The 132,619-nt window shown below is 49.4% G+C and overlaps 1 protein-coding gene across 1 annotated transcript; it reads right to left on the bottom strand.

Annotated features, from left to right (window-relative positions):
- Positions 1–17,696: 17,696 nt before the first annotated feature.
- On the bottom strand, positions 17,697–128,615 carry AVPR2 (arginine vasopressin receptor 2). Its single transcript, XM_078664587.1, has 3 exons — positions 128,523–128,615; positions 62,499–63,399; positions 17,697–21,583 (listed from the first exon to the last, which is right to left on the bottom strand). Exons 2-3 carry the CDS (start codon positions 63,397–63,399, stop codon positions 21,381–21,383), a joined length of 1,104 nt encoding a protein of 367 aa, XP_078520713.1. The 5' UTR covers positions 128,523–128,615; the 3' UTR covers positions 17,697–21,380.
- Between the last annotated feature and the right edge of the window lie 4,004 nt (positions 128,616–132,619).

Genomic DNA, 132,619 nt, shown 5'->3' with positions numbered 1-132,619 from the left:
AGAACATGGCTGCCCCGGTACCGTAGAACATGGCTGACCCTGTACCGTAGAACATGGCTGTCACTGTATCGTAGAACATGACTGTCCCTGTACCGTAGAACATGGCTGTCACTGTACCGTGGAACATGGCTGACCCTGTACCGTAGAACATGGCTGTCACTGTACCGTAGAACATGGCTGTCCCTGTACCATACAACATGGCTGACTCTGTACAGTAGAACATGGCTGTCCCTGTATGATAGAACATGGCTGTCACTGTACCGTAGAACATGGCTGCCCCTGTACCATAAAACATGGCTGCCCCTGTACTGTACAACATGGCTGCCCCTGTACCGTAGAACATGGCTGTCACTGTACTGTAGAACATGGCTGTCACTGTACCGTAGAACATGGCTGCCCCTGTACCGTAGAACATGGCTGCCCCGGTACCGTAGAACATGGCTGCCCCTGTACCGTAGAACATGGCTGTCCCTGTACCGTAGAACATGGCTGTCACTGTACCGTGGAACATGGCTGACCCTGTACCGTAGAACATGGCTGTCACTGTATCGTAGAACATGACTGTCCCTGTACCGTAGAACATGGCTGTCACTGTACCGTGGAACATGGCTGACCCTGTACCGTAGAACATGGCTGTCACTGTATCGTAGAACATGACTGTCACTGTATGATAGAACATGGCTGTCACTGTACCGTAGAACATGGCTGCCCCGGTACCGTAGAACATGGCTGCCCCTGTACCGTAGAACATGGCTGTCACTGTACCGTAGAACATGGCTGTCCCTGTACCGTAGAACATGGCTGTCACTGTACCGTGGAACATGGCTGACCCTGTACCGTAGAACATGGCTGTCACTGTATCGTAGAACATGACTGTCACTGTATGATAGAACATGGCTGTCACTGTACCGTAGAACATGGCTGCCCCTGTACCGTAAAACATGGCTGCCCCTGTACTGTACAACATGGCTGCCCCTGTACCGTAGAACATGGCTGTCACTGTACTGTAGAACATGGCTGTCACTGTACTGTAGAACATGGCTGTCACTGTACCGTAGAACATGGCTGCCCCGGTACCGTAGAACATGGCTGCCCCTGTACCGTAGAACATGGCTGTCACTGTACCGTAGAACATGGCTGTCCCTGTACCGTAGAACATGGCTGTCACTGTACCGTGGAACATGGCTGTCCCTGTACCGTAGAACATGGCTGTCACTGTACCGTAGAACATGGCTGCCCCGGTACCGTAGAACATGGCTGCCCCTGTACTGTAGAACATGGCTGTCCCTGTACCGTAGAACATGGCTGTCACTGTACCGTGGAACATGGCTGACCCTGTACCGTAGAACATGGCTGTCACTGTATCGTAGAACATGACTGTCCCTGTACCGTAGAACATGGCTGTCACTGTACCGTGGAACATGGCTGACCCTGTACCGTAGAACATGGCTGTCACTGTATCGTAGAACATGACTGTCACTGTATGATAGAACATGGCTGTCACTGTACCGTAGAACATGGCTGCCCCGGTACCGTAGAACATGGCTGCCCCTGTACCGTAGAACATGGCTGTCACTGTACCGTAGAACATGGCTGTCCCTGTACCGTAGAACATGGCTGTCACTGTACCGTGGAACATGGCTGACCCTGTACCGTAGAACATGGCTGTCACTGTATCGTAGAACATGACTGTCACTGTATGATAGAACATGGCTGTCACTGTACCGTAGAACATGGCTGCCCCTGTACCATAAAACATGGCTGCCCCTGTACTGTACAACATGGCTGCCCCTGTACCGTAGAACATGGCTGTCACTGTACTGTAGAACATGGCTGTCACTGTACTGTACAACATGGCTGTCACTGTACCGTAGAACATGGCTGTCCCTGTACCGTAGAACATGGCTGTCACTGTGCCGTAGAACATGGCTGTCACTGTGCCGTAGAACATGGCTGTCCCTGTACCGTACAACATGGCTGTCACTGTACTATGGAACATGGCAGTGCGATGGTACAGCAAATGTATGCAGCGGGTGCACCAAAGGCAAGCTCGTCTGCACCCATCCGTGTCTGGCCTGCACCCATCGCCAGGAACACTGGCCCCCACAACCATCCAACGCAACACCACAACCACAGCCGCCACTGGAGCCAACAGACACAGCTGCTACCCTGCCGTGACCTCAACAACACACACCAGCAAACAGCTGCTGCCGCACATCCCCCAGCACCACAATAAGATCTTTCTCCTGCAACCATTGCAAATTCACCTGCAATATCTTAGATGCCAACACCACCACCTCCAAACAACGGACACAAGCCACCACCACCCCACACCAACTGTCCGCCGTGCTCCTCAATGTCCGATCCCTCAGGAAACACTCCACCGAAATCTAGGACTTCCTCAACAGCAACACACCCGCCCTTCTATTCCTGACCGAAACATGGTTCAACCCAGCCTCCAACCCGAACACTGCTGTAGCCATCCCGGCCACCTACAAAATCATTCACTAGGACCGGATCCACAAACCAAGTGGAGGACTCGTGATCAGCTACAAAAACATGATTGTCCTCACTACCTCCACTGACTCGGACACAAACCTCATGGAACACCTGCACTTCAAAATACGGACTATAACACCACCCTTACGAGAACCATCGCCAACCATCTCCGGGGCCACAAGCAGAATTCTGCAACCAGATTGCAGACTTCGTCGCTCCCCTCTCGATCATATCAACCAACTACATCCTCCTCGGGGACCTCGCTTTCCACCTGGAAGACACCACAGACCCTAACTCCATGGACCTCCTTGATAGCCTTAGCAACCTCTGACTCAACCCGCTCATCCAAAGATCAACCCACACAGCAGGCCACACCCTCAACCCTATTTTCTCCTCGAGCAACAGGATCACATCGCCCACACGACCCTGCTCACATGGTACGACCACTACAACATACATTTCAAGATAACTGTCCACCAAGCAACCCTTCCAGAAAAACCCAAAGCACCATCAAGACACTACGGGCAAAATATCCTAAGAAAACTGGACCAAGACCTTACAGGAACACCCACACAGCCACACGGGAACCTTGACGCGAAGCTCTTCAATAAATGGCTCACCGACTGCGCCAACCGCACCACTCCCACCAGAAACAAGATCCACAAAAACAACAAAGACCCAGCTAGTACAAGAACGACCTCAGGGAGTCCAAGTGCCACTGCAAACAACTTGAGAAAAAATGGAGACTCGACATAAACACCACCTCAAGATCCACATACACAGGTGCCCTCAACCTCTACCACCAACAACTACAAGACACAAAGAAAAAGTCCCTAACTCTCAGACTCAAAGCCACCTCCAACAATGGCAACAAACTCTTCACCATCCTCAGGGAGTTCTCCAATCCTACAGCTGACATCATCCTATCCCAAGCACTCTGCACAACCTCTTAAACGTCTTTGAAATGAAGATTGCCAAGATCTACAACACATTCAACCCACGTCATACTGATATAAACTCCCCCGACCAGCTGGATACCTTCTTAATCACCAAACAGCAGCTGAGCAACTGGAAGCCCCTCTTGAACCAAGAAACTACCGTCATGAGGAGCACCATCCACTCAGAAGCCCCCTCAGACCTTGTCCCCCACTTCATATATGACCTTGTAAGAACCATCACCTCTCTCACACGCACTGCTACCATCCACATCTCCATAACCACCGCCACCTTTCCGTCTTGCTGGGAAAATGCAGAAGTCAATGCCCTACTAAAAAAACCATCAGTGGACCCAACACCCGCAGCAACTACAGACCCATCTCACTCCTGCCTTTTCCACTAAAGTCTTTGAGAACGCCATCAATACCACACTCGCAGACCACCTAGAACTCCATCAGCTTCTAGTCAGCTCTCGATCAGGCTTTTGCACCAACTACAGCACAGAGACAGCCTTAATTGTGGGCACCGATGACATCAGAAGCATTCTCATCCAATGAGATGTGGCCACACTTATCTTCCTTGACCTCTCTGCAGCTTTCGATGCGGTCTCCCTCAAGTCACTTTTCGGAAAGCTTCAGCACTTGCACATCTGTGGACCGGCCCTCAAATGGCTATCCTCCTTCCTCACGGTCAGAACCCAATGAGTTAGACACCCCCCACACCTCGGAACCTAGGAAACTCACTTGCAGAGTCCCTCAAGGGTCGTTGCTCAGCACAACACTCTTCAATGTCAACATAACACCCCTTGCGGACATCGTCAGAATCCACTGCATCAACACAGTATCCTACCCCGACAACACACAACTCACCCGCTCCCTTACCAACTCAACCAGCACCGCCAAAGCAAACTTTGACAGCTGCATTAGAAACGTCGCTGCCTGGATGGAAAACAAGTGCCTCCTGCTCAACACAGACCAAATCGAGGTCTTTATCTTCGAGCAACAAACACTCTCCCTGGGGCTCCTCTTGGTGGCCCTCGGAACTTGGCCCCCACCCACCCCTAGGGACTGTGCCAAGAACCTCTGGATCATCCAGGACACCCACCTCTCCATGAGCACACAGATTAACGCCATCTCCTCATCATGCTTTCACATCATGCGAATCCTAAGCAAGATTTTCAAGTGTATCCCACTGAACACCAGGGGCCGTATTACTGATGAGTGCGCCAGCGCTAATTGTCACTCTGCACCAGAGTATGGGTCAAATGCCATTACTGAGGATTGGTCTGTAATGCCGTCGTGAGGTTGGTGCAGACTTTGAACTCTGTCTTTATGTGTGTTTGCGTCCGTGCGCACATTGTATTAGCGCACAGATGCAAACCCACATAAACACAGACATACTCGGGCGCACAGCGACAATTAGCGCTGGTGCAGTCATCGGTACTACGGCCCTTGATGAATGATCACCCAGGCTCTTATCACAAGTCGGCTTGACTGCAAAAACGCCCTCTACATCAAAATCCCTGCCCATTTGCTACCCTGACTCCAAACTACCCAAAACACAGCCACCTGACTCTTTCTGAACATCCTGCGAAATAACAACCGCTCTCAACACCTCAACAATCTCCACCGGCTCCCAGTCCAGGAAAGATATAAGTTCAAGCTACTCACCCACAGCTACAAAGCTCTCTACAACACTGGTCCAGCTGACCTCAACCACCACCTCAACTTCTACCAACCCTCCAGACACCTTCGATCTGCCTTCAAGGCAAAACCACGCCTCCCTTGCAACAAGAAGATCTGGAGGGCGTTCCTTCTCATACCTCAGAGCCAATGTCCATGAAGAGAACTGCACCTTAGCCAAAGGAGACTGGTTCAGAAGGTGATCGATAACTGATTATCGATCGGTGCATCTCAGCACCTGCTCAGGCACAGACTGCAGCTTACTGATTTCTGATTGGACGGGATCACACACGGGTTGTGATGGAACCTTCCGTGCTAGTGAAACTGGTGGCTGCTCGACTACTATTACCGACAAGCCATTTACAAGACCCGCTACCACCATGGATGGCCAGTACTTTAGGATTAAGAACCCTTCTAGACAATAACAAGGAATGTCCCACTTCACCCTTTAGTAAGAAGGGAACAGAGGAAGCTCAGGTGGGTGCAGGGGAAAGAGTCTGAGCCACCATCAGTCCACAGGGGCAGAGCCTATCAGGAGTAGGGTCCCTCCGGCACTCACGTCTGCACAAGACAAAGTACTTCCTTGACTCCATTGGGAATAACCCCTGCCAGGACACGTCCTCGCACCTGCGGCAGAGTAATGCTGATGCAACCCTAGTTGGGAACCAACATCAAAATGTGAATTGTGCGGCAGGCTTCGCCGATATTCCTAAGGGTCGCAGACCTGGGCGCCAGGCTGCAATCGGCAGCGGCACGCACCAGATCCTTATTTCTGGGCTTGATCTGGGTGAACATCAACATGGCTGTCAGAGGTACACACTTGGGAGGCCTTCTGTAAGTTTTGCGCTTTCGATGCGTCACTTTTTGTGACGCATCGGCAGCGTAAAACATGCCTCCGTTGTGCACTATTTACAAAGTGACGCATCTAAGTAGATGCGTCACTTTGTAAACCCCTGTGCTACATTATACCTGTGTCAGGTATAATGTATGCAGGGGGGGGGGGCGTTCCCCCGCAAAAAGCCTTGTAGAAGTGACGCAGTGAAATCTGAGATTTCACTGCGTCACTTCTAGGACGCCGTTGCGTCAAAATCTTGCGCCTGCCTCACAGCAGGCGTAGGACTGACGCAGGCCCTTTCACATGGGGCTTGCCCAATGTGAAAGGACGCATTGCTGGAGTTGCGTCACTTTTGTGACACACTCCAGCAATGCGTCACTTTTGCGCCTACAGATACGGCAGAAATACTGACGTATCTGTAACTCCTTGCGACATGATGCGTCATACTGTAAATATGACGCATCAGGTATGTCGCAAGGAGTTAGTACTGAGAATGAGGCTCTTGGAATGGACCTGTGCCATGAGGATCAGTGCCACTGCCCATCCTCTCCCCAAGTGTTGCAAGAAACTATGCCTGAACTTCCATCAATCAATAAATTGATCAGGATTTATAACGCGAGGTATCCAGGCACTTGCAGGTCCCAGAGGCTCATTCGAACAGCCAGGTCTTGAGGGCCCTTCTGAATTCCGGAAGTGAGGTGATGGTCCGGAGGTGCGTGGGGAGGCCGTTCCAGGTCATTGCTTCGATTGATGTATGTGAAGGAGTATCCTTCACTTCACCTTCGGTAGATGCGGGGCGTATGGGCAAGTGCAAGGGAGGTGGAGTGAAGTTTTCTCGACGGATGGTGGAGCTTCTAGTGGATAAATACGTCTTCCCTCCACTATCGCTGAACACGCCACGGAATGGACGTCATCAGAGCTCAGGGCTCAGTGTCTTCAGGGCTCAGGGTCTTCTGTGAATCTTATCCAGATCCCTTCTAGAACGTTCCAAAGACCTCGACCTTCATGGGCAGACTGTGGTCCATGCAGGTATGAGGCTTCACCTGCAAGGGAGTAATGAGAAATGATGGGCCCCCAAGCAATATATTTTGAGTGGCCCTTGAGATTTGCACCACCCCCGCACAACTACTCCCCCTCAGGTATGTCTCTTCTAAAGAACCTGAGTCTGTGCTCCCAGAGCACCTCCGGGACTGAGGGTGCGTGTTATGTTCTCCAGACCTGGGCTTGCAGCAGCAGACGTGTTCAAGGCTTTAGACGCCTTATCTGCTTCCATCAAGCTAAGCAAAAAAAATGTCCTCCTGAAACATATTGACCACTGTAGAGCAAAGGAGTTTAATCCCAGATTGTCTCATATCAACACGAAGACACGAGGGGCCTCATTTATGAGAAATGACGCATCGCTGCGTTTCACATGGGGCAAGCCCCATGTGAAAGGGACTGTGTAAGCCTTACGCCTGCTGTGGGGAAGGCGCAAGATTTTGACGCAATGGAGTCCTAGAAGTGACGCAGTGAAATCTCATAGATTTCACTGCGTTACTTCTACGACCCTTCCTTGCGTCAATACGCCCCCTTGCATACATTATACCTGGCGCAGGTATAATGTGGCGCAGGGGTTTACAAAGTGACGCATCTACCTAGCTGCGTCACTTTGTAAATATGACTCAACAAGGCGCATTTTTTACACCACTGGTGCGTCACAAAATGTGACGCACCGGCAGCGTAAAAGTGACGCATGGCCTCATAAATGAGGCCCGAGGTGTGTGCACCACCCCAGGCCTCCAGCTCTTCAGTCTTCGCCTCTGGGTCGAGTCCTTCAGAATGTAGGGCCCTGGGACTCGTCCACTCAGCTCGCGAGATGGGTGATCAGCTGTGTACAACCCGCCACGGCCACGCCTGGTTCTGCATCCTGGTTTGGGTCCCGCAGAGCATCTACAGAAGACTCGCGATGGATGGTGTCCAGTACCAGTGCTAAATGGTCCTCCGTTGATCTCAGCACCCACCATGTCGACCAGAGTTACAGCCACGGTGGTAGCCCCCTCCATCAGGAAGGGATGCACATTGAACGGCTGCTCAGGGCACCCTGGCTTCAGAAGGTGCCGGAGGCTCTTGAACGGGTCCACCTGTCGGACCATCGTGAATGCGGGAATGTTTTCTCCATTTCTCTTCCCAGTAATTTGCTTCTTTGAAACAATGGTGGCCATCCTGAGCATGATACAGCCTGTCACAAGGTCTACCAAGACACACAAGATGGATAAGTGACTTGTGGCTAATGTCAACCAGTAGGAGAGGTTCTTACGGGGTTATTTTTACTGAATACACCTAGCCTGGGCATCATGTAAAGGGGTTCACTTTGGCCCACTCTTGGGACCTTCTCAAAATGCTCTTGGGACTTCCTGAAGATGGCTCAGCCTCCTTCACCCCAGCTTTATTTCCACCTAAGTTAGGTGCATGTTTCTTCTCCCTGATGTTTGCAGAGATTACCCACATGATCAGGGCAGGGCTAGAATGAGTTGTTACTTTTTCTTCTCGATGCCCTTCCTTTTTTGTCTCGCTGAGTCCTCTGCTCTTCTGAGCACCCACATTTCACCTGCTTTACAGCCTCTTTGAAATGGGTTGATGAACTGAAAGCAGCAAATATTCAGGGGATGTCGCAGTCGCCTATCCGTCTCGTAGATTTCCATCTCATACTTTGCCGTTGATTGAAACATCTTTGACTGGGAGGCCATCCTTCAGTGTGATCTGAGGTTTACAGAATCTCAGGGGTAGATTTATTAAGATTTTATGCCGTGTTTGCATCACAATATTTACGCAAATCAACGCAAAATCTTTTTTTACCTCTTTACTTTCCAGTGCTAAACCTGCGCTGGAAAATCACTTGAAAGTATGCAGCGCATAGCTCTGCCTTGCATTACTTAGCACCAAGGTGCGTTCCATGGGTGGTGCATGAGCGTTTACATGAAACCACCCGTGGTTTATTACACAAAACCCTATTTAAAAATGTAGGCAGGGTTTTGCAGCAAAAAAACTTCACCCATTTCAAATAGGTGCTATGAATGATAAATGCTTTAATTTCTCCTTTCTTTTCTGACTCTGTATGTGTGCTGCACTGAAGGGCACACATACAAAGTGGGAAACGGTTTAAAGTTAGTCTAAGTATAGTATTTTGTACTGGAAGGGTTCCCTTCCAGTGCAAAACCTATGCTGGACTCACGCAGACACCTTTGCACTATGGCACATAGGTGTGTGACTTGTGCATGGCAGCACATTTCTGCATCAGTGCTAGGGAGAGGGGAAGAGAGTGCCATGTTTCTGTAAATATGGTACTCTCCTGCTCTTTCCTTCCCACGCAGTGTGGCATTTGCGGCTGCTGCACTGTGTTGCATGACAATCTTGTAGATCTGGGTCTCTGGTGCTCAGGAACCTCTGGTAAGGACCATGCCTGGTGGAGGGGAAGCTGCTGTCGCTAGCCCAATTCTTGGGTTGCCAGGTGGCTTCAGGAAGCTGCTAGCAGAGATGGAAATAATTGCCGTAGCAACCAGCATCAATGCTATCTGCATGTGCATCACTTTGCGTGGCCAAATATTGACTGTAACTAAAGTGATCTGGTTTGAGATACTGCGTCCGTGGGCCACGCGGCGACCGCAGGATGCCGTGATAGAGGTGTGCTTGAGTTGGTGTTTCAGCGGCTCTTTGACCATCAAACCAACTGGTTCTCATTTAAAGTTGGTTATTGCCCAATTAGCTAAGAGCTAGCTGGACCACTGAGGCATATGACTATAGCAGTAGTCAACAATGGATTAAAAAAAAAGTGAGGGTGGCGGGACAAACCAGGTACCAGGCGCGTGCAAGAACTCACAATGGCCCTGAGGATAAAGCAACCCCCAAAGTCAGACACCCCCATGAGGTGGCCAGCCACCAGAGGTAGCAGAACAGACATTACACACCCTATCCCCTCTGATGACATCACACAGTCTCAGGTTATATGTCAGAATATTGTGAGCAAAATATATATATGTGAAAATATCATCGCTTACATATCGTGAACCAAAGTATTATAAAGGCGAATGTATTTAGGAAAGTATGGAGTTACTATTCTTACCTTCACATTCACTGAGCTCCAAGACATACAAATATATTTATTTTTAAAAGCCGTTAGAGGGAGGGGATGCCTTGTTGACCGTGGTAGACGCTGATTCAGGTGTCGGCAGTGGGGGACACCACTACCCCACCTTGATATGGATGACCATCGTGTTGTACCTTGATATATCTGGCAATTGAACCAGGAGATGTTTTCAAAAAACAGTTTACTGATGAACAACCTTTTGCACAATTAAGAACCCTGAGGAAGTTCAATTTGTTTGACCGAAACGTGTCGGCTGTTTTCTTGGCTGTTTTATGGAATACATAAACATCGAATAAAGGAAGTGTCTAAATATACGAAACTGTGAACTTTTCAATGTTAGGGTACATCATTCCATATTATTATGTTCATATATTTATTTATATACCACACATGTTTGGAGCACACATAAATATTAAGCCCTTGAAGTTCTGGTGGTGAATCCATTCTTAGCCCCCCCCCCCCGTCAGCCTCTATAGCAGAGGGTTAGGGTGAGGCAAGGAGAGGAAACTGCAGAAAGTAAGCACAGCTTTTAGAAACACCTAACTCTCTGATCCTGCTGAGCCATGACTGTCCCTTCAAACCAGGGGTAAGAAGGGTAAGATGGGGGTAGCAGCTGTTGCATCACCCCTTCTACTTGACGTCCAAGTGAGAAATGGATCCAAGGTTTAGTGGGCTGCACCAGACTCCACTCATGATTGATGCACGTCAATGTTCTCAGCACCCTGCTACTTCTTGAAGCTGGGTTTCCACAATATCACATATCTAAAATAATTCGGAGTTTAATGAATGACCTTGCACGCCCTGATTCACTATAAAGGAAAATGTGCAAATAAATAAATAGTCCATGATGCTGTGCAGTTCCGGATTCACCCCGTTTTGTAAACTCTTAGGGGCCGATTCCGATTTCAGCCAGAAGGGCTCCGAACCATGTTCGGAGCCCTTCCGACCGAATCGGTCACTGCCGGCCGGATTCCTTTCCGACCGAGCCATTCCGATGGGCTCGGTCGGAAAGGAATCCGACTTGGATTTCTGGATTGCGAACGACAGGCTCGGAGAGCCCGTCCGCAGTCCGGAAATCATCCAGTACTCCCCCGGTCGCCTCTTTCCGACCGAGGGAGTACAATGGCAGCTTTTCACTGCCTTTTCGTGCCGGTCTGTCCGGCACGAAAAGGCAGTCGGAAGCTGTCTCTGGGGGCCCCCAGCAGGGCCCCCATGGGTGTGAGGCCACCGGATGGCGGCCTGGGGGCACCTATGGTGCCCCTCCGTTGATCCCTGCACCCGGTAGCAGGCACCTTGTGTTGCCGGCCACAGGGTGCAGGGATGAACTGCACCCCTGCTTTCTACATTGCAAGCATGCTTTCCGGTCGGAAAGCATGCTTGCATTGTAAGCAGCCGCGGGCCGTGGAGGGAGTTACGGTGGGGCAGGGAGGCGGGGAGGGGGAGGGGCGGGGTGGAGGGTGCGAAAATCAGGCATATGGATCATTGCAGGTAAGTACACAATTTAATTAATAAAACGAAATTCGTAGCGCGCACAGCATTGCTTTTTGCCATGCAGTGCGCGCTACGAATTTCGTTTTATTAATTAAATTGTGTACTTACCTGCAATGATCCATATGCCTGATTTTCGCACCCTCCACCCCGCCCCTCCCCCTCCCCGCCTCCCTGCCCCACCGTAACTCCCTCCACGGCCCGCGGCTGATTGTAAGGTATATGAATGAGGGCGTATTATCAAGCCTATTAATGCCAATAAAATGGAGATAATTTTAACACCGGTCCTTGATAATATGCCCCCCTGTTCGGTCGCATCGTACTAGCAGGGCTGTAACCGACGACAGCAGGTCGGTCGTTTACAGCTCCTGCCCGATGTCGGATGGACTCAGGTTCGTCTGACATCGGAATAGGCCCCAAAGTGGAGACGTAAGTCTTTCAGACATAGAAATGGAAGGCTCGAGAGTGTGTATCATTGCATTTTTAGAACTAATTCTTCCTTAATTTTCTATTCGTTTTTAAGGCCTGGAGAAATATAATTTCTACCAATTGATTTTTTTTCGGCAGCCATTTTATTTTCCTAGCGCACTATAATAGACAGACAGATTTTATTTGCTTAAAACTTTGGCCCCGTCAACAGATCTGTAGCGAATCTGTCTCCTGCTTAGCAGAGTCATGTAAAGGTCCGGGTTGCCACATTTCGTGCGGTTCTGTGCAGGGGAAAAAGCTACGAGGGGGCAGGAAAAAGAGATGTGTTTTCACATTTTAACTCCTGTATGAATTTTTGCTCGTACCTGCAGCCAAACTGTTGTACACAAAACACATCTTGAAAGCAGCACTTTACTCAGAAAGTTCACTTGTTTTTATTATGTTGTAAATCTGCTCTGGGGGTTTTAAGGTGTTGGCATCTGAAAGAAATTCTATGTGGCTACAAAGCGGTGACACTTCTGCACATCTTGTCATTTCAAAAGCAGTTAGTTGATTTACTTAGAACTTTGGTACAGTTTGATGAATTGGCCTGAAACTTGGCAGACTCTTACCATGTTCAGTTTACTATTAGTATTTTTTAATTTTTCTAATCTTTGGTGTGGGAGAGGGCTAATGAAAAGGGGATGGCAAAAGTATTAATTTTCTAATAACTTTGACACTGTGTGAATGAATTTGCACAACATAATTTAGAAGTGGTTTTTAGGGATAATTTCCGATTGGAATGCCAAGTTTTTATGTCAGGCCATCAAGGGGTGTAAAGTTAAAGCGGCCAATAGAAATGTTGGGCCTCATTTATGAAAAGTGTTGCCTCGCTGCGATAAAACAGCGAGGCAACACTTTTAAGAGTACCCTCCTTGCGACACCATGGATGCGCCGTATTTACTGTACGGCGCTCCATGTCGCAAGGATTGACAGATGCGTCAGGACTGCTGACGTATCTGTCAGCGCAGTAATGAAGCATTGGTGGAGTTGTGTCGTAAACATGACACAACTCCACCAATGCATGGGGAGGCCTATACACATTGCACTGCGTCACCCTTATGCCTGCTATGAGGCAGGCGTAAGGTTTTGACGCAGTGGCGTCCTAAAAGTGGCACAGTGAAATCTGATTTCACTGCAACACTGCTACGAGTCTTTCTTGCGGGGGAACGACCACCCTCCATACATTATACCTGATGCAGGTATAATGTGGCGCAGGGGTTTACAAGGTGATGCACCTGCTAGATACATTACTTTGTAAATATGGCGCAACATGGCTCATTATTGTCGCCACCACTGCCTCACGCATAGTGACGCAACGGCGGCACAACATTGTGTCGCAAGGGGCCCATAAATAAGCCCCGCAATATATCGCCACCACCTTGCTCAGCAAATCCTGTGGCTAATGGCATATACAAAAAGGCTGTCTACTAAGAGAAAAACATGGTGGGGGCATAAGTTATGGTGTGCATTGTACACTACAGATCATACCTGGATCATTATTGCCCCTGGGACCACCATCTCCCCAGGGTTTACTGATTTATAAATGGGGGGGCCTCTCGGACCCCCCCAGTCCCCTGGGACCACCAACTCTCTGGAGCCACATGTAAGAAAGTAATGGGGGGGGTCGCTTGGACCCCTGTGCCTTGGAGCCCACCCCCTCACTGGGGGCTACTATATTTTTGTATGGGGTGCCCTTGGACCTCCTGGACCCAGGGACTACCACCTCCCCAAGGTCCAAATTAATTTCTATGGGGGGCCTCAGGGCCACCCCAGGCCCCAGGAGCCATCAACTCCCCAGGGCCTCTTTCTTGTAAAATAATTGGGAGAAGGTTCCCTGGCTGTTTTTGGCCCCAGGGACTGCCACCTCCCGGGGGGTAGGTCATATATAGAAGAAAGGAGGGGGCTGCGCGACACCCCTCCTGGAGCCATAGATGGCCCAGGGGACCTCCAACCCGTAGGGGCCGACACCTGCTATGTCCCGGGGTGCCCAACCCAGGGACATAGCTGTTTGCTGTGGCTTGGGGGGAATTTTCCCACTCCTGCCGAGCCACAGCAAACGCTCCCCTACCAGCAAGTGAGAGCTCCCGGTTGTTGGAAGCGGAGCAGAATTGCTTTCCCAGAGAAAGAGCTGCGTGTTTAGCAGCTCCCTTTCTGAGAAAGCAATGCCAGCTCCCGCAGGAGGCGGGGAGAAGGCAGGGACCACAGGAACCTTGAGGTTCCCCTGCAGTCCACAACAGTTGTGCGTGGGTGCCCTGGGTGGAACTCGCTGGAGGTAACAGGAGGGCTACTAGGTAGAAAACATATACATTCACTTAAAGAACCAACGGTTATAGGTAGGAAATTGAATATGAAAAACCTTAGAAATTCACTTACAAAACCAAAGGTTACAGGGAGGTTATAGTTAGGCTCAGATTTCACTCAATCAAAACCAGTGGAATTCAGTAGTTATAGTTACTTGAGCTAACTATAATTTACACCTCCATAATACACTGCTTATAACCACACATGTGACATTACTCATGATATGGTCACAGAACCACTCACACCCCTATACAACCTCTTGTATACCCACTCACACACCCACACAACCACTCACACACCCACACAACCACTCACACACCCACACAACCACTCACACACCCACACAACCACTCACACACCCACACAACCACTCACACACCCACACAACCACTCACACACCCACACAACCACTCACACACCCACACAACCACTCACACACCCATTCACAGATCCATACCAGTACTCACATACCCACTCACTCCTCCATAGAGGCACTCACACACCCACTCATTTACTCGTGCAGCCACTCACATTCAGTCACCCATAAAGCCACTCATGCAACCAGTCAATTACCCAAACAGCCACTCACATTGCTACACACTCACCCATACTGCTACTCACACCCAGTTATTTACATACAGTCATTCACACACCCTCCCACTCACCCATAGTCTCTAACAACAGCCACTTACTAACCTATACAAGCATTCACACTCTCACTCACATACCCACACAACCACTTACGCATTCACACATCCAAACACATCAGCTCACTCACCCATACAGCCATTCACACAGACACGTGCTCTCCAATACAGCCACTCACACACCAACTAACTTAACCAAACAGGCACTCAAACAGCCACTCACTCACCCATACAGCCAATTACACACTGAGTCACTCACTCATATAGCCATTCGGACACCCACTCACTCACCTGTACAGTTACTACCCACCCACTTACCCATCCATGGAGCCACTCAAACCGCCACTCACTCGCCCATACAAACACTGACACAACCACTCGCACACCTACAGACCTACTCAGAAATCCACTCACTTACCCATACAGTCCTTCGTGCATGCATTCACACAACCATACAGCCACACACTTACTCAGACACAAATACAGACAGTTATACACCCACTCAGATCACACATTAGAGATAGTAACACTCATTAGTAGTATATAAGTATATTAGTAGTAGAGTAATCTAACTTTTGTAGTAGGCTAGTATATATCTTTAACACCCGTAAACTCTTAAAAACACTTACTCTGACTGCATGATGTCATGAGTGATGGCATCAGTGATGTCACTGACCATGCCATGAGTGATATAATATGGGAGGTCATAAGCAGTGCATTATAGGGGTATAAGTTATAGTTAGCTCAGGTAACTATAACTTCTGAATTTAACTAGTTTTGTATGAGTTTAATCTGTTCCTAACTATAACGCCCCTGTAGCTTTGTTTTTTTCAGTGAATTTCTAAGGTTTGTTTTAATTTCTATTTCCTAACTATAATGTCCCTGTAACTTTGGTTTATTAAGTGAATATATATATATCCAGGACCTGAATAGGCAGACAGGCATCAGAGTAAGTCACTGACATATTTTTGATTCACATTAAAACTGGGCCTGGGTGGTGAACTTCGCTCCGTTCGCGGAGTTTGCAGTTTTCTGCACTGCGCGGAGCAGAAAACTCTGCTTCGCGATGTGCAGCGGAGTTTTCCCCTGCTCGCTGTCACGAAGGGTAAGTTTGCGATTGCGATTGATACGTTCGCGAGCTACCACTCAGGTAGAATTTCTACCCGAACGGCAGGAATAAAAGCACAAGCTGCAGTTCGCACTGCACTCCGACACACGCGGAACTTTGCAGAACGTTTTTGTAACTTCGCGGAGTTCCGCGTAGCAAAACTCTGCGAACTATGCCCAGGCCTAATTAAAACAACACATTCCTTCTCAGGGATGTTTTCCTTGAGAAAGGATTGTTTGCAGAATGTACTATAACCGGATTTCAAGACTGCATGAATTCACAGATGACCCGAAAAGGCCCCAGTGGAGTGTTGTACACTGGGACGGACGCTCTGGGACAGCTCTGAACCTTACATTTTAAAAGGATTCTTTTTTCTTTCAAAATACACCAACAGTTTCAGGATTTCAGTGATAACAGGAAATATAATGCCATGGTGTTAAGTATTGGAAAGGTGTCCGTGCAAGAGAACCAGTGTCACTTCGTGTGATTTGTTTGAGTTCCTGCATTGTGGAATCCATAACATAACATAACATAACATAACATAACATAAAATGTATTTTGTAAAGCGCACGTTTACCCAGAGGTCTCTTGGCGCTGAATAACAAATGTTCATTGTTACCCAACAATGAACATTTTATGGACCTCAGATGGATGAAAGGCTGAGTGAACCCGCCAGGATTTGAACCTGTGACCACGAGGACGAACACTGCAGCCTACAATGGATGCATTAGTCCACTGAGCCATCAAACCAAGGTCTGAACCCAGGGGTCATAGGTACATTGTGTCAGGGGGCTAGGACCTGGGCCAGGGGAGCAGGAGGTGGGGTCACAGCCCCACAGAGCACCATGGGCTCCTCTGTGATGTCTGTAGGCTGAGGACCCACCCCAGAGTGGCTGCTGACCTCTCTGGGATGATGGCAGAGAGGGCCTGCTCCCTGTCCTAAATGTGGACCCCGTTCACACATGACTTACTGAGGGAGGGCCCGATTCACAGAATGAACTTAAGACTCAATCCTAAACTTACTACTATTTTGGTATTCACAGAATGCACTTACTACTTTTGGTATTCACAGAAGTTAGGATTTTGTCTTAAGTTTGTCTTAAGACAAACTTAAGACAGACTTAAGACAAACTTAAGACAGACTTAAGACAGACTTAAGTTAGGATTTTGTCTTAAGTCTGTCTTAAATCTGTCTTAGGTTTGTCTTAAGTCTGCCTTAAGTCTGTCCTAAGTCTGTCTTAAGTCTGTCCTAAGTCTGTCTTAAGTCTGTCTTAAGATAAAATCCTAACTTCTGTGAATGCCAAAAGTAGTAAGATCATTCTGTGAATGCCAAAAGTAGTAAGATCATTCTGTGAATGCCAAAAGTAGTAAGTGCGTTGTGTGAATATCAAAATAGTAGTAAGTTTAGGATTGAGATTTAAGTTCATTCTGTGAATCGGGCCCATTATTTATGATAAGCATCATCGTCCTTTATTAGTATTACACACCCTTTATCGAAGCCCTGCAGAACACTCATGCCCTTTCTCGAGAGGCCAGTAAGGTCAGAGTGCACACAGTACCTGCAGCCATTCTTTAAACAATACCATGGCAGAGACAAGAGTAAAGAAAAAAACACACGTCCTTTCTGCAAAATAAATATATTTCATTTGAATAAAAAAGTCTATTTTTAAACAGTTTCATTTACTCTGCAAAGGTTATAGATAGAATCCATATTGAGGGGCGGAGCCCAAATACGCCCCATGTGTTCAACCTGCCCGTGGAAGTATGCTCGGTGCTCCTGGCCTAGACCACTGAAGATCTTGTCTTGTTGGGAAGCTGGCAGTACCCTGGTGGAGTGATGCAGAGGTCTCCTCTGCTGAGGAGGGACTGAGCCCACAGACGCCCCATGTGTTCAACCTGCCTGTGGAAGGATGCTCGGTGCTCCTGGCCTAGACCACTGAAGATCTTGTCTTGTTGGGAAGCTGGTCCTGTCCTGGTGGAATGATGCAGAGGTCTCCCCACTGAGGAGGGGCTGAGCCCACAGATGCCCCATGTGTTCAACCTGCCTGTGGAAGGATGCTCGGTGCTCTTGGCTAGGACCACAGAAGATCTTGTCTTGTTGGGAAGCTGGTCCTGTCCTGGTGGAATGATGCAGAGGTCTCCCCACTGAGGAGGGGCTGAGCCCACAGATGCCCCATGTGTTCAACCTGCCTGTGGAAGGATGCTCGGTGCTCTTGGCTAGGACCACAGAAGATCTTGTCTTGTTGGGGAGCTGGCCCTCTCCTGGTGGAGTGATGGAGTGATCTAGCAGGGGTCCAGAAGAGGTCTAGGAGTGGTCAAGCAGGGATCCGGCAGTGGTCTAGCAGAGCGAAGTCAAGCGGGGGTTTAGCAGGGGTCTAGAAGAGGTCTAGCAGGGGTCTGGTAGTTGTCTAGCAGTGGTCTAGCAGTGATTTTGCAGGGGTCTAGTAGTGGTCTAGCAGGGGTCTAGCAGTGATCAAGAATAGGTCTAGTAGTGGTCTACCAGGGGTCCAGCAGTGGTCTAGCAGAGCGAAGTCAAGCGGGGGTTTAGCAGGAGTCTAGCAGAGGTCTAGCAGGGGTCTGATAGTTGTCTAGCAGTGGTCTAGCAGTGATTTTGCAGGGGTCTAGTAGTGGTCTAGTAGTGGTCTAGCAGTGATCTAGCAGGGGTCTGGCAGTGGTCTAGCATGGGTCTAGTAGTGGTCTAGCAGGGGTCTAGCAGTGATCTAGCAGGGGTCTGGCAGTGGTCTAGCAGGGGTCTAGTAGTGGTATAGCAGGGGTCTAGCAGTGATCTAGCAGGGGTCTGGCAGTGGTCTAGCAGGGGTCTAGTAGTGGTCTAGTAGTGGTCTAGCAGGGGTCTAGCAGGGGTCTAGCAGTGATCTAGCAGGGGTCTGGCAGTGGTCTAGCAGGGGTCTAGTAGTGGTCTAGCAGGGGTCTAGTAGTGGTCTAGCAGGGGTCTAGCAGTGATTTGGCTGTGGTCTAGCAGGTGTCTAGCAGTGGTCTAGGAGGGGTCTGGCAGAGGTCTAGCAGAGAGAAGTCAAGCAGGGGGTTTAGCAGGGGTCTAAGAGGTCTAGCAGGGGTCTGGCAGTGGTCATGCAGGGGTCTGGCAGTGGTCGTGCAGGGGTCTGGCAGAGGTCTAGCAGGGGTCTAGCAGTGATCTTGCAGGGATCCCGCTGTAGTCTAGCAGGGGTCTAGCAGTGGTCGTGCAGGGGTCTGGCAGAGGTCTAGCAGACAGAAGTCAAGCAGGGGGTTTAGCAGGGGCTCTAGAGGACTCCAAAGAAAGATATATCAGAGGACTTGGAAGGTGCTGGAAGGTATCTAGCAGGGTCTAGCAGGGGTCTATCAAGGGATCTAGCAGATGCCTCCTGGGGTCTAGAAGGATCTAGAGGAGGTTCAACAGAGGTCGCGTGCAGGTGTAATGGAGGATGAGTACATGTCTGTACAGAGGGCAGTCTGTGGGCCTTTGGTTGAAGCAAGGATTGAATGATGAACAGTCACTGGTGGAGTCCAAGGTAGGTTTGTGGTTGAAGGTCCACTCCTTTCTCCACACTGCTGGGGATGATCGGGAGATTGATGATGGACCAGGCGGTTGAGGAAATGTTCAGCCTCAAGGTGGCCTTCGCCTTGAGTGTCTCCAGTTCTTCTAGGCCCCGTCTGCTCTTACCCAGGCCTTACAGCGAGAGTCTGGAACACGCCTGTAGACCCACGTTAGACGGCCATGCCATGGATCTTTGCAATAAGCTGATAACGCCAGCGGACCTGGTAAGCATCATTGGCTGGTAAGCAAAGCCGGTTGAGCAGTTCGGCCACGCAGATTCTGGAACCACTTGTACCACCGATCGATTGTAGATAAGACAGGGTGTCCTAAACCCCTAGATTAGGCTCTGGGACTGACATGTCTTTCCAAATGCCTATCTTCTCTGAGATGGCACTAGTTCCTTGAAAGGTTCATGGTGTTCCTGCTAACTTTGACCTCTATTTTATCTCTACTGATGCCAAGACCACATCCACCCACAGACCTCTCAGGGGACATCCATTGACCAGGTTTATTATATGCTCAGTAAAGCTCTACTAACCACCCTTCTGTGTCCTCGCAGGGCATTGATGAGGTGTTACGCACTCCTGTCACCCCGGATACTTATCCCTTTCTCCTCCTTGCACTGGTTGCTCTCTGGGGAATGCTGGTTATTTTAGTGCAGTGCAAGAGAATTTGCTAATCACAGTTGTGTCCATCAGTCTTCTGTGACAAACTCCAAGCCTCCATTACTCAATGGAGACAGAGACCTGGTCCACTTTTACCCACCATGGTACCTTTCTGAACTTTGAGCCTGGAGGGCAGTGCACAAACGGGGCAGGCGAGCAGCACTTGTCCATGAACACGTGTTGCACCAGCCGCTGTGTAAGGAGTTGGCGTGGCAAATAAAGGGTACAAGTGTGCAGTCACCACCTAACTTTCCCAAAGTGGCCCTGTTCATTACGTATGTGGGTCGATCTTGGGCGAACAAATAAGCAGAAGTGGTAGCGGTTATGGCTACTTAGCTTGTCCGCTAAGCACCTCCCAGAATGGGATTTGCCCTACATGCCAAAGCGAGAACTAATGCACATTTCTCATTGGTTGTGTTCAGTGCTGGACAATAGCTTGGTGGACAACTCTGACAAAACACTTCCAGAACAGCAGTTGTCCTTCAATCCCTTAAGGAGTAACTAATGTTTAAGAGTGGGAAATGTCCCCCCATGTTCATGGGACTCTCCTTAAAAGATAAAAGCAAACCAAAGCGCAGAAGATGCACTCTGGCTTGTGAGTGGCTGGTCTTCCATTCACAGCTGGGAAGCGAATACCTCCAATAGACAGCGGAGATGAAGGTGCATGGCCTAGCGTTCGATAAGATATTTCACATTGCAGCCCGGAGACCTTATTGTCACAACAGTATGTGATGACCCATGTCGGAGTCCGCGGTTCCTCTCCGACTAACCCAGGTGCTTCAGGCACAAATGGACATATCAGTGTCCCTTCTGAGGTCTTTGCATGTCTTAGTCCCCATAAATCCACAACCACAACACAGAAAGAGACGTCTGAGGCCATCTTCATCTGCCAGCAGACCTCTCTCACTGGGGGCTCACCCCCAGTGCCAATGTTCTTCCAATTGTTGGACGCTTTAGGTCTCACCCTTCAGTCTCTCAAATGTCCTCCGTGCCCTGTTGAGATCAGTCTTATGCACATTTTTCCGTCTGGTCCTCCGAAAAGGAAGCTCGCTTGCATTTGATGCCAACGTTCTCCACGCGTCTGCGTCTTTCCTCAGTACAGCGAGTCCTTCGGCACAGTGGAGGTGCCGGTGAAGCAGGACTCTTCAGGGATGGAGTTCTTCCTGAGGCCCCTACGAACGCAGCAGAACATTTGTTGGAGGTCGTTGGAGACGCTGCTGCTGAAGGTGGTGTAGATCCAAGGGTTGGTGCAACTGTTGAGGCTGGCGAGCATCATCAGGATGACAAAAACTGGACCTGTGGGAAGAGAAGGGATAAACGTCAGCCTGAGATAACCCAAGCCTTGTGGGCAAAGCGAATTATACGGGGACTGGGTACGAATATCTGCCGCACAAACAAAGCGATAAGGACGCTTTTCTGCAGACTTGGTTCCACTATACGAAGTAACCAGTGGATAGATGCTTTTTGACTCCGCCTAAACTTTAGTAAAATATACATTTTATAAGGTACTCTAACCAAGTTGAAATCAGACATATTCAATACATAATCTTGTCATGGAGGAGAGAGTACAAGACTTTAGGGTCACTTCAAGATCCCGAAGCTAAAATCTGGGAGAGGGAAGTCCTTGTACTTTTCCTCTTCCAACCCATATCTATTTTACTGAATGAGCTCTTATTTTAACTCCCTCCTTCCTGTGTCTTCACTAATGACACAGCTCCTACACTCTCATTCCATCCATTTACTCACTCTTAAAGATCTAACTACACTTGTCCTCGCCACGCTCCTCTTGCCCAACACGGTCCGTCTCCTCTCCATAAGTTCCTCAGTGGTACCTCTTTCTTTCTACCTCCTCTTACCCCACACACCCCACACAAACATCACCTCTAGTCAAACCTCAACAAAAGGGAATTGGGGCTGTCCTCATCCACTGTGCACCCTCTCTTACTGCTTCAATCACAATGTATGACTTTACAAGTGTCTGTGAAGATCCTGTGTAAGACGGTTGGAAACAGGGTTTCTAAGTGGACACTGCCTTCGCAAGTGTCCCAGAACCTTCTGTGGTTCAACCATCGGATACAATCGCTTTAGCTTCCTAAGCAAAAACATTGGGGCATTTTAGCAAGAACCCCGTTAAAATTATCGCCGTTTTAGCCGTAGGAACCTGCCGCTAAAACGGCGATAATGTGCTTGCTAATATGCGTTATAGAATTCCAATAGAAGCCCAGGTTGGATGTGCAGGACATCTAACCCGGGCTTCTATTGGAATTCTAGAATGCATATTAGCAAGCCCATTATCGTCGTTTTAGCGGCAGGTTCCTGCCGCTAAAACAGAGATAATTTTAACGAGGTTCTTGCTAATATGGTCCATTGTCCCTTTGAGGCTAACACATGTCCATGGCCTGTACTTGTCTTTCTGTTTTTGAGTGAATCCTCATCAGTGCAAAAGGAAAAGGCTTTGTAATTTCTCCAGGAGATTAGAAATGAATCGTGGAATTTACTTAAAAAAAGCTAATTGAAAACTGCAGTTTTTAACAAAGTTTTAATTAATCTATAAACTTATCTGGTTCCTATGATCAGTAGAAAATATATGTTTTGAAAGTAGGTTTGAGAAGGATAGGGCAGAAGTATGTCTTTTCAAATTCTCTCTTTTTGCAGTCTTGGAGTTGGGAGGTTTCTTCCTTCGTTCAATTTCTTTATCTACTAGTACATTCTAGTGTTTTGCGTAGGCCTTTATTCCCACCCCTCTGACAGCAGTTCAAGGCTCTAATATCATCCATAACTATTTTCCTCATGACTGTAGTCTTTAGGAATATTTTCATGCACATTGTAAATCCCCTTTAGATTCTCTCTAGGTAGAATTCCTAGATTTCTTGCCAGTGTCCTGGGAGTTTTGTAGTTCTTCCGGCAGCTGTTCGACCCATCGGAGTGGTATATCCGGGGTCCTCTTTGCATATAGTAGAAAGTTTCTCACCGGTGAGGTGAAGCTGCCCTTGATTCACCTATAAAAAGATCTTTTCCCGCTAATTTTTGTAGTTGTCTTTTGGAAAGATAACTTCCCCATACTCTCCGTTTCCGTGTTCATACCATAGTATATAAAAGTGCACCTAAAATTGCCCCCTAAAATACAAACTTTCCTGGCTAAATAGTTTCCCGTTGACTACAATGGTTAGATTAAATAAAATATACATTAGCGGCCTTGTCGTACGAGGTAGAGTTTTACTATTTTCAGTGAAACTGTGCATTTCGATCATTGTAGTTTATTGCATGAATATAACGCTGATCCCTTTTTTTCTTTCTACTCTCTTTTGTAGATTTAAAAACATTCTCTCCACCGTTAGAAAAGCCAACTAACCTTGTGACCTACAAGTGGCTTTTCTCATCTTCTTGAACCTACAGGTAATTTTGAACCAACAATATTTTTCTCACAAGTACATTTTTTACGTCGAGCCTAGGCATCGCTGGCGCAGTCTCTCCGAGACATGTTGTATAAACTTTGTGGGCTTACAGCTCGCCCATTGCCTTTTAATGCGTTGCTTCGATTGCCCTTTAAAAAACTTGCTAGCTAACGGTTAATCTTTCCTGTCTGTCCCTCCTTGTTGTCATTTGTTTTCTCCCAAGCAATGCCAAAATACTGGTATCTTTCCACTTTGGTGCTTATCTGTTCGTTTTGGGGCACTGTCTTTTATTTAGTTTCCTGCTCGTCTTTAATTTGGAGCACTTGTTAAATACTGTTACCACTTTGTTCGAATGCACAGCTCGTGTGGTTATGCAGTTTATATTTTATTCTGCAGGAGTAAAGTTAGAGTTTTTTGCATCTGAGGCCTAAACGTTGATAGTCAGTTTTGTCTATCAGGTTTCAAATAGAAGAAATGCTTTTCATCGTTACACAGTTAAGAGAAGGGAGCCTATAAATGGTTAACTATCTTTTTGAATTGTTCTCTTTTTTCAGTAGGAGAAATTGATTTCTTCATTGCTTAGCTCTACCCTAAAAAAAACCCTCACTCCCAGAGAGACATGCACTCCGAGAGAGGGTGATCTTCGCCTTCCAAGTCAATACAGACACTGTCTCCAGTCCTAAACTTTTCACCTACATAGCATAGTCTTCAGGTGTGTAGTCTAATTACTTCAGTGGAAGCAAAGCGAGACAACAACACTGTTGGACTTGGCCCTTTTCACGGGAATTTTTCGCTTTTTGCTTCTCCTAACTCTGGAAACGCCCCCTTGTAATGTAGTTGAATAGGCCCTGTGAGGTCAAAATGCCCTGGGTAATGTCAAAATCAATGCTAAGGTGCAGGTGCCCTCTACCCTCAACATGGCCGCCACTGACCCCTGCTACTGCAGCGTGGTCTTGTCAGGCGCATTCTAGTAGCCAGGAGCTGGCTGGAACCCTTAAACAATGTTGCGATGCCAGCCTGCCCATAGCTAGAATGAGGGAAGCTCCTGGAACCTTCTAGAACAGGGGAGGTGACACCAACTGCCACTGCCTTCTGCCAACTGTCGCTATATAAGGAAAGGGAGGGAAACTTCTAGTCAGTTGGGGCATCACTGACCTGGGGAACCCACGCAGGAGATTTAGGCGGGAGGGCCTAGTCAGGAACTTATGCCACTGGGAGTGACAGGATTTAGGTGCTGCCTCTTAAGCTGAGTGAGGTATCCTAGACTAGCCCCCTGATCTGGCCCAGCGGTAGGGGAACCCAGGGACCATCTTCAGCGACCTGAGGAAAGTTGTCAAGCCTCCAACTCAAGCCCCCCCCCTCTTCAAGAAACCATCACTCAAGGGCGCAGAACCATCCAAGCGCCAAGAAGACTACTTGCCTTTGACCAGAGACTACTGGGGGATCGACCAGGTACTGGACTGTGCTGCCCTGCGCACTCACTGCCCCCTCTGGGCCCATCTTGCCCTGCCTGTCTCCCCCTGCCTGTCTTGCTTCGCTTTCCATCCTGCCTGCATCACTGGCTGCATCATGTGAAAAGTGCTGTGATCTGCTATCCTGCACAGCGCTGTGTCATAGACTGCCTGCCGAGCGCTATTGCCCTAAGCCCTGCCGTGCCACTGGGAGTGCCCCCACATCGAGTGTCCTTAAGCGCTTCCCGGCGCTGTGACTGGCCCAAGCGCTATACAGCCCATGTGTTTGCCCCCGTAGCGCTCTGTGAACTGAGCGCGCTGCACAGGGGGACTCACCGCCACGGCCCGGAGCCGTTTGCGCCCTCTGAGGCGCCGAGGAATCTCCCCTGCGGCCGCGGCGTCAGCGCCTTTATTGTGTGCCCCCCTCGGCGGCCCCCGTGTGCCAGGAGAGGGCCGCCGGAATCCTCTGCAGGCCGCGCTGGGCCGGAAGTCTCCCGCCTTATAGGCCCCCAGCGCTCCGGTGAAGCAGCGCATCATCCTACCTCCCTCGGCGGCCCCCGTATGCCAGGAGAGGGCCGCCGCATCAAGTGCACCAGGCCGCGCTGGGCCTGAAGCCTCTGTGGCCCGCATCACGTGATGGGGAGCGCCGCCGCGTCATCGGCCGTGCCCCCGCCACAGCCGTGCAGCCATTGGCTGTCTGCACCGGGTCTTCCGACTCAAGGCCCGGCACCCAGAGAGCCTCCTCCGATCTGCCCCACACGTTGATCCAGTCTCGCCTCCGGCGCCGGTGCTTGAAAGCTGTCCCAGCACCGCGCCGGGTAGTTTGAGGCCCCGGGAGGGCTGGAACCCCTCCCCTCACCTAGAGTCTACGCAAGGGCCCCGGAGGGCCGAAGATTACAGGTAACCCCCGGGGAGGAGTGTAATGTAATGTAATGTAATGTAATGTAATGTAAGCACACATTTTTATAGCGCAACTATCGCTCCAAGAAGCATCTTGGCGCTTCACACCCAACCCTGCTGAAATAGGTTGGAAGACAGAAGGCAGTATCACGCAGTACAATCACTACACCAATGCTCTGCAGGCTACATCAGAGAGCGAGAAGATCCATGTTTTCAAAGATCTCCTGAAGTCATTCTCCTTGACTATACAGCGAAGCTGAGCTGGCAATTTATTCCAAGCTCTTGATCCCAACACAAAAAAAGATTTCCCTCCTTTGGTGGCTAGTCTAAATCTGGGTACAACTAAAAGGTTTTGATTGGCAGTGCGGAAGGCCAGGCAAGGTCCTGAGTTCGCCCCTCCCCTGGGGAGCATTGAGACTGGGCCCCGTTGGCCCCAATGAGCCTCCACTGACCAAGAGGCCTCAGTTAAACCCACAGATGCCTCAATACCGGTTGACTGTGCATGCCTGAAGCCAGGCTCATACTGAAGTAACTGTGCATGTCTGATTACCTGCTTTTAAGCCTGCTGATGGAGTGGTATAATACTTCCCTGTACTGAATTTCTTGCAGGGGCGGGCTTCAATGAATCCTGATGGGGTTGTGTTATGATACTGCTTGATTTACTCCATTGATATTTCAATGACATGATTACTGGTATTGAACTGTTGATATTTACAAGAGGAAATGTTCATAACTGCTTCTTGAAATGTTAGCCCATGGTTTATGAAAGTACCCCCTTAGCCTGCTGAAGAGTATAATGCAACAGGCTGTGTTATTTGATGTTTTGCTCACCTGATGAGAACGCCTAATGTACCGTTTTAATGAAACACCTTAATGAGATGCTAATGAAATGCTAATGCCCGAATTGCTTTGATCTGAAGCCTATATAAAAGACCTTGATTTTCAATCACAAATACTGGTGTGGTCTCCATTATTGCGCCCACTTATAGCCCCAGTGGATGAGTGTGTTGAGTAGCTGCTTTACACGTAAGCCCCTGGCTGCCTTCCTGCTCGAGCCAAGCTACCCCCGGAGAACTGGTGATCCCAGTTCTCACAAACACCCATAATGGATTAGGCTGACCCCAGACCTCAGAGTTTTTGTACATGCATTGGTTCTATCCTCAGATGATCCTGACTTCCAGCTCTAAGAGAGCCTCGCATGCATAGATTCTACTGACTCCCAGATCTAAGAGCGCGTGTGCATGGATTGGTTCCATTGACTCCCAGATCTAAGAGCGCGTGTACATGGATAGGCTCCATTGACTCCCATATCTAAGAGAGCGTGTACATGGATAGGCTCCATTGACTCCCAGATCTAAGAGCCCGTGTACATGGATAGGTTCCATTAACTCCCAGATCTAAGAGAGCGAGACCATCTAATGGAGCCTGTCCATGTACACGCTCTCTTAGATCTGGAAGTCAATGGAGCCTATCCATGTACACGCTCTCTTAGATCTGGAAGTCAATGGAGCCTATCCATGTACACGCTCTCTTAGATCTGGGAGTCAATGGACCTTATTCATGTACACGCGCTCTTAGATATGGGAGTCAATGGAGCCTATGCATGTACATGCTCTCTTAGATATGGGAGTCGATGGAGCCTATCCATGTACACGGGCTCTTAGATCTGGGAGTCAATGGAGCCTATCCATGTACACTCTCTCTTAGATCTGGGAGTCAATGGAGCCTATCCATGTACACTCTCTCTTAGATCTGGGAGTCAATGGAGCCTATCTATGTACATGCGCTCTTAGATCTGGGAGTCAATGGAGCCTATCCATGTACACGCTCTCTTAGATCTGGGAGTCAATGGAGCTTATTCATGTACACGCGCTCTTAGATATGGGAGTCAATGGAGCCTATGCATGTACATGCTCTCTTAGATATGGGAGTCGATGGAGCCTATCCATGTACACGGGCTCTTAGATCTGGGAGTCAATGGAGCCTATCCATGTACACTCTCTCTTAGATCTGGGAGTCAATGGAGCCTATCCATGTACACGCTCTCTTAGATTTGGGAGTCAATGGAGCCTATCCATGTACACGCGCTCTTAGATCTGGGAGTCAATGGAACCAATCCATGCACACGCGCTCTTAGATCTGGGAGTCAGTAGATTCTATGCATGCGAGGCTCTCTTAGAGCTGGAAGTCAGGATCATCTGAGTGTAGAACCAATGCATGTACACAAACTCTGAGGTCTGGGGTCAGCCTAATGCATTATGGGTGTTTGTGAGAACTGGGATGACCAGTTCTCCGGGGGGTAGCTTGGCTCGAGCAGGAAGGCAGCCAGGGGCTTACGTGTAAAGCAGCTACTCAACACACTCATCCACTGAGGCTATAAGTGGGCACAATAATGGAGACCACACCAGTATTTGTGATTGAAAATCAAGGTCTTTTATATAGGCTTCAGATCAAAGCAATTCGGGCATTAGCATTTCATTAGCATCTCATTAAGGTGTTTCATTAAAACGGTACATTAGGCGTTCTCATCAGGTGAGCAAAACATCAAATAACACAGCCTGTTGCATTATACTCTTCAGCAGGCTAAGGGGGTACTTTCATAAACCATGGGCTAACATTTCAAGAAGCAGTTATGAACATTTCCTCTTGTAAATATCAACAGTTCAATACCAGTAATCATGTCATTGAAATATCAATGGAGTAAATCAAGCAGTATCATAACACAACCCCATCAGGATTCATTGAAGCCCGCCCCTGCAAGAAATTCAGTACAGGGAAGTATTATACCACTCCATCAGCAGGCTTAAAAGCAGGTAATCAGACATGCACAGTTACTTCAGTATGAGCCTGGCTTCAGGCATGCACAGTCAAGAGCGCATGTACATGGATAGGCTCCATTGACTCCCAGATCTAAGAGAGTATGTACATGGATAGGCTCCATTGACTCTCAGATCTAAGAGAGCGTGTACATGGATAGGTTCCATTGACTTCCATATCTAAGAGAGTATGTACATGAATAGGCTCCATTGACTCTCAGATCTAAGAGAGCGTTTACATGGATAGGCTCCGTTGACTCCCAGATCTAAGAGCGCGTGTACATGGATACACTCCATTGACTCCCAGATCTAAGACAGCGTGTACATGGATAGGCTCCATTGACTCCCAGATCTAAGAGAGCGTGTACATGGATAGGTTCCATTGACTCCCAGATCTAAGAGCCCATGTACATGGATAGGCTTCATTGACTCCCAGATCTAAGAGCGCATGTACATGGACAGGCTCCATTGACTCCCAGATCTAAGAGCATGTGTACATGGATAGGCTCCATTGACTCCTAGATCTAAGAGCGCATGTAAATAGATAGGCTCCATTGACTTCCAGATCTAAGAGTGCATGTACATGGATAGGCTCCATTGACTCCCAGATCTAAGAGAGCATGTACATGGATAGGCTCTATAGACTCCTAGATCTAAAAGCGCGTGTACATGGACAGGCTCCATTGACTCCCAGATCTAAGAGCCTATGTACATGGATGGGTTCCATTGACTCCCTGATTCAAGAGAGCGTGTACATGGATAGGTTCCATTCTCCCTGATTCAAGAGAGCATGTACATGAATGGGCTCCGTGGAGTCCCTGATTCAAGAGAGCGTGTACATGATTGGTTCCATTCTCCCTGATTCAAGAGAGCGTGTACATGGATAGGCTCCATTGACTCCCAGATCTAAGAGCGCATGTACATGGGAAGGCTCCATAGACTCCCAGATCTAAGAGCGCATGTACATGGACAGGCTCCATTGACTCCCAGATCTAAGAGCACATGTACATGGATAGGCTCCATTGACTCCCAGATCTAAGGCGCATGTACATGGATAGGCTCCATTGACTCCCAGATCTAAGAGCACATGTACATGGATAGGTTCCATTGACTTCCAGATCTAAGAGCGCACGTACATGGATAGGCTCCATTGACTCCCAGATCTAAGAGAGTATGTACATGGATAGGCTCCATTGACTCTCAGATCTAAGAGAGCGTGTACATGGATAGGTTCCATTGACTTCCATATCTAAGAGAGTATGTACATGGATAGGCTCCATTGACTCTCAGATCTAAGAGAGCGTTTACATGGATAGGCTCCGTTGACTCCCAGATCTAAGAGCGCGTGTACATGGATACACTCCATTGACTCCCAGATCTAAGACAGCGTGTACATGGATAGGCTCCATTGACTCCCAGATCTAAGAGAGCGTGTACATGGATAGGCTCCATTGACTCCCAGATCTAAGAGCGCGTGTACATGGATAGGCTCCATTGACTCCCAGATCTAAGAGCGCATGTACATGGATAGGCTCCATTGACTCCCAGATCTAAGAGAACATGTACATGGATAGGTTGCATTGACTCCCATATCTAAGAGAGTATGTACATGGATAGGCTCAATTGACTCTCAGATCTAAGAGAGCGTTTACATGGATAGGCTCCGTTGACTCCCAGATCTAAGAGCGCGTGTACATGGATACACTCCATTGACTCCCAGATCTAAGAGTGCATGTACATGGATAGGCTCCATTTACTCCCAGATCTAAGAGAGCGTGTACATGGATAGGTTCCATGGACTCCCAGATCTAAGAGAGCGTGTACATGGATAGGCTCCATTGACTCCCAGATCTAAGAGAGCGTGTACATGGACAGGCTCCATTGACTCCCAGATCTAAGACAGCGTGTACATGGATAGGCTCCATTGACTCCCAGATCTAAGAGAGCGTGTACATGGATAGGATCCATTGACTCCCAGATCTAAGAGCCCGTGTACATGGATAGGCTCCATCGACTCCCATATCTAAGATAGCATGTACGTGCATAGGCTCCATTGACTCCCAGATCTAAGAGAGCGTGTACATGCATAGGCTCCATTGACTCGCATATCTAAGAGAGTGTGTACATGGATAGGCTCCATTGACTCCCATATCTAAGAGAGCGTGTACCTGGATAGGCTCCATTGACTCCCATATCTAAGAGCGCGTGTACATGGATAAGCTCCATTGACTCCCAGATCTAAGAGCCCGTGTACATGGATAGGCTCCATTGACTCCCAGATCTAAGAGCGCATGTACATGGATAGGCTCCATTGACTCCCAGATCTAAGAGCGCATGTACATAGATAGGCTCCATTGACTCCCAAATCCAAGAGCGCATGTACATGGATAAGCTCCATTGACTCCCAGATCTAAGAGCGCATGTACATAGATAGGCTCCATTGACTCCCAGATCTAAGAGAGAGTGTACATGGACAGGTTCCATTGACTCCCAGATCTAAGAGCGCATGTACATGGATAGGCTCCATTGACTCCCATATCTAAGAGAGCGTGTACATGGATAGGTTCCATTGACTCCCAGATCTAAGAGCGCATGTACGTGGATAGGCTCCATTGAGTCCCAGATCTAAGAGAGCATGTACATGGATAGGTTCCATTGACTCCCAGATCTAAGAGCCCATGTACATGGATAGGCTTCATTGACTCCCAGATCTAAGAGCGCATGTACATGGACAGGCTCCATTGACTCCCAGATCTAAGAGCATGTGTACATGGATAGGCTCCATTGACTCCTAGATCTAAGAGCGCATGTAAATAGATAGGCTCCATTGACTTCCAGATCTAAGAGTGCATGTACATGGATAGGCTCCATTGACTCCCAGATCTAAGAGTGCATGTACATGGATAGGCTCCATTGACTCCTAGATCTAAGAGCGCGTGTACATGGACAGGCTCCATTGACTCCCAGATCTAAGAGCCTATGTACATGGATGGGTTCCATTGACTCCCTGATTCAAGAGAGCGTGTACATGGATAGGTTCCATTCTCCCTGATTCAAGAGAGCATGTACATGAATGGGCTCCGTGGAGTCCCTGATTCAAGAGAGCGTGTACATGATTGGTTCCATTCTCCCTGATTCAAGAGAGCGTGTACATGGATAGGCTCCATTGACTCCCAGATCTCAGAGCGCATGTACATGGGAAGGCTCCATAGACTCCCAGATCTAAGAGCGCATGTACATGGACAGGCTCCATTGACTCCCAGATCTAAGAGCACATGTACATGGATAGGCTCCATTGACTCCCAGATCTAAGGCGCATGTACATGGATAGGCTCCATTAACTCCCAGATCTAAGAGTGCGTGTACATGGATAGGCTCCATTGACTCCCAGATCTAAGAGAGCGTGTACATGGATAGGCTCCATTGACTCCCAGATCTAAGAGAGCGTGTACATGGACAGGCTCCATTGACTTCCAGATCTAAGAGAGCGTGTACATGGATAGGCTCCATTGACTCCCAGATCTAAGAGAGCGTGTACATGGATAGGCTCCATTGACTCCCATATCTGAAAGAGCATGTACATGGATAGGCTCCATTGACTCCCAGATCTAAGAGCGCATGTACATGGATGGGCTCCATTGACTCCCAGATCTAAGAGAGCGTGTACATGGATAGGCTCCATTGACTCCCAGATCTAAGAGAGCGTGTACATGGACAGGCTCCATTGACTCCCAGATCTAAGAGAGCGTGTACATGGACAGGCTCCATTGACTCCCCGATCTAAGAGCCCATGTACATGGATAGGCTCCATTGACTCCCAGATCTAAGAGAGCGTGTACATGGATAGGATCCATTGACTCCCAGATCTAAGAGCCCGTGTACATGGATAGGCTCCATCGACTCCTATATCTAAGATAGCATGTACGTGCATAGGCTCCATTGACTCCCAGATCTAAGAGAGCGTGTACATGCATAGGCTCCATTGACTCGCATATCTAAGAGAGCGTGTACATGGATAGGCTCCATTGACTCCCATGTCTAAGAGAGCGTGTACCTGGATAGGCTCCATTGACTCCCATATCTAAGAGCGCGTGTACATGGATAAACTCCATTGACTCCCAGATCTAAGAGCCCGTGTACATGGATAGGCTCCATTGACTCCCAGATCTAAGAGAGCGTGTACATTTATAGGCTCCATTGACTCCCAGATCTAAGAGAGCGTGTACATGGATAGGCTCCATTGACTCCCAGATCTAAGAGAGCGTGTACATGGACAGGTTCCATTGACTCCCAGATCTAAGAGAGCGTGTACATGAATAGGCTCCATTGACTCCCAGATCTAAGATAGAGTGTACATGGGCAGGTTCCATTGAATGCCAGATCTAAGAGCGCATGTACATGGATAGGCTCCATTGACTCCCATATCTAAGAGAGCGTGTACATGGATAGGTTCCATTGACTCCCAGATCTAAGAGCGCATATACATGGATAGGCTCCATTGACTCCCAGATCTAAGAGAGCATGTACATGGATAGGTTGCATTGACTCCCATATCTAAGAGAGTATGTACATGGATAGGCTCAATTGACTCTCAGATCTAAGAGAGCGTTTACATGGATAGGCTCCGTTGACTCCCAGATCTAAGAGCGCGTGTACATGGATACACTCCATTGACTCCCAGATCTAAGAGTGCATGTACATGGATAGGCTCCATTTACTCCCAGATCTAAGAGAGCGTGTACATGGATAGGTTCCATGGACTCCCAGATCTAAGAGAGCGTGTACATGGATAGGCTCCATTGACTCCCAGATCTAAGAGAGCGTGTACATGGACAGGCTCCATTGACTCCCAGATCTAAGACAGCGTGTACATGGATAGGCTCCATTGACTCCCAGATCCAAGAGAGCGTGTACATGGATAGGATCCATTGACTCCCAGATCTAAGAGCCCGTGTACATGGATAGGCTCCATCGACTCCCATATCTAAGATAGCATGTACGTGCATAGGCTCCATTGACTTCCAGATCTAAGAGAGCGTGTACATGCATAGGCTCCATTGACTCGCATATCTAAGAGAGTGTGTACATGGATAGGCTCCATTGACTCCCATATCTAAGAGAGCGTGTACCTGGATAGGCTCCATTGACTCCCATATCTAAGAGCGCGTGTACATGGATAAGCTCCATTGACTCCCAGATCTAAGAGCCCGTGTACATGGATAGGCTCCATTGACTCCCAGATCTAAGAGCGCATGTACATGGATAGGCTCCATTGACTCCCAGATCTAAGAGCGCATGTACATAGATAGGCTCCATTGACTCCCAAATCCAAGAGCGCATGTACATGGATAAGCTCCATTGACTCCCAGATCTAAGAGCGCATGTACATAGATAGGCTCCATTGACTCCCAGATCTAAGAGAGAGTGTACATGGACAGGTTCCATTGACTCCCAGATCTAAGAGCGCATGTACATGGATAGGCTCCATTGACTCCCATATCTAAGAGAGCGTGTACATGGATAGGTTCCATTGACTCCCAGATCTAAGAGCGCATGTACGTGGATAGGCTCCATTGATTCCCAGATCTAAGAGAGCATGTACATGGATAGGTTCCATTGACTCCCAGATCTAAGAGCCCATGTACATGGATAGGCTTCATTGACTCCCAAATCTAAGAGCGCATGTACATGGACAGGCTCCATTGACTCCCAGATCTAAGAGCATGTGTACATGGATAGGCTCCATTGACTCCTAGATCTAAGAGCGCATGTAAATAGATAGGCTCCATTGACTTCCAGATCTAAGAGTGCATGTACATGGATAGGCTCCATTGACTCCCAGATCTAAGAGAGCATGTACATGGATAGGCTCTATAGACTCCTAGATCTAAGAGCGCGTGTACATGGACAGGCTCCATTGACTCCCAGATCTAAGAGCCTATGTACATGGATGGGTTCCATTGACTCCCTGATTCAAGAGAGCGTGTACATGGATAGGTTCCATTCTCCCTGATTCAAGAGAGCATGTACATGAATGGGCTCCGTGGAGTCCCTGATTCAAGAGAGCGTGTACATGATTGGTTCCATTCTCCCTGATTCAAGAGAGCATGTACATGGATAGGCTCCATTGACTCCCAGATCTAAGAGCGCATGTACATGGGAAGGCTCCATAGACTCCCAGATCTAAGAGCGCATGTACATGGACAGGCTCCATTGACTCCCAGATCTAAGAGCACATGTACATGGATAGGCTCCATTGACTCCCAGATCTTAGGCGCATGTACATGGATAGGCTCCATTAACTCCCAGATCTAAGAGCGCGTGTACATGGATAGGCTCCATTGACTCCCAGATCTAAGAGAGCGTGTACATGGATAGGCTCCATTGACTCCCAGATCTAAGAGAGCGTGTACATGGACAGGCTCCATTGACTTCCAGATCTAAGAGAGCGTGTACATGGATAGGCTCCATTGACTCCCAGATCTAAGAGAGCGTGTACATGGATAGGCTCCATTGACTCCCATATCTGAAAGAGCATGTACATGGATAGGCTCCATTGACTCCCAGATCTAAGAGCGCATGTACATGGACGGGCTCCATTGACTCCCAGATCTAAGAGAGCGTGTACATGGATAGGCTCCATTGACTCCCAGATCTAAGAGAGCGTGTACATGGACAGGCTCCATTGACTCCCAGATCTAAGAGAGCGTGTACATGGACAGGCTCCATTGACTCCCAGATCTAAGAGCCCATGTACATGGATAGGCTCCATTGACTCCCAGATCTAAGAGAGCGTGTACATGGATAGGATCCATTGACTCCCAGATCTAAGAGCCCGTGTACATGGATAGGCTCCATCGACTCCCATATCTAAGATAGCATGTACGTGCATAGGCTCCATTGACTCCCAGATCTAAGAGAGCGTGTACATGCATAGGCTCCATTGACTCGCATATCTAAGAGAGCGTGTACATGGATAGGCTCCATTGACTCCCATGTCTAAGAGAGCGTGTACCTGGATAGGCTCCATTGACTCCCATATCTAAGAGCGCGTGTACATGGATAAGCTCCATTGACTCCCAGATCTAAGAGCCCGTGTACATGGATAGGCTCCATTGACTCCCAGATCTAAGAGAGCGTGTACACGGATAGGCTCCATTGACTCCAAGATCTAAGAGAGCGTGTACATGGATAGGCTCCATTGACTCCCAGATCTAAGAGAGCGTGTACATGGACAGGTTCCATTGACTCCCAGATCTAAGAGAGCGTGTACATGAATAGGCTCCATTGACTCCCAGATCTAAGATAGAGTGTACATGGACAGGTTCCATTGACTGCCAGATCTAAGAGCGCATGTACATGGATAGGCTCCATTGACTCCCATATCTAAGAGAGCGTGTACATGGATAGGTTCCATTGACTCCCAGATCTAAGAGCGCATGTACATGGATAGGCTCCATTGACTCCCAGATCTAAGAGAGCATGTACATGGATAGGTTGCATTGACTCCCATATCTAAGAGAGTATGTACATGGATAGGCTCAATTGACTCTCAGATCTAAGAGAGCGTTTACATGGATAGGCTCCGTTGACTCCCAGATCTAAGAGCGCGTGTACATGGATACACTCCATTGACTCCCAGATCTAAGAGTGCATGTACATGGATAGGCTCCATTTACTCCCAGATCTAAGAGAGCGTGTACATGGATAGGTTCCATGGACTCCCAGATCTAAGAGAGCGTGTACATGGATAGGCTCCATTGACTCCCAGATCTAAGAGAGCGTGTACATGGACAGGCTCCATTGACTCTCAGATCTAAGACAGCGTGTACATGGATAGGCTCCATTGACTCCCAGATCTAAGAGAGTGTGTACATGGATAGGCTCCATTGACTCCCAGATCTAAGAGCGCGTGTACATGGATAGGCTCCATTGACTCCCAAATCTAAGAGAGCATGTACATAGATAGGCTCCATTGACTCCCAGATCTAAGAGCGCATGTACATGGATAGGCTCCATTGACTCCCAGATCTAAGAGCGCATGTACATGGATAGGCTCCATTGACTCCCAGATCTAAGAGAGAGTATACATGGACAGGTTCCATTGACTCCCAGATCTAAGAGCGCATGTACATGGATAGGCTCCATTGACTCCCATATCTAAGAGAACGTGTACATGGATAGGTTCCATTGACTTCCATTTCTAGGAGAGTATGTATATGGATAGGCTCCATTGACTCTCAGATCTAAGAGAGCGTTTACATGGATATGCTCCGTTGACTCCCAGATCTAAGAGCGCGTGTACATGGATACACTCCATTGACTCCCAGATCTAAGAGAGCGTGTACATAGATAGGTTCCATGGACTCCCAGATCTAAGAGAGTGTGTACATAGATGGTCTCCATTGACTCCCAGATCTAAGAGAGCGTGTACATGGACAGGCTCCATTGACTCCCAGATCTAAGACAGCGTGTACATGGATAGGCTGCATTGACTCCCAGATCTAAGAGAGCGTGTACATGGATAGGCTCCATTTACTCCCAGATCCAAGAGCGCGTGTACATGGATAGGCTCCATTGACTCCCAGATCTAAGAGCGCATGTACATGGATAGGCTCCATTGACTCCCAGATCTAAGAGAGCGTGTACATGGACAGGCTCCATTGACTCCCAGATCTAAGAGAGTGTGTACATGAATAGGCTCCATTGACTCCCAGATCTAAGAGAGCGTGTACATGGATAGGCTCCATTGACTCCCAGATCTAAGAGCGCGTGTACATGGATAAGCTCCATTGACTCCCAGATCTAAGAGCCCGTGTACATGGACAGGCTAAATTGACTCCCAGATCTAAGAGAGCATGTACATGGATAGGCTCCATTGACTCCCAGATCTAAGAGCGCATGTACATGGATAGGTCCCATTGACGCTCAGATCTAAGAGCGCATGTACATGTATAGGCTCCATTGACTCCCAGATGTAAGAGCGCATGTACATGGATAGGCTCCATTGACTCCCACATCTAAGAGCGCATGTACATGGATAGGCTCCATTGACTCCCATATCTAAAAGAGCATGTACATGGATAGGCTCCATTGACTCCCAGATCTAAGAGAGCGTGTACATGGGCAGGCTCCATTGACTCCCAGATCTAAGAGAGCGTGTACATGGATAGGCTCCATTGACTCCCAGATCTAAGAGAGCGTGTACATGGACAGGCTCCATTGACTCCCAGATCTAAGAGAGCGTGTACATGGATAGGCTCCATTGACTCCCAGATCTAAGAGAGCGTGTACATGGATAGGATCCATTGACTCCCAGATCTAAGAGCCCGTGTACATGGATAGGCTCCATCGACTCCCATATCTAAGATAGCATGTACGTGCATAGGCTCCATTGACTCCCAGATCTAAGAGAGCGTGTACATGCATAGGCTCCATTGACTCGCATATCTAAGAGAGTGTGTACATGGATAGGCTCCATTGACTCCCATATCTAAGAGAGCGTGTACCTGGATAGGCTCCATTGACTCCCATATCTAAGAGCGCGTGTACATGGATAAGCTCCATTGACTCCCAGATCTAAGAGCCCGTGTACATGGATAGGCTCCATTGACTCCCAGATCTAAGAGCGCATGTACATGGATAGGCTCCATTGACTCCTAGATCTAAGAGCGCATGTACATAGATAGGCTCCATTGACTCCCAAATCCAAGAGCGCATGTACATGGATAAGCTCCATTGACTCCCAGATCTAAGAGCGCATGTACATAGATAGGCTCCATTGACTCCCAGATCTAAGAGAGAGTGTACATGGACAGGTTCCATTGACTCCCAGATCTAAGAGCGCATGTACATGGATAGGCTCCATTGACTCCCATATCTAAGAGAGCGTGTACATGGATAGGTTCCATTGACTCCCAGATCTAAGAGCGCATGTACGTGGATAGGCTCCATTGATTCCCAGATCTAAGAGAGCATGTACATGGATAGGTTCCATTGACTCCCAGATCTAAGAGCCCATGTACATGGATAGGCTTCATTGACTCCCAGATCTAAGAGCGCATGTACATGGACAGGCTCCATTGACTCCCAGATCTAAGAGCATGTGTACATGGATAGGCTCCATTGACTCCTAGATCTAAGAGCGCATGTAAATAGATAGGCTCCATTGACTTCCAGATCTAAGAGTGCATGTACATGGATAGGCTCCATTGACTCCCAGATCTAAGAGAGCATGTACATGGATAGGCTCTATAGACTCCTAGATCTAAGAGCGCGTGCACATGGACAGGCTCCATTGACTCCCAGATCTAAGAGCCTATGTACATGGATGGGTTCCATTGACTCCCTGATTCAAGAGAGCGTGTACATGGATAGGTTCCATTCTCCCTGATTCAAGAGAGCATGTACATGAATGGGCTCCGTGGAGTCCCTGATTCAAGAGAGCGTGTACATGATTGGTTCCATTCTCCCTGATTCAAGAGAGCATGTACATGGATAGGCTCCATTGACTCCCAGATCTAAGAGCACATGTACATGGATAGGCTCCATTGACTCCCAGATCTAAGGCGCATGTACATGGATAGGCTCCATTAACTCCCAGATCTAAGAGCGCGTGTACATGGATAGGCTCCATTGACTCCCAGATCTAAGAGAGCGTGTACATGGATAGGCTCCATTGACTCCCAGATCTAAGAGAGCGTGTACATGGACAGGCTCCATTGACTTCCAGATCTAAGAGAGCGTGTACATGGATAGGCTCCATTGACTCCCAGATCTAAGAGAGCGTGTACATGGACAGGTTCCATTGACTCCCAGATCTAAGAGAGCGTGTACATAGATAGGTTCCATTCTCCCTGATTCAAGAGAGCATGTACATGGATAGGCTCCATTGACTCCCAGATCTAAGAGCGCATGTACATGGGCAGGCTCCATAGACTCCCAGATCTAAGAGCGCATGTACATGGACAGGCTCCATTTACTCCCAGATCTAAGAGCACATGTACATGGATAGGCTCCATTGACTCCCAGATCTAAGGCGCATGTACATGGATAGGCTCCATTAACTCCCAGATCTAAGAGCGCGTGTACATGGATAGGCTCCATTGACTCCCAGATCTAAGAGAGCGTGTACATGGATAGGCTTCATTGACTCCCAGATCTAAGAGCGAGTGTAAATGGACAGGCTCCATTAACTCCCAGATCTAAGAGCGCGTGTACATGGATAGGCTCCATTAACTCCCAGATCTAAGAGCGCGTGTACATGGATAGGCTCCATTAACTCCCAGATCTAAGAGCGCGTGTACATGGATAGGCTCCATTGACTCCCAGATCTAAGAGAGCGTGTACATGGATAGGCTTCATTGACTCCCAGATCTAAGAGCGAGTGTAAATGGACAGGCTCCATTAACTCCCAGATCTAAGAGCGCGTGTACATGGATAGGCTCCATTAACTCCCAGATCTAAGAGCGCGTGTACATGGATAGGCTCCATTGACTCCCAGATCTAAGAGAGCGTGTACATGTATAGGCTCCATTGACTCTAAGATCTAAGAGAGCATGTACATGGATAGGCTCCATTGACTCCCAGATCTAAGAGCGCGTGTACATGGATAGGCTCCATTGACTCCCAGATCTAAGAGCGCGTGTACATGGATGGGCTCCAATGACTCTCAGATGTAAGAGAGCGTGTACATGGATAGGCTCCATTGACTCCCAGATCTAAGAGAGCGTGTACATGGACAGGCTCCATTGACTCCCAGATCTAAGAGAGCGTGTACATGGACAGGCTCCATTGACTCCCAGATCTAAGAGAGCGTGTACATGGACAGGCTCCATTGACTCCCAGATCTAAGAGAGCGTGTACATGGACAGGCTCCATTGACTCCCAGATCTAATAGAGCATGTACATGGATAGGCTCCATTGACTCCTAGATCTAAGAGAGCGTGTACATGGACAGGCTCCATTGACTCCCAGATCTAAGAGCACATGTACATGGATAGGCTCCATTGACTCCCAGATCTAAGAGCGTGTACATGGACAGGCTCCATTGACTCCCAGATCTAAGACAGCGTGTACATGGATAGGCTCCATTGACTCCCAGATCTAAGAGAGCGTGTACATGGATAGGCTCCATTTACTCCCAGATCCAAGAGCGCGTGTACATGGATAGGCTCCATTGACTCCCAGATCTAAGAGCGCATGTACATGGATAGGCTCCATTGACTCCCAGATCTAAGAGAGCGTGTACATGGACAGGCTCCATTGACTCCCAGATCTTAGAGAGTGTGTACATGAATAGGCTCCATTGACTCCCAGATCTAAGAGAGCGTGTACATGGATAGGCTCCATTGACTCCCAGATCTAAGAGCGCGTGTACATGGATAAGCTCCATTGACTACCAGATCTAAGAGCCCGTGTACATGGACAGGCTAAATTGACTCCCAGATCTAAGAGAGCATGTACATGGATAGGCTTCATTGACTCCCAGATCTAAGAGCGCATGTACATGGATAGGTCCCATTGACGCTCAGATCTAAGAGCGCATGTACATGTATAGGCTCCATTGACTCCCAGATGTAAGAGCGCATGTACATGGATAGGCTCCATTGACTCCTACATCTAAGAGCGCATGTACATGGATAGGCTCCATTGACTCCCATATCTAAAAGAGCATGTACATGGATAGGCTCCATTGACTCCCAGATCTAAGAGCGCATGTACATGGATGGGTTCCATTGAACCCCAGATCTAAGAGAGCCTGTACATGGACATGCTCCATTGACTCCCAGATCTAAGAGAGCGTGTACATGTGCAGGCTCCATTGACTCCCAGATCTAAGAGAGCGTGTACATGGATAGGCTCCATTGACTCCCAGATCTAAGAGAGCGTGTACATGGACAGGCTCCATTGACTCCCAGATCTAAGAGAGCGTGTAGATGGATAGGCTCCATTGACTCCCAGATCTAAGAGAGCGTGTACATGGATAGGATCCATTGACTCCCAGATCTAAGAGCCCGTGTACATGGATAGGCTCCATCGACTCCCATATCTAAGATAGCATGTACATGCATAGGCTCCATTGACTCCCAGATCTAAGAGAGCGTGTACATGCATAGGCTCCATTGACTCGCATATCTTAGAGAGTGTGTACATGGATAGGCTCCATTGACTCCCATATCTAAGAGAGCGTGTACCTGGATAGGCTCCATTGACTCCCAGATCTAAGAGAGCGTGTACATGGACAGGTTCCATTGACTCCCAGATCTAAGAGAGCGTGTACATAGATAGGTTCCATTCTCCCTGATTCAAGAGAGCATGTACATGGATAGGCTCCATTGACTCCCAGATCTAAGAGCGCATGTACATGGGCAGGCTCCATAGACTCCCAGATCTAAGAGCGCATGTACATGGACAGGCTCCATTTACTCCCAGATCTAAGAGCACATGTACATGGATAGGCTCCATTGACTCCCAGATCTAAGGCGCATGTACATGGATAGGCTCCATTAACTCCCAGATCTAAGAGCGCGTGTACATGGATAGGCTCCATTGACTCCCAGATCTAAGAGAGCGTGTACATGGATAGGCTTCATTGACTCCCAGATCTAAGAGCGAGTGTAAATGGACAGGCTCCATTAACTCCCAGATCTAAGAGCGCGTGTACATGGATAGGCTCCATTAACTCCCAGATCTAAGAGCGCGTGTACATGGATAGGCTCCATTAACTCCCAGATCTAAGAGTGCGTGTACATGGATAGGCTCCATTGACTCCCAGATCTAAGAGAGCGTGTACATGGATAGGCTTCATTGACTCCCAGATCTAAGAGCGAGTGTAAATGGACAGGCTCCATTAACTCCCAGATCTAAGAGCGCGTGTACATGGATAGGCTCCATTAACTCCCAGATCTAAGAGCGCGTGTACATGGATAGGCTCCATTGACTCCCAGATCTAAGAGAGCGTGTACATGTATAGGCTCCATTGACTCTAAGATCTAAGAGAGCATGTACATGGATAGGCTCCATTGACTCCCAGATCTAAGAGCGCGTGTACATGGATAGGCTCCATTGACTCCCAGATCTAAGAGCGCGTGTACATGGATGGGCTCCAATGACTCTCAGATGTAAGAGAGCGTGTACATGGATAGGCTCCATTGACTCCCAGATCTAAGAGAGCGTGTACATGGACAGGCTCCATTGACTCCCAGATCTAAGAGAGCGTGTACATGGACAGGCTCCATTGACTCCCAGATCTAAGAGAGCGTGTACATGGACAGGCTCCATTGACTCCCAGATCTAAGAGAGCGTGTACATGGACAGGCTCCATTGACTCCCAGATCTAATAGAGCATGTACATGGATAGGCTCCATTGACTCCTAGATCTAAGAGAGCGTGTACATGGACAGGCTCCATTGACTCCCAGATCTAAGAGCACATGTACATGGATAGGCTCCATTGACTCCCAGATCTAAGAGCGTGTACATGGACAGGCTCCATTGACTCCCAGATCAAAGAGAGCGTGTACATGGACAGGCTCCATTGACTCCCAGATCTAAGAGAGCGTGTACATGGACAGGCTCCATTGACTCCCATATCTAAGATAGCATGTACGTGCATAGGCTCCATTGACTCCCAGATCTAAGAGAGCGTGTACATGCATAGGCTCCATTGACTCGCATATCTAAGAGAGTGTGTACATGGATAGGCTCCATTGACTCCCATATCTAAGAGAGCGTGTACCTGGATAGGCTCCATTGACTCCCATATCTAAGAGCGCGTGTACATGGATAAGCTCCATTGACTCCCAGATCTAAGAGCCCGTGTACATGGATAGGCTCCATTGACTCCCAGATCTAAGAGCGCATGTACATGGATAGGCTCCATTGACTCCTAGATCTAAGAGCGCATGTACATAGATAGGCTCCATTGACTCCCAAATCCAAGAGCGCATGTACATGGATAAGCTCCATTGACTCCCAGATCTAAGAGCGCATGTACATAGATAGGCTCCATTGACTCCCAGATCTAAGAGAGAGTGTACATGGACAGGTTCCATTGACTCCCAGATCTAAGAGCGCATGTACATGGATAGGCTCCATTGACTCCCATATCTAAGAGAGCGTGTACATGGATAGGTTCCATTGACTCCCAGATCTAAGAGCGCATGTACGTGGATAGGCTCCATTGATTCCCAGATCTAAGAGAGCATGTACATGGATAGGTTCCATTGACTCCCAGATCTAAGAGCCCATGTACATGGATAGGCTTCATTGACTCCCAGATCTAAGAGCGCATGTACATGGACAGGCTCCATTGACTCCCAGATCTAAGAGCATGTGTACATGGATAGGCTCCATTGACTCCTAGATCTAAGAGCGCATGTAAATAGATAGGCTCCATTGACTTCCAGATCTAAGAGTGCATGTACATGGATAGGCTCCATTGACTCCCAGATCTAAGAGAGCATGTACATGGATAGGCTCTATAGACTCCTAGATCTAAGAGCGCGTGCACATGGACAGGCTCCATTGACTCCCAGATCTAAGAGCCTATGTACATGGATGGGTTCCATTGACTCCCTGATTCAAGAGAGCGTGTACATGGATAGGTTCCATTCTCCCTGATTCAAGAGAGCATGTACATGAATGGGCTCCGTGGAGTCCCTGATTCAAGAGAGCGTGTACATGATTGGTTCCATTCTCCCTGATTCAAGAGAGCATGTACATGGATAGGCTCCATTGACTCCCAGATCTAAGAGCACATGTACATGGATAGGCTCCATTGACTCCCAGATCTAAGGCGCATGTACATGGATAGGCTCCATTAACTCCCAGATCTAAGAGCGCGTGTACATGGATAGGCTCCATTGACTCCCAGATCTAAGAGAGCGTGTACATGGATAGGCTCCATTGACTCCCAGATCTAAGAGAGCGTGTACATGGACAGGCTCCATTGACTTCCAGATCTAAGAGAGCGTGTACATGGATAGGCTCCATTGACTCCCAGATCTAAGAGAGCGTGTACATGGACAGGTTCCATTGACTCCCAGATCTAAGAGAGCGTGTACATAGATAGGTTCCATTCTCCCTGATTCAAGAGAGCATGTACATGGATAGGCTCCATTGACTCCCAGATCTAAGAGCGCATGTACATGGGCAGGCTCCATAGACTCCCAGATCTAAGAGCGCATGTACATGGACAGGCTCCATTTACTCCCAGATCTAAGAGCACATGTACATGGATAGGCTCCATTGACTCCCAGATCTAAGGCGCATGTACATGGATAGGCTCCATTAACTCCCAGATCTAAGAGCGCGTGTACATGGATAGGCTCCATTGACTCCCAGATCTAAGAGAGCGTGTACATGGATAGGCTTCATTGACTCCCAGATCTAAGTGCGAGTGTAAATGGACAGGCTCCATTAACTCCCAGATCTAAGAGCGCGTGTACATGGATAGGCTCCATTAACTCCCAGATCTAAGAGCGCGTGTACATGGATAGGCTCCATTAACTCCCAGATCTAAGAGCGCGTGTACATGGATAGGCTCCATTGACTCCCAGATCTAAGAGAGCGTGTACATGGATAGGCTTCATTGACTCCCAGATCTAAGAGCGAGTGTAAATGGACAGGCTCCATTAACTCCCAGATCTAAGAGCGCGTGTACATGGATAGGCTCCATTAACTCCCAGATCTAAGAGCGCGTGTACATGGATAGGCTCCATTGACTCCCAGATCTAAGAGAGCGTGTACATGTATAGGCTCCATTGACTCTAAGATCTAAGAGAGCATGTACATGGATAGGCTCCATTGACTCCCAGATCTAAGAGCGCGTGTACATGGATAGGCTCCATTGACTCCCAGATCTAAGAGCGCGTGTACATGGATGGGCTCCAATGACTCTCAGATGTAAGAGAGCGTGTACATGGATAGGCTCCATTGACTCCCAGATCTAAGAGAGCGTGTACATGGACAGGCTCCATTGACTCCCAGATCTAAGAGAGCGTGTACATGGACAGGCTCCATTGACTCCCAGATCTAAGAGAGCGTGTACATGGACAGGCTCCATTGACTCCCAGATCTAAGAGAGCGTGTACATGGACAGGCTCCATTGACTCCCAGATCTAATAGAGCATGTACATGGATAGGCTCCATTGACTCCTAGATCTAAGAGAGCGTGTACATGGACAGGCTCCATTGACTCCCAGATCTAAGAGCACATGTACATGGATAGGCTCCATTGACTCCCAGATCTAAGAGCGTGTACATGGACAGGCTCCATTGACTCCCAGATCTAAGACAGCGTGTACATGGATAGGCTCCATTGACTCCCAGATCTAAGAGAGCGTGTACATGGATAGGCTCCATTTACTCCCAGATCCAAGAGCGCGTGTACATGGATAGGCTCCATTGACTCCCAGATCTAAGAGCGCATGTACATGGATAGGCTCCATTGACTCCCAGATCTAAGAGAGCGTGTACATGGACAGGCTCCATTGACTCCCAGATCTTAGAGAGTGTGTACATGAATAGGCTCCATTGACTCCCAGATCTAAGAGAGCGTGTACATGGATAGGCTCCATTGACTCCCAGATCTAAGAGCGCGTGTACATGGATAAGCTCCATTGACTACCAGATCTAAGAGCCCGTGTACATGGACAGGCTAAATTGACTCCCAGATCTAAGAGAGCATGTACATGGATAGGCTTCATTGACTCCCAGATCTAAGAGCGCATGTACATGGATAGGTCCCATTGACGCTCAGATCTAAGAGCGCATGTACATGTATAGGCTCCATTGACTCCCAGATGTAAGAGCGCATGTACATGGATAGGCTCCATTGACTCCTACATCTAAGAGCGCATGTACATGGATAGGCTCCATTGACTCCCATATCTAAAAGAGCATGTACATGGATAGGCTCCATTGACTCCCAGATCTAAGAGCGCATGTACATGGATGGGTTCCATTGACCCCCAGATCTAAGAGAGCCTGTACATGGACATGCTCCATTGACTCCCAGATCTAAGAGAGCGTGTACATGGGCAGGCTCCATTGACTCCCAGATCTAAGAGAGCGTGTACATGGATAGGCTCCATTGACTCCCAGATCTAAGAGAGCGTGTACATGGACAGGCTCCATTGACTCCCAGATCTAAGAGAGCGTGTACATGGATAGGCTCCATTGACTCCCAGATCTAAGAGAGCGTGTACATGGATAGGATCCATTGACTCCCAGATCTAAGAGCCCGTGTACATGGATAGGCTCCATCGACTCCCATATCTAAGATAGCATGTACATGCATAGGCTCCATTGACTCCCAGATCTAAGAGAGCGTGTACATGCATAGGCTCCATTGACTCGCATATCTAAGAGAGTGTGTACATGGATAGGCTCCATTGACTCCCATATCTAAGAGAGCGTGTACCTGGATAGGCTCCATTGACTCCCAGATCTAAGAGAGCGTGTACATGGACAGGTTCCATTGACTCCCAGATCTAAGAGAGCGTGTACATAGATAGGTTCCATTCTCCCTGATTCAAGAGAGCATGTACATGGATAGGCTCCATTGACTCCCAGATCTAAGAGCGCATGTACATGGGCAGGCTCCATAGACTCCCAGATCTAAGAGCGCATGTACATGGACAGGCTCCATTTACTCCCAGATCTAAGAGCACATGTACATGGATAGGCTCCATTGACTCCCAGATCTAAGGCGCATGTACATGGATAGGCTCCATTAACTCCCAGATCTAAGAGCGCGTGTACATGGATAGGCTCCATTGACTCCCAGATCTAAGAGAGCGTGTACATGGATAGGCTTCATTGACTCCCAGATCTAAGAGCGAGTGTAAATGGACAGGCTCCATTAACTCCCAGATCTAAGAGCGCGTGTACATGGATAGGCTCCATTAACTCCCAGATCTAAGAGCGCGTGTACATGGATAGGCTCCATTAACTCCCAGATCTAAGAGTGCGTGTACATGGATAGGCTCCATTGACTCCCAGATCTAAGAGAGCGTGTACATGGATAGGCTTCATTGACTCCCAGATCTAAGAGCGAGTGTAAATGGACAGGCTCCATTAACTCCCAGATCTAAGAGCGCGTGTACATGGATAGGCTCCATTAACTCCCAGATCTAAGAGCGCGTGTACATGGATAGGCTCCATTGACTCCCAGATCTAAGAGAGCGTGTACATGTATAGGCTCCATTGACTCTAAGATCTAAGAGAGCATGTACATGGATAGGCTCCATTGACTCCCAGATCTAAGAGCGCGTGTACATGGATAGGCTCCATTGACTCCCAGATCTAAGAGCGCGTGTACATGGATGGGCTCCAATGACTCTCAGATGTAAGAGAGCGTGTACATGGATAGGCTCCATTGACTCCCAGATCTAAGAGAGCGTGTACATGGACAGGCTCCATTGACTCCCAGATCTAAGAGAGCGTGTACATGGACAGGCTCCATTGACTCCCAGATCTAAGAGAGCGTGTACATGGACAGGCTCCATTGACTCCCAGATCTAAGAGAGCGTGTACATGGACAGGCTCCATTGACTCCCAGATCTAATAGAGCATGTACATGGATAGGCTCCATTGACTCCTAGATCTAAGAGAGCGTGTACATGGACAGGCTCCATTGACTCCCAGATCTAAGAGCACATGTACATGGATAGGCTCCATTGACTCCCAGATCTAAGAGCGTGTACATGGACAGGCTCCATTGACTCCCAGATCTAAGACAGCGTGTACATGGATAGGCTCCATTGACTCCCAGATCTAAGAGAGCGTGTACATGGATAGGCTCCATTTACTCCCAGATCCAAGAGCGCGTGTACATGGATAGGCTCCATTGACTCCCAGATCTAAGAGCGCATGTACATGGATAGGCTCCATTGACTCCCAGATCTAAGAGAGCGTGTACATGGACAGGCTCCATTGACTCCCAGATCTTAGAGAGTGTGTACATGAATAGGCTCCATTGACTCCCAGATCTAAGAGAGCGTGTACATGGATAGGCTCCATTGACTCCCAGATCTAAGAGCGCGTGTACATGGATAAGCTCCATTGACTACCAGATCTAAGAGCCCGTGTACATGGACAGGCTAAATTGACTCCCAGATCTAAGAGAGCATGTACATGGATAGGCTTCATTGACTCCCAGATCTAAGAGCGCATGTACATGGATAGGTCCCATTGACGCTCAGATCTAAGAGCGCATGTACATGTATAGGCTCCATTGACTCCCAGATGTAAGAGCGCATGTACATGGATAGGCTCCATTGACTCCTACATCTAAGAGCGCATGTACATGGATAGGCTCCATTGACTCCCATATCTAAAAGAGCATGTACATGGATAGGCTCCATTGACTCCCAGATCTAAGAGCGCATGTACATGGACATGCTCCATTGACTCCCAGATCTAAGAGAGCGTGTACATGGGCAGGCTCCATTGACTCCCAGATCTAAGAGAGCGTGTACATGGATAGGCTCCATTGACTCCCAGATCTAAGAGAGCGTGTACATGGACAGGCTCCATTGACTCCCAGATCTAAGAGAGCGTGTACATGGATAGGCTCCATTGACTCCCAGATCTAAGAGAGCGTGTACATGGATAGGATCCATTGACTCCCAGATCTAAGAGCCCGTGTACATGGATAGGCTCCATCGACTCCCATATCTAAGATAGCATGTACATGCATAGGCTCCATTGACTCCCAGATCTAAGAGAGCGTGTACATGCATAGGCTCCATTGACTCGCATATCTAAGAGAGTGTGTACATGGATAGGCTCCATTGACTCCCATATCTAAGAGAGCGTGTACCTGGATAGGCTCCATTGACTCCCATATCTAAGAGCGCGTGTACATTGATAAGCTCCATTGACTCCCAGATCTAAGAGCCCGTGTACATGGATAGGCTCCATTGACTCCCAGATCTAAGAGCGCATGTACATGGATAGGCTCCATTGACTCCCAGATCTAAGAGCGCATGTACATAGATAGGCTCCATTGACTCCCAAATCCAAGAGCGCATGTACATGGATAAGCTCCATTGACTCCCAGATCTAAGAGCGCATGTACATAGATAGGCTCCATTGACTCCCAGATCTAAGAGAGAGTGTACATGGACAGGTTCCATTGACTCCCAGATCTAAGAGCGCATGTACATGGATAGGCTCCATTGACTCCCATATCTAAGAGAGCGTGTACATGGATAGGTTCCATTGACTCCCAGATCTAAGAGCGCATGTACGTGGATAGGCTCCATTGATTCCCAGATCTAAGAGAGCATGTACATGGATAGGTTCCATTGACTCCCAGATCTAAGAGCCCATGTACATGGATAGGCTTCATTGACTCCCAGATCTAAGAGCGCATGTACATGGACAGGCTCCATTGACTCCCAGATCTAAGAGCATGTGTACATGGATAGGCTCCATTGACTCCTAGATCTAAGAGCGCATGTAAATAGATAGGCTCCATTGACTTCCAGATCTAAGAGTGCATGTACATGGATAGGCTCCATTGACTCCCAGATCTAAGAGAGCATGTACATGGATAGGCTCTATAGACTCCTAGATCTAAGAGCGCGTGCACATGGACAGGCTCCATTGACTCCCAGATCTAAGAGCCTATGTACATGGATGGATTCCATTGACTCCCTGATTCAAGAGAGCGTGTACATGGATAGGTTCCATTCTCCCTGATTCAAGAGAGCATGTACATGAATGGGCTCCGTGGAGCCCCTGATTCAAGAGAGCGTGTACATGATTGGTTCCATTCTCCCTGATTCAAGAGAGCATGTACATGGATAGGCTCCATTGACTCCCAGATCTAAGAGCGCATGTACATGGGAAGGCTCCATAGACTCCCAGATCTAAGAGCGCATGTACATGGACAGGCTCCATTGACTCCCAGATCTAAGAGCACATGTACATGGATAGGCTCCATTGACTCCCAGATCTAAGGCGCATGTACATGGATAGGCTCCATTAACTCCCAGATCTAAGAGCGCGTGTACATGGATAGGCTCCATTGACTCCCAGATCTAAGAGAGCGTGTACATGGATAGGCTCCATTGACTCCCAGATCTAAGAGAGCGTGTACATGGACAGGCTCCATTGACTTCCAGATCTAAGAGAGCGTGTACATGGATAGGCTCCATTGACTCCCAGATCTAAGAGAGCGTGTACATGGACAGGTTCCATTGACTCCCAGATCTAAGAGAGCGTGTACATGGATAGGTTCCATTCTCCCTGATTCAAGAGAGCATGTACATGGATAGGCTCCATTGACTCCCAGATCTAAGAGCACGTGTACATGGATAGGCTCCATTGACTCCCAGATCTAAGAGCGCGTGTACATGGATGGGCTCCAATGACTCTCAGATGTAAGAGAGCGTGTACATGGATAGGCTCCATTGACTCCCAGATCTAAGAGAGCGTGTACATGGACAGGCTCCATTGACTCCCAGATCTAAGAGAGCGTGTACATGGACAGGCTCCATTGACTCCCAGATCTAATAGAGCGTGTACATGGACAGGCTCCATTGACTCCCAGATCTAAGAGATTGTGTACATGGACAGGCTCCATTGACTCCCAGATCTAAGAGAGCGTGTACATGGACAGGCTCCATTGACTCCCAGATCTAAGAGCGCGTGTACATGGATAGGCTCCATTGACTCCCAGATCTAAGAGAGCGTGTACATGGATAGGCTCCATTGACTCCCAGATCTAAGAGAGCGTGTACATGGACAGGCTCCATTGACTTCCAGATCTAAGAGAGCGTGTACATGGATAGGCTCCATTGACTCCCAGATCTAAGAGAGCGTGTACATGGACAGGTTCCATTGACTCCCAGATCTAAGAGAGCGTGTACATAGATAGGTTCCATTCTCCCTGATTCAAGAGAGCATGTACATGGATAGGCTCCATTGACTCCCAGATCTAAGAGCGCATGTACATGGGCAGGCTCCATAGACTCCCAGATCTAAGAGCGCATGTACATGGACAGGCTCCATTTACTCCCAGATCTAAGAGCACATGTACATGGATAGGCTCCATTGACTCCCAGATCTAAGGCGCATGTACATGGATAGGCTCCATTAACTCCCAGATCTAAGAGCGCGTGTACATGGATAGGCTCCATTGACTCCCAGATCTAAGAGAGCGTGTACATGGATAGGCTTCATTGACTCCCAGATCTAAGAGCGAGTGTAAATGGACAGGCTCCATTAACTCCCAGATCTAAGAGCGCGTGTACATGGATAGGCTCCATTAACTCCCAGATCTAAGAGCGCGTGTACATGGATAGGCTCCATTAACTCCCAGATCTAAGAGCGCGTGTACATGGATAGGCTCCATTGACTCCCAGATCTAAGAGAGCGTGTACATGGATAGGCTTCATTGACTCCCAGATCTAAGAGCGAGTGTAAATGGACAGGCTCCATTAACTCCCAGATCTAAGAGCGCGTGTACATGGATAGGCTCCATTAACTCCCAGATCTAAGAGCGCGTGTACATGGATAGGCTCCATTGACTCCCAGATCTAAGAGAGCGTGTACATGTATAGGCTCCATTGACTCTAAGATCTAAGAGAGCATGTACATGGATAGGCTCCATTGACTCCCAGATCTAAGAGCGCGTGTACATGGATAGGCTCCATTGACTCCCAGATCTAAGAGCGCGTGTACATGGATGGGCTCCAATGACTCTCAGATGTAAGAGAGCGTGTACATGGATAGGCTCCATTGACTCCCAGATCTAAGAGAGCGTGTACATGGACAGGCTCCATTGACTCCCAGATCTAAGAGAGCGTGTACATGGACAGGCTCCATTGACTCCCAGATCTAAGAGAGCGTGTACATGGACAGGCTCCATTGACTCCCAGATCTAAGAGATTGTGTACATGGACAGGCTCCATTGACTCCCAGATCTAAGAGAGCGTGTGCATGGACAGGCTCCATTGACTCCCAGATCTAATAGAGCATGTACATGGATAGGCTCCATTGACTCCTAGATCTAAGAGAGCGTGTACATGGACAGGCTCCATTGACTCCCAGATCTAAGAGCACATGTACATGGATAGGCTCCATTGACTCCCAGATCTAAGAGCGTGTACATGGACAGGCTCCATTGACTCCCAGATCTAAGACAGCGTGTACATGGATAGGCTCCATTGACTCCCAGATCTAAGAGAGCGTGTACATGGATAGGCTCCATTTACTCCCAGATCCAAGAGCGCGTGTACATGGATAGGCTCCATTGACTCCCAGATCTAAGAGCGCATGTACATGGATAGGCTCCATTGACTCCCAGATCTAAGAGAGCGTGTACATGGACAGGCTCCATTGACTCCCAGATCTTAGAGAGTGTGTACATGAATAGGCTCCATTGACTCCCAGATCTAAGAGAGCGTGTACATGGATAGGCTCCATTGACTCCCAGATCTAAGAGCGCGTGTACATGGATAAGCTCCATTGACTACCAGATCTAAGAGCCCGTGTACATGGACAGGCTAAATTGACTCCCAGATCTAAGAGAGCATGTACATGGATAGGCTTCATTGACTCCCAGATCTAAGAGCGCATGTACATGGATAGGTCCCATTGACGCTCAGATCTAAGAGCGCATGTACATGTATAGGCTCCATTGACTCCCAGATGTAAGAGCGCATGTACATGGATAGGCTCCATTGACTCCTACATCTAAGAGCGCATGTACATGGATAGGCTCCATTGACTCCCATATCTAAAAGAGCATGTACATGGATAGGCTCCATTGACTCCCAGATCTAAGAGCGCATGTACATGGATGGGTTCCATTGACCCCCAGATCTAAGAGAGCCTGTACATGGACATGCTCCATTGACTCCCAGATCTAAGAGAGCGTGTACATGGGCAGGCTCCATTGACTCCCAGATCTAAGAGAGCGTGTACATGGATAGGCTCCATTGACTCCCAGATCTAAGAGAGCGTGTACATGGACAGGCTCCATTGACTCCCAGATCTAAGAGAGCGTGTACATGGATAGGCTCCATTGACTCCCAGATCTAAGAGAGCGTGTACATGGATAGGATCCATTGACTCCCAGATCTAAGAGCCCGTGTACATGGATAGGCTCCATCGCCTCCCATATCTAAGATAGCATGTACATGCATAGGCTCCATTGACTCCCAGATCTAAGAGAGCGTGTACATGCATAGGCTCCATTGACTCGCATATCTAAGAGAGTGTGTACATGGATAGGCTCCATTGACTCCCATATCTAAGAGAGCGTGTACCTGGATAGGCTCCATTGACTCCCATATCTAAGAGCGCGTGTACATTGATAAGCTCCATTGACTCCCAGATCTAAGAGCCCGTGTACATGGATAGGCTCCATTGACTCCCAGATCTAAGAGCGCATGTACATGGATAGGCTCCATTGACTCCCAGATCTAAGAGCGCATGTACATAGATAGGCTCCATTGACTCCCAAATCCAAGAGCGCATGTACATGGATAAGCTCCATTGACTCCCAGATCTAAGAGCGCATGTACATAGATAGGCTCCATTGACTCCCAGATCTAAGAGAGAGTGTACATGGACAGGTTCCATTGACTCCCAGATCTAAGAGCGCATGTACATGGATAGGCTCCATTGACTCCCATATCTAAGAGAGCGTGTACATGGATAGGTTCCATTGACTCCCAGATCTAAGAGCGCATGTACGTGGATAGGCTCCATTGATTCCCAGATCTAAGAGAGCATGTACATGGATAGGTTCCATTGACTCCCAGATCTAAGAGCCCATGTACATGGATAGGCTTCATTGACTCCCAGATCTAAGAGCGCATGTACATGGACAGGCTCCATTGACTCCCAGATCTAAGAGCATGTGTACATGGATAGGCTCCATTGACTCCTAGATCTAAGAGCGCATGTAAATAGATAGGCTCCATTGACTTCCAGATCTAAGAGTGCATGTACATGGATAGGCTCCATTGACTCCCAGATCTAAGAGAGCATGTACATGGATAGGCTCTATAGACTCCTAGATCTAAGAGCGCGTGCACATGGACAGGCTCCATTGACTCCCAGATCTAAGAGCCTATGTACATGGATGGATTCCATTGACTCCCTGATTCAAGAGAGCGTGTACATGGATAGGTTCCATTCTCCCTGATTCAAGAGAGCATGTACATGAATGGGCTCCGTGGAGCCCCTGATTCAAGAGAGCGTGTACATGATTGGTTCCATTCTCCCTGATTCAAGAGAGCATGTACATGGATAGGCTCCATTGACTCCCAGATCTAAGAGCGCATGTACATGGGAAGGCTCCATAGACTCCCAGATCTAAGAGCGCATGTACATGGACAGGCTCCATTGACTCCCAGATCTAAGAGCACATGTACATGGATAGGCTCCATTGACTCCCAGATCTAAGGCGCATGTACATGGATAGGCTCCATTAACTCCCAGATCTAAGAGCGCGTGTACATGGATAGGCTCCATTGACTCCCAGATCTAAGAGAGCGTGTACATGGATAGGCTCCATTGACTCCCAGATCTAAGAGAGCGTGTACATGGACAGGCTCCATTGACTTCCAGATCTAAGAGAGCGTGTACATGGATAGGCTCCATTGACTCCCAGATCTAAGAGAGCGTGTACATGGACAGGTTCCATTGACTCCCAGATCTAAGAGAGCGTGTACATGGATAGGTTCCATTCTCCCTGATTCAAGAGAGCATGTACATGGATAGGCTCCATTGACTCCCAGATCTAAGAGCACGTGTACATGGATAGGCTCCATTGACTCCCAGATCTAAGAGCGCGTGTACATGGATGGGCTCCAATGACTCTCAGATGTAAGAGAGCGTGTACATGGATAGGCTCCATTGACTCCCAGATCTAAGAGAGCGTGTACATGGACAGGCTCCATTGACTCCCAGATCTAAGAGAGCGTGTACATGGACAGGCTCCATTGACTCCCAGATCTAATAGAGCGTGTACATGGACAGGCTCCATTGACTCCCAGATCTAAGAGATTGTGTACATGGACAGGCTCCATTGACTCCCAGATCTAAGAGAGCGTGTACATGGACAGGCTCCATTGACTCCCAGATCTAATAGAGCATGTACATGGATAGGCTCCATTGACTCCTAGATCTAAGAGAGCGTGTACATGGACAGGCTCCATTGACTCCCAGATCTAAGAGCACATGTACATGGATAGGCTCCATTGACTCCCAGATCTAAGAGCGTGTACATGGACAGGCTCCATTGACTCCCAGATCTAAGACAGCGTGTACATGGATAGGCTCCATTGACTCCCAGATCTAAGAGAGCGTGTACATGGATAGGCTCCATTTACTCCCAGATCCAAGAGCGCGTGTACATGGATAGGCTCCATTGACTCCCAGATCTAAGAGCGCATGTACATGGATAGGCTCCATTGACTCCCAGATCTAAGAGAGCGTGTACATGGACAGGCTCCATTGACTCCCAGATCTTAGAGAGTGTGTACATGAATAGGCTCCATTGACTCCCAGATCTAAGAGAGCGTGTACATGGATAGGCTCCATTGACTCCCAGATCTAAGAGCGCGTGTACATGGATAAGCTCCATTGACTCCCAGATCTAAGAGCCCGTGTACATGGACAGGCTAAATTGACTCCCAGATCTAAGAGAGCATGTACATGGATAGGCTCCATTGACTCCCAGATCTAAGAGCGCATGTACATGGATAGGTCCCATTGACGCTCAGATCTAAGAGCGCATGTACATGTATAGGCTCCATTGACTCCCAGATGTAAGAGCGCATGTACATGGATAGGCTCCATTGACTCCCACATCTAAGAGCGCATGTACATGGATAGGCTCCATTGACTCCCATATCTAAAAGAGCATGTACATGGATAGGCTCCATTGACTCCCAGATCTAAGAGCGCATGTACATGGATGGGTTCCATTGACTCCCAGATCTAAGAGAGCGTGTACATGGACAGGCTCCATTGACTCCCAGATCTAAGAGAGCGTGTACATGGGCAGGCTCCATTGACTCCCAGATCTAAGAGAGCGTGTACATGGATAGGCTCCATTGACTCCCAGATCTAAGAGAGCGTGTACATGGACAGGCTCCATTGACTCCCAGATCTAAGAGAGCGTGTACATGGATAGGCTCCATTGACTCCCAGATCTAAGAGAGCGTGTACATGGATAGGATCCATTGACTCCCAGATCTAAGATCCCGTGTACATGGATAGGCTCCATCGACTCCCATATCTAAGATAGCATGTACATGCATAGGCTCCATTGACTCCCAGATCTAAGAGAGCGTGTACATGCATAGGCTCCATTGACTCGCATATCTAAGAGAGTGTGTACATGGATAGGCTCCATTGACTCCCATATCTAAGAGAGCGTGTACCTGGATAGGCTCCATTGACTCCCATATCTAAGAGCGCGTGTACATTGATAAGCTCCATTGACTCCCAGATCTAAGAGCCCGTGTACATGGATAGGCTCCATTGACTCCCAGATCTAAGAGCGCATGTACATGGATAGGCTCCATTGACTCCCAGATCTAAGAGCGCATGTACATAGATAGGCTCCATTGACTCCCAAATCCAAGAGCGCATGTACATGGATAAGCTCCATTGACTCCCAGATCTAAGAGCGCATGTACATAGATAGGCTCCATAGACTTCCAGATCTAAGAGAGAGTGTACATGGACAGGTTCCATTGACTCCCAGATCTAAGAGCGCATGTACATGGATAGGCTCCATTGACTCCCATATCTAAGAGAGCGTGTACATGGATAGGTTCCATTGACTCCCAGATCTAAGAGCGCATGTACGTGGATAGGCTCCATTGATTCCCAGATCTAAGAGAGCATGTACATGGATAGGTTCCATTGACTCCCAGATCTAAGAGCCCATGTACATGGATAGGCTTCATTGACTCCCAGATCTAAGAGCGCATGTACATGGACAGGCTCCATTGACTCCCAGATCTAAGAGCATGTGTACATGGATAGGCTCCATTGACTCCTAGATCTAAGAGCGCATGTAAATAGATAGGCTCCATTGACTTCCAGATCTAAGAGTGCATGTACATGGATAGGCTCCATTGACTCCCAGATCTAAGAGAGCATGTACATGGATAGGCTCTATAGACTCCTAGATCTAAGAGCGCGTGTACATGGACAGGCTCCATTGACTCCCAGATCTAAGAGCCTATGTACATGGATGGATTCCATTGACTCCCTGATTCAAGAGAGCGTGTACATGGATAGGTTCCATTCTCCCTGATTCAAGAGAGCATGTACATGAATGGGGTCCGTGGAGTCCCTGATTCAAGAGAGCGTGTACATGATTGGTTCCATTCTCCCTGATTCAAGAGAGCATGTACATGGATAGGCTCCATTGACTCCCAGATCTAAGAGCGCATGTACATGGGAAGGCTCCATAGACTCCCAGATCTAAGAGCGTATGTACATGGACAGGCTCCATTGACTCCCAGATCTAAGAGCACATGTACATGGATAGGCTCCATTGACTCCCAGATCTAAGGCGCATGTACATGGATAGGCTCCATTAACTCCCAGATCTAAGAGCGCGTGTACATGGATAGGCTCCATTGACTCCCAGATCTAAGAGAGCGTGTACATGGATAGGCTCCATTGACTCCCAGATCTAAGAGAGCGTGTACATGGACAGGCTCCATTGACTTCCAGATCTAAGAGAGCGTGTACATGGATAGGCTCCATTGACTCCCAGATCTAAGAGAGCGTGTACATGGACAGGTTCCATTGACTCCCAGATCTAAGAGAGCGTGTACATGGATAGGTTCCATTCTCCCTGATTCAAGAGAGCATGTACATGGATAGGCTCCATTGACTCCCAGATCTAAGAGCGCATGTACATGGGCAGGCTCCATAGACTCCCAGATCTAAGAGCGCATGTACATGGACAGGCTCCATTGACTCCCAGATCTAAGAGCACATGTACATGGATAGGCTCTATTGACTCCCAGATCTAAGGCGCATGTACATGGATAGGCTCCATTAACTCCCAGATCTAAGAGCGCGTGTACATGGATAGGCTCCATTGACTCCCAGATCTAAGAGAGCGTGTACATGGATAGGCTTCATTGACTCCCAGATCTAAGAGCGAGTGTAAATGGACAGGCTCCATTAACTCCCAGATCTAAGAGCGCATGTACATGGATAGGCTCCATTAACTCCCAGATCTAAGAGCGCGTGTACATGGATAGGCTCCATTAACTCCCAGATCTAAGAGCGCGTGTACATGGATAGGCTCCATTGACTCCCAGATCTAAGAGAGCGTGTACATGGATAGGCTTCATTGACTCCCAGATCTAAGAGCGAGTGTAAATGGACAGGCTCCATTAACTCCCAGATCTAAGAGCGCGTGTACATGGATAGGCTCCATTAACTCCCAGATCTAAGAGCGCGTGTACATGGATAGGCTCCATTGACTCCCAGATCTAAGAGAGCGTGTACATGTATAGGCTCCATTGACTCCCAGATCTAAGAGAGCATGTACATGGATAGGCTCCATTGACTCCCAGATCTAAGAGCGCGTGTACATGGATAGGCTCCATTGGCTCCCAGATCTAAGAGCGCGTGTACATGGATGGGCTCCAATGACTCTCAGATGTAAGAGAGCGTGTACATGGATAGGCTCTATTGACTCCCAGATCTAAGAGAGCGTGTACATGGACAGGCTCCATTGACTCCCAGATCTAAGAGAGCGTGTACATGGACAGGCTCCATTGACTCCCAGATCTAAGAGAGCGTGTACATGGACAGGCTCCATTGACTCCCAGATCTAAGAGATTGTGTACATGGACAGGCTCCATTGACTCCCAGATCTAAGAGAGCGTGTACATGGACAGGCTCCATTGACTCCCAGATCTAATAGAGCATGTACATGGATAGGCTCCATTGACTCCTAGATCTAAGAGAGCGTGTACATGGACAGGCTCCATTGACTCCCAGATCTAAGAGCACATGTACATGGATAGGCTCCATTGACTCCCAGATCTAAGAGCGTGTACATGGACAGGCTCCATTGACTCGCATATCTAAGAGAGCGTGTACATGGATAGGCTCCATTAACTCCCAGATCTAAGGCGCATGTACATGGATAGGCTCCATTGACTCCCAGATCTAAGAGCGCATGTACATGGATAGGCTCCATTGACTCCCAGATCTAAGAGCGCATGTACATTGACAGGCTCCATTGACTCGCATATCTAAGAGAGCGTGTACATGGATAGGCTCCATTGACTCCCAGATCTAAGGCCCATGTACATGGATAGGCTCCATTGAATCCCAGATCTAAGAGCGTGTACATGGACAGGCTCCGTTGACTCCCAGATCTAAGAGCGTGTACATGGACAGGCTCCATTGACTCCCAGATCTAAGAGCGTGTACATGGACAGGCTCCATTGACTCCCAGATCTAAGAGCCCATGTACATGGATAGGTTCCTTTCTCCCTGATCTAAGAGAGCGTGTACATGGATTGGTACTACTCTCAGAAGATCCTGACTCCCAGCTCTAAGAGAGCATTGCATGCATAGGTTGTACTGACTCAGACCTAAGAGCGCTTCTACATGCATGGGTACTACTGCCTACCAAATCTAAGAGAGCGTGCATATGCATAGGTTCTACTGAATCGTAGATCTAAATGAGCGTGCATATGCATAGGTTCTACTGATTCCCAGAGCTAAGAGAGCATAGCATTCATAGGTTCTACTGACTTCCAGATCGAAGAGAGCGTGTGCATGCATAGGTTCTACCTTCAGAAGATCTTGACTCCCAGATCTAAGAGAGCATAGCATGCATATGTTCTACTGACTCCCAGATCTAAGAGAGCATAGCATGCATATGTTCTACTGACTCCCAGATCTAAGAGAGCATATGCATGCATAGATTCTACCTTCAGACGATCCTGACTCCCAGATCTAAGAGAGCGTGTACATTCATTGGTGCTACGGACTCCCAGATCTAGCAACATGGTACATGAATACGTTATACTGATTCCCAGATCTAGGACAGGGTTTACACGCATAGGTTCTACTGACTCTCAGATCTAGGAGAGTGTGTACATGCATAGGTTCTACTGACTCCCAGATCTAAGAACGCATGTGTACATGCATAGGCTCTACTGACTTCCAGGCCTACGACGACGTGTATGTGCATAGGTTCTGCTGATTCCCAGATCTAAGAGAGTGTATATATGCATAAATTCTATTGACTCCCAGATCTAAAAGCATGTGTACATACATAGGCTCTACTGACTTCCAGGCCTAAGACGGCATGTATGTGCATACGTTCTACTGACTCCCATATCGAAGAACATTGGCAAATGCTTAGGTTCTACTGACTACCAAATCTAAGAGTGTATGCACATGCATAGGTTCTACTGACTCCCAGATCTAAAAGCATGTGTACATGCAAAGGTTTTACTGACTCCCAGATCTAAGAGAGTGTGTACATGGAAAGGCTCTATTGACTCCCAGATTTAGAAGAGTGTGTACATCCATAGTTTGTGCTGCCTCTAAGATCTAAGAGTATGTGTACATGCATAGGTTGTACTGACTCCCAGATCTAAGAGCGCATGTACCTATATAGGTTCTGCTGATCCCAGTTCTAGGAGAGCGGGCACTGATCTAAGAGCATGTGTGCATGCACAGGTTCTACTGACTCCCAGCTGTAAGAGGGCATGGACATGCAAAGGTTGTATTGACTCTCAGATCTAAGAGGGTGTTTACATGCATAGGTTCTACTGACTCCCAGATCTGAGGGAGCGTGTACATGCAAAGGTTGTACCCTCAGAAGTTATTGACCTGCAAACCTAAAGACACTGCAGACCCATCATTTCTACCTTCATGAAACTCTGAACCTCAGACACGATAGGAGAGGAGAGAGGAAACTATGCTTCCCTACTCCAGAAGAACAATGCAGTGAGGTCAGATTTCTATGGACAGGAGTTCTGCTGTCAGCAGACCCTGACTTTACCATCCAATGGTTTACCTTCCTCTTCTTGTGTTTGTCCTCTCCCTGGAGCATAGCCTCTGTACAATCCTATCAATTCACTCACTTAGCTGACATCTGAGGCAGAAGGTGTACTTAGCATGACACTTCACCTGGAGGCCCATAAATCTGTACCCTGTGCTACTGCAGAGGCTCAAGTGGCTGTAGTCTGTGAAACCTAAATTAGGCCTTGCTAAAATATTCCCTTTACGTTCTGACTCTTAAGTGCTGCTCAGAATTTTGTGGGTGAAAAGTATTTGAAAGATAAACCATGCCATTGATTACAAACCGTGATTCAATGTACAGTTTTGAGTTACCTTAAGACATGTGTTTGCTATTTCTCAAGTATTTTGTTTTTTTGTCTTTTTCTTTTTTTAAACAATGACCAGAATTGGCAATGCCAACAGTATGGCACACTCATGATAAAACCAAGGCCTATTAGCTTTACCAATGTTTTTCTAGCTGATTTGTTGTGATAATAGAATACAAAGCAATAATGCCCCCGGATAGCTCTAAGGTGCCCTCTTCCCTGCCAGTGCATGTCCACCTATCAAGACCTGCTCGCTCTGGTAAGTAGATGCAGCAGTTTACTTACGTTCTGTTTCTGCATTGGGGTCCCAGACTGACCACATCTGGATCAGGAAAAATGGCGCCCAGCACACAACGTAGACCAAGACGATGACCATGGTCATTCTGATCGTCTTCGTCATGGCGGTAGTGACTTCGGACTTTTGCGAGTCCTTCCCGTTCACCAGCTGGGTCTTCTTCTTCAACATCGCCGTGATCCTCTCCGATTTCAAGTAGATGCTGTCATGAATTTCCTTAAAAATTAGCACCTGGCATGTGGCGATGACTAGGGTGGGCAGGACGAATACCGCCGTTGTCATCCAGGTGATATAGGCTTTTGTGCCCCATGGCTCGATGAAGTCTCCGTAGCATTCATATGTCCCGGTAGGAAGTTTGGTCTTGGAAAAGATGAAAATTTGGGGGATGCTGAGAACCAGGGAAGCCCCCCAAGCCACGAAAACTGGAACATTCCACCGGGCCACGCCCTTCTTGTAGGTCAACATTGGCCGACAAATGGCCTGGTGCCTGTCGAAGGTCATAGCCACAATCATATAGGATGAGGCAAACATCCCAACAACTTGCAAGTATTTAATGAGGCGGCAGAGGATATCCGGCCCCCTGAACCTATCGGTGACGACCCAGACCAGCTGCGGAAGGACCTGGAAGAAGGCGACGACCAGGTCGGCGATGCAGAGGTTGATCATGAACGTGTGCATCAAGGCATTGTGCTTCCGCCGCTTCAGCAGAACGAAGAGAATGAGGAAGTTGCTCAGGGTCGCGCAGACGAAGAGGATGGCCAGGATGGCGATCTGTACCTTGGCAAGATTGTCGTCTCTGTCGTCCGACATGATGGTTGTATTGGAGGCATTCTGGAGGGTGCTGGGGGCCTGGAAGGTGGTATAGGTTCCGGATTGATTGACCATGATCATCTGAAATGATAGAAGAAGAAGATGATAAACAAATGTGAAAACATCTGGACATTGCTAATCCCCAGCCGTGACACCCCCTAGGACATAACAGTGGAAGCATGCAATCCGAGATAACAGATAAATTGAATTAGAAGACGCGTGGTAGCTACATCTTTAGATTGGGCTCCAGAAATCCAGGTTCTTCCAACCAATCCTGCATCAACAGAGAGGAAGCCACCCCATCATGCGGTCATAGAGCTTGGCGCGACTGGCACTTAGCCAAAAACTACCTGAGTCATCACTGAGGAGCCGGCCCTGAAGACTGCCCTATCCGTATGAGCCTTTGTAAACTACTTCTGGTGAACGGTTGTAGCTTGGAACACTGGGGCCTAATCACAAAGGTACATTTACATGTGAGTAAGTCTACATGTGTAAATTTACTATTACACTTTGGAGTAACTTTAGTACTTTTGGCACTTCACTATTTAATAGTGTAAAGTTACTCAAGGTATAGGAGTTGGCCTAACGGCTGGGGCGGTCGACCTCAAATCTGGGGAACCGGGTTCGAGTTTCGCAAGGATGTGGAACATCCTGTGATTCTGGGCAAATCACTTAATCTCCCTGTGCCTAACAAAAATGAATGGGTCATCTTATAACGCAACTGGTGCTCGTGTAAGGCTTTCTGATACCCAATACCTTCGGGTCAAGTTCTTGCTATATAAAACTGTAAAAAAAAATTTAGACTTGTGTTTCCACCACGTGAAATAGGGAGTAGAGTCACATTTATCAGTGTAAAGGCAGTAGTAAGTCCAGCACCACACATAGCAAACCACTGATACTGCAACATCCTTCCATAAAAAATAATGGACATAGGGGCTTCAAACAATAACCTATAGGAAATAATAGTAGATTCACTGAAATTATTAAAATAGTTAAACATTTAAATTGAATTAGATGTGAATTTTTTTTTAAAGTATTGAAATATAAACCATAGTTTTAATTTTATTTTAACATCTTTTAATAACTTTTTTAATTTAAAAATGAATGTATTTTTTTATATAAAACTTATAATTACATTACATTTACTAATAAAATATTCTATGTTTAATAATAGTTAATACATATTACAAATATATTATTTTTACTCCAGGTGGGATTTTTTTATAGTTTAAACTTCAGAAAATTAATATTAATTTAATTTTATATTTTCTAAATAATCACATTTTAAATTGAAATTGATTAATGTGCCCTTACAATTTTTTTGTTCCACATTTTAAATGAATATATAAAATGTATTTACATTTATATTTGACATAAAATATGTTTAAATTTCTTAAGTTTAAAAAATAAACCTTTTAACTTTTCTCTTTACTTTGCCATAGAAAGATCATTATTTCTTTTTAAATAAAAAAGGTTAATAAAGTATGGTAAAATGAAATACAAGATATATTTTATTTCAGATCATTCTTTCAAACTGTATATTTGCAATTATTTAAAATAATTTAAATCAATTTAGCACTGTGTCCTATGGGGTTTTATTTTACGTTCCTCCCTCCAGTACCAGGGGTTGGCGACGTGTGATGCTGGCTTTATTCCAAGTATGAGCGGGAGAACATGTACGACTGTTTTGAGTCCTTTTAGGCTGAAGTTATGTGAGACAGGCAGTTTGTGGATAGGAATGGGCTTACTCTTTTGTGGGCCGTGCAAGTCTCTCCCTCAACCCCTCTCTAACCCTCCGTTAAACCCTCCTTGTTCCTCTCTTAACCTTCAACAGACAAGAGGGAGAAGCACTGATAAAAGCGTTTGGCGCAAAAGATGCCAGAAAAGGTCAAAATTAAAGTCTGAAATTACAAATAAGAATCAAATTAGTCAGAGTTACATTGGATTCGAATCACTGGATATAGACTTCACAGACTACATATATTGAAAACATTTAATTCTTTATTTCTTTGCTTCAACTTTAAAAGCATGGAAAAGGACACAGCTAACACGTTTCGGTGTGTGACATTGGGACTTCTTCAGGGCGCATATATTTGAGGTGTAAAGTGTGCCATTCAAGTTCATTAACTTCCAATCAAGTTCTCCCGGTAGTTAGTGATAGTACTTTCTACACCGCACACATATGCTGTCTGTAATAATATTGGCCATATGGTTCACAAGGGTAAAGCTGTCCCTCCAACGAGTCCCAGCATATGATTCCACCTACATTTAGGGTCATTTACATCCTCCTCTCTTAACCCTCTCTGCTTTGACAGCAAGTATGCCCCATTTTCCAGCCACTGCTTCCTGGCCCTTGCACTTTTAGTACTAACACATATACTTACGTGTGCTGAGGCTCCACACTCAGGTGGAGATATTGACACAGAAAACAATAAACAATAGGAGCGGTGGAGGTGGAATATCCACATGTAGGTTTGTAAACAGCATTTTGTAGTAAGTTGGTAGTCCCATTCTGATACAACTAAAGCACTACAAAATGCAGCTTGAGAAGAGGTCCCATTGAGTAGGGAATATCGTGATACCTTAATATCGTAACCAAAATATCGAGGACAAAAATATGGAGAGGTAAGTGAATATTGGGAAGTAGAGATTTACTATTCTTAACACCTTCCATGGATGCTGTCCTTTCATTTCAGACCTGGCGGTATGTTTAGAGGACACTTCCGTAGATGCTGTCCTTCAACCTCAGCCGTGGTAGTACATTTAAAGGACCCTTCCGTAGAAGCTGTTCTACCACCTCAGCCATAGTAGTACATATAGAGGAGGCATTCATGGATGCTGTCCTACCACCCCAGCGGTGGTAGTACATTTAGAGGACCCTTCCGTGTGTGCTGTTCTACCATCTCGGACGGGGCCGTACATTTAGAGGAATCTCCCTGTCCCCTGTATTTTCCTATCTAATCGTATCCAATGTTTCCTGATTTTTGCCAAAAAACGTAGGACCTGATTCTGATGCAGTTGGGAAAGCATTCCCACCTAGGGCCTGATTCTGATGCGGTTAGGAAGGCCCCCTAATGGCATTTGCTCCTTCCAAATCGGATCGGGAACTTGTCTTTCCGACCCAGGGTCCAATTATGATGCGGTTAGGAACATATGCTCCCATTGAAGTCAATAGGAGTCCAACCAAATCGTATCTGGAAGCATCCGGATGCATCGTACTCCGTCGGTCGGACTCTCCTGATCCGAGTGGGTCGGAAACCATTTCCAAACTGATTTGGTCAAGAAGCTTTCCAACCCGCATCAGAATCAGGCCCTAAGAATGTGTCCATAACTGATCTAACTTCAGACACTTCAGATCCGTCCATTGTTAGAAATGGGATCCCTGGCTGGCCAGGGCTTTCGCCAAAGTCAGTCAGAGACCACCACTCCTAAGTCAGGGCAAGGGAGTTACACGCCAAGATAACCCCTGCTCACCCTCGAGGTAACGTGGCGCGAGCAGCAAGGCTAAACTTAGAGGCGATGTGAGTTAAGTATTTGCGCACGCACCCCAGCAACAACACCCAAAGGCCCACCACAAAGGAAACTCCACACAAGGTTATATAAAAATAGCCTTTGTATTACACCAAAACACATTAGATAAAAACACACACTTTACAATGTGCCAGAGGCACGGGCAGAATTTACAGGGGATATGTACAAGACAGGGCCACCTGGACCACTGTCAGGAATCAGCACTTTTAGAAGTAACACTTTTGGAATATAAAACATAGAGTGTAAAATCACTGTAGCACAAAATAGCACACAACCAGTAACTTCTGGTAACCAGGACCTCACTAGCACCACCTGCACTAGGAGAAAAACCACCACCTAAGTATCACAATACCTGTAGGGGCGTAAGCACATAACACATGATGCATAACATACATTCAGAGGTGTAGGAGGAAACACATGACGCCTAAACACATTCAGAGGTGCAGATAACACATGATGCAAAATACATTCAGCGGTGTAAGACCAAGGCACATGATGCATCAAAACATTCAGCGGTGTAAGGAACAAGGCACATGATGCATCAACAACACATTCAGAGGTGCAGCAAAGAGCACTTTGCATAAATCACATTGGCACAGAACTTACATCAAAGTCCAGGGTCCAGGTTGCGCCACTGCGCCAAGACCTAAACGTGGCAGATGCCCACAAAGTGCTGGGCAGCTGGAGATGATGGGGCCAACGTAGGAGCCTCTCTAGGCTCAAGAACAAGGGTGAGGGCAAGTACTGCGTGGGAGCCTCGGGGCTCTGACCAACACTCGTGTCCCCTAAGAGCCTCTCAGGGCTCGCAAAACAAATATGTTGGCACTATAGAGCTTCAGCGCTCTAACACAATGAAAATGGCCCCAGAGCCTCTCAGGCTCGTAAATCACTTAGGGCGGGAGCCTCTCGGGGCTCAAAGACAATGTGGGCTGGGGAGGGGGCCTTCTCTCAGGCTCTAATGAAGAATGCCCCTGCACGACGTTGGAGCCTCTCAGGGCTCGAGCCACACTGTGGGCGCAAGAGCCTCTCGGGCTCGAAATATACAGATTGCCCCCAGGAGCCTCGTGGCTCGTAAATACAAATGTGGGCACGTTGGAGTCCCTTACGGGGGACTCAGAATCAAATAATGCCCCTGCGAGCCTCTCGGGCTCGAAGACACTGGTGCTGGAGGGGAGGGGCGGGCACCGGCAATGTGCTCCGACGCCCTCCTCCCAGATACTGCACACCAGGGCCCCACTCACAGGCTCTCTGTAGCGGGGGCTCCTCCTCTGGGCAGCGCGGGGCTCTCCACTCCTCACGGGAGCCTCGTGGACACGGCCGGCTGCTTCTCTCTTCGCTGCTCGGCTGCGGGGGCGGGACTTCCGGTTCGCCTCTCCCGGGCCACGCAGTGATTGGCCGGCCGGCCCAGCACTTCCGGGTCGTCGCAGGCAGCGCGGCGGCCCGGAGGGGGCTGCACACACTCCTGGGCTGCGGCGGTGATCTCGAGGGGCAATGCCGGGTGGGCACCGGCGACTTCAAAATACAAAATGAATCGAGGTGGGCACTCGATCGGGCCTCGGAGATAGAGGCAAGGTCCCTGGCGGGGTGGGCACCTGCCAGGGGGCAAATTAATTACCAATAAGCGAGGTGGGCACTCGCTAGGGCAGGCAAAGCGCTCCCAGCGCTAAAAGGCAGATAAAGCGCTCCTAGCGCTATATGGGAAAACAAAGCGCTTCCAGCGCTAGAGGGCAATTACAGAGCTCTCAAGCGCTAGGGGCAGCCACAGCCCTGGGGCAAGGACAAAGGCACAGCAGAAGGTCCTGGGCATCAGGAGGGGCATGCAGGGCCCAGGGGCCAGCGCACAGGGCAGGAGACAGCCCCCATGGCGGTCCCTCCTGGGCCCCACCAGCAGCAGCCCCCTCCTATCAGGATCCTGGAAGAGAACAACTTCTGTGGGGACACAGCCCCATTTTTATACACCACAGTCCTTTGTTCTGGCACAGGGTGAGGGGAGAAACCAGTCGCAGCTGGTTGGTGAGCACTGTTGATGTGCTCATTCACCCTTTTCATTCACTGGCAGGACTAGGGTCATCAGTCACACCACAGGGGGGCGGAGCCAGCATTGTCTGGGGAAACCCAGCCTCATTCAGGACACAGGTACACTCCTCCCCAGCCATCAGCATGCTAAGCTCCCACTCACCACCGGGCAGACCCATCATGACTCATGGAGCCCGGCATCCCAGCCAGCTCCAGCCAATCACGCGCCAGCACTCTCACTGCACACATACATCAAGGTCTAGAAGTAGAACTTCCCCACTAGACACATACAAGCCGCACATACCATTGCGCAGCATTCACTCTCACGAGTTCACACGTACCAAACTCGAGCCTGCACTCCCCACGCATCAGGAACTACCAGGGACACATACATTCCCCATGCATTCCTATGGGAGGGCAGGCCTATCTCCCACACGCACTCAGGGAGCGCACACACTTTACACTGCGCCACAGTGTCAAAGTGCGCAAAGACCAGACATCACTATAATTATTTATTAACACTAGGCAAAAAGGTCAGGGGTGAACCTGCCAGACGGGCCAAGTCCAACATCCATCATCCCCTTTTGTATCACTTTGTTCGCCCTAAGTGTGGCAGGGTATGCTCAGACGTTAGTCCCTTGCTCACTTGGCCACTGGATTCAAGATAGCCTGGCTGATGAGGATTATGAATCCGAAACCGGTTCCAGGATGCTTGTTTCCGGTCCAGGGAAGGCATGGCTTGGCAGTTCGGGCTGGACTGTTCCCATGAGACACAGGGTCAGACTGATTTGCATATAGCCATGTTGAACTGGGGTGGCTGAGTGGGCTAAAGAATGGTGATGGATTAAACCCAGATCAGTTGACTGGGGGTGAGTGTTGGATTTGTTCAAACGCTCCGTCCATCATCCCCTTTTGTATCACTTTGTTCGCCCTAAGTGTGGCAGGGTATGCTCAGACGTGAGTCCCTTGCTCACTTGGCCACTGGACTCAAGATAGCCTGGCTGATGAGGATTATGAATCCGAAACTGGTCCCAGGATGCTTGTTTCTGGTCCAGGGAAGACATGGCTTGGCAGTTCGGGCTGGACGTTCCCATGAGGCACAGGGTCAGACTGAATTGCATATAGCCATGTCTGAACTGGGGTGGCTGAGTGGGCTAAAGAATGGTGATGGATTAAACCCAGATCAGTTGACTGGGGGTGAGTGTTTGATTTGCTCAAACGCTCCGTCCATCATCCCCTTTTGTATTGCCCGTACAAGCAATCAAGGATCCCCGTGTCTAGGCAGGTAGTACATTTAGAGGAGGCATCCGTAAATGCTCCATATCAATTGTCACAAATGAATTTATTTTTATTTCTTTGTGATTTAAAACTTGCATCCTCATACCCTGTTGACATCCTTTTTTGCAAGAATACATATTTAATCTGCAGTATAAAAACAGAGAAAATAGTCCTTGTAATGTTTTATCCAGCACTTCCAACCCTTCGAGCTTGGATTACTGTGTAGATGCAAAACGTATTTAAACAGTTCATCCAGTTTGTCTGCTAGAGTTCCTCCAAAATCACGTGCTCTGCTGTCATTTCCAAATGTTTGTATGAAATGTATGTTGACATGTTTTGGCCTCTCACAGTCATTTACTAGGCATCTCCAGGAGAAAGACAAGAACCTGCAACAGCAAACATATTGTGCACCAAATCACAACATATCCTATTGGGCAATAATTTGGGCACCCCGTCTCCTTAGTCAAAGGTTAGTTTTCTTATAAACAGTATTAGGGTCCAAATTCGAAGATTAGCCCGATTGATTCCAAGATCCTCATTCAGTTCCCATTTTTTTGCAAGTATCCCCAATCTTAACGTCATATGGATGCCTCACGATGTTCTCAAAGGGGGTATTGACATCATGAGCTATCAGGGTATATTAGGGAACAAGGGTCAGAGGTCACAACTGTGAAGGCTTTGCTGTCACCATAGTGCAAAGAGCTTTGTAACTACTACTGTAACTTTGCCATAAGTAGCAGTGATGTGAATGAGTGAGGACTGGATTCAACACACTGACCACCACCTGTCACTCAGGAGTTCATATAAACTTTGTTCTCAGTGTCCCCTCTCCTTCTTTTTCATCTATTGAACACTACAAGCTACCTAGCCAGTGCTTAATTTTTAAAATAATTTGTGCCAGGTCCCTCGTCTGGAGGTCACTGCCGCTTGCACCACCCGTTGCCCTGTCATTGCTGCCAATGACGGCGTTAAAACAACTACTAACCATCTCTTTCCTGCAAGTGCCACAGTCGGACTATTCCAGGTCCCCAAAGCTATAGGAATGGCTGGGGAGGCAGCCATTAGTAGTTTTCAATGTATATTGTATTCATAAACAACCGTTGTTGTGCTCATCTCTAAATTAGATGAGCAGCGCCACCATGTGGCAGACTGTCATAAGTGCTGGTGTTGACAATTAAGTGCCGGTGCCGAGCCCCGGAAACCATCGGCTCAAAATAAGCACTGTACCTAGCCCATGAATGGTTAGGAACAGAGGGTGTTCATGAATTCGGTTGGGTATGCTCAAAAGACAGTTTTGTTCCCTCCGTTTTGAGGTAGATTGTTGTGTCCTGATATTCTTCATATGACTGTATCTTGTGAGTTTTTTTTACAAAAAAAACTTCTACGGAAACAGACCTAACATCTCAACCTGGCGCGGTTTTTAGGAGAACGAATGATAGACAGTGTCCATTCCACCCCACTCATGGCCTGGGGTTTGAGGGGTGTGAAGTGCTGTCCATTGATTAGTCCATCGGCTGCTTTCCTTTTGCCCGGCATTGATTATTGATTTTCTCATGATTACTGGAGCGCACCAAGTATGTATTTATATATATATATATATATATATATATATATATATATATATATATATATATATATATATATATATATCATTCTTTGCAATGGAGTTGATGTGGGAGAGTAAATTGAGCATTTTGTCGAGTAAGACACCAAGGTATCTTGCGCTGTCGACAACGATCGGTTTACTGTTAAGTAGATTCATCTGATCCATCCAAGATTGAACAGGAGAAGGAGAGAGAGAGGTTGAGAGGAGGAGGAATTCTGTTTTGGAGGGATTCAGAATGAGTTGATGAGTTAACATCCAGTTTTGAATGGAGTAGAGAGTAGAGTTGAGGATTGAGAGATCATGTTTGGAGGACACCTTAAGGTAGATTTGGCTGTTAGCCGCATAAAGATGGTAGAGGGTCCCAGATTTACTTAGGAGATTTCCCAATGGTTCTAAATAGAGATTGAACATTGTGGGTGCAAGGATAGATCCTTGAGGGACGCCTTGACCTACTGCCGATGAAGACGAAAGACTGTTCGCTATTTTGACCATTTGGGATCTATCCGAGAGGAATGAGGCAAACCATTCAAGCACAGTGCCCTCCATGCCCATTCTCTGTTGAAGAGTGTTAAGAAGAGTGTTGTGATTGACAGTGTCAAAGGCTGCAGAAAGATCAAGAAGAATCAGAACACAACATTCCCCTGAATCGAGTATACGCAGCGCATCATCAATCACTTGCAGCAGGGTTGTTTCAGTGCTGCAGTTTTTAATGAAGCTGGACTGGAACTTGTCAAGAAGATCATTTTCCTTGATATGACGAGAGATTTGTTTCGCAACACATCTTTCTGTGATTTTCGCAAGAAAAGGGAGGTTGGTGATGATGCGTAACTTGTTGAGGTCGTTCGCATCAGCAGTGGGTTTTTTAAGCAGAGGGGTGACTTGTCCTGTTTTATAGGTAACAGGAAGGGAGTCTTGACTGAGGGAGAGGTTGATCAGAGTGGTCCAGTAGGAAAGAGAATGGGTATAGAAGTCAATGGCAATGTTACTAGGGATGGGGTCGAGCGAGTGGTTGGAGGGTTTTGTTTCAAGGATGCATTTGAGGAGGGCATCCTCAGAGATGGGGTCGAAGTTCTGCCAAATGACTAACGATTTGCGCTCCTCTGGAGGGGTAGGATGAACGACCTGGTCCACAAGTGATTTCACTTTTCCGTCAAAGAATATAGCGAATTCCGCTGCTTTCTTTGTAGAATCCTCCGGCTTGGAGGTTGGGGGAGAGCAGTTTGGATTTTTGATGAGGTCAAGTAGTTTTTTGGGTCTGTTTGTGGCTGAGCTGAGGAGGGTTCCGAAGTGTGATGCTTTTTCAAGCAAGATAGGTTTGTGGTATTTGGATCTTGCTGATCGTAACGTAGCCAGATTAGTGGTGTCTGGAGCTTGTGTCCATTGTTTCTCCAGGATTCTCAGGTCCTTCCTTTCGTCATAAAGGGATTTGTTGAACCAGGGTGCCGAGGGAGTAGGCCTTTTCCTTTTGCTTTGGAGAGGAGCGAGACTATCGATTTCGACTGCAAGGACTGAGAGGTATTGGGAGGTGAGATCGTTGACAATCAAGTTCGGGTCTAGCCTTGGAAGTGATAGCATAGCGGAATCACAGAGAGTACAGAGGTCAATATTTTTAGTGTTACGGAACCAGGTAGTAGTCCTTTTAGGTTGGCCTAGAGTAATAGAGTGTGATAGGTGAAGAGGGAAGGGGTGACCGCCTGGATTCCGTCCGGAACGGTTGCTCCACCACGCTCCCTGCTCGATCATTCTGCAGCCCAAACTGCCCGCAGCTGAAACCTCTTTAATCATCGACCTCCCGACTGCACCTGATATCGCAGCCTCAGGCAACACAATCGCGCTGTGAAGCCCTCACTCTTGAAGCGCTCTAATAACTTAAGTATCATCTGCCTCGCGCTCTCTGCATAATCGCGCTGGGAAGCCCTCACTCTTGAAGCGCTATAAAAACTTAAGCATTATCTGCCTCGCGCTCTGTGCATAGTCGCGCTTTGAAGCTCTCGCTCATTTACATTTACATTGCAGCGCCTTGGATACTGTTGCGCTTTGAAGATCTTTATCGTGTAGCACCTAGGAAATCCAATTGTGCTTATTTATTAGCGCTGTGTATTCATTCATCGCCTAGACTTCTGTGTTTGTGTAACACTGCGTGCAGCTTTTAGGTGCCTTAGATAGATTGCTGGAGAACATTGCACTGTGCCTTCGGTGTTTGTGTTTACTTTCATTCCTCCATTTTGTGTTTGGCTCTCCCCTGACCCGCCTCTCTGATCCCGCCTCCCTGCTGACCCTCCCACACACGAATAGCTGACCCTCCTCAGTCCCAGCCCAGCTGTGACCGCCTGGATTCCGTCCGGAACGGTTGCTCCACCACGCTCCCTGCTCGATCATTCTGCAGCCCAAACTGCCCGCAGCTGAAACCTCTTTAATCATCGACCTCCCGACTGCACCTGATATCGCAGCCTCAGGCAACACAATCGCGCTGTGAAGCCCTCACTCTTGAAGCGCTCTAATAACTTAAGTATCATCTGCCTCGCGCTCTCTGCATAATCGCGCTGGGAAGCCCTCACTCTTGAAGCGCTATAAAAACTTAAGCATTATCTGCCTCGCGCTCTGTGCATAGTCGCGCTTTGAAGCTCTCGCTCATTTACATTTACATTGCAGCGCCTTGGATACTGTTGCGCTTTGAAGATCTTTATCGTGTAGCACCTAGGAAATCCAATTGTGCTTATTTATTAGCGCTGTGTATTCATTCATCGCCTAGACTTCTGTGTTTGTGTAACACTGCGTGCAGCTTTTAGGTGCCTTAGATAGATTGCTGGAGAACATTGCACTGTGCCTTCGGTGTTTGTGTTTACTTTCATTCCTCCATTTTGTGTTTGGCTCTCCCCTGACCCGCCTCTCTGATCCCGCCTCCCTGCTGACCCTCCCACGCTCCGCCCCCTCCACTGTCCATTAATGTCAGATGTCCCAACGCGCAGCGTCCACGCGCTTCAGCCTCGCCGAAGGTGCGCCAAAGGTAAGCCCGTCTACGCCCGTCCGCGCCTGGTCCGCGCCCAGCGCCAGACCCCCTGTCCCTCGTCCCTCCCAGCCCCCCCGCATTTCCTACGATGCCGCCACCCTCCTAGCCCTCAACCCTGGTCGCGCCCCCAACTGCGTCCAAGCCGCTCCCGGACGCACCCATGGACCGTTCTCCTGCTTCTCCTGTAAATTCCGCGGCACAGACAACATCTCTGCTACGACCACACCACAGATTCCCGACCCCAACCACCTAGAATGCATCCTTCTCAACACCCGCTCGGTCCACAGGCACGCCATTGACCTTTGGAACCTACTAGACACCATCTCTCCTGACGTCGCCTTCCTAACGGAAACTTGGATGAACGCTTCCTCCGCCCCTGACATCGCCATCGCTATCCCTGATGACTATAAGATCACACGCAAGGACCGCACCGACCATACAGGAGGCGGAATAGCTATCGTCCATAAGAAATCAATCCGCATCTCAACCAGCTCTGACGCCAACCTCGCTAACTCCGAACACCTCCACTTCCAGATCCACATCGACCCCAAGACAACTCTTAGAGGCACCCTCCTCTACAGACCACCAGGACCCCGCGCAAAATTCAGTGAAGACATCACGGACTTCATCACCCCACACGCGCTCCCCTCCAAAGACTACATCCTCCTGGGAGACCTCAACTTCCACCTCGAAAAGATCAACGACCGCAACACCGCCACCCTCTTAGACAACCTCACCAACCTCGGACTTAAACAACTGGTCACCTCCCCCACCCACATCGCAGGTCACACACTCGACCCTATCTTCACCTCCAGCAACCATGTCTCCTTCAGCCACACTACGGATCTCCTCTGGACTGACCACAGCTGCGTTCACTTCACCTACAATAAGCCGAAACCCATCAACCACCCCCAACCAACTCTGCAAAGAAACTGGAACAAAATCACCTTCGACCAGATCTCCTCATCGCTTCTTCTAAACCCTCCAGCCCTCTCTTCTAACGCCAACGAAGCCGCCTCCAACCTCACCCTTTGGTTATCCAACACCGCCGACACCTTAGCACCACTGAAAAAACGTCATCACAAACTTGGCAACAAGAAGGCCTCATGGTTCAACGATGACCTCAAGAAATCCAAGAAACTGTGCCGCTCCCTTGAAAAGGCCTGGAAAAAAGACCCATCCACCAACAACAAGGATGCCTTCAAAAGCGCCATTCGTACTCACCACCAACTGATCCGAAAAGCCAAGAAAACAGCATTCAAGGACCGACTTGACAACAACGCCCACAACAGCAAGGAACTTTTCAACATCGTCAAGGAATTTTCCAACCCCTCGGCCAACTCCAACGACATCACCCCCTCTCAAACCCTCTGCGACTCCCTAGCCTCTTTCTTCCACAACAAGATTGCTGACATCCACAACAGCTTCGACAACCAACCCGGAAGCCAACCCACCCTACCATCTGCTGACCATCTTCCCCCCGTTAACACCCTTAACGCCTGGAACCCAATCTCCACTGAGGACACCATCCGCCTGATGAACTCCATCCACTCTGGATCCCCCACAGACCCATGCCCTCACCACATCTTCAACAAAGCAGACTCAGTCATAGCTCCGCACCTCCGAGACGTCATCAACTGCTCCTTCAACTCTGCCACCTTCCCGGAAGACTGGAAACACGCTGAACTCACCGCCCTTCTGAAAAAACCAACAGCAGACCCCACCGAACTCAAAAACTACCGCCCCATCTCGCTTCTCCCATTCCCGGCCAAAGTCATCGAGAAAGCTGTCAACAACCAGCTCGCCGCCTTCCTCGAAGCCAACAAATCACTCGACCCCTCACAATCTGGCTTCCGAGCCAAACACAGCACAGAGACCGCCCTCATCGCAGCAACAGACGACATTCGAACTCTACTGGACAACGGAGACACAGTCGCCCTCATCCTCCTCGACCTCTCTGCAGCCTTCGACACAGTCTGCCACAGCACCCTTTTACAACGCCTCAGAAACATCGGAATCCAAGGAAAAGCACTAGAATGGATCACCTCGTTCCTCACCGGAAGAACCCAGAGAGTCCGCCTCCCACCATTCAAGTCCGAGGCCTCTGAAATCATCTGCGGCGTACCACAAGGATCCTCACTCAGCCCCACCCTCTTCAACGTATACATGAGCCCCCTTGCGGCCATCGCTCGCCAACACAATCTCAACATCATCTCCTACGCGGATGACACTCAACTGATCCTTTCTCTCACCAGGGATCCCAGCACCGCCAAAACTAACCTACACGAAGGAATGAAAGAAGTCGCAGAATGGATGAAACAAAGCCGTCTGAAACTGAACTCAGACAAAACAGAAGTCCTCATCTTAGGTACATCCCCCTCTGCTTGGGACGACTCCTGGTGGCCGGAAGCCCTCGGAAAAGCACCCATCCCGACAGACCACGCACGGAACCTAGGCGTCATCCTGGACTCTTCACTCTCAATGAACAGACAAGTCAACGCCGTATCCTCTTCCTGCTTTAACATCCTTCGCATGCTCAGAAAAACATTCCACTGGATCCCCTCCGAAACAAGGAAAACAGTCACCCATGCTCTGGTCACGAGCCGACTGGACTATGGAAACACCCTCTACGCAGGCACCACCGCTAAACTCCAGAAGAAACTCCAACGAATCCAAAACGCCTCAGCCAGGCTCATATTAGACATCCCACGCAACGAACACATCTCTGGTCACCTTAGAGACCTCCACTGGCTATCCGTCAATAAGAGGATCACTTTCCGACTGCTTACCCACGCACACAAATCACTCTACGACATCGGACCAGATTGCCTCAACTCTCGACTATCCTTCTACACCCCCTCCCGCCAACTTCGCTCTTCCAGCCAAGCCTTCGCCACTGTACCTCGCATCAACAAGACCACCATGGGAGGCAGATCCTTTTCATACCTGGCTGCCAAAACATGGAACTCACTCCCCGCTTACCTTCGCCTCACCCAGAATCACCTAGCGTTCAGAAAGCAGCTTAAAACGTGGATATTTGACAAATAATCCTCCTCCCCTTTCCTTAGCGCCTTGAAACCCTCTGGGTATGTAGCGCGCTATACAAATTTTTTGACTTGACTTGATGAGGAAGTGGTCGGACCAGTCTACATCAATAGGGATAGCACTAGTAAGCATGCCTGCTTTAGATATAACAAGGTTCAGAATTGTAGGTGTCACAGTCTGGCCTCAGCCAGTGCGGGCTCTGGGTGCCCTCTGAGAGCGTTCCTACCCCTGGTCTTGTGGTCTGATCATGCTCACAGCACAAGAATAGCACCTAGAGGGGTCGGCCGAGGTGCTAGGCGATCTCTTCTGATACCGACTCTTTACAGAGGAGGCTCCGTGCGGCTTCACATGGCGCACTCCTAGGGATTCTATTCATAGTGCCTTGTGAAACGATAATCACTGATTAGGAAACATGCATTAAGTATAATTAAACGTTAAACGTTTCTGCAACATGATATTATTACTGTAATGACAGGGACATTAGTCCCAGAGCAGCATAACTCGCATAAGTCAGAGGTCCCGCCCTTCGAATCACCCAGAAGGAATGGAGGCGCGCGGCCATGACGTAGTTGGGGAGAGTGAGGGGTCTCAGCTGCTACCCCTGGACGGCTTGTTGCTACTCCTGGCACTGCCCTTGCTGCCTCTGCCCTGGGGTCATGGGGGCAACAGCGGAACAGGAAGTAAACAGGATTCCACCAGCCCCATGGTCAGCTCTGTCATTTCCACTCCACGCCTTCCCCTAAACTCCGAGGAGCAAACAGGAGGCTGTTGAGGGCTACGAATGGGGCAAGGGGGCAATCCTGTAATATCTTTATGGGGCAGTCAAAAGGGTACGTGACGTCACTTCCGGTAGCACTGGCATTTTAGGAAATTGAAGCCCTACACACCACTCAATCAGCTGGAAAGTATATTTAATGCATTGTACACCCACTGAAACAGCAGCAAATTGTATTTTATTGTATTTAACACCCCCTCAAACAGCAGCAAAGTATATTTTAATGTATAGTAAACCCACTGAAACAGCAACAACGTGTATTTCCTTGTATTTAATACCCCCTCAAACAGCAGGAAAGTATATTTTATTGCTTTGTACACCCACTCAAACAGCAACAAAGTACATTTTAATATATTGTACACCCACTGAAACAGCAGCAAAGTGTATTTTATTGTAATTAATACCCCCTCAAACAGCAGGAAAGTATATTTTAATGTATTGTACACCCACTGAAACAGCAGCAACATATATTGTAATATATTGTACACCCACTCGAACAGCAGCAAAGTGTATTTTATTGTATTTAACACCCCTTCAAACAGCAGGAAAGTATATTTTAATGTATTGTACACCCACTGAAACAGTAGCAAAGTATATTTTATTGTTGTGTATTGCAACATCTATCTATCAATCAATGAATCAATCAGTTGGTATCTGTATAGCGCTCTTATCACCACGGGTGTGTCCAGGCGCTGTATTTAGCTAGCTGCACTGCGTGGGGTCTGAGGTTGAAAGGGGGTCTTTGTATTTGAGCCGGAGTGAGACGTCTCCCCATGGAGTGTGTTGACCTCTGAGGTGCGGGTATAGTTTCATGGGACACAGCGCTTAGAAGCAGTGTGCTGGATGAAGAGGTGTGAGGGACCGACCTGCAGTTTACGGTTTTGAGTAACCTGGCAGCTTGGAGCAGCTCTGCGGGGGAGGGGCAGTGCCACCACACATGCCAACAGTTTAACTAGGAGAGAGGGAGATTCTGAAATCAAAGTGCGCTGGGGATGCCCAGACGTGGGTCCCAGGCACTCCACACCACTTGGAGTCAAGCTAGCCGGGCTGAAGAGAGGTGTTACCTCGAAACCGGTCCGGTCCTCGGATGCTTGATTCCGTTCTGGGAAGGACATGGCTTTTGTAGTTCGGACTGGACTGTTCCCATGGGGCAACAGGGTCAGAGCTGATTTGCATATCGCCATTGTCTAACCCAGGGTGGTGTGGAGTGCAAAAAAACGATGGATTTGGGCCCAGATCTTTTGACTGGGGGAGTGTGTGACATTGATCCACATTCAGTCCATCACTTGTTGTTTTTGCAATTGCCGCCCTAAGTGCGCTGGGGATGCCCAGACGTGGGTCCCAGGCACTCCACACCACTTGGAGTCAAGCTAGCCGGGCTGAAGAGAGGTGTTACCTCGAAACCGGTCCGGTCCTCGGATGCTTGATTCCGTTTTGGGAAGGACATGGCTTTTGTAGTTCGGACTGGACTGTTCCCATGGGGCAACAGGGTCAGAGCTGATTTGCATATCGCCATTGTCTAACCCAGGGTGGTGTGGAGTGCAAAAAAACGATGGATTTGGGCCCAGATCTTTTGACTAGGGGAGTGTGTGACATTGATCCACATTCAGTCCATCACTTGTTGTTTTTGCAATTGCCGCCCTAAGTGCGCTGGGGATGCCCAGACGTGGGTCCCAGGCACTCCACACCACTTGGAGTCAAGCTAGCCGGGCTGAAGAGAGGTGTTACCTCGAAACCGGTCCGGTCCTCGGATGCTTGATTCCGTTCTGGGAAGGACATGGCTTTTGTAGTTCGGACTGGACTGTTCCCATGGGGCAACAGGGTCAGAGCTGATTTGCATATCGCCATTGTCTAACCCAGGGTGGTGTGGAGTGCAAAAAAACGATGGATTTGGGCCCAGATCTTTTGACTGGGGGAGTGTGTGACATTGATCCACATTCAGTCCATCACTTGTTGTTTTTGCAATTGCCGCCCTAAGTGCGCTGGGGATGCCCAGACGTGGGTCCCAGGCACTCCACACCACTTGGAGTCAAGCTAGCCGGGCTGAAGAGAGGTGTTAACTCGAAACCGGTCCGGTCCTCGGATGCTTGATTCCGTTCTGGGAAGGACATGGCTTTTGTAGTTCGGACTGGACTGTTCCCATGGGGCAACAGGGTCAGAGCTGATTTGCATATCGCCATTGTCTAACCCAGGGTGGTGTGGAGTGCAAAAAAACGATGGATTTGGGCCCAGATCTTTTGACTGGGGGAGTGTGTGACATTGATCCACATTCAGTCCATCACTTGTTGTTTTTGCAATTGCCGCCCTAAGTGCGCTGGGGATGCCCAGACGTGGGTCCCAGGCACTCCACACCACTTGGAGTCAAGCTAGCCGGGCTGAAGAGAGGTGTTACCTCGAAACCGGTCCGGTCCTCGGATGCTTGATTCCGTTCTGGGAAGGACATGGCTTTTGTAGTTCGGACTGGACTGTTCCCATGGGGCAACAGGGTCAGAGCTGATTTGCATATCGCCATTGTCTAACCCAGGGTGGTGTGGAGTGCAAAAAAACGATGGATTTGGGCCCAGATCTTTTGACTGGGGGAGTGTGTGACATTGATCCACATTCAGTCCATCACTTGTTGTTTTTGCAATTGCCGCCCTAAGTGCGCTGGGGATGCCCAGACGTGGGTCCCAGGCACTCCACACCACTTGGAGTCAAGCTAGCCGAGCTGAAGAGAGGTGTTACCTCGAAACCGGTCCGGTCCTCGGATGCTTGATTCCGTTCTGGGAAGGACATGGCTTTTGTAGTTCGGACTGGACTGTTCCCATGGGGCAACAGGGTCAGAGCTGATTTGCATATCGCCATTGTCTAACCCAGGGTGGTGTGGAGTGCAAAAAAACGATGGATTTGGGCCCAGATCTTTTGACTGGGGGAGTGTGTGACATTGATCCACATTCAGTCCATCACTTGTTGTTTTTGCAATTGCCGCCCTAAGTGCGCTGGAGATGCCCAGACGTGGGTCCCAGGCACTCCACACCACTTGGAGTCAAGCTAGCCGGGCTGAAGAGAGGTGTTACCTCGAAACCGGTCCGGTCCTCGGATGCTTGATTCCGTTCTGGGAAGGACATGGCTTTTGTAGTTCGGACTGGACTGTTCCCATGGGGCAACAGGGTCAGAGCTGATTTGCATATCGCCATTGTCTAACCCAGGGTGGTGTGGAGTGCAAAAAAACGATGGATTTGGGCCCAGATCTTTTGACTGGGGGAGTGTGTGACATTGATCCACATTTAGTCCATCACTTGTTGTTTTTGGTATAGTTTCATGGGACACAGCGCTTAGAAGCAGTGTGCTGGATGAAGAGGTGTGAGGGACCGACCTGCAGTTTACGGTTTTGAGTAACCTGGCAGCTTGGAGCAGCTCTGCGGGGGAGGGGCAGTGCCACCACACATGCCAACAGTTTAACTAGCAGAGAGGGAGATTCTGAAAACAAATATGGGGGGGGCTGCATTTTCTCCCCTTTCACTGGAGCAGAGGCAACGCCAGGGCGCCTTGAGAGGGTCTGTTGGCTTCTAGGCGCCACCTTCACTGGCAGGCCCTAGACAGGAAACCCTGGGTGCACAAATGTGAGGTTGAAGTTACACGAGCCCCCCGCCAGGAGAGCACGCTCCCAGCTCAGCCTCTCCGAGCCAGTGCCACCCTCTGCACCCTCCCCTCTGCACACCCCTCATGAATCACAGCTCTCCAAGGCTGGGCTTTGGACACACAAGGACGGGGGGGGGGGCGCTGCCGGCTGGCGAGGAATTTCAAGCCTGGCCATACTATTTTAAGAGAAGAGGCCTTCTAAAGCGCACCCTGCGAAAAGAAATGCTTCGAGGCGCTGTGCCAGTTGGATTACAGCGTGTATTCCAAGCAAAGGAACAAGTTAGGCAGGGCATGGCCTCGCCTCAAGAAACCACAGAGAGAGGGTCTTGGCGCTATATTGGAGCTCCGACATTTACACGAGTTGCCCTAAGCACGTGACCCCTGGTGGATGGAAAGTGTGAGCACGGCTCTCTTGTGCACCATAGTGAGGCCACCCCTGGGGGAGGGGGGGGGGGAGGCTGAAAGAAACCAGCGTGTATTTGGCATCTAGATTAGGAGCTTTTCGTGGCTGTGGTCTGGTTCCTGAGGGTTTTTTTTGGGTGGAGTTTTATATAGCGCTAACTAAAGCAGCAGTTACGTTACATAGGGATGCCTTTATTTTTTGTTAATTGCAAAAAGAACAATTGATGGACAGAATGCAGACCAATGTCATACATTCACCCCAGTACACAGACCTGGGCCTAAATCCATCGTTTTTTTGCTCCCCATGCCATTCCAGTTTGGACCCAGCCATATGCAAATCAGTCTTGACCCTGTGCCTCATGGGAACAGTCCAGCCCGAACTGCCAGGCCAGGTCCTCCCTGGACCGGAAACAAGCTTCCGAGGACCGGTTTCTGGCTTTCAGCCCTCATCAGCCAGGATAGCTTGACTCCATTGGCATGGAGAGCACAGGACGCCCCTTGGCACTGCCACTCGATTCTCCCTTGGCAGAATGGCAAATTACCTCTCTGCAATTTAAGGTGGTGAAATTATGTTTTCACCACGGCAGCCACGTGAAAGGTCATGATGAAATCTGCTTTCCAGATAGCAAGGTGGCTTTCACGGCCCTTTCAGCACCAGCCGAGATTGCTGGTGAGGGCTAAAAATAATAAAACGTGTTTGTCCTGGAATGCGTAATAGCAGAGGGCGTGCCCCTTCTAAGCACCCTGGCGGTGCTGCAGGCTGAGATGTGGGGACGGAATTTGATGGAGCATATTGTGGCCAGTTTCACCCACTAACTGCTCTCCAGCCCTTGGTGATAGCAGCAGCTGCAACAGGGGTGGCCTTAGGCATGTGCAAGCTGTGCACCTGCACAGGGCTGCCAAACCCCAGGGGCCGCCACGCCAATATATATCTTTAAAATAATAATCCTCTGAGGATGGATACATATTTGCGTGGCGGCCCCTGGGAGGGATTTGGCGGCCTCCGGCTCTGTTCCACTTCCAAACACCCTGACCCCCCCCCTCTTAACTGGCCCCCGCGGTCCGCCCCGCCCGGACCCCCTCTTCCGGGGCCTCCTACCTCGCTCCCTGCCCAGGGCCACCATGAGCCTAGAGTCGCCCCTGCCTGTGGCTCACACTGCGGCTCTGTTCATTTGAGAGCAGGCTGGCACAGATAACGCAGCCATGTTTGTTTACGTCTCCATCAGCAGCGTGCATTTAAATCCCCGGAACCTTCTAAACACTATCACGGTAACGCAACCATGCTTGTTTACAAGATGGAAGGATATTGTTGTGTCCTGCGAGACACGTTCTAGTGTCTCGACAGACACAGACTTAGTAGCCACTCCCCTATGGGAGTGGGCACACTTGCACCCCCACACGTATCCCTCACAGGCGTCACGAGTGAGGTGAGCCTGTTAATAAAAGGGCCGGGGTGCACGTGCTCGTGGCCAGTTCTGCACCATACATAACTGTGTCAGTGTGGTCATTGTCCTAGTATGTGGGCCTAGCGCCCACCAACTTTGCCGATATCATTACCCTTTTGGAAGAACTAGATCTTTTTGAATCTTGTTTTCAGTTTTATATAGTGCCTACGACACACTTGGGTGTCAGAGCGCTTTACATAGGAAAGGGCTACACATTCGAGCGTCAAAGAAGTCACATCCGGTGGATCAGAATTGGTTAAGGCGACACAACAGTCCCATAATTAACATCTTTAACAGTTACAAACTCCAAATGTATAATAGTCAGATGTAAAACTGTCAAATAAACTAAAATGTAATTAAACACGAAAATGATAACTGTTCTAGTCTGTGAGGTTGGAGGTAGCAAAGGGAGGTGCTGGGTTTCCAAACCTGGGTGGGATTGTAAGTCTTGACAGGGGGTTCTGTCTGTTGAGATGAATTTGTGGTTCACGAGGGAGGGCAGTTTGAGATGACAGATTTTGATGTGAAGATATGTTCCAGCCTTGAACTTGCCCTGGGAATCTTTGATGTCGAGTCTTACAGCCTTGTAATGTGTGACGTCAGAGGATGTGCGCTACGCTGTATCTGGCAACGACTACACTTTTTACTAGGCCTGGGTGGTGTACTCCGCTCTGTTCGCAGAGTTTGCGGGGTTCAAAAAAACTCTGCTTCATGTAGCGGAGCGGAGTTTTTACCCCGCTCGCTCTTGGCGATGTCAGCATCGTGAGCACGAGTGAGGAAAATCCACCTCCCAGTGAGATTTCTCAATGCGGGTAGTCAGAGACCTCAACGCGAGCGTTCTGAGATCTCAACGCGCGTGGTCGCGGATGATCTGCCTGCTTGCTTTGACAAACCTTCCATTCACGTTGAGAAAGTTGCGCTCGGGTAGAACATCTACTTGAGTGGTAAGAAAACAAGCAGCGCCCTCTTGCGCGAGGCATAGTGCTGTTTGTACTGATTTTACAGCATGGGGCAAACACCCAGCATTGAAAACCAATGCGAACGGCATGACCAAACGCACTCCGCTGCTTGTGGAACGCTGCGTAGCGCGGTGGAGTTTTTTGGTCACGAGGAACTCGGCCCAGGCCGACTTTTTACATCCAGTAGTCTTGAGTTCACCTGGCGTAGACGTCCCGGTGACGCTGTGAAACACCTGTGCTGTGGACATCGATGAATAGTAACACCCCTCCCCATCCTTTCAACAACAGTGAAGAGTTTCCACACCCGTCTTCTGCCTGTTGGATGAAGAATGGAAGCGCTCGGATGGCCACCAATGTCCTACCCAACCAGGTCTGATCTCTCCACCCGATGAGTCCTGTTAACCTTAGAGGTTTAACCAAACTGTCTTCAACCTACGCTTGGCAGCGACACTTAACTACCTAGTACCTAACCTGTGCATTCAAAGTCCTTAACTAAGTCACTTACACTCTACTTACTTCGTAGGGCCACCTACTCACCTCGGGGGGCCACCAGGACATTTCTTATGCGCACTCTACCAAAAATGACCTTCCAACCTTCACTGGGCAATAACACCCTCTCTTCTAATCACCTAACTCAGTAACTATACTTATGTATATGTTATAGATCGCGTTATCTCAAACTAAATTGCCTTACTCTCCCATACTAACATGATATTAACCTACACAGTTTGGATAAGAATTAATCTTGGTCAAATACTCTTCCCGCCGCTTGAGAGGTTTCTAATTGATATTACTAACTGTTATTTGAAATTCACTAAGGAAACTTTACATAAGTTAGTTTACCAAGTTCGTCATAGGTCAGTATATCAACACCGTATAAAACATGCTAACCTCGTCGCCACCTATATTGTAATTCTCCGCTGGCATTGAACCAATGCTTTCTCGGTCTCTCGTGCCCTTCCCTTTCATACTATGTTGCTCTTGGGTTGGGGGGAGGTTTAGGGGGGTTGTAGTTTTTTTGGGGTTTCTCTTTATACTTTTGTTTCTCTCAAGCTCACTCTAGCTGTAGAGATGGGTCTCCATGCTAGCATCTCCCTTAAACCATCCACTGGTGACTTTAGGACCAAATATGTATCAAACATATTTTCTATAGTCAGTCAATGGGACCTCCACTATCTTCACTTGAAACTAACCAAAGGGATCAAACCCATCCTAGCTGGCTGGAAAAATGCAAACAGCAACTCCCACCACACGGGGTGGGCATGGGTCTGTTTCAGAAGAGACGATGACAACAAGACCCATAGTCAATGCGTCTCCTATAAATCTTCCAAAGCCTTAGGAACAAACTAGACACATACTCAGAAAAGCCCAACACCCCTGAACATACACGCACTGGGAGATACTTTACTGCCCCACGCTACAATATTTAGATTTAACTCTTATATTACCACCTCTTTCCTTGTTTACACCCCCTCTTTCTCCCCACTCCCCTGTTCTTCCCCTTTCCAATTCATCCTGGACAGAACCCCTCACTTTCTCCACATGCCAGTGATTCAAATTTCAGCCATGGCTATTTTACCTTAATGCTGACCAGGTGCACGTCTCTCTTCTCATACAGGGTACTTGCTTCTCTCTTACTCTGCGGTAATTTCATATTGGGAACTCAAGCAAACTCGAAATTTAAAAAAAAATGACGTAAAAGGTGGTCTGTGATTGTTGGACAGGCCACATGAAGGGCTCGCTCCCTCCCCGCAGGACAGGGCCCGGGCCACCGTCAGCACCATTGCCCGGCCCAGCCGCCATCTTGGACACGGCACCACGCGGCCGTGCGGCCTCAGCCCAACCCCAACCCTGGGCCTGGCCAGGCCCCGACATCCCGGCACCACCCTCCACCCAGGAGGTGAACGGCCCACTTGGCAGGTCAATGGGAGTACGAAGTGTCGATGGCTCTCCCCCGCCAGGTGCCGAGCACCCCCAGCCTCCTCGGGCGCTGGCTCCACCCCCCTGCTGGGTGTCTGGACTCCCTCATCCCAGACCTCCCGACCTCCAAGAGCGAGGGTCCGGACATCAAAGAGTGCCAGACCTATAACTGAGGCAGCCCCAGGACAGGAAGGCAGTTGTATCCTGGAGTCGAGAGACCCAAGAAGAACTCATCCGTAACTGGCCTGCTGGCGCTGCCGCGGCCCTCTGCCTCGTGAAACCTCCGTCTTGGCCTGCTGGCGCTGCCGCGGCCCTCTGCCTCGTGAAACCATCGTCTTGGCCTGCTGGCGCTGCCGCGGCCCTCTGCCTCGTGAAACCATCGTCTTGGCCTGCTGGCGCTGCCGCGGCCCTCTGCCTCGTGAAACCATCGTCGTGGCCTGCTGGCGCTGCCGCGGCCCTCTGCCTCGTGAATCCATCGACTTGGCCTGCTGGCGCTGCCGCGGCCCTCTGCTTTGTGAGACTATCATCTTGGCCTGCTGGCGCCGCCGCGGCCCGATCCACAGACACTCCAGCTCGAGGATTGTGAGCTCGCCTCTTAACACCACCTGTACCGATCCGGTACCAAGACTGTCCCGCTACCCCCTTTTCCCTACAGAGACTAGAAGTGAGAGGACCCCCGGGTCCGAGATATCCTGTATCGCTGAATATCCTTGCCTTAAGAACCTTACATAAAGCATTGAACTCGACTTGGTGTGGTGCCTGTTTGTGGGGCGGGAGGTAACTTGTCTGTACGATCGCCGGAGACGGTCCCACTCGGGGATCTCTCCCCCAGTATCCGGCCGACCCTCAGGGTCCCCGTCTAACAGTGATTGTCCCAGAAGGGGGGAATGGTTGAGGAAACTCTAGAAGAACGTCTGTGCTAAATTTGCAAAACTAAATACGTGGCTGGGCCCTAGTCAGGGGACCACTTCTGCGTGGACTACCCATTACCACTAACAGTGCTGCCAGGTACAGTAACAACACAACTACTGACCACCACAGTCCTACAAGTGTGACAATCCTGACAATTCCAGGCTTTTGCAGCAGGTATAAGTCATTCATAGTGCATATTTAATTAATAAACAATTGTTGTAGTGCGTGTCCCTTAATGAAACAAACAGCGCCCCATGTGGTAAACTGTCATAACGCTGACAATTAAGAGCCGGTGCCAAGCACCGGAACCCACTGGCTCAAAGTAAGCACTGAATTTTAGAACTAGAATGGGAGCAGCGAAGCAAAGGATGGCAGCGAATGTATAAATTTGCCAGCTAACTGAGGCCTGGATCTTTCTTCCACGCAGAGATAAGTGACCCTGTGCTGCGACGGACGCATGTTCAATTCTTTGGGGACCCACTTGGTGGTGGCTTTCAGAGGCACCCCCAATGGTTTCACCCCTTTTGCCTCACGTTTGGGGGGCAGCTCATGTTCTTGTGGATTTGGGGTACTTGGTGGACTTAATGTCTATGCAAACTATATTTAGGAACCAAAGCTGCAGCTGGAGAGGGCTATAATAGCGCCAAGTCAAGTGTGGGTTGAAACAAGGCTCTATGTGATAGGCCTGTCCGTAGAGGAGCTTTAGCCAAGTGCCTTTGGGGGGATTCCAGCATGCGTGGAGAATAAAACTGGGTTTCACAAAAAATACATTAAAAAAAAAACATTTAAAAACTTTTAACACAGTTTAACCAAATACTTTAGATCTTGTACGCTCCAAAAAGAAACAAAAATCCACATGGGATCAAAAGAGAATTAAAATTGCAAGCACTTAAAAAATAAAAAACATCTGTAAACTGCAGTCCCCAAAACAACTTACTGTGGCGAGGCAGCTGCTGCCGTCCGGCCCGAGAGGCGGCGAGGTAACTCTGAGTGTGTGAACCCGGGAGAGCCTGCCGGGCCTCTGCGCGCTTTATTTCAGGACACGGCGGGCGTGGAGGGGGCGCGGCGCTTTCTAGGCACTTCCAGTGCTGCTCTGGGCGGTGCTGCTCATTACCACAGGTGTGGCCATACCTGAGTAATGAAGGCACACTGCCCTGTGTTTGTTTTATATAATGAGCGCTAATGCCCCAGATAGGGCTGTCCGGGCGCCAGAGCGCCACGAGCCCTTGATTTCTGTGTCATGACAGGTTGTGTGTTCTGTTGAGGTGCCCTTCCACCCCCCTCCCCTGACCACCCCCTGCGTGCGGTCTGTGGGTATGCAAGAAGGCTGCATTTCCACATTCCCCTAAGTGAGGCGTGAGGGGGTGGTAGTCCTGTCCAAAGTTCAGTGGAAGGGGCCGAAAGGTCACCTGTGCACATCTGTCTTCGTGTAGTGAAGTGAAGTGGCAGCAGGGGTCAGAGGTCAGCCGGTTTTAGTCTTATACAACTTGGAAAAGTTTTCATGCTCATGTATAAAATAAAAAAAAATAAAAAAATATTTGAAAGAAAAAAAAAACTCTGCCTGTGTCAGACTGGCCCCATAGGAGCTGCCTGTGTCTATTCCAAGTGTGCAGCAGGAGGGTCTGGGGGAAATTGTGGCGGGGGGGGGGGGTGGGGGCGGGTGAGGGGGGGGGGGGTAGTGCATGTCCACCCTGGTGTGTGTTGTTCCCCTACCCTGTACATGTCAGTTCGCGTCATCACCTCAGGGAAGGTCTATCTCCTGGAAACTGGGATTCAGGCAAATGTAACAACCTCAATAAACCATTGCCCAATCGATACTTCCAGTTTTTAAAAATAAATGTACTTTAATGTACACAGAGCTCAACACTGTGTACAATTAGAAAGATTATATAGAATATACAGTTAGCAAAACAGCCTAACAAACAGAGAGCAAGTTCTTAGTGGGAAGATCAACTTAAAACCCCTCATAGAAGGGGGGGGGTGCACAAGATAACCAGGGTGGAAACCACCTGCCCTGAGTGTTACACATAGAGGGGGGTTAACCCCTCAACCCCAGGGTGTTCATCTGTCTGTGGGATTCCTCGTGAACGAGGCCCCTGGCTCTAGCATGAAAAGTCAGGATGCCCCTTGAATGGATGTATGACATTACAACGCATGCTTTTACCACGCATGCCTTTACAACGCTGTTTTTACAACGCATGCCTTTACAACGCATAGTGCTTTGGGGCGCTGAATAGTGAATAGTTTAATTTACTATTCCAACTCCAGTCCCCGTGGATAGTAGAGAAGGTGTTGGATAGTAAATTAAACCTATTCTCTATCCTAGAGCGCCCCCCAGCGCAATGCGTTGTAATGGTTTGCGTTGTAAAAGTTGCGTCGTAAAGGCACTGCGTGGTAAAAGTTGCGTTGTAAAGGATGTTTCCCCCCTTGAATGCTGTAATGGTGACAGCATTTGGCTTTTCATCTATAAAAGTTAGGCCTACTGACTTTGTCTACATTTTTTTTTAATTCAAAAGGAGGACCTACAGTCTACAACAAGCCCTTTCACTACAAATAATATCAGGCCTACTGACTTTGGCAATATCTCACTCATTAACATTAGGTCTCACACAATGGAGGCAGACCACTCTTTAGGCAGCCCCAATATTCCATAAAACATCTACATAAGGTCCACTATGAAAGGAGATAAAGATCCGGTGCAGTTTAAAAATATATAGGTGCATTAACATAAAGTCTCTCCCTCACACCGCTAAAGCATCATTACAGCCGGACTCAGTCTCCCACCCAAGGGCGATGAGAAACTTTTGTGTGTCTTGCTTTGTTTACATGTTGCTTAGGAAACCCCCTGACCCTACAGTAGTTGCAGGTATGTGTTGCCCCAGGGCCCGAGCAAACGATAGATGCCGAAGCAGGGCCGGACTGGGAACCGAAACTGACCCTGACAAACTGCTCGGCCGCCCCCCTGGGGGGTGGTGGGGGTGCGGCCGAGCTCTTTGCTAGGGCTGTTTTTGGCTGATTTTGTTACAGAGGGTCGATATTGCCGGGCCCGGTAACCGAAACGCCTCCCAGGTGCCCAAAACGGGCCGCCACCATGGCAGCCCACCGGGGAAATGCCTGGTGCCCGTTACGGCCAGTCCGGCCCTGTGACGAAGCCCCCATCCTACCCATGGGCACCTGCCCGCTCCCTCCTAAGAGGTTAAGGGCCTGATTAGTAGCAAATATGCTATTTATCGCACCTGGTAAATAATGATAACTCGGGGTTCGTTATTTATTCGGTGCAAGAAATAGCACCTATTATGAGTTTCTGGGGAATAACATGCAGGTTTTGGTGTTTGACGCTTCACAATCTGCGTGAGGTGGTAAACACCGTATGCTTCTCCCTGTTAAATTTCAGCATGTTTGACCTGCCACCAACATTTAAGGAATGTTTAGTTGTGTAACACATCGGATAATTATACTTGGGGTTTACGCGTGGGTGGAATTTAACGAGTAACTCATAATCAGGCCCTTGGAGTGGAACATGTTCTCCCTGCATCTGGGACGAGCTTCTTCTCTACTTACGGTCATCCCAAGCGGTTGGTGTGGACGCCCGGGTCCCAGAGGACTCCCACGCTGGTATTTAGAATTTTACTCCACAAGCGTGAAGCAGTTTTTGATGTGTTTTCAAATGTTTTCCTGAGCAGAGCTAGTCTTCTCTTAGAAGCCCCCGCAGATGGTCAAAGCACCTTGTCCTACCTGGATAGCTTTGATCTTCTCTTCCAGACAGTGCCCCCCGCCTGGGGTGACCTTCCAGCTCCCCTCAGAGGGAGTTGCCTCAAGGCACGTGCTGCTCTTCCAGCAGGGTTCGCACCCAGGTCCCTTGCATATTCCCTTGGGTATGGCAGCGGGTCTGATGGCTCCACCAGGCAGGCTCTCACCTGGGGGATGAAGTCCACAATCCCCTGTATCCAGAAAACAGCCCCCTTGTCCAGAAAGCCCTCCTTGAAGGGGTCAGGGTCATGTTTTCTCCACCTTGGAAGGAAGCCAGCTGTCATAGATGCTGGTTGTAGACCTCAAGTGCCCCGTACCCACAATGCTGTGCGGGTCCTGGCACGTGTCACTGAGGATCCTGGCGCAGTGACCTGGGACACCACCCCGTGTTTACACTAGCTGTGCAGACATGGATGTGGGCTCCCAGGGGGCTGGCTTCAGACAGTTCCTGGCAGGTTGTTTATTAGCACCAGGCTAGCCAGACTGAGCCTCTGTCACTCAAACATGGCAGGGAGAGGAGGTGGAGCAGGCTGTGCCCCGCGACAGCGACACAGAAGAAGGACTCAGCTAAAAGTGTCTGCAGTGACACCCCTGGGAAAGAGTAAAGCAGGAGGGGGCAGGGACTGTCCCCACGCTTCCAGAAGGGCTCCTGTCTCCCTCCTTCCTGCCCCTGGCGCCTGTCCTCTTCAGAGGACCCAGCAATGTTCAGCACCATGGAGCAGCCTCTATCTGACCTCTCTGTGCTCGTCTGTGCATGTAACATGTGCAGTGTGTCAGCCGTTTCTGCACATATAATATGCGCAATGTGCGAGCCCTCACTGCGCATGTAACATGCAGAGTGCTCAAGCCCTCACTGTGCATGTAACATGCAGAGTGCACGAGCCCTCACTGCGCATGTAACATGCAGAGTGCACGAGCCCTCACTGTGCATGTAACATGCAGAGTGCACGAGCCCTCACTGTGCATGTAACATGCACAGTGTGCGAGCCCTCTCTGCGCATGGAACATGCACAGTGTACGAGCCCTCACTGCGCATGTAACATGCAGAGTGCACGAGCCCTCACTGCGCATGTAACATGCAGAGTGCACAAGCCCTCACTGTGCATGTAACATGCAGAGTGCTCAAGCCCTCACTGCGCATGTAACATGCAGAGTGCACGAGCCCTCACTGCGCATGTAACATGCAGAGTGCACGAGCCCTCACTGCGCATGTAACATGCAGAGTGGACGAGCCCTCACTGTGCATGTAACATGCACAGTGCACGAGCCGTCTCTGCGCATATAACATGCAGAGTGCTCAAGCCCTCACTGTGCATGTAAAATGCACAGTGCACGAGCCCTCACTGCGCATGTAACATGCAGAGTGCGCGAGCCCTCACTGCGCATGTAACATGCAGAGTGGACGAGCCCTCACTGTGCATGTAACATGCACAGTGCGCGAGCCCTCACAGCGCATGTAACATGCACAGTGCACGAGCCCTCACTGCGCATGTAACATGCAGAGTGCGCGAGCCCTCACTGCGCATGTAACATGCAGAGTGGACGAGCCCTCACTGTGCATGTAACATGCACAGTGCGCGAGCCCTCACAGCGCATGTAACATGCACAGTGCACAAGCCCTCACTAATCATGTCACATGCACAGTGCAGGAGCCCTCACTGCGCATGTAAAATGCAGAGTGCGCGAGCCCTCTCTGCACATGTAACATGCAGAGTGCGCGAGCCCTCTCTGCACATGTAACATGCACAGTGCGCGAGCCCTCTCTGCGCATGTAACATGCACAGTGCGCGAGCCCTCACTGTGCATGTAATATGCAGGTGCGCAAGCCCTCACTGTGCATGTAACATGCACAGTGCACGAGCCCTCACTGCGCATGTAACATGCAGAGTGCGCGAGCCCTCACTGTGCATGTAACATGCACAGTGGACGAGCCCTCACTGCGCATGTAACATGCACAGTGGACGAGCCCTCACTGCGCATGTAAAATGCAGAGTGCGCAAGCCCTCACTGTGCATGTAACATGCAGAGTGAGCGAGCCCTCTCTGCACATGTAACATGCAGAGTGCGCGAGCCCTCACTGCGCATGTAACATGCAGAGTGCGCAAGCCCTCACTGTGCATGTAACATGCACAGTGCACGAGCCCTCACTGCGCATGTAACATGCAGAGTGCGCGAGCCCTCACTGCGCATGTAACATGCAGAGTGCGCAAGCCCTCACTGTGCATGTAACATGCACAGTGGACAAGCCCTCACTGCGCATGTAACATGCACAGTGGACGAGCCCTCACTGCGCATGTAAAATGCAGAGTGCGCAAGCCCTCACTGTGCATGTAACATGCACAGTGCACGAGCCCTCACAGCGCATGTAACATGCACAGTGCGCGAGCCCTCACTGCGCATGTAACATGCACAGTGCACGAGCCCTCTCTGCGCATGTAACATGCACAGTGGACGAGCCCTCACTGCGCATGTAAAATGCAGGTGCGCAAGCCCTCACTGTGCATGTAACATGCACAGTGCACGTGCCCTCACAGCGCATGTAACATGCACAGTGCGCGAGCCCTCACTGCGCATGTAACATGCACAGTGCACGAGCCCTCTCTGCGCATGTAACATGCACAGTGCACGAGCCCTCTCTGCGCATGTAACATGCACAGTGGACGAGCCCTCACTGCGCATGTAAAATGCAGAGTGCGCAAGCCCTCACTATGCATGTAACATGCACAGTGCACAAGCCCTCACAGCGCATGTAACATGCACAGTGCACGAGCCCTCACTGCGCATGTAACATGCACAGTGCACAAGCCCTCACTGCGCATGTAACATGCAGAGTGCGCAAGCCCTCTCTGCGCATGTTACATGCAGAGTGCGCGAGCCCTCTCTGCGCATGTAACATGCACAGTGCACGAGCCCTCTCTGCGCATGTTACATGCAGAGTGCGCAAGCCCTCACTGTGCATGTAACATGCAGAGTGCGCAAGCCCTCACTGTGCATGTAACATGCACAGTGCACGATCCCTCTCTGCGCATGTTACATGCACAGTGGACGAGCCCTCACTGCGCATGTAAAATGCAGAGTGCGCAAGCCCTCACTGTGCATGTAACATGCACAGTGCACAAGCCCTCACAGCGCATGTAACATGCACAGTGCGCGAGCCCTCACTGCGCATGTAACATGCACAGTGCACGAGCCCTCTCTGCGCATGTAACATGCACAGTGCACGAGCCCTCTCTGCGCATGTAACATGCACAGTGGACGAGCCCTCACTGCGCATGTAAAATGCAGAGTGCGCAAGCCCTCACTGTGCATGTAACATGCACAGTGCACAAGCCCTCACAGCGCATGTAAAATGCACAGTGCACGAGCCCTCACTGCGCATGTAACATGCACAGTGCACGAGCCCTCACTGCGCATGTAACATGCAGAGTGCGCGAGCCCTCACTGTGCATGTAACATGCAGAGTGCACGAGCCCTCACTGCGCATGTAACATGCAGAGTGCGCGAGCCCTCACTGTGCATGTAACATGCACAGTGCATAAGCCCTCACTGTGCATGTAACATGCACAGTGCACGAGCCCTCTCTGCGCATGTAACATGCACAGTGGACGAGCCCTCACTGTGCATGTAGCCCTCTCTGCGCATGTAACATGCACAGTGCACGAGCCCTCTCTGCGCATGTAACATGCACAGTGTGCGAGCCCTCTCTGCGCATGTAACATGTACAGTGCACGAGCTCTCTCTGCGCATGTAACAAGCACAGTGCACCAGCCCTCTCTGCGTATGTAACATGCACAGTGCGCGAGCCCTCTCTGCGCATGTAACATGTACAGTGCACGAGCCCTCTCTGCGCATGTAACAAGCACAGTGCACAAGCCCTCTCTGCGCATGTAACATGCAAGGTGCACAAGCCCTCTCTGCGCATGTAACATGCAGAGTGCACGAGCCCTCTCTGCGCATGTAACATGCACAGTGGACGAGCCCTCACTGCGCATGTAAAATGCAGAGTGCGCAAGCCCTCACTGTGCATGTAACATGCACAGTGCACAAGCCCTCACAGCGCATGTAAAATGCACAGTGCACGAGCCCTCACTGCGCATGTAACATGCAGAGTGCACGAGCCCTCACTGCGCATGTAACATGCAGAGTGCGCGAGCCCTCACTGTGCATGTAACATGCAGAGTGCACGAGCCCTCACTGCGCATGTAACATGCAGAGTGCGCGAGCCCTCTCTGCGCATGTAACATGCACAGTGGACGAGCCCTCACTGTGCATGTAGCCCTCTCTGCGCATGTAACATGCACAGTGCACAAGCCCTCTCTGCACATGTAACATGCACAGTGTGCGAGCCCTCTCTGCGCATGTAACATGTACAGTGCACGAGCCCTCTCTGCGCATGTAACAAGCACAGTGCACCAGCCCTCTCTGCGTATGTAACATGCACAGTGCGCGAGCCCTCGCTGCGCATGTAACATGTACAGTGCACGAGCCCTCTCTGCGCATGTAACAAGCACAGTGCACAAGCCCTCTCTGCGCATGTAACATGCAAGGTGCACAAGCCCTCTCTGCGCATGTAACATGCAGAGTGCACGAGCCCTCTCTGCGCATGTAACATGCACAGTGGACGAGCCCTCACTGCGCATGTAAAATGCAGAGTGCGCAAGCCCTCACTGTGCATGTAACATGCACAGTGCACAAGCCCTCACAGCGCATGTAAAATGCACAGTGCACGAGCCCTCACTGCGCATGTAACATGCAGAGTGCACGAGCCCTCACTGCGCATGTAACATGCAGAGTGCGCGAGCCCTCACTGTGCATGTAACATGCAGAGTGCACGAGCCCTCACTGCGCATGTAACATGCAGAGTGCGCGAGCCCTCACTGTGCATGTAACATGCACAGTGCATGAGCCCTCACTGCGCATGTAACATGCAGAGTGCGCAAGCCCTCACTGTGCATGTAACATGCACAGTGCACGAGCCCTCTCTGCGCATGTAACATGCACAGTGCACGAGCCCTCTCTGCGCATGTAACATGCACAGTGTGCGAGCCCTCTCTGCGCATGTAACATGTACAGTGCACGAGCCCTCTCTGCGCATGTAACAAGCACAGTGCACCAGCCCTCTCTGCGTATGTAACATGCACAGTGCGCGAGCCCTCTCTGCGCATGTAACATGCACAGTGCACGAGCCCTCTCTGCGCATGTAACAAGCACAGTGCACAAGCCCTCTCTGCGCATGTAACATGCAAGGTGCACAAGCCCTCTCTGCGCATGTAACATGCAGAGTGCACGAGCCCTCTCTGCGCATGTAACATGTACAGTGCACAAGCCCTCTCTGCGCATGTAACAAGCACAGTGCACAAGCCCTCTCTGCGCATGTAACATGCAAGGTGCACGAGCCCTCTCTGCGCATGTCACATGCAAGGTGCACGAGCCCTCTCTGCGTATGTAACATGCACAGTGCGCGAGCCCTCTCTGCGCATGTAACATGTACAGTGCACGAGCCCTCTCTGCGCATGTAACAAGCACAGTGCACAAGCCCTCTCTGCGCATGTAACATGCAAGGTGCACAAGCCCTCTCTGCGCATGTAACATGCAGAGTGCACGAGCCCTCTCTGCGCATGTAACATGTACAGTGCACGAGCCCTCTCTGCGTATGTAACAAGCACAATGCACAAGCCCTCTCTGCGCATGTAACATGCAAGGTGCACGAGCCCTCTCTGCGCATGTCATATGCACAGTGCAGGAGCCCTCACTAATCATGTCACATGCACAGTGCAGGAGCCCTCACTGCAAATGTAACATGCACAGTGCACGAGCCCTCTCTGCGCATGTAACAAGCACAGTGCACCAGCCCTCTCTGCGTATGTAACATGCACAGTGCACGAGCACTCTCTGCGCATGCAACATGTACAGTGCACGAGCCCTCTCTGCGCATGTAACAAGCACAGTGCACCAGCCCTTTCTGCATATGTAACATGCACAGTGCACGAGCACTCTCTGCGCATGTAACATGCACAGTGCACGAGCCCTCACAGCGCATGTAACATGCACAGTGCACAAGCCCTCACTAATCATGTCACATGCACAGTGCAGGAGCCCTCACTGCAAATGTAACATGCACAGTGCACGAGCCCTCTCTGCGCATGTAACATGCACAGTGCGCGAGCACTCTCTGCGCATGTAACATGCACAGTGCGCGAGCACTCACTGTGCATGTAACATGCACAGTGCGTGAGCCCTCTCTGCGCATGTAACATGCAAGGTGCACGAGCCCTCACTGCGCATGTAACATGCACAGTGCACAAGCCCTCACTGCGCATGTAACATGCACAGTGCGCGAGCACTCTCTGCGCATGTAACAAGCAAGGTGCACGAGCCCTCACTGCGCATGTAACATGCACAGTGCACGAGCCCTCACTGCGCATGTAACATGCACAGTGCATGAGCCCTCACTGCGCATGTAACATGCAGAGTGCGCAAGCCCTCACTGTGCATGTAACATGCACAGTGCACGAGCCCTCTCTGCGCATGTAACATGCACAGTGGACGAGCCCTCACTGTGCATGTAGCCCTCTCTGCGCATGTAACATGCACAGTGCACGAGCCCTCTCTGCGCATGTAACATGCACAGTGTGCGAGCCCTCTCTGCGCATGTAACATGTACAGTGCACGAGCTCTCTCTGCGCATGTAACAAGCACAGTGCACCAGCCCTCTCTGCGTATGTAACATGCACAGTGCGCGAGCCCTCTCTGTGCATGTAACATGTACAGTGCACGAGCCCTCTCTGCGCATGTAACAAGCACAGTGCACAAGCCCTCTCTGCGCATGTAACATGCAAGGTGCACAAGCCCTCTCTGCGCATGTAACATGCAGAGTGCACGAGCCCTCTCTGCGCATGTAACATGCACAGTGGACGAGCCCTCACTGCGCATGTAAAATGCAGAGTGCGCAAGCCCTCACTGTGCATGTAACATGCACAGTGCACAAGCCCTCACAGCGCATGTAAAATGCACAGTGCACGAGCCCTCACTGCGCATGTAACATGCAGAGTGCACGAGCCCTCACTGCGCATGTAACATGCAGAGTGCGCGAGCCCTCACTGTGCATGTAACATGCAGAGTGCACGAGCCCTCACTGCGCATGTAACATGCAGAGTGCGCGAGCCCTCTCTGCGCATGTAACATGCACAGTGGACGAGCCCTCACTGTGCATGTAGCCCTCTCTGCGCATGTAACATGCACAGTGCACGAGCCCTCTCTGCGCATGTAACATGCACAGTGTGCGAGCCCTCTCTGCGCATGTAACATGTACAGTGCACGAGCCCTCTCTGCGCATGTAACAAGCACAGTGCACCAGCCCTCTCTGCGTATGTAACATGCACAGTGCGCGAGCCCTCTCTGCGCATGTAACATGTACAGTGCACGAGCCCTCTCTGCGCATGTAACAAGCACAGTGCACAAGCCCTCTCTGCGCATGTAACATGCAAGGTGCACAAGCCCTCTCTGCGCATGTAACATGCAGAGTGCACAAGCCCTCTCTGCGCATGTAACATGCACAGTGGACGAGCCCTCACTGCGCATGTAAAATGCAGAGTGCGCAAGCCCTCACTGTGCATGTAACATGCACAGTGCACAAGCCCTCACAGCGCATGTAAAATGCACAGTGCACGAGCCCTCACTGCGCATGTAACATGCAGAGTGCACGAGCCCTCACTGCGCATGTAACATGCAGAGTGCGCGAGCCCTCACTGTGCACGTAACATGCAGAGTGCACGAGCCCTCACTGCGCATGTAACATGCAGAGTGCGCGAGCCCTCACTGTGCATGTAACATGCACAGTGCATGAGCCCTCACTGCGCATGTAACATGCAGAGTGCGCAAGCCCTCACTGTGCATGTAACATGCACAGTGCACGAGCCCTCTCTGCGCATGTAACATGCACAGTGGACGAGCCCTCACTGTGCATGTAGCCCTCTCTGCGCATGTAACATGCACAGTGCACGAGCCCTCTCTGCGCATGTAACATGCACAGTGTGCGAGCCCTCTCTGCGCATGTAACATGTACAGTGCACGAGCCCTCTCTGCGCATGTAACAAGCACAGTGCACCAGCCCTCTCTGCGTATGTAACATGCACAGTGCGCGAGCCCTCTCTGCGCATGTAACATGTACAGTGCACGAGCCCTCTCTGCGCATGTAACAAGCACAGTGCACAAGCCCTCTCTGCGCATGTAACATGCAAGGTGCACAAGCCCTCTCTGCGCATGTAACATGCAGAGTGCACGAGCCCTCTCTGCGCATGTAACATGTACAGTGCACAAGCCCTCTCTGCGCATGTAACAAGCACAGTGCACAAGCCCTCTCTGCGCATGTAACATGCATGGTGCACGAGCCCTCTCTGCGCATGTCACATGCAAGGTGCACGAGCCCTCTCTGCGTATGTAACATGCACAGTGCGCGAGCCCTCTCTGCGCATGTAACATGTACAGTGCACGAGCCCTCTCTGCGCATGTAACAAGCACAGTGCACAAGCCCTCTCTGCGCATGTAACATGCAAGGTGCACAAGCCCTCTCTGCGCATGTAACATGCAGAGTGCACGAGCCCTCTCTGCGCATGTAACATGTACAGTGCACGAGCCCTCTCTGCGTATGTAACAAGCACAGTGCACAAGCCCTCTCTGCGCATGTAACATGCAAGGTGCACGAGCCCTCTCTGCGCATGTCATATGCACAGTGCAGGAGCCCTCACTAATCATGTCACATGCACAGTGCAGGAGCCCTCACTGCAAATGTAACATGCACAGTGCACGAGCCCTCTCTGCGCATGTAACAAGCACAGTGCACCAGCCCTCTCTGCGTATGTAACATGCACAGTGCACGAGCACTCTCTGCGCATGCAACATGTACAGTGCACGAGCCCTCTCTGCGCATGTAACAAGCACAGTGCACCAGCCCTTTCTGCATATGTAACATGCACAGTGCACAAGCACTCTCTGCGCATGTAACATGCACAGTGCACGAGCCCTCACAGCGCATGTAACATGCACAGTGCACAAGCCCTCACTAATCATGTCACATGCACAGTGCAGGAGCCCTCACTGCAAATGTAACATGCACAGTGCACGAGCCCTCTCTGCGCATGTAACATGCACAGTGCGCGAGCACTCTCTGCGCATGTAACATGCACAGTGCGCGAGCACTCACTGTGCATGTAACATGCACAGTGCGTGAGCCCTCTCTGCGCATGTAACATGCAAGGTGCACGAGCCCTCACTGCGCATGTAACATGCACAGTGCACAAGCCCTCACTGCGCATGTAACATGCACAGTGCGCGAGCACTCTCTGCGCATGTAACAAGCAAGGTGCACGAGCCCTCACTGCGCATGTAACATGCACAGTGCACAAGCCCTCACTGCGCATGTGACATGCACAGTGCATGAGCCCTCACTGCGCATGTAACATGCAGAGTGCGCAAGCCCTCACTGTGCATGTAACATGCACAGTGCACGAGCCCTCTCTGCGCATGTAACATGCACAGTGGACGAGCCCTCACTGTGCATGTAGCCCTCTCTGCGCATGTAACATGCACAGTGCACGAGCCCTCTCTGCGCATGTAACATGCACAGTGTGCGAGCCCTCTCTGCGCATGTAACATGTACAGTGCACGAGCTCTCTCTGCGCATGTAACAAGCACAGTGCACCAGCCCTCTCTGCGTATGTAACATGCACAGTGCGCGAGCCCTCTCTGCGCATGTAACATGTACAGTGCACGAGCCCTCTCTGCGCATGTAACAAGCACAGTGCACAAGCCCTCTCTGCGCATGTAACATGCAAGGTGCACAAGCCCTCTCTGCGCATGTAACAAGCACAGTGCACCAGCCCTCTCTGCGTATGTAACATGCACAGTGCGCGAGCCCTCTCTGCGCATGTAACATGTACAGTGCACGAGCCCTCTCTGCGCATGTAACAAGCACAGTGCACAAGCCCTCACTGCGCATGTAACATGCACAGTGCGCGAGCACTCTCTGCGCATGTAACAAGCAAGGTGCACGAGCCCTCACTGCGCATGTAACATGCACAGTGCACAAGCCCTCACTGCGCATGTGACATGCACAGTGCATGAGCCCTCACTGCGCATGTAACATGCAGAGTGCGCAAGCCCTCACTGTGCATGTAACATGCACAGTGCACGAGCCCTCTCTGCGCATGTAACATGCACAGTGGACGAGCCCTCACTGTGCATGTAGCCCTCTCTGCGCATGTAACATGCACAGTGCACGAGCCCTCTCTGCGCATGTAACATGCACAGTGTGCGAGCCCTCTCTGCGCATGTAACATGTACAGTGCACGAGCTCTCTCTGCGCATGTAACAAGCACAGTGCACCAGCCCTCTCTGCGTATGTAACATGCACAGTGCGCGAGCCCTCTCTGCGCATGTAACATGTACAGTGCACGAGCCCTCTCTGCGCATGTAACAAGCACAGTGCACAAGCCCTCTCTGCGCATGTAACATGCAAGGTGCACAAGCCCTCTCTGCGCATGTAACATGCAGAGTGCACGAGCCCTCTCTGCGCATGTAACATGCACAGTGGACGAGCCCTCACTGCACATGTAAAATGCAGAGTGCGCAAGCCCTCACTGTGCATGTAACATGCACAGTGCACAAGCCCTCACAGCGCATGTAAAATGCACAGTGCACGAGCCCTCACTGCGCATGTAACATGCAGAGTGCACGAGCCCTCACTGCGCATGTAACATGCAGAGTGCGCGAGCCCTCACTGTGCATGTAACATGCAGAGTGCACGAGCCCTCACTGCGCATGTAACATGCAGAGTGCGCGAGCCCTCTCTGCGCATGTAACATGCACAGTGGACGAGCCCTCACTGTGCATGTAGCCCTCTCTGCGCATGTAACATGCACAGTGCACGAGCCCTCTCTGCGCATGTAACATGCACAGTGTGCGAGCCCTCTCTGCGCATGTAACATGTACAGTGCACGAGCCCTCTCTGCGCATGTAACAAGCACAGTGCACCAGCCCTCTCTGCGTATGTAACATGCACAGTGCGCGAGCCCTCTCTGCGCATGTAACATGTACAGTGCACGAGCCCTCTCTGCGCATGTAACAAGCACAGTGCACAAGCCCTCTCTGCGCATGTAACATGCAAGGTGCACAAGCCCTCTCTGCGCATGTAGCATGCAGAGTGCACGAGCCCTCTCTGCGCATGTAACATGCACAGTGGACGAGCCCTCACTGCGCATGTAAAATGCAGAGTGCGCAAGCCCTCACTGTGCATGTAACATGCACAGTGCACAAGCCCTCACAGCGCATGTAAAATGCACAGTGCACGAGCCCTCACTGCGCATGTAACATGCAGAGTGCACGAGCCCTCACTGCGCATGTAACATGCAGAGTGCGCGAGCCCTCACTGTGCACGTAACATGCAGAGTGCACGAGCCCTCACTGCGCATGTAACATGCAGAGTGCGCGAGCCCTCACTGTGCATGTAACATGCACAGTGCATGAGCCCTCACTGCGCATGTAACATGCAGAGTGCGCAAGCCCTCACTGTGCATGTAACATGCACAGTGCACGAGCCCTCTCTGCGCATGTAACATGCACAGTGGACGAGCCCTCACTGTGCATGTAGCCCTCTCTGCGCATGTAACATGCACAGTGCACGAGCCCTCTCTGCGCATGTAACATGCACAGTGTGCGAGCCCTCTCTGCGCATGTAACATGTACAGTGCACGAGCCCTCTCTGCGCATGTAACAAGCACAGTGCACCAGCCCTCTCTGCGTATGTAACATGCACAGTGCGCGAGCCCTCTCTGCGCATGTAACATGTACAGTGCACGAGCCCTCTCTGCGCATGTAACAAGCACAGTGCACAAGCCCTCTCTGCGCATGTATCATGCAAGGTGCACAAGCCCTCTCTGCGCATGTAACATGCAGAGTGCACGAGCCCTCTCTGCGCATGTAACATGTACAGTGCACAAGCCCTCTCTGCGCATGTAACAAGCACAGTGCACAAGCCCTCTCTGCGCATGTAACATGCAAGGTGCACGAGCCCTCTCTGCGCATGTCACATGCAAGGTGCACGAGCCCTCTCTGCGTATGTAACATGCACAGTGCGCGAGCCCTCTCTGCGCATGTAACATGTACAGTGCACGAGCCCTCTCTGCGCATGTAACAAGCACAGTGCACAAGCCCTCTCTGCGCATGTATCATGCAAGGTGCACAAGCCCTCTCTGCGCATGTAACATGCAGAGTGCACGAGCCCTCTCTGCGCATGTAACATGTACAGTGCACAAGCCCTCTCTGCGCATGTAACAAGCACAGTGCACAAGCCCTCTCTGCGCATGTAACATGCAAGGTGCACGAGCCCTCTCTGCGCATGTCACATGCAAGGTGCACGAGCCCTCTCTGCGTATGTAACATGCACAGTGCGCGAGCCCTCTCTGCGCATGTAACATGTACAGTGCACGAGCCCTCTCTGCGCATGTAACATGCACAGTGCATAAGCCCTCACTGTGCATGTAACATGCACAGTGCACGAGCCCTCTCTGCGCATGTAACATGCACAGTGGACGAGCCCTCACTGTGCATGTAGCCCTCTCTGCGCATGTAACATGCACAGTGCACGAGCCCTCTCTGCGCATGTAACATGCACAGTGTGCGAGCCCTCTCTGCGCATGTAACATGTACAGTGCACGAGCTCTCTCTGCGCATGTAACAAGCACAGTGCACCAGCCCTCTCTGCGTATGTAACATGCACAGTGCGCGAGCCCTCTCTGCGCATGTAACATGTACAGTGCACGAGCCCTCTCTGCGCATGTAACAAGCACAGTGCACAACCCCTCTCTGCGCATGTAACATGCAAGGTGCACAAGCCCTCTCTGCGCATGTAACATGCAGAGTGCACGAGCCCTCTCTGCGCATGTAACATGCACAGTGGACGAGCCCTCACTGCGCATGTAAAATGCAGAGTGCGCAAGCCCTCACTGTGCATGTAACATGCACAGTGCACAAGCCCTCACAGCGCATGTAAAATGCACAGTGCACGAGCCCTCACTGCGCATGTAACATGCAGAGTGCACGAGCCCTCACTGCGCATGTAACATGCAGAGTGCGCGAGCCCTCACTGTGCATGTAACATGCAGAGTGCACGAGCCCTCACTGCGCATGTAACATGCAGAGTGCGCGAGCCCTCTCTGCGCATGTAACATGCACAGTGGACGAGCCCTCACTGTGCATGTAGCCCTCTCTGCGCATGTAACATGCACAGTGCACGAGCCCTCTCTGCACATGTAACATGCACAGTGTGCGAGCCCTCTCTGCGCATGTAACATGTACAGTGCACGAGCCCTCTCTGCGCATGTAACAAGCACAGTGCACCAGCCCTCTCTGCGTATGTAACATGCACAGTGCGCGAGCCCTCGCTGCGCATGTAACATGTACAGTGCACGAGCCCTCTCTGCGCATGTAACAAGCACAGTGCACAAGCCCTCTCTGCGCATGTAACATGCAAGGTGCACAAGCCCTCTCTGCGCATGTAACATGCAGAGTGCACGAGCCCTCTCTGCGCATGTAACATGCACAGTGGACGAGCCCTCACTGCGCATGTAAAATGCAGAGTGCGCAAGCCCTCACTGTGCATGTAACATGCACAGTGCACAAGCCCTCACAGCGCATGTAAAATGCACAGTGCACGAGCCCTCACTGCGCATGTAACATGCAGAGTGCACGAGCCCTCACTGCGCATGTAACATGCAGAGTGCGCGAGCCCTCACTGTGCATGTAACATGCAGAGTGCACGAGCCCTCACTGCGCATGTAACATGCAGAGTGCGCGAGCCCTCACTGTGCATGTAACATGCACAGTGCATGAGCCCTCACTGCGCATGTAACATGCAGAGTGCGCAAGCCCTCACTGTGCATGTAACATGCACAGTGCACGAGCCCTCTCTGCGCATGTAACATGCACAGTGGACGAGCCCTCACTGTGCATGTAGCCCTCTCTGCGCATGTAACATGCACAGTGCACGAGCCCTCTCTGCGCATGTAACATGCACAGTGTGCGAGCCCTCTCTGCGCATGTAACATGTACAGTGCACGAGCCCTCTCTGCGCATGTAACAAGCACAGTGCACCAGCCCTCTCTGCGTATGTAACATGCACAGTGCGCGAGCCCTCTCTGCGCATGTAACATGCACAGTGCACGAGCCCTCTCTGCGCATGTAACAAGCACAGTGCACAAGCCCTCTCTGCGCATGTAACATGCAAGGTGCACAAGCCCTCTCTGCGCATGTAACATGCAGAGTGCACGAGCCCTCTCTGCGCATGTAACATGTACAGTGCACAAGCCCTCTCTGCGCATGTAACAAGCACAGTGCACAAGCCCTCTCTGCGCATGTAACATGCAAGGTGCACGAGCCCTCTCTGCGCATGTCACATGCAAGGTGCACGAGCCCTCTCTGCGTATGTAACATGCACAGTGCGCGAGCCCTCTCTGCGCATGTAACATGTACAGTGCACGAGCCCTCTCTGCGCATGTAACAAGCACAGTGCACAAGCCCTCTCTGCGCATGTAACATGCAAGGTGCACAAGCCCTCTCTGCGCATGTAACATGCAGAGTGCACGAGCCCTCTCTGCGCATGTAACATGTACAGTGCACGAGCCCTCTCTGCGTATGTAACAAGCACAATGCACAAGCCCTCTCTGCGCATGTAACATGCAAGGTGCACGAGCCCTCTCTGCGCATGTCATATGCACAGTGCAGGAGCCCTCACTAATCATGTCACATGCACAGTGCAGGAGCCCTCACTGCAAATGTAACATGCACAGTGCACGAGCCCTCTCTGCGCATGTAACAAGCACAGTGCACCAGCCCTCTCTGCGTATGTAACATGCACAGTGCACGAGCACTCTCTGCGCATGCAACATGTACAGTGCACGAGCCCTCTCTGCGCATGTAACAAGCACAGTGCACCAGCCCTTTCTGCGTATGTAACATGCACAGTGCACGAGCACTCTCTGCGCATGTAACATGCACAGTGCACGAGCCCTCACAGCGCATGTAACATGCACAGTGCACAAGCCCTCACTAATCATGTCACATGCACAGTGCAGGAGCCCTCACTGCAAATGTAACATGCACAGTGCACGAGCCCTCTCTGCGCATGTAACATGCACAGTGCGCGAGCACTCTCTGCGCATGTAACATGCACAGTGCGCGAGCACTCACTGTGCATGTAACATGCACAGTGCGTGAGCCCTCTCTGCGCATGTAACATGCAAGGTGCACGAGCCCTCACTGCGCATGTAACATGCACAGTGCACAAGCCCTCACTGCGCATGTAACATGCACAGTGCGCGAGCACTCTCTGCGCATGTAACAAGCAAGGTGCACAAGCCCTCACTGCGCATGTAACATGCACAGTGCACGAGCCCTCACTGCGCATGTAACATGCACAGTGCATGAGCCCTCACTGCGCATGTAACATGCAGAGTGCGCAAGCCCTCACTGTGCATGTAACATGCACAGTGCACGAGCCCTCTCTGCGCATGTAACATGCACAGTGGACGAGCCCTCACTGTGCATGTAGCCCTCTCTGCGCATGTAACATGCACAGTGCACGAGCCCTCTCTGCGCATGTAACATGCACAGTGTGCGAGCCCTCTCTGCGCATGTAACATGTACAGTGCACGAGCTCTCTCTGCGCATGTAACAAGCACAGTGCACCAGCCCTCTCTGCGTATGTAACATGCACAGTGCGCGAGCCCTCTCTGCGCATGTAACATGTACAGTGCACGAGCCCTCTCTGCGCATGTAACAAGCACAGTGCACAAGCCCTCTCTGCGCATGTAACATGCAAGGTGCACAAGCCCTCTCTGCGCATGTAACATGCAGAGTGCACGAGCCCTCTCTGCGCATGTAACATGCACAGTGGACGAGCCCTCACTGCGCATGTAAAATGCAGAGTGCGCAAGCCCTCACTGTGCATGTAACATGCACAGTGCACAAGCCCTCACAGCGCATGTAAAATGCACAGTGCACGAGCCCTCACTGCGCATGTAACATGCAGAGTGCACGAGCCCTCACTGCGCATGTAACATGCAGAGTGCGCGAGCCCTCACTGTGCATGTAACATGCAGAGTGCACGAGCCCTCACTGCGCATGTAACATGCAGAGTGCGCGAGCCCTCTCTGCGCATGTAACATGCACAGTGGACGAGCCCTCACTGTGCATGTAGCCCTCTCTGCGCATGTAACATGCACAGTGCACGAGCCCTCTCTGCGCATGTAACATGCACAGTGTGCGAGCCCTCTCTGCGCATGTAACATGTACAGTGCACGAGCCCTCTCTGCGCATGTAACAAGCACAGTGCACCAGCCCTCTCTGCGTATGTAACATGCACAGTGCGCGAGCCCTCTCTGCGCATGTAACATGTACAGTGCACGAGCCCTCTCTGCGCATGTAACAAGCACAGTGCACAAGCCCTCTCTGCGCATGTAACATGCAAGGTGCACAAGCCCTCTCTGCGCATGTAACATGCAGAGTGCACGAGCCCTCTCTGCGCATGTAACATGCACAGTGGACGAGCCCTCACTGCGCATGTAAAATGCAGAGTGCGCAAGCCCTCACTGTGCATGTAACATGCACAGTGCACAAGCCCTCACAGCGCATGTAAAATGCACAGTGCACGAGCCCTCACTGCGCATGTAACATGCAGAGTGCACGAGCCCTCACTGCGCATGTAACATGCAGAGTGCGCGAGCCCTCACTGTGCACGTAACATGCAGAGTGCACGAGCCCTCACTGCGCATGTAACATGCAGAGTGCGCGAGCCCTCACTGTGCATGTAACATGCACAGTGCATGAGCCCTCACTGCGCATGTAACATGCAGAGTGCGCAAGCCCTCACTGTGCATGTAACATGCACAGTGCACGAGCCCTCTCTGCGCATGTAACATGCACAGTGGACGAGCCCTCACTGTGCATGTAGCCCTCTCTGCGCATGTAACATGCACAGTGCACGAGCCCTCTCTGCGCATGTAACATGCACAGTGTGCGAGCCCTCTCTGCGCATGTAACATGTACAGTGCACGAGCCCTCTCTGCGCATGTAACAAGCACAGTGCACCAGCCCTCTCTGTGTATGTAACATGCACAGTGCGCGAGCCCTCTCTGCGCATGTAACATGTACAGTGCACGAGCCCTCTCTGCGCATGTAACAAGCACAGTGCACAAGCCCTCTCTGCGCATGTAACATGCAAGGTGCACAAGCCCTCTCTGCGCATGTAACATGCAGAGTGCACGAGCCCTCTCTGCGCATGTAACATGTACAGTGCACAAGCCCTCTCTGCGCATGTAACAAGCACAGTGCACAAGCCCTCTCTGCGCATGTAACATGCAAGGTGCACGAGCCCTCTCTGCGCATGTCACATGCAAGGTGCACGAGCCCTCTCTGCGTATGTAACATGCACAGTGCGCGAGCCCTCTCTGCGCATGTAACATGTACAGTGCACGAGCCCTCTCTGCGCATGTAACAAGCACAGTGCACAAGCCCTCTCTGCGCATGTAACATGCAAGGTGCACAAGCCCTCTCTGCGCATGTAACATGCAGAGTGCACGAGCCCTCTCTGCGCATGTAACATGTACAGTGCACGAGCCCTCTCTGCGTATGTAACAAGCACAGTGCACAAGCCCTCTCTGCGCATGTAACATGCAAGGTGCACGAGCCCTCTCTGCGCATGTCATATGCACAGTGCAGGAGCCCTCACTAATCATGTCACATGCACAGTGCAGGAGCCCTCACTGCAAATGTAACATGCACAGTGCACGAGCCCTCTCTGCGCATGTAACAAGCACAGTGCACCAGCCCTCTCTGCGTATGTAACATGCACAGTGCACGAGCACTCTCTGCGCATGCAACATGTACAGTGCACGAGCCCTCTCTGCGCATGTAACAAGCACAGTGCACCAGCCCTTTCTGCGTATGTAACATGCACAGTGCACAAGCACTCTCTGCGCATGTAACATGCACAGTGCACGAGCCCTCACAGCGCATGTAACATGCACAGTGCACAAGCCCTCACTAATCATGTCACATGCACAGTGCAGGAGCCCTCACTGCAAATGTAACATGCACAGTGCACGAGCCCTCTCTGCGCATGTAACATGCACAGTGCGCGAGCACTCTCTGCGCATGTAACATGCACAGTGCGCGAGCACTCACTGTGCATGTAACATGCACAGTGCGTGAGCCCTCTCTGCGCATGTAACATGCAAGGTGCACGAGCCCTCACTGTGCATGTAACATGCACAGTGCACAAGCCCTCACTGCGCATGTAACATGCACAGTGCGCGAGCACTCTCTGCGCATGTAACAAGCAAGGTGCACGAGCCCTCACTGCGCATGTAACATGCACAGTGCACAAGCCCTCACTGCGCATGTAACATGCACAGTGCATGAGCCCTCACTGCGCATGTAACATGCAGAGTGCGCAAGCCCTCACTGTGCATGTAACATGCACAGTGCACGAGCCCTCTCTGCGCATGTAACATGCACAGTGGACGAGCCCTCACTGTGCATGTAGCCCTCTCTGCGCATGTAACATGCACAGTGCACGAGCCCTCTCTGCGCATGTAACATGCACAGTGTGCGAGCCCTCTCTGCGCATGTAACATGTACAGTGCACGAGCTCTCTCTGCGCATGTAACAAGCACAGTGCACCAGCCCTCTCTGCGTATGTAACATGCACAGTGCGCGAGCCCTCTCTGCGCATGTAACATGTACAGTGCACGAGCCCTCTCTGCGCATGTAACAAGCACAGTGCACAAGCCCTCTCTGCGCATGTAACATGCAAGGTGCACAAGCCCTCTCTGCGCATGTAACATGCACAGTGGACGAGCCCTCACTGTGCATGTAACATGCACAGTGCACAAGCCCTCACAGCGCATGTAAAATGCACAGTGCACGAGCCCTCACTGCGCATGTAACATGCAGAGTGCACGAGCCCTCACTGCGCATGTAACATGCAGAGTGCGCGAGCCCTCACTGTGCATGTAACATGCAGAGTGCACAAGCCCTCACTGCGCATGTAACATGCACAGTGGACGAGCCCTCACTGTGCATGTAGCCCTCTCTGCGCATGTAACATGCACAGTGCACGAGCCCTCTCTGCGCATGTAACATGCACAGTGTGCGAGCCCTCTCTGCGCATGTAACATGTACAGTGCACGAGCCCTCTCTGCGCATGTAACAAGCACAGTGCACCAGCCCTCTCTGCGTATGTAACATGCACAGTGCGCGAGCCCTCTCTGCGCATGTAACATGTACAGTGCACGAGCCCTCTCTGCGCATGTAACAAGCACAGTGCACAAGCCATCTCTGCGCATGTAACATGCAAGGTGCACAAGCCCTCTCTGCGCATGTAACATGCAGAGTGCACGAGCCCTCTCTGCGCATGTAACATGCACAGTGGACGAGCCCTCACTGCGCATGTAAAATGCAGAGTGCGCAAGCCCTCACTGTGCATGTAACATGCACAGTGCACAAGCCCTCACAGCGCATGTAAAATGCACAGTGCACGAGCCCTCACTGCGCATGTAACATGCAGAGTGCACGAGCCCTCACTGCGCATGTAACATGCAGAGTGCGCGAGCCCTCACTGTGCACGTAACATGCAGAGTGCACGAGCCCTCACTGCGCATGTAACATGCAGAGTGCGCGAGCCCTCACTGTGCATGTAACATGCACAGTGCATGAGCCCTCACTGCGCATGTAACATGCAGAGTGCGCAAGCCCTCACTGTGCATGTAACATGCACAGTGCACGAGCCCTCTCTGCGCATGTAACATGCACAGTGGACGAGCCCTCACTGTGCATGTAGCCCTCTCTGCGCATGTAACATGCACAGTGCACGAGCCCTCTCTGCGCATGTAACATGCACAGTGTGCGAGCCCTCTCTGCGCATGTAACATGTACAGTGCACGAGCCCTCTCTGCGCATGTAACAAGCACAGTGCACCAGCCCTCTCTGCGTATGTAACATGCACAGTGCGCGAGCCCTCTCTGCGCATGTAACATGTACAGTGCACGAGCCCTCTCTGCGCATGTAACAAGCACAGTGCACAAGCCCTCTCTGCGCATGTATCATGCAAGGTGCACAAGCCCTCTCTGCGCATGTAACATGCAGAGTGCACGAGCCCTCTCTGCGCATGTAACATGTACAGTGCACAAGCCCTCTCTGCGCATGTAACAAGCACAGTGCACAAGCCCTCTCTGCGCATGTAACATGCAAGGTGCACGAGCCCTCTCTGCGCATGTCACATGCAAGGTGCACGAGCCCTCTCTGCGTATGTAACATGCACAGTGCGCGAGCCCTCTCTGCGCATGTAACATGTACAGTGCACGAGCCCTCTCTGCGCATGTAACAAGCACAGTGCACAAGCCCTCTCTGTGCATGTAACATGCAAGGTGCACAAGCCCTCTCTGCGCATGTAACATGCAGAGTGCACGAGCCCTCTCTGCGCATGTAACATGTACAGTGCACGAGCCCTCTCTGCGTATGTAACAAGCACAGTGCACAAGCCCTCTCTGCGCATGTAACATGCAAGGTGCACGAGCCCTCTCTGCGCATGTCATATGCACAGTGCAGGAGCCCTCACTAATCATGTCACATGCACAGTGCAGGAGCCCTCACTGCAAATGTAACATGCACAGTGCACGAGCCCTCTCTGCGCATGTAACAAGCACAGTGCACCAGCCCTCTCTGCGTATGTAACATGCACAGTGCACGAGCACTCTCTGCGCATGTAACATGTACAGTGCACGAGCCCTCTCTGCGCATGTAACAAGCACAGTGCACCAGCCCTTTCTGCGTATGTAACATGCACAGTGCACGAGCACTCTCTGCGCATGTAACATGCACAGTGCACGAGCCCTCACAGCGCATGTAACATGCACAGTGCACAAGCCCTCACTAATCATGTCACATGCACAGTGCAGGAGCCCTCACTGCAAATGTAACATGCACAGTGCACGAGCCCTCTCTGCGCATGTAACATGCACAGTGCGCGAGCACTCTCTGCGCATGTAACATGCACAGTGCGCGAGCACTCACTGTGCATGTAACATGCACAGTGCGTGAGCCCTCTCTGCGCATGTAACATGCAAGGTGCACGAGCCCTCACTGCGCATGTAACATGCACAGTGCACAAGCCCTCACTGCGCATGTAACATGCACAGTGCGCGAGCACTCTCTGCGCATGTAACAAGCAAGGTGCACGAGCCCTCACTGCGCATGTAACATGCACAGTGCACGAGCCCTCACTGCGCATGTAACATGCACAGTGCACGAGCCCTCTCTGCGCCTGTAACATGCAAGGTGCACGAGACCTCTCTGCGCATGTAACATGCACAGTGCACGAGCCCTCACTGCGCATGTAACATGCAAGGTGCACGAGCCCTCACTGCGCATGTCACATGCACAGTGCACGAGCCCTCACTGCGCATGTAACAGCGCGCAAGCTCTCACTGAGCATGTAACATTGCGTGAGCCCTATTTGCGCATGCCACTCACAGACCCAAAGCCCCTTATGCTAGGTGTCCATAGACAGATGGATTATATCAAATATTATAAAGCCCATTTCCGAAAAGCTGCCCTTAAATGTAATCATGGGTGTTATACAGAATACAGTGAGTCGGCTGCGGGTCGGACTGCAGACCCCGCACGAGAAGGATGAAATACACGTGTGCACCTGGGGCTGTATTACAGAGAGTGCCCTAGGGGCGCAACAGGTGTTTGCGCCCGCTTTGCACGACCCCGGTGCACATTGGTATTACAGACGTGACCGTAGATGCTTGTGCATCCCCTTCTGTAACACCAATAGTGCTGGGGCACATGAAGCACCAGCGCTACCTTCAGGGGGTTGTCCCTCATTTGCATGGGGGCGTGGTCCATGCAAATGAGGGAATTCCTTGGCTTCTGCGCCCACGCCGTATTACAGATGCGGGCGCAGAGGCAAAGAAGCCCTCAAGGGGGCGCACTGAAAGTGCGCCATTTAAAAGGTGTCGCGTAGTCAATGCGCCTCCTGAGAGCAGCCCTCTGGGGGGGGGGGGGAGAGAATCCTATGGATCGTCCCAGACATCCCCTTGCAGGGGGGGGGTGCAGTCACTGACCACACCCGCCTGCAGCGCATTCCAGTGAAACACGGAGCGGCTGCTTTAAAGCCGCTCCGTGGTTTCACAGTGCAGACGGCACCCACCTGCACTTTGAAGGGGGATTAGTGACTGCACTCGAGAGCAAGGGAATGTCTGGGGGTGCATTGGACCCCTCTTTCCCCTCCAGAGGGTTGTTCTCAGGGTGCGCAATGACTGCGCACCACCTTTTAACTGGCGCAATGTAGGTGCGTCTCCTGAGAGCTTCTTTCCATCTGCACCCGCATCTGTATTTACATACCTTTGTTAACTTGTTACAAGACTTAGATATTTTTCTGGTTCCAGTACCCCCTGGACTCCCACTCTGCCTATTTCTTTGCTGTAGAGTGTGGATGCATTTCATGAAAAGGAATATAAAGTAGAGCTGTCAAAAGAAAAATGCCAGCAATATGTGTTGTTTAAAGAGCCTGCAAAGATCTCGTCTTGACTAAATAGGGTTTTAAATAAAAAAGTATGCATTCATTAGTAATGTGACTTCTCTGTCTTTGTACCCTTTAATTATCAGTCATGGATCATTCAGGCAGCCCTAGAACACAACTAAAAGAGGGGTGGTATGCCCACTCCCAAGTGCACAATGACTGGCTGGTTGGCCCTCTCGGGCCGCCCCCACAGACATGCGCACTCTCCCCTTCTCCATGCCGGCTGCATTACAGCCTGCGTGGAGAACATGCCCACCCCTACAGCCACTGGCTGCGCACCTTGTCACGGTGCTCAGATCAATCACAACGTTGCATTGCAGCATGGTGATTGGCTTAGAGGAGGGAGCCTGGCAGCCTGCGTCCTGCTCCTGAAATCAGAAGCAGACGAGCAGGAGCCGGACCAGAGATGCGGGACCCGGCCGGCAGAAAGGTACATTTTTTTTGTTGAACATTATTTCCCTGGCGGGACCCCCCATGCCCGCCCCCATCATGACGGCCACCCCTGCTAGCCCCCCCTGAAGTTCGGGTCTAGTTGCGCCCCTGTTATGCATGATAAGCGGGTAGCCGGCATTTCATGCACCTCCCCCGCCTCCTACCTCCGCCTCTTCTGATGACTACTTTTCCAAAAACAACTCTACCATACACAGTACATAAGTGACAGCCATGGGAGAGGCAGGTATGAGAGCCGTAAAACATTCACTGTGATAATTAAAGGGATGGAAATAGATCACACAAGAGCCAACAACAGGAAGGGCATAATTAACAAACTGAGTGAGAGCAGACCGGTGCAGCCCTACTCCTGGTATGCTGGGACAGAGCTGGCCCTAGAAGTACCAACATGTGGAGCTTGGCTCCCTCCCCGCCCGGTGAGGAGTCCCGGAGGATGGGCACAGCTCCGTCAATGCCACGCTCTCTCCATCCCTCCCAGACCACCCTGTCGCTGCATCCCACAACCCATCACCCCTTCACTTCATGGACCATCCACAAATCACAACAGAGCAGCTACCAGTGGAGTACCTGTGACCTGACAGCCGCCAGGTGGACAAAGAACATTGGGCCTGATTTAGAGTTAGTGGTTGGGATACGCGTCATAAAGGTGGCGGATCCCACATACAACTTACTACCAGTGCCATGGGATATAATGCACTTGTAACAGGGCCGTAACAAGGATATCCATCAAGTTTGTGATGGATTAACCTAGAGTGTGTTTAAACAGAGAGAGACCCCTTGTCAGCAACCAAGGGAGTAGGGTACTATCAGTACAACAAACAAATTATCCCTTGATTTACTCAACCAACAAGACCCCCTATCAATAGTGGAATTCTTAATTGATATGAAACACATAGATACACTTAAAAAAGATCCTTTTGGAAGGACGAAGCAGGACGGGGAAACCCTGAGCTAATAAGAGCGCGACGTAAGCGTATCGGCAGGTGAGGAGGTGTATGTACTAAAAGCCCCTCTACCTTGGACGTCATATGCGGATCCCTTGAACACAAAACTAGAAATCTCTGGTTCCGGATTGAACCGTTCAAGAATATACGGCAGTTGGGAAAACGGGGATTATTCAAGTCCGTTTCAGAAGGGGGTCCAGTATATAGACCATTCTTCGAGTCTGCAAAAGAAGTACAAGAATAAGTGCAAATATCAACTCCCTTTCATTCAGGGTATAACAATCAAATATACCACAAAGAAAAGTGAACATAATGGCTGCCTTGATAAAGATGGAATAACCAGATACCCATCGAAACGCGTCGACGCATTTCTATACATTATCCCGAGGACAAGTTGGACCTGTAGATACAAAACAGAGTATATGTATCCAGGCTAACTTTGCTAAAATTATTCCCAGGGAATTGTTGAGTTAAAAGACAAAGCATACTGTCTATCATTGTTCGTCCTCACTATTTCTTAGGGTTCTCTGTGGTGAAAGTGTCATAAGATGTTATGTTATGTCCTGATTTGATGAATTGTATTGCTTTTAATTATGCTGAAATGATGCATTGTGTTTTATTATAGGTGTTTTTATAATATTTGTGTTTTAATAATATTCACATATACTATAGCCTTATAGCCCGCCGTAGCGGGCTATACCGGCTATTAAAGGCCCGCTGAATCGTTAAAGGCCCGAGCCGAAGGCAAGGGACTTTAACGAGACAGCGGGACTTTAATAGCCGGTATAGCCCGCTACGAAGGGCTATAAGGCTATTAGAACATTCTGCCACTAGAGGGCAGAATGTTCTAACAAATTAAACAAAGGGTTCTCGAAGCTCGAGGGGATATAAATCCCCTCGAGCTCGAGAAGCCTTTGTAGAACATTGGAATGTTGCTCTGCGGGCCTTTACCGGCCAGTAGAAGCGGGGAGCACTCCATTGTCTGCAATGGAGCTCCCAACATTCCAATGTTCTAATAAAGAAATAAATTGACTTGTTTGCACTGCATGTTATAGTAGTATCATTGTTTGAGTGTTTCAGCGACTTTGAGTGAGATCTTTTTCAAGTTTATCTATGTGTTTTCTATGAATTAAGAATTCCACTATTGATAGGGGGTTCTTGCTGATTGAGTGAATCAAGGGATACGTTGTTTGTTGTAACCTAGAGTGACCAGAATTTTAAAACTAAAAACCGTGACATTTTGCAAAACTAGAAGAAGAACTACAATTTTACATCAACCGGACGCACAGAATGATAGCGCTCCTCATCAGAGAATTACAGAAGAGACAGTACGAGCATAAATAAAGCCCAGTTTTTAAAGCCAGTATCATGCCTGTTCATTAAATTGTTTTTCTTGAAACAACTTCTAACTATCCCTGCTATGGAAAACATAAAAAGGCACCTGCCACTGTTTTCAGTCAACCCTCTCTAAAAACTAGGACATGAGCTAAGTTTCCCAAAACCTGCCGGGACGGCTGGTGAAAAACGGGGGCTGTCCCGGCAAATCCCCTGGACTGGGAACCGAAACTGGCCCTGGCAAACAGCTCGGGAGGCGGCGCGGCAGGGGGGGAGGGGAGGTGCTAGTGGAAAGCACCACTTCCGTCTAACCGCTGCCACTTTTGTTACTGGGAACCGATATTGCAGGTCTCCGGTAACATAAACAGCCCCCCAGGGGTCCAAAACCAGCCCCCACCCTGGCGGCCCACTGGGGAAAAGCCTGGTGCCCGCTACGGCCAGTCCGACCCTGAATCCAGGACGCCTGGTCACCCTGGAGTGATCTGTCCACCAAGCTCTAGATCAGGTCCCACGTCCAAAGTGCACAGAGCAAAAATACATGCACATAGTTGATTTTACTGTAACATTTGTGTAAGAAATCGTTCACACAACTGTTCTAGGCGCTATGCTGAAGAGGTGCTAATTAAATATTACAAAGTAATATTGTCTGCAGATGTACCTGTTCCCTGGGATGTTTGAGATAATTATTCCACAAGGAAAATATTTAAGATAATTTGAACTAATTATAATTTTACAGCACAATTTTACTTGAAGTTACATTTTTTTTAATACAACTCACAACAGGATGTGATGATGTAGCCTCACATCTATGGACCAAGGACACGTTTCAACCACATCAACCAATGAATATAGTCTGAAATACCACTTAATATTTTGGAAATGAACTAATTGTCTTGCCATAAATTCACTGAGTGCAAAAACGTCATTGATATAGCCATCTCCCTCCAAATTATCACAACCAATTGGAAAGATACTTTCAAATCTTTAATATCAGGCTTGGTGGAACTTGGTATGTCATCACCACAGGCTCGATCGTGCATTCGCCACCTCTGTGCCTTTATTAATCAAAAAGGACTTGTTATGGTCCCACTATTCATGTTCCCATTTAAAGTACTTTCTTCTTTCCTCATTATTTGTTTACTTTTAACTTTAGATATTGATTAGGCATTTTTCCTTTACGTTGCTCCTTCCCTCTTCCCCTTCTATCTTTCTTTTTCTTTCTTCTTTCTCCTTTCAAAATCTTAAAAAGCTCTTTTTCCTTTGTATAGTTTTATTTCCTAGTTATGGGACTAATTTTGTAAGTATAATACTATATTAACATTCGATTTTACAATGTAAATCATTTACTTTTGTAATGATGTTTTACTATGTTTACAAATTGCAATAAATCTCTTTAAACTATAAAAATAAACATCGTTGATGGAACCCCATATGTCATGGATGGCTATAAGATGCCAGCAAGGCCCACCGGATGAGGGGAAAGTAACTATGTGCCAAGAATGGCCACAGACTTGCAGGAATACCCACCAATGTCAGGAAGGGCGAGGACATCTGATGGCCTTGCATCAGGCGTGGGCTTAAGGGTTGTTTCATGCGGGGGTGAGCGTTCAATGCCGTGGAGGGCTTCGGTAGGCAAGGAATGGACAAGCCATGAAAGGCCGGACACCAGATGAAAGGATGGCTACAGGTGCTGCAGATGACTATGATGTGGTAAAATGGCTGCCATTTTGAAAAATGGCTGCCATATTTTGATGATACAGAGACCCGAAGGCTACAAGGTGCCATCACACAGAGTATGAAAGCACCCCAGAAAACAGAGCACTGACCCGAAGGCTACAAGGTGCCATCACACAGAGTATGAAAGCACACCAGGAAACAGAGCACTGAACCGAAGGCTACAAGGTGCCATCACACAGAGTACAAAAGCACCCCAGGAAACAGAGCACTGACCCGAAGGCTACAAGGTGCCATCACACTGAGTATGAAATCACCCCAGGAAACAGAGCACTGACCCGAAGGCTACAAGTTACCATCACACAGAGTATGAAAGTACCCCAGGAAACAGAGCACTGACCCGAAGGCTACAAGGTGCCATCACACAGAGTATGAAAGTACCCCAGGAAACAGAGCACTGACCCGAAGGCTACAAGGTGCCATCACACAGAGTACAAAAGCACCCCAGGAAACAGAGCACTGACCCGAAGGCTACAAGGTGCCATCACACTGAGTATGAAATCACCCCAGGAAACAGAGCACTGACCCAAAGGCTACAAGTTACCATCCCACAGAGTATGAAAGTACCCCAGGAAACCGAGCACTGACCCGAAGGCTACAAGGTGCCATCACACAGAGTATGAAAGTACCCCAGGAAACAGAGCACTGACCCGAAGGCTACAAGGTGCCATCACACAGAGTATGAATGCACCCCAGGAAACAGAGCACTGACCCGAAGGCTACAAGTTACCATCACACAGAGTATGAAAGCACCCCAGGAAACAGAACACTGACCTCAGGGCTACATGGTGCCATCACTCAGGGAATGAAAGCACCCCAGGAAACAGAGCACTGACCCGAAGGCTACAAGGTGCCATCAAACAGAGTACGAAAGCACCCCAGGAAACAGAACACTGACCCAAAGGCTACAAGGAGCCATCACACAGAGTATGAAAGCACCCCAGGAAACAGAACACTGACCTGAGGGCTACAAGTTGCCATCACCCAGAGTACGAAAGCACCCCAGGAAACAGAGCACTGACCCGAAGGCTACAAGGAGCCATCACACAGAGTATGAAAGCACCCCAGGAAACAGAGCACTGACCCGAAGGCTACAAGGTGCCATCACACAGAGTACGAAAGCACCCCAGGAAACAGAGCACTGACCCGAAGGCTACAAGGTGCCATCACCCAGAGTACGAAAGCACCCCAGGAAACAGAGCACTGACCCGAAGGCTACAAGTTACCATCACACAGAGTATGAAAGTACCCCAGGAAACAGAGCACTGACCCGAAGGCTACAAGGTGCCATCACACAGAGTATGAAAGCACCCCAGGAAACAGAGCACTGACCTGAAGGCTACAAGGTGCCATCACACAGAGTATGAAAGCACCCCAGGAAACAGAGCACTGACCCGAAGGCTACAAGGTGCCATCACACAGAGTATGAAAGCACCCCAGGAAACAGAGCACTGACCCGAAGGCTACAAGGTGCCATCACACAGAGAATGAAAGCACCCCAGGACACAGAGCACTGCCCGAAGGCTACAAGGTGCCATCACATAGAGTATGAACGCACCCCAGGACACAGAGCACTGACCCGAAGGCTACAAGGTGCCATCACACTGAGAATGAAAGCACCCCAGGAAACAGAGCACTGACCTGAAGGCTACAAGGTGCCATCACACAGAGTATGAAAGCACCCCAGGAAACAGAGCACTGACCCGAAGGCTACAAGGTGCCATCACACAGAGTACGAAAGCACCCCAGGAAACAGAGCACTGACCCAAAGGCTGCAAGGTGCCATCACACTGAGTATGAAATCACCCCAGGAAACAGAGCACTGACCCAAAGGCTTCAAGGTGCCATCACACAGAGTACGAAAGCACCCCAGGAAAGAGAACACTGACCTGAAGGCTACAAGGTGCCATCACACAGAGTACGAAAGCACCCCAGGAAACAGAGCACTGACCCGAAGGCTTCAAGGTGCCATCACACTGAGTATGAAATCACCCCAGGAAACAGAGCACTGACCCGAAGGCTACAAGTTACCATCACACAGAGTATGAAAGTACCCCAGGAAACAGAGCACTGACCCGAAGGCTACAAGGTGCCATCACACAGAGTATGAAAGTACCCCAGGAAACAGAGCACTGACCCGAAGGCTACAAGGTGCCATCACACAGAGTACAAAAGCACCCCAGGAAACAGAGCACTGACCCGAAGGCTACAAGGTGCCATCACACTGAGTATGAAATCACCCCAGGAAACAGAGCACTGACCCAAAGGCTACAAGTTACCATCCCACAGAGTATGAAAGTACCCCAGGAAACCGAGCACTGACCCGAAGGCTACAAGGTGCCATCACACAGAGTATGAAAGTACCCCAGGAAACAGAGCACTGACCCGAAGGCTACAAGGTGCCATCACACAGAGTATGAATGCACCCCAGGAAACAGAGCACTGACCCGAAGGCTACAAGTTACCATCACACAGAGTATGAAAGCACCCCAGGAAACAGAACACTGACCTCAGGGCTACATGGTGCCATCACTCAGGGAATGAAAGCACCCCAGGAAACAGAGCACTGACCCGAAGGCTACAAGGTGCCATCAAACAGAGTACGAAAGCACCCCAGGAAACAGAACACTGACCCAAAGGCTACAAGGAGCCATCACACAGAGTATGAAAGCACCCCAGGAAACAGAACACTGACCTGAGGGCTACAAGTTGCCATCACCCAGAGTACGAAAGCACCCCAGGAAACAGAGCACTGACCCGAAGGCTACAAGGAGCCATCACACAGAGTATGAAAGCACCCCAGGAAACAGAGCACTGACCCGAAGGCTACAAGGTGCCATCACACAGAGTACGAAAGCACCCCAGGAAACAGAGCACTGACCCGAAGGCTACAAGGTGCCATCACCCAGAGTACGAAAGCACCCCAGGAAACAGAGCACTGACCCGAAGGCTACAAGTTACCATCACACAGAGTATGAAAGTACCCCAGGAAACAGAGCACTGACCCGAAGGCTACAAGGTGCCATCACACAGAGTATGAAAGCACCCCAGGAAACAGAGCACTGACCTGAAGGCTACAAGGTGCCATCACACAGAGTATGAAAGCACCCCAGGAAACAGAGCACTGACCCGAAGGCTACAAGGTGCCATCACACAGAGTATGAAAGCACCCCAGGAAACAGAGCACTGACCCGAAGGCTACAAGGTGCCATCACACAGAGAATGAAAGCACCCCAGGACACAGAGCACTGCCCGAAGGCTACAAGGTGCCATCACATAGAGTATGAACGCACCCCAGGACACAGAGCACTGACCCGAAGGCTACAAGGTGCCATCACACTGAGAATGAAAGCACCCCAGGAAACAGAGCACTGACCTGAAGGCTACAAGGTGCCATCACACAGAGTATGAAAGCACCCCAGGAAACAGAGCACTGACCCGAAGGCTACAAGGTGCCATCACACAGAGTACGAAAGCACCCCAGGAAACAGAGCACTGACCCAAAGGCTGCAAGGTGCCATCACACTGAGTATGAAATCACCCCAGGAAACAGAGCACTGACCCAAAGGCTTCAAGGTGCCATCACACAGAGTACGAAAGCACCCCAGGAAAGAGAACACTGACCTGAAGGCTACAAGGTGCCATCACACAGAGTACGAAAGCACCCCAGGAAACAGAGCACTGACCCGAAGGCTTCAAGGTGCCATCACACAGAGTACGAAAGCACCCCAGGAAAGAGAGCACTGACCTGAAGGCTACAAGGTGCCATCACATGGAGTACGAAAGCACCCCAGGAAAGAGAGCACTGACGCGAAGGCTACAAGGTGCCATCACACAGAGTATGAAAGCACCCCAGGAAACAGAGCACTGACCCGAAGGCTGCAAGGTGCCATCACACAGAGAATGAATGCACCCCAGGAAACAGAACACTGACCTGAGGGCTACAAGTTGCCATCACCCAGAGTACGAAAGCACCCCAGGAAACAGAGCACTGACCCGAAGGCTACAAGGTGCCATCACACAGAGTACGAAAGCACCCCAGGAAACAGAGCACTGACCCAAAGGCTGCAAGGTGCCATCACACTGAGTATGAAATCACCCCAGGAAACAGAGCACTGACCCAAAGGCTTCAAGGTGCCATCACACAGAGTACGAAAGCACCCCAGGAAACAGAGCACTGACCCGAAGGCTGCAAGGTGCCATCACACAGAGAATGAATGCACCCCAGGAAACAGAGCACTGACTATTACACTAGAAGCAGGATTCAGGATTTTTGTATAATATAATATGATATAATATAATATAATGTAATGTAATATCATTTGGATAAAGTACCCCCTGCCGTACAAGGAGCTCCACAACTATACAGAGGAATGAGGCTGAAGGCCAAGTTACTCCATAAGGCTATGGAACTCGGAGGTGACCTGCAACATCCTTACCATGTACGCTAGGGAGTACTTTATCCCATATAATATACGGTCACACCATCACCTTTCCCACAAACCACATAAAACTTCAGCTTGTAGCTCTTTCGTATAAAAGATTGAGCACGTTTACAAACCTTAAGAAAACAAAATAAAACCTCCAGTGCAAAATTAAAGACATCAAAAAACTGTTACTTATTTGTTAGTGGAAACACTTCAACAGAGGTCAGTTTAAAAAATAACAGCACTAGCTCGGAATGTGTAGAAACATGCAGAAAGATTCTAGAAGTGCAAAAAATGAACATGCTTTTCTGCTTGTCATTGTAAGCTAAAAAATAGAACAAATGAAAGAAAAGCAACCTTCGACTGTCCTTGGTATAAAAGCTGCTTCAATTACACTCCTTGACCCGACCCGCCTTTTATCTCGCCTGGTGGCTCTGGCAGGAGGTATTGTGGAGTATTTTCTTTTTAAATGATCACCAAGTGTGTCACAAGTCGCAGTTTATAATGAAATTAGATACTGGTGTTTATACAGGGATTACAGAATCCAATATAATATAATATAATATAATATAATATAATATAATATAATATAATATAATATATTATAATATAATATAATATAGTATAATAAAATATAGTATAATATAATATGATATAATATAATATGATATAATATAATATAATATGATATAATATAATATAATATAATATAATATAATATAATATAACATAACATAACATAATATAATATAGTATAATAAAATATAGTATAATATAATATATTATATTATATTATATTATATTATATCATATTATATTATACTATATTTTATTATACTATATTATATTATGTTATGTTATGTTATATTATATTATATTATATTATATTATATTATATTATATCATAATATAATATAATATAACATAACATAACATAATATAATATAGTATAATAAAATATACCCAGGGAGAGGTGTGGCGCCGCGGCCAGGGCGACTGACGCTGGAATCTGGGGACCACGGTTCGATCCCCGGCTCCGGCGGCAGGTTAGCCCAGCACCATGTGACTCTGGGCAATAGCTCGCTTAATCTTCCCGACGGCCCCCAGCGCCTAGAGACCCTTACGGGTGATTGTGCGCTTTACAAATGTGGACTTTACTTTTTACTTTATATAATATGATATAATATAATATAATATAATATAATATAATATAATATAATATAATATAATATAATATAATATAATATAATATAATATGTGTGGCTGACGCATCTGTTATTGCTGAAGGATGCCGAGCACAGAGTTTACTTCTTGCTCTTTAAAGCCCAGAGAGACAAACTGATTTGTTGTTGGTAAAGCGGAGAGCAGGGTGTGAGTCATTTGTAAGTGCATAAAACAATGTTTGTTTTCCATAAACATGACTTGAAGTGCAGCGTTTCAAGACAATTACCACCAACACGTGCCGCTTCTCTGGTAACGCCCAGGAACTGGGACATCCTGCCAACCCTCACCGTACAAGCACCTTCACGAGAACCCTTTTAACCTCGTACTTAGAGCCCAGGACAACGCGCCAACACTCAGGCCACCCACCTGGACCGTATGGTGTGTATGGTGTCTGATCTATGTTTACCTGCTGATCCCTGCTGCCTACCCCTTTACTACTCACTACCCTATCCACATACCCCCTCTCCACACAGACTACAAATGTTTAGACATTCTTTCTCCAAAATCTCTGTAACCAATCATTTTCACATTCAAGTGTCCATCACCTGCTGCGTCTCCTAAAACCCTACTCCCCTGGACTTTGAGCCCGATTCACAGAGCTAACTTAAGACAAAATCCTAAACTTACTACCATTTTGGTATTTACAGAAGGCACTTACTCATTTCGGTATTCAAAGAAGTCAGGAGTCGTAAAGTTATGAGTCCTAACTTTACTACTCCTAAACTGAGAACAATCCTAACTTTAAGACTTTTGGTATTCACAGAAGGCATTTAGGAGTCCTAAATTTAGGAGTCCTAACTTTACTACTCCTAAACTGAGAGAAATCCTAACTGTCAGACTTTCGGTATTCACAGAAGGCATTTAGGAGTCCTAAAGTTCCTAACTTTAGGACTCCTAAATGCCTTCTGTGAATAGTGGCAGTGGAACAATATACATGAGACATAAATCATAAACGCTGACTGTGTGCACAGCTAACGGAACAAACCCTAGGCCATACCCCGGATTGCAGTTGGTGGCATGAAGCTTAGAAGGACCACCAGGGGCTGAAATATCCAGGCGTGAGGTGGATTTTATTTTACTTTAAATTTCAATAAAAAGTTTTATTTAAATCTTATCTTCTGTTATCAGATTTGTAGAACACATGGCTGCCCCAGCAACGGGGCGTCCCAGCGCTAACGAACCATGGCAAAAGACAAAAAGACTCTATGACAACTTCGTCAACCACACAGAAGATGCTACAGCCAACCCCCCGCCCACCAGAGACACCAACCAGCCCACCATCTCCAACTGGACACCGATCACAACCAAGGACACAGTCACAACCATGAAAGGCATCCACTCAGGGCCCCCACTGACCCCACTGATATCTACCACAGAGCCGCGGACACCATCGCACCCGAACTACAACACACCATCCAAAACACCTTCTCAACAGGCACCTTTTCAGATGACTGGAAGCGCACAGAAGTCAGACCCCTGCTCAACAAGCCCACGGCCGACCCCACTGACCTCAAGAACTACCGGCCCATCTCGCTCCTCCCCTTCGCGGCCTAAGTGGCAGAGAAAGCAGTCAACAGGGAACTGACACGATTCATCAAACAGAACGCCGTCCTCGACCCATCCCAATCCAGATTCCGAAGCAACCGCAGCACGGAGACTGCCCTACTAGCCACCACAGACGATATCCACACCCTGGAACAAGGCCACACCGCAGCCCTAATCCTCCCCGATCTATCTGCAGCTTTCAACACAGTCTCTGACCGCACACTAATCACTAGACTACACGATGCCGACATACAAGGAACGGCCCTGGACTGGATCTGATCATTCCTCGGCGGAAGAAACCAAAGGATCAGACTATTGCCCATCCTCTCCGCCCCCACAGACATCACCTGCAGAGTCCCACGACGGTCATCTCTGAGCCCGACCCTCTTTCACAGCTACATGGCCCCCCTCGCATATTTGGTCCGACAAAACGGCCTCAACATCATATCCTACGCCGACGACACCCAGCTCATCCTCTCCCTCACCAGAGACCCCTCCACCGCAAACTCAACTTTCAGAGAGGAATGCAAGACGTCGCAGTCTGGATGACCAACAGTTGCCTCAAACACAGCGCCAAAAAGAAAGAAGTCCTTGTCCTGGGAACCACCCCTTCAGAATGGGACAACACCTGGCGGCCCACCGCCCACAGTAGCCCACCTACCCCCTCAGACCATGCCAAGAACCTCGGCATCGTACTCGACTCATCACTCGCCATGAACAGACAGGTCAACACCCTCTGCATCCTTCGCAAGACTTTCAAATGGATCCCCCAGAGTCAAGGAAGACAGTCACCCAAGCACTCATCACCAGCAGGCTGGACTATGGAAATACTCTCTACGTTGGCATCAACAAATCCCTTCTCCGCAAACTCCAAACGATACAGAACACTGCAGACAGACTCGTCCTCGGCATCCCTCGGCACAAACACATCAGCCAACACCTGCGGACACTCCACTGGCTCGCCGTGGAAAAGAGAATCACCTTCAAAATCCTTGCTCACACCTACAAATGCCTACACAACAACGGACCCAAATACATCAACGACTGAATAAACTTCCGCGTACCCAAAAGAAACCTCCGATCCTCCAACCTCGCACTGGCTGAAACCCCGCGCATCCACAGAGCCAGAGGAGGCAGACGATCGTTCTCCCACATTGCAGCCAAGACCTGGAACGAGCTACAGATAGACATCAGGTGCACCCCCACCCTGAACACTTTCAGGAAGACTCAAGAGCTGGCTCTTCGGATGAGTGGAGCTGCATCCCCCCCGCACCTTGAGACCCTCACGGGTGAGTAGCGCGCTTACAATTCCCTGATTGATTGATTGATTGATTGATTTGAAGGAGAGAGAGCATCCGGGGGGAATCCGGGGTGAAGCCAGGTCTTAACTGCCTTCCTAAACACCCCGAGATCCTATAGGTTCCTGATGGTACTAGAAGAGCATTCCAGAGAGTTGCAGCTCAAATACGGAAGGAGCGTCCTACCGCCCGTGATCTTTTAAAACGGGGGTGGGCACCAGATGTTGGTATGATGAGGTCACGTTCAGGTTTGTAGGGAGTGAGAAGGTTGGTTAGAATAGAGGGGGCCTGGGAATGAAAAATTCTGTGAGCAATGCACAGAGATTTAAACTTGACTCTTTTTTCTACTGGGAGCCAGTGTAATTTCTGTTGGTGCTTAGATGTAGAGCAAGACCGCGGAAGCGCAAATATGGCGCAGACGGCTTCATTGTGCACCCTCTGCAATCTAGAAGTGCTGCCCTTGTTAGCACCCAGATATAAAGAGTTGCAATAGTCCAGTCTAGAGAGGATGGTGGACTGGACGAGGCACTTTGCGGGTCTGAAGGTCAAAGAACCCGAGTTGAGGCCTCAGGCCGCATAGAAGACCAAAACAGCTGCCTGACACTAGTTTTGTCTGGGCTTGAAAGGTGAATGTGTTGTCCAGCCACCCGCCCAGATTTTTCACAGTGCCTTTAGGGGTAGGTGAAATTCCCAGCGCCCGAGGCCACCATTGGGTGTTCCAAAAGTGGGTGTCCTTGCCCACCAGTAGGATCTCTGATTTACTATTTTTATTACTAATATTTTATATTTACATCAATTACAGATTTGCTTCAAAATTAAGTTAATAGTGCAGTAGCATTTTTTCCTTTGTTCTATATTTACAATATTATAAAATTAATATATAATAATATACATAATAAATATTTGTATTCATTTTTGTTTAGTTTAATATATATTTTGTGGAGCGTCTCTGGATAAGTACAGGGAGGTTTAAAAAAGTTTTTTAACTCCTCTTCCTCCCTGCCTGGGGTGCTGAGTCCCCCGCCGCAGGTTAAAGGTCACTTACTGACCCTAGAGCAACGAGTAACACATTCATGGCTGGGCTCCACGTGTAAGCCCTCTTCAGAATTTAGACCTGGTGGGCTTAACATAGCTGCACTTACAACCCTTACACCCCTCCCTGAAGTTGCCCAGCTCAGATGTACCTCCCGGGAGGGGGTCTGCAATAATCTCCAGAGTTGGGGGTGGGGGTGGGGGATGCCACCAATGTTACATCACTAAAGTAAAAGGGAGTGTGACAACTAAGGGCAATCCCCCTTCCAAATTAATAATTTGTTTAAAAGAGAAGGCACTTACCTGCGTGGCTGCCTCCTCCTCTGCCTGACTGCTCTCTTCCCTGCTCCTCGCCCTCCTTCTTCTACGAAAAGTCCCTACGTTGTACGTCTCGCGCACACTTAGAGAAAGAAAAATAAACACCAATCCCCATGTTAAAAGAATAAACAGTAATTTGTCAGAAGACACAGCCTGGCATTTGACCTCTGAACTCACAGCAAATGTGACAAGATGAAAACTAAATTAAAAGGCATCTTTATTGCTGATTCACCTTTAAAGTTCCAGCATGGTTATTCTGGGGGTGCTTCAGCATCCCTCCCCACCCCCCCTAGGCATTAGTTGCACCTCATTAGTACCAATTTAACACTCAAATGTAGCAATAAGCAACAGAAAGGCGACCAGTCCAGCTTTGCTAAAGGGCTTCCCACTGCAGCAACATTTTAGTAACATTTGAACCGTTTGAGGTAGAAACACATTTTTTTGTTAAAGTCTGCAGGATATGCTGCAGATTATGGCTGATGTGGTAAATGCGGCAAAGCTATAATTATGCGAAAATCGCCACGGGTGCATAATCGCATAATTCCAGTGGCCCTGAATATATGTGGAGTCGGCCATGTATTGTATTGTAATTGCATTTAAATAGCGCCTACTACCCCTGACGAGGCGTCAAAGCGCTTTTTCGGCAAGTAGCACGCTACTCCGGGACCCATAGAGGATTAGTGTTGAATTAGTATAGTGAAACATGCGAGTACATTTTAAGTGGGGGATAGGTTAGTCAGTTTTTTGGATTTGGAATAATAGCAGAAGGATAGAGGTGGAAAAAAGGTTTGCATTTATATAGCGCTTGTTACCCCTGATGGGGTGTTGAAGCACGCTGCTCCAGAAGCCCATAAAGGATTAGTGGTGAAATAATATGGTGAAATATGAAAGTAATTGTAGTGGTGGATATAAGTCAGTTATTTGGAGTGAGAAGGATAGTGGAGGGATAGAAGGGGAAGAAAGGTTTGCATTCATATAGCACTTGTTACCCCTGATGGGTGTTGAAGCGCTTCTCTGGTGAGTAGCACGCCACTCCGGAACCCATAAAGGATTAGTGTTGAAAATTAGTATAGTAAAATATGAAGTAATTTGAGTAGTGTGTGCACTAAGACAAGCATTTCTCTCTCACCCTAAGCTAATGTTTTTGGTGTATCATTACTCCTCCCGTGGGGGCTTGCATTGCAGTAAATATAGGATTATTTTGCACTTGAAAAGTACACTGAATTATTTCTTTAGGCATACTTGAGTTGCACACATGAAGCATTTTTTTCTTTTTTTTGTTTTTTCACTGCAGCAGGCTAATGTTTTAGTCAAGACCCACATTGTGCCTGTTGGAACTCTCACTACACCTGGAAAACCAGGATAATTAATTTGAATTTAATGTGCCAAGAAAGGCATGCACAGATGCTGTTTGCACACTGCCACACATTTGCCAACACTTGTTTTCAAAGGCATTGCTCTTACATCATAAGATATGTAACTAAATATAGATCGTTAACACGCGCCAAGTGCCCCGCCCATTCCAGGCCTGCAGACCGCTCTTTTGAGACGTCACCTCCTCCCGGGGCGAACCGCGCTCTTCCCAGGCAGCAACGCCCTCTTACCATGCCAATGCTTGGTATGTCTCCTGTTACACACACACTCGTAATATTAATATGGGCTAATAAAAGATGCTATTTATAACAATACCATACATGCCAATAGACCCGATTCAGGCAGGAGACTCCCAATTTTTGTTGGCAACAATGTCTTTAATTTGGCTGTCTTCCATCCAAAATTGCCTCAGCTTCAATAGAAGTGAATGCGAGAAATACATTCTCCTGATTATTTATTCTAAATCTCCCACTTTCCTCTTCTATAATGTTGGCATGTACCCAATACCCCCTCCCCGAGTGTCTGGTTTAACCCCTTGGCCGCGGGGGTAATTCCTCCTCTGTGCTTGGGGGCGGGGGGGAGGAGGGGCACACACTGCGCCCCGGTGCTCATGACGAGCTGAGCTCGTCACGGCCATACCAGTTTCTTTGGAACACTCAGCGCAGCGGGGGAATTAGCCCCGCTTGCGAGCGTTGGAGCCGTTATGACGAGCTCAGCTCGTCATGAGCACACGGCAACCGTGGCTCATGACGAGCTCAGCTCGTCATGAGCATGGGAGGGGTTAACTGTTTTGCAGACATGTTAGGCTCAGGCCGGTCCTCAGTTTTTTTTCTCAACACAGCACAAGATTTTGACCATTTCTTGGTTCCACTCAGTGCTTCATTTGTAAAACAATGTGCCAGGCGTCTGCCAGGACCATTATCAGGAGGGCACTGCAGCTTGCACCACCCACAGCCCCTACCAGTGCTGCCAATGAAAGTACCAACACAACTACTAAACGTCGCACCCTACAAGTGTTACATTTCAGACTATTCCAGGCCCCTAAACTGCAAATGCGGCTTGGACAGCAGGTATTAGTCATTTTTAATGTATATTGAATTAATAAACAACTGTTGTTGCGTTCATCTCTAATTAAGACAAACAGCGCCGCCAAGTGGTGGACTCTCATAAGTGCTGTTGTTAAAAAATAACAGAGTGCTGAGCACCGGAATTCACTGTCTGAAATTAAGCATGTGTTCTACTAATAGTTAAATGATCCAACACTGAGAGCGCATAGGAGGGCGCAACAGGAATATAAAGATGAGTGTCTCTAATATGGAAGAGTTGCCATGCATACACACATACATATATACATACGCACATACATACGCACATACATACATATATACACATACATACATACACACATACATACACACATGCATACACGTACACACACACATACATACATATATATATATATATAGAGCATACATAAACACATACACACACATACATACACACACATAAATACATACATACATATAAAGACATACATACACATATAAACACATACATACACACACATGCATACACATATATACATACACACATACATACATATACATATACACATACATACACACATACATACACACATGCATACACAAACATACACACATACATATATATACACATACATAAACACATACATACACACACATGCATACACATACATACATACACACATACATATATATACACATACATACACACATGCATATATATACACATACATACACACACATGCATACACATACACATACATACATATATATATATACACATACATACACACACACATGCATACACATACATACATACATACATATTCACACACACACAAGCACAGTGTCCCAGGGGTACAACAAGGGTTTGTGTCAAAACAGATGATTGCGCGACCCCTTCTGTAACATGGATCGTGATCTCGAGGGGGTGTGGCTAATATGCAAGATGGCGTCGCTCTATGCAAATGAGGGAATCTTTTGCATGTGCTTTTCGCGCTATATTAGAAAATTGCACTCTGAGGCAAAGAGGCTTTCAGGAGGCGCACTGACTGTGTGCCACAGAGAGGTGGTGCATAGTGATTGTGCCCCTCGGAGGGTGCCCCCTGTTAGCTGTCAGTGGGGGAGGTGAGCGGTTCTAGGGACCTCCACGCATTCCCTTTCAGATGGGTGCAATTCCCTGTGTATTCCATATGCAGGACATTTCTGCCTGCTTTTGAAACAGAGGCCAGGTCACTGCCTACAGTAAAAGATAGACAGGCAGCTCAAACAGCTGGTCTGTTTTTCCCTGTCCAGGTGCGAGTTCGCACGTGCACTTGAACAGTGCATTGAATGTAATAGGGTGCACTGTCCCCGTCTGCACCTTGGGCACCCACTTAAAGGTACCAGGGTGCAGACCGGGGCAGTGCCCCCTCTACATAACACGATCCCAGATAGTTTTAACCCGTCATGTGCTGCTGTCGGCCCCTGGCCGTCGCAAACACTCCCTCCCCAGTGCTGAGCACGACCAACGGCTGACGCAGCCCAGTCCACTCTTTAGAACGCCCGCACCGCGGCGGAAAAACAGCCATGGTTAAGGCGTTAACATCCACATGGCATGGTTGCAATGAGTAAAGCATTAATACTCAGTTGGAATGACTGTTGAAGTAAATCTGTACACTGAGG

The sequence above is a fragment of the Lissotriton helveticus genome, chromosome 10 (genome assembly GCF_964261635.1).
Source record: "Lissotriton helveticus chromosome 10, aLisHel1.1, whole genome shotgun sequence".
In the NCBI taxonomy this organism is placed as follows: Eukaryota; Metazoa; Chordata; class Amphibia; order Caudata; family Salamandridae; genus Lissotriton; species Lissotriton helveticus.
This window is presented reverse-complemented; position numbering and strand designations above follow the sequence as displayed.

What these genes read in the sequence shown, in the direction of transcription:
- AVPR2 (XM_078664587.1), bottom strand. Translation starts at nt 63,399, where the DNA reads ATGATCATGGTCAATCAATCCGGAACCTATACCACCTTCCAGGCCCCC. An exon ending in CCCCAATGCAGAAACAGAAC is followed by an intron (nt 21,584 to 62,498) that starts GTAAGTAAACTG and finishes CTCTTCCCACAG; the next exon opens with GTCCAGTTTTTGTCATCCTG.